The sequence below is a fragment of the Eptesicus fuscus genome, chromosome 17 (genome assembly GCF_027574615.1).
Source record: "Eptesicus fuscus isolate TK198812 chromosome 17, DD_ASM_mEF_20220401, whole genome shotgun sequence".
NCBI classification, from domain to species: Eukaryota; Metazoa; Chordata; class Mammalia; order Chiroptera; family Vespertilionidae; genus Eptesicus; species Eptesicus fuscus.
In genome coordinates, this window is record NC_072489.1 from 29,844,363 (window position 1) to 29,988,541 (window position 144,179).

At 37.7% G+C, this 144,179-nt stretch overlaps 2 long non-coding RNA genes across 2 annotated transcripts; both read right to left on the minus strand.

Annotated features, from left to right (window-relative positions):
- Positions 1-27,253: 27,253 nt before the first annotated feature.
- On the minus strand, positions 27,254-31,326 carry LOC129152050 (uncharacterized). Its single transcript, XR_008558784.1, has 3 exons — positions 30,951-31,326; positions 29,097-29,881; positions 27,254-27,634 (listed from the first exon to the last, which is right to left on the minus strand). It is a non-coding gene; the product is annotated as an uncharacterized LOC129152050 (long non-coding RNA).
- A 2,198-nt stretch (positions 31,327-33,524) lies between these two features.
- LOC114226867 (uncharacterized) lies at positions 33,525-108,545 on the minus strand. The gene is made up of 3 exons (XR_003612977.2): positions 108,395-108,545; positions 98,480-98,586; positions 33,525-33,977 (listed from the first exon to the last, which is right to left on the minus strand). It is a non-coding gene; the product is annotated as an uncharacterized LOC114226867 (long non-coding RNA).
- Positions 108,546-144,179: the final 35,634 nt, after the last annotated feature.

Below are 144,179 nucleotides of genomic sequence, written 5' to 3' on the forward strand. Positions count from 1 at the left end.
CCCATGCCCCAAGGGAACCCCAACCTGATCCGGGACACACTTCAGGGCAAACCAGCTGGCCCCCACCCGTGCACCAGGCCTCTATCCTAGCTAATAAAAGAGTACTATGCAGATTGATCATCAGTGCAACACACAATATAGCTGCCCCCATGTGGTCAAAGATCCTGCCCCCATGTGGACACAGGATGGCCACCACAAGATGGCCAGCAGGAGAGGGCAGTTGGGAGGCACCTGGCCTGCAAGGGAGGGCAGTTGTGAGGGACCAGGCCTGCAAGGGAGGGCAGTTGGAGGTGATCAACCTTGCAGGAGAGGGCAGTTAGGGGTGACCAGGCTGGCAGAGGAGGGAAGTTGGGGGCAAACAGGCTGGCAGGGGAGCATTTAAGCATCAACCAGGCTGGCAGCGGAGTGGTTAGGGGGTGATCAGGCTGGCAGGCAGAAGCGGTTAGGGGCAATCAGGAAGGCAGGCAGGCAAGCAGTTGGGAGCCAGCAGTCCTGGATTGTGAGAGGGATGTCCGACTGCCCATTTAGGCCCGATCCTGGTGGAGGAGTCCCAGATTGGAGAGGGTAAAGGCTGGGCTGAGGGACAACCCCCTGCCATGCACGAATATCGTGCACCAGGCCTCTAATACATACATACATATATATATAATATATGCATATATATGTATGTATATATGTATTAGAGGCCCGGTGCATGCATGAATTCGTGCATGGGTGGGGTCCGGCCAGCCTGGCCAGGGGGAGGGGACATGGTCGAACTCCTGGTCGAGGGGACAATTTGCATATTAGCATTTTATTATATAGGATGTACACTGAGTGGCCAGATTGTTATTCATTCAGAGATCATAATAATCTGGCCACTCACCACATATATATATACTGAGTGGCCAGATTATTATGATATTATGATATACTGGAATATATATACTGGAATAAGGAACCATATATATACTGGAATAAGGAACTATTTTGAAATATATTTTGTGGGTGTAATTTTCTACAATATTTATGAGTATAACATATACCTACCAATAACTCCACACAAGGCCTCCCTGTCCATGAATTAACAGAATGTCAGCACTAACATATAATTATCTTCTTTTTAATTTCTCTGAAGGGTTATTGCCTATTTTTTCTTTGCCTTCAGGAAATGGAACTGATTTTTCTCATAAGAAAGCTCATTTCAATGTCATAAAACATGAATTGTTAGAAAGTTTTTACTTTTTTCAGGCTTATATTGATAATCACTATTTATCAATATTGTTTGCATATTAATGTGAATTTTGGCTGGAAATAATGAAAAATTTTGCCCTTATGAGTAGTTTAGAATTTTGTAGGCTGTTTGAACATTGTTACTTCTTTTGGGATAACTCTGAATTATTAGTTTTTTGCACATATTAAATATATTTATTTCATATTTTTAATTTAAGTATCTTTAGTGGTTAAAGATATTTACTTTCTGTAATAATTTGCAGTTGTTATTTACATAATATAGTTTGAAATACAAACTATTCTTTACACTACAGAAAATTTATTAAAATTAAAATTCAGTATTTATTACTAAACCAAAATCAAGTGCATAAGCTTCCTTCTTAAAGAGATCCCACATTCAACATTTCAGGTCACTAGGGTAAAATTTGAACAGTAAATGTATGCTGTAATTTCTTTGCAATAATAACTTGGGGACTAAAACATAACTTCTTTTGCTTAATTTGCAACCAGTAACAGTTTAAGCACTCAACGAGTTCTTACTGTATTTGGGGTTCTATATAAAGCCTTTGTGAATTCAAACTTTCAGAGTTGCTTAACTAATTTTTTTAAAAAAAGGTGTAAATTACTTTGCAGACCTTCTCTCGAATCATGATGCCCTCACTGTCCCTCAGACATACTTTTTCTTTTTTTAATAGAAAAGCATACTCAGGGTCTATGAAACTATTCATTGACCTTAGTATAACTTTTTGTAATAAAAATTAATTTCTGTAAGTGAAATTTTTAAATTATGAATTCACCGACAAAATACTTAAGGATTCTATGTGATATGTACAATATAGGACCTCCAATGATATTAAAGCGTATAGAAAAAACTCTACTCCAATTTCAAACAATTCTTTAGTTATTATATAACTTTCATGGCCTTAACATGTTTGAGATTATGGTAGTTATTTTTTTAGAATGTTCCTTAACGTGGAATTTTGTAATGTTTCCTCCATTACGACATGTTAGCAGGAACATCACAGATATAATACTGTCTTTTTATAGCATCCTATTAGTTAGTGCAAACTTTAGATTTGTCCCATTAGCAGTGATGATCACTTTGATCACTTGAATAAGGTGATGTCTGCCAGATTTTATTACTCAAAAGTTATACTTTTTCCTTTGTAATTAATAAATATTTTCTTAGGAGATACTTTGAGACTGTGTAAATGCCTGCTTCTTATGAAACTTCTTTTTTTAAAAAAAACAACAACAAAACATTAGGTTATTGTTTTCCTATTTTATTTAATGTTATAATCTATTATTTTTATTATTATTTTGATGTTCAAATTTATGGATATTTGATCAGTAGGTATATTCAGTTTGTATGTTTTGACATGGTTGCATCCTTGAGCAGTTTCCTGCTATCTGTCAAAATAAGTTGTTCCAGAATCATTGTACACTTTTATTTGCTTATAGCCTGTATCAGCCATTCTTCAATGAGAATGTTTTAAAGGAGAGTGGTATTTGTAAGCCAAAACTTGAAGATTCTGTATGTTATTGCTATTGGGGTATTGCTGCTTCCAGCTCTCTGAATGAGTTAGGAAATTTATATTTAGTTACATTTCCATCAATATTTATGCTTCTATCTGTCATTTATCAATCTGTCATCAAAATTTTGAGTGCACATAGGTATATAAGGTCTATTCTAGTTTTTTTTATTTTTTTATTTATAATTACCTTCTCTAATAATGAGAAACTGGCTTTAATTATACTTAATTTATCTATTTATTTGTATAATGAACACTGTATTTAAAAAATACATGTGGATTTTCTCCTCACGCTATTCAGGCTCCAACATATTGTACCCTCCCACCACTTCTCATGTAGATATCCTTTCTAGTCCAATCAGCTTTCGATTGCTACCTGAGTTGTATCCACCTATTTGCTTTAGGACTGAATCTTCATGAGTTGAAGAGAATAGATATAGGACGAGAATGCAGAAGAGAGAAAAAACACCTTATATTTTTAATATTTCCCTTTCTCCACTCTCACTATCACCACCTATTCTAAGTCCAGTTTGTAATATGATAGTTCTAGCTTATACCATTAATAATGTCTTTACCACACATTCATGTTTACTGTCTTCTTGTCTATATTATATTGTGTAGTTTATCTATTCTCCAGGATGCCAACTGTATACATATTTTGTGGAATATCATCTACTTTTATTTCTGGATTGAATTTCTAATGTCAAAGTGTCAAAGTATATATCTTTAATAATAAAAGCGCAATATGCTAATTAGACTAGATGTCCTTCTGGACTACCTTCTGGACGAAGCCGGGGATGCAAGGGAAGCCCGGATCGTAGGTGCCAGAGGGAAGCTGGTGCCGGCAGCAGGGGGAAGGAAGGCCTACTCTTGCATGAATTTCATGCATTGGGCCTCTAGTATGTATATATATATATTTAATGGTGTTGCATTTTGTTGTTTCTCATAACTCCCATTCACAATGGTTATTTCTGCATATATTTTTCATATATTTTTGTGATCTTTGATGTTGAGTCCATGGCACTTGCACTTTGTCTGTGGGCATTTTTTGAAGGTTTAACTGAGTTTGTCCAGAAAGTAGTTATAGTTGTTTCTAACAGATCCCTCATGACCTTAAAAATCTAGGACAATCATTATTTTATTTTTGCCTGTGCATTTTTAGGTGGACACAAATGTTATAAATGTCAGTTCCAATACAGTGTGATACTCAACTAGTAGTTAAATATTGTTAGGGAAGAATCATCTTATTTTGTCTCCCTCTACTAATACTTCTTTTTGTTTTTCTTTTTGAGTTTACTTTGTCCATTGAAGGTACTGTCTTTTAGGAGACCAAGGCTTGTTTGGGAAGTCTTTGCTTCATCCTCTCACAGTAGAGTCCTTCTATTGTCTTTCATGTGAGACCTGTTACAATCTAAATTTGGGGCTAGTGTCTTTGGTAGAAGTTCCTACAGCAAACACTACTTCAGGACTGATGTTTTTTCCCCCCCTCTGGATTCTCAATTTTATTTTATTTATAGCATTCTAAGATTTAACTTATTCTCACTAACACAACTGTCATCATGTTTTTGTTTTGTTTTGGATATTTTATCCAGCAATTTTGTTTATTTCTTCTGTGTAATTAATTAACCAAAGAGTTCCTTCCACTCTCTCTGTCATACAGACAGGAGCAGAAATAAACAATAGTTTAGGAATTTAATTAATCTTGAAATAATTTAGTAAATAGATCATGTATGTCTTATGATGGAAATTAATACCTATGTTTGAGGTTGATTGTCTGAGGATATGATTATTGATTTTAGAGAGAGGGGAAAGGAGAGAGAGTTCCTCCTTTGCATTGATGCAAAGGAGAACATTGATAAGTTGCCCAATTGGGGTTCAAACCCACAATCTTTTGGTATACTGGACAACACTCTAATCACCTGAGCCACACCGGCCAGGGCCCTGTGGTGATCATTTAGGAATTTATTTTTTGTAAGATGTAAAATATCTTCTTTTGCCTAAATTTCCATATGAAATAGCTTCATATCTGAAGTGAACTGTTAATTTTTGTTCATCCAATTTTGAATTTTCAGAAGGTAAGAATATCATCGTTTTTTCTGAGCTTGGATATTTTTCAATCAGTTTTTTTTAAAAAAAACAAAAACCTCTTCTTGACAAGATTTCTGCTTTGATGGATGTGTTGGTGTTTTCTAAAATGTATGATTAATAACTGTTTAAAAATATATACTTGAGCAAAGCACAAGATCCTGTTTTTTTACTAAGTGACTTGGCAATCAGTGTAGATTTAGGCTTCAGAGATAGGATATGGGGAGGGGGCAATGAGGGGTATAAGGACATATATATATATATAATGCCTTAATCAATAAAGAAAAAAAAAAAGAGATAGGTTATGGGGAAGTAAAATTTTTTAAAACTGTGTTTTGCATAAATACCTGTAGTTTTCTATTATATCAGTTTATTGCTAAAGTGCATAATTCTGTTTTTGACAACGTGGGTCTGTGACTGGTTAAACAGTGGATAAGAGAATTGTGCTAATGAAGCCAGAAAATGCGTTTAACTTCTCAATTGGGGTCAATTAGCATTCCTTGACCCAAGGTCACTAATGGCTCCCCTGCAGCCAGTCCATTTGAATTTCTTATTATCGGCATGAACAAAAAAAATTTCAAAATATTTCACATAATTGAAAGCATTTTCACTATAATAATTTACTTTATTGTTACTATAACTAAAAATATAGATGATATACTGTTGCCAGAGGAAATAGGATTCTTCCACAGTATCACAGGGAATGCATTTCAGAGAAACATGCATAGGAGGATTTGAAGTCTAGTGGCAAGAAGTACTGGAGGGAAAACAAAGGACTGCCCCCCTTCCCCCTCCTCCCCCAGTAACACCACGTCTGATGTTGGACTAGGTGGCTCAGCTTCGTCTGCCTGTGGGAAAAGTGCAGCCTCTGGAGCCACAGGCCCGCACTTGTTCTCACCAAGCCAAGGCAGAGGGTCAGGACCCAGAGCTGCTTCCGTTTCCATCCAGCTCATGATTGGTGCTGCGGTTCAGCCAGCTGGACTACCAAAGAGAGAGGGTGCCCACCTTGGGCCTTTGTCAAGCTTTGATTATATTTCCTTGGGCTTGGGCAAGAGTAGGCTTTCTTTTAAACTATCCAGTCCCTTCCAGGGTTTTGTACCCTTATCCTACCCATTCTTTTATCCAGACTTTCCCAGGCTAGATTGCTCCCCTTGATGGTCACTGTTTTGCCTCCTACTGTGCATGCCTCATACTTTCGCTTTGTCATCTGGCTTTTACTGCTTCCGCAGAGGAATTTCCCCCTGACTGCTTATCTCCCCCACCCCACCCGCCCCACCAGCACCCCTGCCCCAATCCAGGTGAACAGTTGGTTGTTCCCTGGGGTGATTGGGTTGGAAAGCCTGTCCTTCCTCCCTATTTGGAGAGATGGAGGGACATTACTCCCCCTGGCAGATGGGCAATGTGGCTCTTCCCTGGAGTATGGGAAGCTGTCATTTCCCTTTCTAATTAAGTTTTGCCAGCCTTTCCACTTCTCTTTTGTTAATACCTAACTAGCTGCCTATGCCAACAATGCCATCTTACAGATGGAACAATGGCATTTAGGCAAGGATTTGACTTTGAGAGTCTGAGGGACAGATGAAGGGTAGTAATACAATTTTTTTAAATGATGAATAGGGATAGAGAGAGTGTATGTTTATTGACAGTTTTCACATAATTTGTGAGTTGGTTGAGTCAGGATTGAAATCTATATATCAATCCTGAAATCAGACCCTATTACTATATTTAAAATCTAGGTCCTTTACTGTTAACTGCAAAAGTGCATATCCCTCTGTGCTGTTGTAAGAGCTGTACACTATTACACTTAGCATATCTGTATAAACACAACTTAACTGTTTTGTTTGCACCAAACTTTATTCTTTTCTGAAACTCAAATTGTATTGATGAATTTAAAATGTTTGAATTATTGTCCTTCAACACTAAGGATTAGGACACAAGTCAGTGGCCTTCATATTTATACCAATTTGTACACTGCATGAGAATTATCAAACACTTACTTTAACTTTTACCTACATGGTATTTTTGCATAATCCATCAGAGTACAATGACTGATAAGTCACATATCTAATCTGTGCGAAAGTGTTAGAGTCCATTAAAGCTTTTATCATTGAATTGTGAGCTTGGGGAATGGTGTCTGAGCTCTAAAGATTAATGGTCATTTGAAAACACACAGAGCTTAAAATTGACAACTCCAACACTTTAAACAACTTCTGCCATCATTTTGTTGTCTTCCTGAATCCAAATTTTGTTTTTATCATATCTTTCTTTCTCTCTACCTTTCTTTGCATGTGTATGTATGTGCTGATCAAATTACCACTTACTGTAACAACAGCATTGCAAAGATTAGCTTTTACTTTTTCAACAGCTGAACCTAAGCTTACATTAAATAGGTACCATCTTTCTCTTAAACCAGGGGTGGGAACGTGTAGCCTGTGGGCCATATAAGGCCCATGAAATCATTGGGTCTGGCCCTGCCGAGGCATTGGGGGTGAGTTAATTAAATGTTTGATCAAATACAGCAGGCTAATTTTTAAGTTGATAATTTTGTATGGCCCGTGAATGATGTTAATGAATATCCAAATGGCCCTTGGCAGATACAAGGTTCCCCACCCCTATCATAAACTATCTGAATATATATGCCAATTAAAATAATATGCATGGAGAAGTACTTTACCTACTCAGCTTGAGAAATGCCTTCCACAGTTATGCTTGCCTACCTTGATAATTTTTTCCTCTAGGATAAAATCTACAACATAATATACGAATTAACTAGTTGAAAGTTTTAGTTTGATTTCATGATAAAGTCTGAAGTATGATATACCAGCAATATGCTTACATTAGAAAAAAAATAAAACCTAGCCAAGTACTTTCTTGGGACACTGATCAGGTGACAGAATGCTGTGTATAATTTTGATCACTTTATCTAGGCATGCTTCAAGAATGAATTACCAGGTTATATATATTTTTAAGATCCTAGATTTGGGCCGAAACCGGTTTGGCTCAGTGGATAGAGCGTCGACCTGCGGACTCAAAGGTCCCGGGTTCGATTCCGGTCAAGGGCCAAGGGCATGTACCTTGGTTGCGGGCACATCCCCAGTAGGGGGTGTGCAAGAGGCAACTGATCGATGTTTCTCTCTCATCGATGTTTCTAACTCTCTATCCCTCTCTCTTCCTCTCTGTAAAAAATCAATAAAATATATTTTTTAAAAAAAGACGCGATTTAAGATCCTAGATTTGGAAAAAAAGATTTTAGCAATTAATAAGTGAATTAATGTACAATTAAAATTATTAATATATATATATATGCAAACAGCTCAACGTATTTGAGAGATTTCATAAAACATAGTATTGGGTTCAGTAATTATTTAGAAGCATGGAATGAATTTAGTAGCACAGCTTCTGAAATTCACATGTTCTAATACATATGACATGCATATGTTTATGTGTACATATATGATTTCCTAAATTTTTCTGTCTGTTCTAAAGTTCATTCGGTCATATGTATTTATCATATAATTTTGTGCACAGTGCTATCTAGATATTGTTGGATATTTCCAGGGCCAATCCGAGGGTGGGACCGGCCAGTGGGCAGGGCCAGGCCGCCAGCCAAGGCAGGTGCCAGTGGGGGCCCCCGGTCATCCTCCCCCTACCAGTCACCCCACAGATGATCCTGATCGCCGGCCAGGCCTAGGGACCCTACCTTATATATTGGAAACAGTCTCTTAGATTTAAAAATTAAAACCCGGCAAGGCTACTCTAACACTGAAAAAAACAGGATGATGCAGCGATGATATGCATGGACTCTGGCTTGCACATTTTGTGGTCAGCCCTGATTCTGACACTTATAACTGTCACAAAGCCAATTACTTACCTTCTCTCTGCTTCAGTTTTCCATCCATAAGATGAGGAAAATGGTACTACTGCCTCAGAAGGATCATGTTATGTACTACTTTTTATAATCAGGGCAAAAAATGTAGCTGCCCATACAACAGCAAGATGCCTTTTACCTGTATGAAAAGTAGGGTCACTGGTGCATGCAGCATCCCAGATTGTGAGAGGGATGTCCGACTGCTGGTGTAGGCCTGACATCCCCCAAGGGGTCCCGGATTGTGAGAGGATGTAGGCAGGGCTGAGGCTCCCCCACCCCTCCCGCCATGCACATATTTCATGCACCAGGCCTCTACTAAGTGTGTAAAAATTACAATCTATAAAGTAAGTCCTAGTTAAATTAAATATCTTGCCCAGCTAGCATATGTCAAATCTGAAAATCTGGTCTTCCTTGTACTACATAACAATGGCTCTAATATAAAATACTATGAATGAGTGTATGTGTATGTCTGTGTGAACATATGAACACAAAGACATGACATATGTGTATAAATGTACATGTGCATATATTCATCCTTCAACTCTTTGTTTCAACATCTAACTTTTATTATAGCATTATGCCTTAACATTTTTATATTTTCATATTTAGCAGTTGCTAAACAACAATTTAGAACTCCTTTCCCATTACTTAGTTATGTCTAATAAGAAATACAGCCTTGATGTGGCATATGTTAAAAGTAATAAAATACATGTGTTTAAATATAAAGAGTGATTAGGATATGGCAAATTTATAAATGTCATAATGAAAACAGATTACTTTGAAAAGCATTTAAATAGCAAACTGAATTAATCAAGTTATACATCCATTTTAATTTCCCAACAACCATTCCTTTAATAGCTAATAGGTCATTAAAATGTGCTTACTTTTGAGGTATAGTTATGTGCACTTGGCAATTATAATATGTAGAAGGGGAATTCAAGGTTCTTTGACATAGTGAGAAGGCTATTATATAATATGATGCAGAACCTACTTAAGAAAATCCAACTATATGTTGTCATTAGAATAAAATATTAACAGGCAAACATTGGTGATATTAAGTTCTAATGAAGTTTAGAATATGTTTTTTATTAATGACTATATATGGAATATAATAGACCAAAGCACATGCATAATATATCTGCTATATGCCAAATTTTTCCTCAGCAGCATAGACTAATTCTAATAGGCTAAATAATTATTCCTCAATAGAAGACTAATCCTTAAGAGTAGTGAGAAGTGGAACTGGAGTAAAAACCTGTTTCTTTGAGACTGATTTATGTCAATTAAGAAATTAATAAGTTAAAATATGAACATTAGTAAATCACAGAATATCAAGGATAGGTGTTAAACATTGAAATTTATTTTTATAAGCATCTTATTAAAGGTATACATTAGAATGACAATGTAAAAATTAAAAATACAGCTGTAAAGTGAACCTAGTAAAGTTGCATCTTCAGGGTTCTGAAATCAGGGCAAATTCATGTATAATGAATGAAGTGGCATCCAAATAGAACTCACATCCAAATCCAAAAGCATTGAAAGTCTTACATGTTTGTGCTGAGATCTTCTGAGGATCCTACAGGGGATTAATTGCAACAAACTTCACACTGTAAAACTTTATGAAATGCTTTTTGACTATTAATTGCTGAAATTGCAGTTTAAATTTTCTCTGATTCTTCTAAGTGCCCTGAGCTTTCCTATTCTTATAACAGTCCCCCAACACAAGATTATCAGTTTCTTCAGGTCTTAACTCCATGATCTTTCTTTTGTAAATTGAGTTTCTTCATTAATTCTGCTGCTCCATCCATAAACCCAGCTCATCACCACTAAAGGCCCTAGAACCTAAGGCCATGGATGACTTTTATTTTGTCATAGGTTACTTTTACTTTATTAAATAAACATGAATAATCTGGTGCTAAATCTTGAAATTATGTTAATGATTTAAAAGTCTTCATTTATATAAAAGTATATAAAAATACTATTTTATTTTTAAAACAAGATGTTTAAAAGAGAATCAAGAATTACAATAAACTTTAATAATCTGTTATTATTTCAAAACAATACCAAAAAATTGCACAATACAGTACTATCTTATCTGTTAATTTAATATAAAAATCACATCCATGCATGGGCATGGAGTTATTCTACAAATGATATTAAAAGTTTATATTTTGTAAAAATAAAATCAACTTTTTTGTTTATAACATGTATGTAAATTCTGAAGTTTTACAAATACAAATGTATAAAAAGAAATAAATCAAAACAGGAGCAACACACAAATATTTAATCAATTTTAAATAGGGCAAGAGCTTTAAAAACATGAATATCAAAGGAAAACTACCAATGATGGTATTTTATAGGATCCTATAATGGAAAAAGGGTATTATATAGAAACTAAGTAAATCTGAAGAAAGTATGCTTTAGCTAATAAGTCATATTGGTTCATTAATTGTAACAGATATTACATACTAACACTGATGGTTAATTTTATTAACTTGACTGTGTCAGATGGTGCTGGTTAAACATCATTGCTGGATATGTCTGTTGAGGGTATTTCTGGCTGAGAGAAGCATTTGAATTGTAGGTGAAATAAAGCAGGTCACCATCTCCAATGTGAGCAGGCTTGGAATGCCTGAATAGAACAAAAAGGTAGTGTAAGGGAGAGCTTGCTGGCTCAGCCTCACCACTTGAGGTACTATTTGGTCTTTTCCTGCCCTCAGACTGGGACTTTTATTTTGTCCGTGATCCTCTTTTTCAGGTCTTAGTAATTGGATTGAAACTATACCACTGACTTTCCTAGGTCTCCATCTTGTAGACAGCAGATTATAGGACTTCTCAATATCCATAATTGTGTGAACAATTCCTATAGTCAGTATCAATCGATAGCCCAGCTGGCATGGCTCAGTGGTTGAGTGTTGACCTATGAATCAGGAGGTCATGGTTTTATTCCTGGTCAGGGCACATGCCTGGGTTGCAGGCTCAATCCCCATGCGGGGTGTGCAGAAGGCAGCCGGTCAGTGATTCTCTCTCATCATTGATGTTTCTATCTCCCTCTCCCTTCCTCTCTGAAATAAAATATATATATATTAAAAATATCAATTGATAAATCATTAGATATATAGCTCTATATATTTCTATCTTCTAATGGTTCTCTTTCTCTGAACAACTGTAGTTATAACATTAATGAATGTTAACAATATAAGAAGCTGAATGTAGAGCATATAGGAACTATCTACACTATCTTATAAATTTTTCTACAAATAGAAAATGATTCTAATACAAGATGATTATTTTTCAAAATTATTTACAAATAAAAAAGTTAAAAAATAAATTAAAGAAAATAAAGCTTTCATCTGGTTCTTTTTAGTTTCTTCATACAGGTATTAAATATATTACCAGTTCTATGCCTAGGAAGTGATTCTTGTGGATAATCAAAAGTATGCTACATACAAAATATAGGTAAAACCCAAGTCATTATTTACATGTTAGATATTGTAGGAGGGATTTGTAGTGGTATGGAAAAAATCAGGGATTATTACTAAGATAAAAATTTGTATTCAAATTCTATTTTCCTGTGGATTTTTGGACCAACTGTTTTTCTTAACGACGTTTTTCTAGCCTTTAAAATGGGGCTAATTTCATCTCCCTCACAGGTGAAATGTGGATGGTGTTGATCACAAAATATATGTTCCGTAAATGTTAGCCTGAGTTCTTATTTTGTGGTAGGCCAACACACTGTATGGAGTAGCAAGGTAATATAGTTACTAGAGATAATGTACAAGATCTCTTTATTCAGGATCCAGGTCATTTTCTATTAGTGCTCAGTACAGGTGTTTAAATACAGAATTTCAGTATTTCTTAAATTAACTTATAAATATGTTGATATCTTTGGGGGATGTTGAAAATATGCAGAAGTTCTTGATATATTCTATTTTTAAAACTCTTCAATACCTGCAGAATTAAGTGGAAGTAATATGTGGACCTATAGTAGTCAATATATATATAAATGCCAATGATGCCTCAGAACTCCACTAGAGACATGAGAAAGAATACCTTCATTAGAACTAGAATGCCACCTTGTCTTTTTGTTTGTTTGTTTTCCCCTAGTGGGTGTCATTAGTTTATTTTGGTATAAAGATGGGAAGGTGGAAAATACACTGTTTTTAAAATCCTCTTGGCTCCCCATCATGTTGTAGAAACACCCTGGCCCTGGAGCTAATCTGTTCAAATTCAAATAAAAGCACGGGAAGAAAAAAAACAGATGAAAAAGGTAGCCTAAGCCAATAGTTTCACTTGGCGTATGTGACTGAGGTGCTAAACACAAGCTTCTATTTCTTTTCCCTACCCTACCCTACCCTACCCTGCCCTGCCGTACCCTACCCTACCCTACCCTACCCTACCTTACCCTACCTTACCCTGCCCTCCTGTCAGAAGTAGCTGGCTTGTCCACCTCCTCAAGGCTGCTTCAATACCTTGGCTGAAGGAGTTTTGGAAACTAGGCACAGGAACGGTCCAAGTTATCACTCTCCCTATCACCGTGGCAGGAGGGACTAAGCTGTTTTCACCTCTCTTTGGAGCAGTTTAGAGGCACACATCTGCTTTCGCTTCTGCTTTTCTAACTCTCAGCATCTGGGCAAAAGAAGGGAGGGGGGATTCTTCTTCCAGACTCCCAATGAAGAATGAAGTACTGCTCTGACGGGCAGTGGGTCACACAGGGGTCAGCAGAAAGTCTGTTTTGGGGAACCTGGACTTCCGCTGAGAGGAGAAATGGAGAAAGCCGCATGGCCCCCAGTGCTGGTGGCACCAAAGCAAGTATAAAAACGAAAGGCAGGGAACTACTGCGGATTCTCCAGGGGGATGTGGACTTGTTCTTTTCCATCTCAGTCCTGGGCTCTCCACGGTGCTCCTCCTGAGCCTCCTGATGGTGCTGATGTTTCCTCTGCCGATGTCATCTGAGATTATCTCCCGGGTTTCCTTGGAGACCACAGGAGGCTGCAGAGCCAGTTCACACGTGCTGAACTTGCAGGTGAGAGGCAATGAGAGAGACATCTATGTCACTGTGGGACATCCTCAGACGCAGAACGCCAGCGAGCTCCACCACCATCGCTGAGAACTTCTCTAGGCTCTGCTCCGGGTGTGATACTCCTGCAGGAGGCTGCACGCCTTCACAGGGTGCAGGGACCTGTGCTGCCCATCCTCCACTTGGTGGAATAGTAACAAGGAGAGCTGCTTGGGTGTGTGAAGCCTGAATTGGTGATGGGTTCCTGCTGGCTGGACTCAGTGCAAATGGTCCCCTCTCCATGACCATCATCTGCTAACTTGGAGTCATCACAGACTATTGACAACCCCTCAGGCTTTGGTTCAGACACTGCTTCCTCTCCCTCTACCAGGCCAACTTGATTTTTAAGGTATTATCTTGATATTGGTTCTCATAATAACACTTTGTATTAGGAAATGTTGAATAACAATTAAAAAATTCCATGTTACCCCATATAAAGTGATGGCTTATAATATATTTGATTATCACTATAAATCCTTTCACCCTGCTGTGTTTAATTTTAGATTCATCAGGCTATTAAAATTGTCCCTTAGTAAATTAATTTCTTCCTCACCATATTACATATTTAATTGGGATTTAACTAGGCTAGCAACTCTATTTCTTCTTATATATCTCCCTCTACCCCCAGCCCCACCCCCGCCTTGCTATTCTCCCACATGGCTGCACTTAAAATCTGCACAATGTGTCCATCTAAACAATAGTTACAAATCGAGATCCACTGATTCTCTTTCCTGAAATGTCAAACCAACTTTCCATTCAAACGGAAAGTAAACTGAAATTTGGTGAAATTAAAAATGAAAGTCTCAAAAACACTTACAGAGCTTTATTTTCTGCAACACTTATTAAAGTTACTTACATGGAAACCAAGCTCAGCTAGTCCCTTTCTTTTCTATATAAACCTCTCCTTGGGGGCCATATAACCATTACTGGGATTCAGAACTAACACCAAGTTAAAGAACACTCGCACTGAAAAAATGTAATGAGCCTAAAACGGGCTAATGAGAATATCAGGAACATCAAAGAGAACAGAGAAAGCAGCCGTAGAGAAAGTAGGACGTACGTAGTTGGAACCCTGCAGTGTTATAGGAGAGATGAGAGGACCATGTCTGCAGTAAAGACAAACACCCTCGGTCGTGGTAGAAGTAGGCACAATGTTTTTCAAATTACACACAATATTTCCCTATGCTGCACAATAGACAAAAATTATAAATTTTCTGCATGACTTGAGATACCGATATTAATAAAAAATTAGGAAGATGATGGCAAGATTAGTTTAGGGCCTTCTAGAGAGTAGAGACCATGTCTTTGCAGCTTGTATTTTAGGCCATTCAAACAGAGAAACTCCTTCCTCTTCCAGAAGACCATAGGACACTGTTTTTTGTATTTTTTATTTTAGATCAACTGCCTTATAATAAAGGGGAAACAATGGTGGGTAACCTGTGCTACACCTACACAGAGACGAAGCATTAGCTTGAGAAAACAACAACTACTCAGAGTCAGATTGAACTTCAAAAGTGTTAATACCTAAAATTATTCTTAGGTAAACATTGATAACATGCACTTTCAAACAAAAAAACAACAACTATGAGATTATTTCTCATCATTCTGAAATGGAGGAACTCATGTTTTGAGATTATTTGGGGTCATAATAGTATTTGTATAGTATTAAATACAACTGGAAGATATATAGATTATATCAGACATTTACTAGGGGAAAAAAACACTCCTAATCTTTTTGTCATAAAATCTACCCTGTAAGGATTGTCTGTGATGAAAATCTTTTGCATACTGTGCTTTTCATTCTTCAGAACATGGTTGATGTAAAAAAAAAATAATGTGTTTAAGGTTTATTGTTACACTTGACATATACATTTACAATGCATTTTGAATTGATATCTATTTGTGTTGGGTGAAGCTCTGTCCTTTGGATATCTAAGTTTAACAGCTTCGGAGGTCAACTTTTTTAGAGAAACTGGGATTTAGCCAGACACGACATTTCAAACATTGTGCCTTCCAATTCAAATTGGTGGGATATATCCAGAATTGTTCTTGTCAAAAATGCTTTTGCAAGCATTATTTTCCAATCTTATGTAAGTGTATTTTTTGCCATCAATTTATAAAATTGATAGGTAGAGATTAAAAAAAAGTAGGAAACATCTCTTTTCAATTCCGTAATTACGTCTAACCAAGCACTTCTCTTCTAAAGATTCCTGCGTTAACAATGAGTATATTGATACAGATTCAATGATTCCACTATCCCTGCAGAGAGAAACAAAAACCAGAAACCCTAAAATACAGAATTCTTAGATGTCAAGTTCAACGTTTTGAAACATAATATTATTAGCTGCTTCCATGGGGCTACTTAATAGCTTGCTTGTCAAAGAATCCAATTAGCTCATTTCATCTAAGAACCAATACAACTCTAATACATCTTTTTTCCAAAATTCTGTAGATTTATGTTAGTCCAAGTAAGAAAGTGGAATGTACTGTCCACGTTTGTCAGGCCCTCTTTAAGCCTTTAAGATGCATCGATTTCTTGTGATTTTCCCAAAAGATTCTTCCAAAAGGAACACAATTGCTCCCATTCTGAGTGTTTCAGGTGGACAGTTTCATTTCAGTTAAGAAATATTTAATTCAAAAGATAACACTTCATGGTTTCCAGGTAGTGTATTCTGCGTCACTCCCCCTCATTCTTATGAGCAGCAGCTATGAGAACTTACCACCGCTGTAAAATTTTCCATGGGTATAGTAATTTTTATTTGAGGGTATCTCAAAATTTGCAGTTCCACAGAACCTAAGGAATAATTCTTTATCACAAAGTTATGATAAATTTTATAAACTTAAAGTATGAAAGTAAGGCTATTAGTATATTTGAATTCTTAGACACCCTATTTTATAGGGAATGAATATTTGCAATAGACAGAGAACCTATTATGTGTTTCTTTCATAATGAAAGCAAATGTTCTTAAAGCTGTTAACTTGTAGCCTGAGAAGAAAGTGCATTACAGAAGTGTTAATGATCTTTTAAAAAATAGTTGAGTAAACAACATATATAATTATTCTATAGGGAAATGTGGCTTAATTAAAACATAGTCATTCTATTAGCATAGACACCTGCTATTCATATGGTTCATTTCTTCCTAAAATAACTTAATTTCTGAACAAGGTTTTCTTCTCACTCCATTTCCTTGAGAAATGTCCACGTTGAATTTCTGATACAGATTTTTCTGTGTTGGCTCTAAATATATATCACAAGGAGGACATAGATTTATATTGACAACTGACCCTAAGGGGTTTCTTCTCCAATATTTCCTCAAATTTTTAGCATCTAGTCATGTTAGAATTCCAGATCACAGGATTATTTTCTGAATAACACACAAGCAAACTCACCATCTCTACCCAAACTTGAGAATTGTTATTCACAGTCTTCTATCTGGTATAATCTTATTTCAGACTTTTATTCAAAAATATTTCATAGGCCACCTTATTTTTGAAATTTTCTTGTGTTGAAATGAGGTCTATTTCTGCAAACATATCTAGTTCTCTGCTCTATCCATCTCTTATTCCAAACACAGTACAAGCATTTTACTCTGTGTTTGGATAGCAACAATGACCTATAGAGCTAATAAAATAGACAGCACTATGTGCCATGATTTACCATATACTCATCATCCATCCCAGCTTCCTTTTGGATTAGATTGTGTGCACAGCTCTATGCGTGCACTTTTCTAACAACCTGAGCACATCTTTTATCATTATTTTACAAAGGGTCAGCATTACTTTCCTACTTTTTTATGAGTTTATTTGAGCCAAACTGACAACAATTGTTGTGAAGCAAAATCTCAAGGGATTGAAAAAACACACCTTAGAGAATAACAAAAGCACCTTATTTTATAGGTTACAATAGAGGAGGCGGGGTAAGGAGGTTACATGAAATCCATTGGTGATAGATTAGGAAGGTGGGATAAAGCAAAACCAGGAAACCTCTGGGACTGGATTCAAGGTAAAATGAATAGACACACGCTTCTTTTACATGGGTGCACGCAGGATAGTTAACAGTCAACAATAAACACAATAGCAATACCAATGAGGGGATTTGTGGCCTCAGCTCTGGTGTGGTCATTGTGAGTTGAGGAGTCCTGAAAACAGGAAATGACTTCGTTATTTCAAAGGCCTGTCATCAGTATGTTTCCTAGATGCAAAAAAGACAACAGACAGTCTCAGTTAAGGTGAAGGTTGACCTTTGTTAGGGAAAACTCCTGCCTTGGACTACCTGCCAAGAACTGCTTTTAATTAGAAAGTTTTCAGTTCCCACCGTCCTATGTGGTTACTTTCTCTCTCTGAGTTTGTCAGGCCATCATGCAGGCCTACCCTGAGCTTGTCAGGTTTAATATGTGGTTGATTTTTAGTCCACAAGGTTTGCTTTAACACTCATTATATCTCACAGTCAAATAGAACTCTCTTGTGGGGGGGTCTACCTGATGTTTTATATTCACTTTTCCTTCTCTTCCAACCAGCACACTTTTCAGAGCCCTTCAGTGACTTTCCTCGTGCCTATATATCTTCAATATTTGTGTTGCTAAAATCTCTACTCTAGCAGTGTTTTCCAGTTTTTTTATCTTCCTTTTCTCTTTCTAACAAGAAACATTTAATTGTTTTTTCTTCAATAAGAGTGTTAAAAAAAAGAAAGTCCTCATTTAATTTATCTGCACATTGGGGATAAAGTAGTAGCTCAATAAGTAGCTGTTGAATGAATACCTTTCAACTTTATATAAAATACTTGTTTAGAGTACATGTACCAAATCTGAAATTTTAGAAAGGAGAATTGGTGATTTGAAAATAACTACCAAGAAAATCTGCCACTTGGTAGTGTTATCAGTGGGGAGAGCTCCTAATCCCCACTGGTTGCTAGGGCGAGTGGGGTTCCTGTGATGTCCCGAGAAAAAGAATTTTCTGAGACTTGCACAGGATGATGAGATATTGTTGAAAGCTTTATTTCTGTGGAATTATACCCCTGAGTTTCCAAGGTCCCCTCTTTCTTTGTCCTGCCAAGGGAAAAGTCCAGCTGTGACTTCAGTAGGACTAGAATTACAGCTGTTGCCCAGAGTTTCCTTTCCATACTTGCACACTCCAGTCCAGCACCAGGCTAGCTAGTTTGTATTCCCCACTGCAGACCATCAGTCCACTGTGTGTGGTGTCCACATGGCTATGGAGGGAACACATGCAGGAGCAAAACAAGAGAGCCAAGAATATCAAGTGAGCCAAGAGCCAAGAGAGAGAATTCCTTTGTCTAGGCCAGTGGTCAGCAAACTCATTAGTCAACAGAGCCAAATACCAACAGTAAAACGATTGAAATTTCTTTTGAGAGCCAAATTTTTTAAACCTAAATTTCTTCTAATGCCACTTCTTCAAAACAGACTCGCCTAGGCCGTGGTATTTTGTGGAAGAGCCACACTCAAGGGGCCAAAGAGCCGCATGTGGCTCGCGAGCCGCAGTTTGCCGACCACGGGTCTAGGGGATTACGTATTCCCAAATTTTCATGGGCTTGTGTTGGCCCTGCCCCCTCTGGCCAGTGATCTCTGTTCCTAGATTTGATGTACAGGCACTTTCCCTATGTCACCCCAACCTCACTGCGCATCTGCCCATCTTCCCCTTTGTCCAATCCCTTCCCTCAGTAATCTGCAGGGATTGGGCCGGCGGTTCCCTGGGGAGTGTGAAATTGCAGTTTCCTGGTAAAACTGTGCAAATGACATGCTTATAATGTCTGGCCTTCCCTTTGCTCCTTTCCTGTTATTAATAACTAGCTAATTACAATGGTATCAGTAGCACCAAAAAAGGCTCCAGTGGAATGTCCTTCAGGTGCCTCAGTGCAGACAGCTTCAAACACCAAACTTTCTTTGAGAAGAAGGAGGAAATAAGGGACAGAAAATTTCTTTATTTCAGCCCTGCTGAGAGTCAATGAATCAATCTCAGAATACTAAGCAAAAAAAAAAAAAAGCAACAAAGAATCCAAAAATCATCAGCTATAAAGTGCCTCCCACAAAATTATCTACTGAACTTGAATACTTGCCAAAAACGGACCCCAGGCACCACAGAACAAAATTATTAGCTTATGTAAATTTTTGTTTATTAAATTGTTGAACAACTTGAAAATTTTTGCAAGTCTATTTGTATAGATTTTGAGCTTTCCCCCTCCTACCCCCCATCAGATACTAATAGAATCACTGTGAAAATCCATCTTCAAAATTAGGGAATTGTGTTATTTCTCTAGGAGAAATCAAGGGAATTATAATGCTTAGCCAGGACTCAGTACAAACAGTACAGTGCATATTTATCCAGGCTGTCCCTAGCTTAAATACAAGAGAAGAAAAAAAAAAGCATTTATAAGAACTTCTTCACTCTCTTACACATTTCACTTAGATTCAGGAAAATGTGAATAATTCATAAGCTCAACTATGCTACCCATTTCAGTTAATAACTCCCCATTAAGGATTCTGCTCTTTTGGAAACTAAAAATTAGTAATAATTACCTTCTAGACCCTCTCTGTCCTTTCACTTTCCAAAAATATGCACATTGTCACCTTTTTGAAGGCCCAGATCTGAAGATCTATGTCATATTTATTTTAATGCACTAAGTTATGAAAATATTCTAAAAATTCTAGAATTTCTCACAGCAGCATTTCTCAAATTGATGTATCATGAGTATGAATGTTATTCCCTGCTCCTTCCTTTTACCTTTGCAAATATTTATTACGAGTTCTCCTGTGCTTGAAACTGCTAGCAGCATAACAATCAGTATTTCATTAATCCTCACAATGCTGTGTGAGGCGTTTCTGCTATTAACTTACAAATGAGGAAACAGTTATGGAGAGTTTCACTAATTATTCCAAGTTTATAGAGCAGAAAAGGTGACAGAAATGAGAATTAGGCCAATCCAGGTGATCTGGCATCAGGGCTCATACTTAAACTCCACACTGCTTTGTCTCTTGCTCTCTTGTCAGGTGATAATGATGTTAAACACATAAACACATGATTGCTTTTGGCTGACTGCCATACTATTAGATTACAATAACCTAACCTGCTCCCTTGTAAAAAATATATTAAAAAAAAGTTACATTGATGATGAAGAGGAGCAGTTTCCACATCTGTTGTCCAACAGTTCTCAAAATGCTGTTCCCAGATCAACAGCATCAGAGTCATATGCAAACTTGTTGGAAATGAAAATCCCCAAGTCCCACCCTGGAACTAATAGTGAACCAGATTCAAGAGAAACTCTTATAGTATAACATATTCCTTAAATGATAGTTCCAATGGGTAAATAGCATTCTCTAAATTCCATGAAGTTTCCTAACTCCATTGTGGGTCCATTCACTACTTATCCTTGTTATCAGACTTGCAAGCCTACATTGTCACCACCCATTTACTTATCTGAGTTCCCTAGTTAGAAACTGTACTTCTTGAAGGCCATGAGTAGTTTTTGAATACTATTTTTTTATCAATTGCCTTGCTTAGTATCTGGGATATAACAAGCCCTCTATAAATACATGTTCAGGAAAATAATTTAATTGCTGTCACTCATTCTATTTTAAAATATAGATAGATAGATAGATAGATAGATAGATAGATAGATAGATAGATAGATAGAAGTTAAAGGTAAATGGCTACAGGTTTTTAAAAAATATTTTATTGATTTTTTACAGAGAATAAGGGAGAGGGATAGAGAGTTAGAAACATTGATGAGAGAGAAACATCGATCAGCTGCCTCCTGCACACCCCCCCAACTGGGGATGTGCCTGCAACCAAGGTACATGCTCTTGACTGGAATCAAACCCGGGACCCTTCAGTCTACAGGCCGATGCTCTATCCACTGATCCAAACCGGTTAGGGCAATGGCTACAGGTTTTATAATAGTCACATTGTTTATTGTTTTTGTTGTTAATTTTTAAAACATTCACTGGCATGCTTGATCTGATTGACTCTGGTGTCTGTATGTCTGATATGAGTATCTGTTACCTATGTTAGCTAGTTATTTGTATGCTTGCTTCCCGTCACCACTTCCCACCTCAGTGAGCTTTAGTAATCTATTTCCTCATCAAAATCAAAAGCAATTTCCCCAAAGCAATTCTATTATGAATTTCTGTAAGATCGTTTTTCCCAAAAGATAACTTCAAATGTCATTGAGCTTATTTAAAGATAGCTTTTTATCACAAACCTTATGTTCAAGTCTTAGTGTACAAGCAAATGGACCATATGAGGCAAAGAGAATCAGGCTTTCAAATATAATCATAATCCTGCATTATCTCCTAAAATAAGGTGTCAGTTCAGATATTCTAGACAGGTAAGTTTTATCTGTCTAGATGTAGTATGCTGTCAGTCATTTTTCTGGTTTAACTTGTTTTGGTTTTCACCTTTGTTCAGGTAGGTGGCTCTGGATGGGACAGAGCAGATGGGTGCCTGGCTAGATGTCCTTCCCTGTGATGGGATGTATCACATCCTTACCGCAGCATTTGCCCTACACTCAGATTGTGCAAGTACTCCTGTTTGTATTTGAATGTGTCATGATCATTTTCTCTCTTCCCTCTAGCACTAAGCCTTGGTGCTTCCTCAACCTAGTTTCATACATTTTGGACATGGCACAGGTTTTTCTGCCAAATGGGAGAGGACAGAAAAGGGTCATAAAGTCCCCCTCCTTTTTTTTTTTTTCCCCTAGCCATGAGCTACTGGTATTTATTTTCTTCTGAATCACAAGGCATGATTGCTGTAGAAGTTCTTCTAAGGCCTACTTTCTTCTTTAAAAAATAACATTAAACTGAAGTATACAGGCAGTTTCAAGCAAATAACAATAAAAATGTGATATATTGGCCTGGACATCTGTGGCTTGGGTGGTCTAGTCTCTAAATTCTCTAGCTTGTAATGTTTTGTGAGGTAGTGCCTGTAAAGAGTTCACACCTAATGTATACCAGTTCCATCATATATCTTAGCCGGGCCCTTGAACAGCAGTAAGAGTGCATTGTCTGTATGTAAATACAGACACAGATAGATTGATAGCTGCAATGCTGCTCTTCTATCACAATATGCTCCTTAGCTGTCCAACTCCTTCAGGAAGAGGTATAGTCATCATAACTGCTATTTGCTACAGTTGCATGGCAAGGATGGATGCCAGAGAAATGCTGTTTTTCCTCAGAAATGGTAGTTCTATACAATTATTTTAATTAGTGAGCATAGATACCAGCTCCTTCAGTCAGTGAGTCTTTTAGAAGAATATTAATATCAAAATTATTATAGTTTTATTTGTCTAAAGCCTAGTTCCTACAAAAATCAATGCTCAAATACTGACATTCTAAGGAAAACTTAGTACCAAATGCATACATTATTCTTCCATTTGCACAAGACATCTGATTAGTAGAAAAATACAATGTGAAATTTTATAAATCAAATGTGTTTTATTATTATTGCTATAAGAGAAAGGTCCTCTGTGACTTCCAGACATAAATATCACAAATCTAAAATAACTAAATAACTGCAGGCCCAGATAAATTTGCATTGTCTTTTTCACAGTAGGGGATAAAATAAGAAGAACTAGAGTAATTGAATGGTAAAATTTTCATTGAAATAATATTTTATAAAATGAAATATTGATTATAAATACAAGAAATTGATGTGTTTTTAGATGTGTATGCGTAAAAGGTGGATACAGTGGATACCTGATGGCTTCATTTATTAAGCCACAGCTGGTGGGCTCGACAATTATAGTATATGTAATTCTAAAACGTGAGTGGTTGGGACTCATTTCTGAGCTCATATTATTGATGGGTTTCATTTCACATTTGGAGGCATCTTGTTTGAGAAACTGGAGCACAGATGTAAGTGTGAAGTGTCTCTTGTTTAAGTCACATTGTGTGAGCTGCCACATGTAAATCATGTAGACAGTCCGCAGATGGCATTCTATCTACTGCTGACTGGCGGTAATGTCTAGGAGGTAGTCAGAGTGGCGTATGCACACCTGCTAAGTAGCCTGGTTCTCCAATAGTCAAGCAAGTATTGCTGAATTTGTTTCACTACTAAGATACCAAGCGTCATTTTAGTTACCTAATTCAATGACAATCAATTCTGCTACTTTGAGTACTTGAAAAATTTTACATAAATTAGGTCCTTTGTTATTCTCACTTTATAAATGAGAAAGTTAAAGCTTGGGTTATTTAAGTAACCAGATTCATAGTCAGCTAAGAAGTCCAAAAATAAAAATTCTGTCTAGCCCCAAGAACTGTGCTTTTCAGATATGTAATGATATTTTTGCAACATTTTAATCTGAGTAGATCGAGTTTAAGTAAATTCTTTGCTGACCTGTGGAGATTCCATGCAAACATTTTTCTATCAGTCTATATTAATACAAATAAAACCAACTGGGCAATATCATAAGAATAAAACAACAACAAAAATTTAAAAATAATGAGCCCTGGCTGGTGTTGTTCAGTGGTTGGAGTCATGAGTTCAATTCAGGATCAAGGGCACATACCTGGGTTATAGGCTTGATCCTGGCCGTGATTGGAACTTGTTCAGGAGGCAACCAATCAATGTTTCTCTCTCCCTTCTTCCATCTCTCCCCCCTCTTTTACTCTCTCTAAAAATCAATGGTAAAAATATCCTTAGGTGAAGGTTAACAACAAAAACAAAACAAAAAATAGCCGAGACCGGTTTGGCTCAGTGGATGGAGCGTCGGCCTGGGGACTCAAGGGTCCCAGGTTCGATTCCGGTCAAGGGCATGTACCTTCGTTGTGGGCACATCCCCAGTAGGGGGTGTGCAGGAGGCAGCTGGTCGATGTTTCTCTCTCATCGATGTTTCTGGCTCTCTGTCCCTCTCTCTTCCTCTCTGTAAAAAATCAATAAAATATATTAAAAAAAATAATGGGTAGATGAATAGATGGAAGGATAGGTAGATAAATACACAGATGCAAAGATAAAAACAAAATCAATCCAATTAACAAAAGTATAATTTGGCTTATAAAAGAAGCCTTTTATCTATTTCTTAAGATAGATTTCTACTTCAGGCTGCTCACATATCTCAAATGGATATACATCTGGAAAAAAATGAGATATATTATTCAAGGTGACATTTTAAACCAGCAATAGGTCCAGTATGGAAGCCTGACTGTCTTTATATTGTTGAACTTAAACAAAAAGCTAGATATTTCTCCAGCAAAATGGAATTATTCGGGAACAACAAAAGAATTGCAATCTGGAACATTCAATCATGAAGGGCCAGGTGTAAGTTCACTAAAACAATGGAAAGGAAACTCTTATAAAGGGTAGAGGAAGTTGGGAGTGATATTACAACCAGTTCTCCCTCTTATACTTCATGCAGGGCACGAGAGCTCCCCCTTCTGGTCTCCCTCTTTTATTTTAAATGAGGTTTCTGTCTAATTTTTTTGCAGTATAAAAAGGGAATACATTCTGATGCACAAGATAGCAGCGTTCAAGGGTATATTCTGTTAATAGAGCAATATCCAACTCAAACATAGTGGTGACACTTTAAATCCTTCTAAGCTCTAAAATAATTTCTTTTGTTTATTTATCCAGGAATCTAAGTTACTTGGGCATTCTCATTCTAAATAGAATTCTCTGCATTTATTTTCAACATTTCCATCAAGGTTATTCAAATGCTAATATAGATGATGACACTATTTTATTTTTTATTTGTAAGATCAGAATATCAATTCCTAATACATAGGCAAACATGACATACACACATAAAAACACAAACTGTCCTATTTATTCAGTTTGTTCATTTGTTCACTTAAATTGACTCATAACTACACACACACACACACACATACAGATATGAGTGGGTTTTGAAAAACATTTATTATTTTTATTTTCTTTATCTTTGCTTGATTTTATGGCTTATTTTCCTAACTTTAATACTTATATTTTAAAAGAAAAAGAAAGTAGGTAATTAGGACCAAAGCTATAAGGTTTGTGTTACTTTGGATAATTTTTCTCATTCAAAATATGCACATGCTGTTTCAGTTTTTATTTTTTATAATTATTGGGTAAATTTGTCTAATTATCCTATTAATCTCCAGGGAAAAGTGGACACTATACATTCTATTTCTCAGATATATTTATAAACATTATTAGGAAATGTAGAAATGTTTCTGAGTGAGATTATATAAGTTACTAGAGGCCCAGTGCACGAAATTTGTGCATGGGGCGAAGGGAGGGTCCCTTCAGCCCAGCCTGCACCCTCTCCAATCCAGGACCCCTCGGGGGATGTTCAGCTGCCAGTCACAATCCTGGACTGGCTGGCTCCTAACCACTCACCTGCCTGCCTGCCTGATCGCCCCTAAATGTCCCCCTGCCGGCCTGGTCACCCCTTCTTGCCCCCCCCCCCTGCTGGCCTGGTAGCCCCACGCAGCCAGCTGCTTGGTCATTTGGTCATCCCTCACTAACCCCCCTGCCAGCCTGGTCGCCTCACGCAGCCTGTTCGGTTGTCCATTCGGTTGCAATGGTCGCTTAGGCTTTTATATAGATAGATAGCTCTTATATGAGTTCAGTTTTAACCTCAGGTTATCACATGAACGTTATAATCACCAAGTAAGACTCACACTGAAATATCCACTGATGGAGTTGGTGAATAACCAGCTCCTCTTGTTACAGGATAGGAGAGGGGCTCATCTTCCCCAGTTGCTTGTGGAAGTGGGGTTCTTGCAGTGCCATTGGAATAAACATTTCTGGAGGCCCCCATGGAAGAATGAGGTATAGTAGAAAGCTTTCTTTCTATGGAATTACAACCATTTAAAAGGTGGGAGGGAAAAATGTTTTACAACTCCCAAAGTCATCTGTCAAAATCCAACTTTCCATTTGATACTTGAATTTTACCAGTATTTCTAACACCACAAAGAACTGATTGCTTATGTTTGAAAAATGTATTGATGGAATTATTATTAATTCCTTTGGCAAACACTTCCACGTTTGTAAAATTTCCATCTTAAAATTTTATCTTATCTATTTTATAGAACTGTTACCCCTACCATTATTGTGTATCTGTTTTAATTCCTCCTTTGATGTAACATTGAAGAAAATGAATAATTTTCTTGCTTTGATGTATTGAAGTATTACATTTCTGTCCCACAAATACCCAAGAATTTTATTTATTCATTTCATATATATTGTTGGATTTTCTTCACCATATTGATAGATCTCTGATATGGTAAAATCTTTTTATGCTCTTAATTTACCACAATGGGTATTAGTTTACATTTTTAGAGGCATGATCCATTTCTCTCCTTACTGTTTGATAAACACATTCTGAGCCACAGTTCCACTCTTCTCTCCTGAATAGAATGAACTTTTTAAAATGATGGTAATTATTTCTTATGTCTATAACTCCACCTGTTGGCACTGAAAATGGCACCAGAATGTTGCCTACAATTGGATTTCGGTTCAGCAACCTTGGTACTTGAGTTCTGGCTAAGAAAGAATTCAGAGCCCAAACACAAATTATAAGAGAAAATTTACCAGGAGTCACAGAGGTAGAAGAAGTGAGAAGTAGAGAAAAGGGCTCCGGAAATAAGTCACAGAGGCAAAAGTAGGGCCCTCGAAGCTTAGGAACAAGAAAGGTAAAGGTAATGTGCCTGTGGGGAAGAGGTGGGGTAGGGGAAGGCATGGGTGTGTTCTTGAAAGGTACTCCATCCTAAGGTCTTTAAGGGGGATCCCAGGGGAGGATAGAATATTCATTAGCTTTTCAGTTGTGTCCTTTTAGGCTCATCATCTTCACTGATTGTTCGGCACCAAGGCAGGGGGGTCATTGGTCATTGCAGCTGGTCCTGAGGTCAGTCATGGTGTCACTTGTCTGGTTTTGTTGCTTTTCTGGGCCTGGAGCTGAAACACAACCGAGGCATAGACGTTGTCGCTAGGGGTTACTGCTTAAGGGAGTGGTCGTGCAAGGGCCGGCATGGGAATCACATGAGGTCACTCTTCAGCCCCATGTTCCTCCTCTAAGGGGGTCTACCACATGACTAGCGGCATGCCAGGAGAGAGTCCAAATTGCACGACCAGCCACCAGTGGTATGCTAGGGGAGAGAAGGTGGTTACCCTGGGAATGAGCTCCTTGTTTGCCCAGTTTTGCCTGTTATTAGGTAACCGGGGCTTTCCACCCTGGTGACCTTCTATACCTGGTCCATCTCCCTTGCTCTGCTCATACCTAACTGTCTACCACACATCCACAATAAACAGTCTGTTTCTAATTATCTGAATTAACTACATGTCCTTTATATCAGCTCACTACACTCCTGCAAGGCCACTGATGCTTCAAATCATTTTTCTGAGGTTACATTCTAGTCGCCTTTCCTGTTGTCCATTCTAAATACGCTTGCCAAAACCTGTAATCTCAGATTTGACCTTGTTGCCTGTTATTTGACTTCCATTTCTATACCCAGGCTATTTGGATACATATTTTCCATTAGACTGTCTGCTTTAGCATCTAACAGATGGATGATGTAAATTGCTGAGGTTGTGAGATGAAATTTTGTGTGATAGATACCATTTTCTCACAGGAAATTCCATTCTAAAGACTGTCAAGCACGGTATAGTTCAAGGCAGTACTAACAGCTTCTGTTCTAGGGGCATAGCTAATTGGTTCATAGTCCATGTTAATGTAAACAAGTTATTGAACATTCTTAAGTTAGCTTTTTAAAAAAAATAAAGTTGTGATAATAAAACCATATGTGTTCAAAATTGCTCTGAAGATTTTTAAGAAATATTGTCCCTAGAATGCTCAGTACCGCGTTTGACATATAATAAAAATTTCCTATATTTTGGTCATTGCTGTCATTAACATTTTCATTATCAGCTTTCTAACTTATCCTTGGAAACTGGCTCAGCCCCTGTGGAAATTAGTATACCACCTCTGTCCCCAAACTAGCACCTAGTATATTCACTCTCTCATGGTTTCTATACCCTAGATCCCACAAATATAGGAGAAGAAAATTTCGCAGTAATGTTTAAAAGACCTGGAATCAAACTGCTATTTGTTTAGGGCTTGAAAAGTTCTGACATTTTATTGCCTTAAAAATATTAATTCTGTATATTCTCAAAATTGTATTATAAAATGTTTATTCAGGTAAAGTCAAAATTCATCCCATGTTCCAATTAAACTACAACCTGTTAACAGAAATGTAATCTTATTAAATGTTACTTCTCTAAAGAAATAAAATCATAGGAAATGGTTTACAAATGAACCAAAACTAGAAATCTCAAGCAATACAAATTTATGGCTGTGGCATTATGCTGAATGATTGGAATGGAGAGAAGAAAACCTTGCTTTACCAGTGATTCTTCTTACCCATTGCAGTTTGCTGCCTCCTGGTTCCCCTTGATTGTTTTGTCCAATAATATAGGTATGAAACCACACGATCTGTGGTCTTCCCTTCCACTTTTAGAGATAAATGAAAATCATCAGTAAAAGCCTGCTGAAAACCATCTTTTCCTTCATTCTTTACATCAGGGCAGCTGTCAGCCACAACTGAGTGCTCAACTGGGCACTGTTTGGGCCTTCTGATGCACTGCATTCCTGGCTTATTTTCACTTTACCAGCTGCTGTTACCGTGTTCCACACAGCAAGTGTTGAATCTAGAGGCAGGCCTACAGTGGCCTCCTCAGTCACACTCTGTGCTTGACAGTCTTTAGACAGAAATTTCCAAAGAGAAAACAGGTATCTGTCATGCAGTATTTTATTTTGCACCCTCCCCAACTTTCTCCTTTCACGGTTGGTAATATCAGACACGCTGAGCTCAAGCTAATGGATTTTTTTTCCGCTTTTTCCAAACGATTCGCCTGTGTTTTCCCTCTGTATTAAGTACTGAGCAGGTGGTATTTTCTAATCATTTATGTTCAGTTTTTCTTCCATTATGAGGGAGAGAGTTCAGAGATGTGCACAGTGACATCTGTAGTTAAATGACGATGAATAAAAGATGGTTGCTTATGCTTTGATTAGAAAAGCATTTCATTTGGGACCATGGCAACAGAAGTATGTGAGGTGAGCTGAGCCCTGCATTCAGTAAATCAGAAGTCGGTGAACATCATTCTAGTAGTGCTTTTTCTTGGTTCTTGTTGCTAGTTTCCCCATTCCTAATAGAAGAAAAAAATTACTCGGTTTTCAAATAAATTCCTTATCAAACAGCCTTCAGGAATGAATTGAAATCGAGAACCGAAGTTCCACAATATGTAAATATATGTATTCTTATGTTTATACCTATATAACTATACTGATATACTTTATACATCAAAATATGCAAAGATGGACATTTTATAAATGAGATAAAATGGGAGATACAGAAGGTACAACCCCCATAATTGATCATCTTGCAGGAAATAGGGGGCTACAAATTTCTTATTGGAGGCCATAGTAAGTAAGATTCCCCACAGGAATCTCCTTCCTCTTTGTTCAATGATTTTAGTTGTACATTATATACTCAGGGGACAGTAGAAGGTGATAGAATTAGAGAAAAATTCATTGTCATTATGGGCAAGAATTTATGAATAAAATTATTAAAATGACTGGTTGCATTAACACATTAACACAATGTCTCACACTTACCTCTAAATAGTCAATGTCACATCAAAAGTATTGAGATAAAGAGACTACACTCCCAAAGCAAGAATCATCTTTTTTTATGTATCATATACTTAAGATTTGTGCATTTTACCGAATGTAAATTTAGTCTCAGTAATGCACCATTAAAATATTTTATTAAAGCTGTAAATTATTTTATGCTTGTATTTATTGAAATATGAGTGATTATTTTAGGTTTGCATATTTTTTCTAAGAGATGACCTTGTTATTTAAGATTAAGCATTCCATTTAATACTCATTATACATTTATAATTGAGTAACTGATTTATAATTAAGTAATAACATTACATATAAGTCCTTTTTAGAATCTATAGTTTAGGTAGTATTGACTTCACTTGAAATTAAAGTAATACAGTTGATTTTCATGGCTTGCCTAAAGCCACACAATTATTACGTGCTGTAATTGGGACTGTGACCCAGGTCTGCTTCTAGGTAATAATGATGCTGGTGGCTGAAACTCCCCTGCCGTTTGGTTTTTGGGGCACCACTGAAAGAAGCATTTTTAGAAGCCACACGGGAGGATGGAATGAGGAAGAAGGCTTTATTTGTATAAAGTTACATTACCTGGGTTCCAAAGTCCCCTGCCCCTTAAGCCAGTCCTGGAAGAGGGGCAGCTGGGAGTTCAGCAGAGTCAGACACAGAGCCAATGTCCAGAGTTTCTGCTCCATGTTGCAGCCGGGTGTGGTTCAGCATTCAGGCCAGATTAAAGTCCATTAGTCCATGTGTGGAGCCCCACATGGCCCTGAGCCACGTGGGGCACAGGGGAACGTGCCCCTGCAGCAGGAGTCCCAAGAGGGCCTGGCACCCTGGAGTCAAGAGAGAGAGAGAGAGCATAGCTCCTTTGTCGAGAAGTTGATATATTTCAATTTTGAGGGCTTGTAGTGGCCAAGCCCATTCTGGCGAGTTACCTATTTCCAGGTGTGATTGACAGGCAATTAGTCTCCCAAGTCACTTAGACCTAACTGGGCATGTGTCTAAATTGCTTTTGTCTAGTCTGTTCCCTCATCAATCTGCAGGGAATAGACTTGGAGAATGTTAAATACGGCTTTTTGGCAAAGCTGTGTACATGGCATGTCTATATATTGTGGTCTTCCCTTTCACTCCTTTCCTGCCATGAGCTGTAATTCAGAGGACCTTCAGCTCATTGTGACTTAAACAATTAAGAAATGTATAATTACACATGGAGAGAGGAACTGGAAACCTCACAATTGATTGGGCTAGAAATTTAATGATATTACATTTAATGTAATATGGTTTGATCCGTCTCGCCGCTGTTTTACTCAGCATTATCTCCATACTAAAGTTGGTGTCACTCCTGGATGTGGCCTGGTTAACACCCGTTGCTTGGGTAACACTTTGTTCACAAACTGTAAGAGAGAAACATGCTATCCTTTTCTAGAAACTCAGGAAAGGACATAGACCAAGAATGCCTTAGACGTGTATATGAACAAATAATGAGCAATGTAGAATAAGGTACTATTGTCAAAGATTCCCTAAATGTAAGGGAAGAATTAGTTTGAGGATGTGCGCTCTCTACCATCCTCTTTGTCATTTAAGCTGAGAGGATTTGGGCTATATAGTGGCATATATTTTATGAAAGTTGTCCAGTGCAAGCAGCAGCCATTACAGAAATGATTTGCTCAACTGGGGTAGAGACCAAGAGAGTAAAAGCCATTATCTTTAAAGGCTGGATAAAATTGAGCAGGAAAGAATTCACTTTGCAAACGGTTTCACTGAATGTTTGACTAATGATCAATTACATTCTCAAGACTGAGATGTTTTACAAGATTGAGTACCAGCCTCAACAGAACTACATCTCTGAGATTCATATAGTTAGCCCTTAGTTCTGTAAGTAATATTTCAAATAGAAGATGATTCATCAATTTAAAACTTTTTCTGCCATGTAATGAAGGATGAAAATTAACCTGGCTTATATAATTAACATTCATGGGTTATTAATTGCTTCTATAAGGGGACTGTACTCACTATAAAAGGCTTGATTAAGACACAAATTTTCTTAATTTGATAGTCTAAATGGAGTAGGTGGTAATATTTAAATGTTTTGTGTGTTTTTTTTTGCATCAGATTCTTATAACTTAAAATGGTTTCCTAGAACTTGATTTTGTACCAGTATCTCCACTTTTATTCAGCTCCGGCTGCTATAACAAAATACCATACACGGGGTGGCTTAAACAACAGGCACTTATTTCTCACAGTTTAGAGGCTGGAAAGTTGAAGATTATGTGCCTGCAGATTCCCATCCTGCTGGTCTCTCTCCCTCTTTTTATAAGAGCACTAACTGCATCAGGGGGCCCCACTTTCATGATTATATCCAGACCTAATTCTCTCAAAGACCCCACCTCCAAATACTAATTACATTGGGGCTTCAACAGATGAATTTTCAGGAGTCACAAATCTTCAATCCATATCAAAGCCTTATAAATTCAGTAAGGCCTGGGGTCAAAGGAGATGCTATTCATTGGTGGCACATCCAAGCAAGATTCGTATGGAATAAAACATAACTGAATAAATATAATATGAAATTTTAGCATTAAAGTGTCTGAAAATAAATTATTTGCTTGTCATAATGAATACTGATAACCTTTGTTTTAAAATGTGAAATAGCAATCTTTGCTGAACCAAATATTGGAGTCATATATTAGTTTTCTAGGGCCAACAGAACAGATTATCACAAAATTGGTGGTTTAAAACAACATTTTTTTTCTGTTGCTGTTGTGGAAGCCAGAAGGTGTTTGTACATCCTTACTGCCTCAGATGTCCTAAGGGTAGAACCCTTCCTTGCCTCTTCTGGTTTCTGGAGTCTCCTGTAACTCCTTGGCTTGTGTCAGTATAACTTGAAACTCTGCCTCTGTTTTCACATGGTTTCTTGGTTTTGTCTCTGTGTGTCCCAAATTTCTCTCCCCTTTCTCTTTCAACGACACCTGTTCTTATATTTAGGAGCCACTCAAAATCCTGGATGATCTCATCCAGAGATCCCTACCTTAATTATATCTACAAAGATCTTGTTTCCAAATAAGGTCACATTAACAGGTACTGCTATGTGTGTGGGAGGAGGGGTGGACACAGGGGTCTAGATCTTGGGCATACCTTTTCGGGGATACTAGTCAACCCCTTACAATGCACAAAATAATGACCATAGGCTAATTGCTTGTTAGAGCTCATTGCAATTTGAAATATATTCATGTTTCTCTCCTAGAGAGGAATTTGTCCCTAGCTCATTTCATCTTGGCAACAATACAAGATTAGGATTCAGAGATATATATGTGTGGAGTGCCAGAACATGACACACTTAAAACAAAGCAGGCATACTAAGGAAACAAGAAATGTGGAATGTAGTCTGAGAGTTCATTGAAAACACTGGTACCAATCAGTTTATGCACTTTATAGTAACCAAGCTTCTAGTAATATTTCCAACCATTGCATGTGAAAAAAAAATCAGTTTAAGAAAAATTACTTATCTTGAGTGGAAAAATTCTGTTCGTATATTTTTTCATTTGCTTCCATAGTATAAACTCTTAATAGTGCTCCCTTCATCAATATCCTAGAGGATTTGGGTAAATTGTGTCAAATCTGCAATTAAATGCAAATGTGAATGCTGTGAAATATTACAGAGAATAGTCTGAATACTATGCTATACTAATTTTGCAAAGGATTACATATGTCATAAATATTTATGTCAATAGAATTAAAGAACTAACAAAATCATATTAAAAAACCTAAATCTCTAAGTAAGTTTACAATCCTATTATTTGCAAAAATTTAAGTATGAATTCAGTTGACTAACAAAAGCTTATTTATCAGCAGCAGAAATATATGCATTACTCAGAACAGAGATTTCCATACTTTCAAGGAACAAAACACTGAATCAAATCGTCTATCTCTAAAGTGGTCATTTACTTTAGTAGTGATATTCAGTGCACATGCTTAAAATTTGTTTGAACTGTTTATTTCAAAGTTTATTTAATCTAACAAATTTAATATGCAACTTTGATTTTTTAAATGTATGTTTATCATTGACAGTATTACAGATGTACTTTTTATTTTTATTACACTCCTTTCCTTTGCCACTTATTTTTTTTTGCCAAACAATATATTTATCCAAGGAGACAATCAAAAATAAATGCTGTTTCTTTTATGAATTACTAAATTTACCTATTTAAATTATAATTAAGGGCTGCTGTTCAAGATGTTGGACCCGCAGTTGAATAACTGCAGAGTAGATGCTACCATATACATAAATGCAGCTTAAGACAGATGACCTCGGTTTCCTGCCAAATGGCCTTCTTCACATTGGTACTTTGGGCTCTTGTGCTGATATTGGATTTAGGGTTTTGTCAAAGCATTTATATCTGACCCTTCACCTTCCTTTCCATACTCTAAAATCAAATTATCGTATAAAAGTGAAAGGGTTAGCTAGCTAGCTTAAATAGGCAGGTTTCGGGGGTCCTGGAGTTAGGAGGGTTCATGAGAGAGGAATGCATAGATGGAGACTGGAGAACAACAGCGTGCTTATCTTATACGGAGAATAGAGAAATGCCACAGAGAGAGGGGGTTCAGGCAAATGGAAACATTTCTGGCCTGAGCGATTAAAACAGCCACAAGCCAAGGACAGACAGGGGTATTTCTGGCCTGAGCAATTAAAATGACCATAAGTTACCAGTGGTCGGCAAACTCATTAGTCCACAGAGCCAAATGTCAACTGTACAACGATTGAAATTTCTTTTGAGAGCCAAATTTTTTTAACTTCTTCTAACTTCACTTCTTCAAAATAGACTCGCCCAGGCCGTGGTATTTTGTGGAAGAGCCACACTCAAGGGGCCAAAGAGCCACATGTGGCTCGCGAGCCGCAGTTTGTCGACCACGGTTAGACCAAAAGTCTAACTGTTAGATCAAAAATAACCCTGACCTGAGCAGCTGGGAGAGCTATAAGATCAGGCTTTCTCTGCCAGCACAACTGGGAGAAAACCATAAGATAAATCAGAAGTGACTCCAACCAGCAAGATAAGGGGGAGAGGAAATGGGGGGGGCGGGGTGGGCACCATGTGGGCTTTGAGCTTTGAAACTAATTCTATGGAGCAGAATGACCAATGAGGAAAGCCAAGGGGTGGGTCCCCAAATTAAGGAAAGGGACCAATTAAAAAAAAAAAAAAGGTCAGGTTCAGACAAAGAACTGCAGCATATATAAGCTGGAGAGAAAGGGACACGAGGAGGGATTTTCCCTATAGAGAGAGAGAGAGAGCAGGCTTTTCCCATTGGGGGGACCCTCCGCATGGGGTTCCCTTTGGGGACCCCCTTGCCCAGGTGGAGTTTGTATTTGCTTCCAATAAACTTCTACATTTTTTATTAAAGAAGCCTTTTTGTCCACAAGTTTATTCCTCAAACTTCGTGAGGACAAGAACCCATGGGAAGAAAAGTCTGCACTGAACCCCACGTTTCAAAAGGACATTTGCAAGTGCTCTGGAGGTGGGGGTGGGATGAGAGGGCAGATCGATATGATTACCTTGCTAAGGCAATTTTATGTGATTTATAAATAGTGTTTAGTAAAGTATTTTGCTATCTAAAAAGTGTCTTAATTTGATTAGCATAAAACAAACATTTTTTTTTTTTTTTTTGTCTCACTAAACGACAAGCACTAAATATGTGACTGTTCAAGGTAGGTTGAAAACTCATGTGGTATTTGTTAGGTCGCCGAAGGAGGAACACAAATGTTAGGCCACCGGAGAAATGCACGAGGCCAGAGTGGTGAGGGATTACGAATTTATTCAATCATCCGCACACCAGGAGGCTGAGCCTGGATGGCTCCAGGACCCAGGGACAGGAGTCAGCGGCTTTTAAAGGACTTTTGTCGGGCTTTTTTCCTGGTGGAGACTTCTTTATGCATACCCGGAGGGGAGGTAACGGAATGTGGTCACCACAAGCGAAATGTGGTCCCGGCCAAGGGCATGTCCATAGTGTAATGACCTAAGAAGCCAGTTCCCAGGGGAGGGGTATAATTCAATTGCTTGATCAAACCTAACAGTACTAATATCTTATTATGAAGGCCAAGGAAACCTACCTAATCTCTATGCTAATATGAATTTGATTCCTCTATAGAAATTTTAGTTCAAAAGCAGATACAACTCACTTTCTAGGCTACAGTAGCTCTTTTATAAATTCCTCCCACTGGCCACAATGAGGCACAAAGAATTAAGTGTGCACCATGAGTCTATTTTGCAGAAATCTCTGTTTAGCAAACCTTTGGAGACCTTGGTGTTTGAATCTGCTGGAGAATTCGTTCCTTAATGGCCAGGACAAATACATAACTTAAAGTTTTCATTCATTTTTATATTCTTATATGTTGCAACTCAGGGAATTCTAAGTAATATATCAATGTACAGATGTCATCCTTAAAAATGAAATAGCCAGTTGTTTACCAGCAAAATGGAGTTTATTCGGAATAGCAGAGAATTGCAATTGTGGACAAACAAGCAAGCTATGGCAAACCACATGCAAATCTAGAGAACAAAGGAAAGGGACTTTCTTTTATTTATTTATTTAATAAATCTTTATTGTTAAAATTATGGGACTTTCTTTTATTAAGGAAAGGAGGGAGTTGGAAGGGGCTGTTTTGAGTGAAAGTCCACTGCAGGAGAAGAGTTCAGGTTGCCTTGACTATATTGTTGCTGGGCAAGAAGAAAATCTTTCTCCTGTCGAGGTAGTAAAACTAGCTTCTTCCTGTTGAAGTCTGTGACCAGCAATGAGTCTTAGTGCATAAAAGCTTCCCTTCAGGGCTTTCTTACTGCATTTTAAATGAGATTTCTTTATTTTCCACAGATAATACATTTTAAGAGCCTGTGCTCTGAGAATAAAGAATTTGTGTTCACATTCTTGTTAACTATTGTACAATATAAACAACTATTTCATTTTTATTTTAGAAACTTTGACAAGTGTTTCAGTTTTTTCATAATTTTTAAAATTAGTGTATTTCAAAAAACCTTGCCAAAAAGAGGTAATAGATGCAAATATATAATAGCTATCAATAGAAGAAAAGGTAAACATTTTTGTAACTTTTTAAAGGAAAATGAAATAAATGAATGGTACATTGTGATTTTCACTAAATTAAAATTACTTGTATTATTTCCTATGAAAACATCTCATGGCAAGTACTTTTCTTAAGCTTTAGTTTGAATGTTACTTTGCAGTTGTACCTATCATTCTTAGTGAAATTATAACAATAAGAATTCTTCTATATTTTTGTGATATTGTGGTTTATACTGGGAAATATGTATTTAGTTTCTGTCCATTTTTCTGGCACAGAGCTTCTAAAACCCTTGGAATTTTCTGAGTGACTAGAGGCCCGATGCACAAAATTTATGCATGGGGGGCGGGGGGAGAGGTCCCTCAGCGCAATCTGCACCCTCTCCAATCTGGGAGCCCTTGGGGGATATCCAACTGCCAGTTTAGGACATCCCTCTCACAATCCAGGACCTCTGGCTCCTAACCGCTCACCTGCCTGTCTGCCCTAACCACTCTGCCTGCCTGCCTGATCCCCTAACTGCCCTCCCCTGCCAGCCTGCTCACCCCTAACTGCCCTCCCCTGCTGGCCTGGTCACCCCTATTAACTTTTTTTTTTTAAATCTTATCCCCTTCACACACAATTGCATTTGACTTCCTTATTGCTTTTGCCTCTCACACAATTTTTCTCTCTCCTTTATGTAACACTTTTTCCTACTGACTCATCGTTTATAAACGTTTCTTTCCTCCTTATTTCCTACTTCTGTTCCATCATCCTTCTTCCCATCTTTCTCCTACCCTCTCTCCCCCCACCGTATTTCTTCTTTCCTTTATCTTTACCCTTACCTCCCTCCCCTTTTCTTTCCTTCCCACCTTAATATTTTTCTTCACTTCCTCCCTCAGACCTGCTTTGCTCCCTCCCCCATTTCTTCCTTCTTCCCATTCTCCTTTTAAGCTCTACCAGCTCCCCTTTAAAACTTTTCTTTCCTCCCTCTCTTTCTCTCATCCTACCTTTCCCATACATTCTTCTCTACTTACTTCCACTGTTTTAATATCTATCTATCTACCTGACTAATTATTCACTATCATTTATCTTTTTTTCTTTTCTGACTCCTACTTTTAAAATCTGTCCCCAGTATACAACTATACTTGATTTTCATTATAGCTCCTACAGTTCACTCATACATCCTCTTTCCTTCTTTAAATTTGCTCTCTACTGACTCCTTTATAAAATTTTCCCCTCCCTCCCTTCTTAAAGCTTCCGTTCGGGGGGGGGGGGGGCATTAACCCCCAGCCCAGGGCTCAGCCCCTGCCAGGTGTTCGCTGCCCCCACTTCCCCAGCCTCCCCGCTGCCGTCCTGCTCCCATTCCCTGCCTGGGACACCTGGCCCAGTGAAGGTGGCTGAGGCTCGCGAGGCCTGGGTGCTGTTGCTGCCGATGTGAAGCAGGAGCGCCTCCGCCCAGAAGGCCTCGGACCATCCACCACTCCAGTTCTGGACCCGCGGGCGCCTCCCCACCAATGGCTTTTGCCGGGAGCCACCACCCTCCTCCCACGTCTGGGTGGGGCTCCCACCCCACCTCTCACTGGGTGCACCTACTCCTCCCCCCGCCCCCCTCGTAGTCGCCACCCCCTCCCGTGTGCAGCCCCGAGTTTCCTTCCCTTTTCCATTCCTACATCTTTTTCTTGTTCCCTTTCTGTATTTCTGTTTCTCCTCTCGGCCTGTCTGCATGCAGGCCTGCCTTCCTCTCCCTCTCCTTTCTTATACCCTCCTATCATATCCTATCCTACCCTGGGCCTTGCAGCTGCCTGAGCAGAGGGTGGGGATGTGATGCTGTAATGGATAATTTGCATATTTCTCTATTGTTAATGTAGATGAAAGTGACAAAGGTTTCTTTTGTTTTGCTAATAAAGTGACTTTTAGAAAGCTCTAAGGATGGGGGCTGGTTGTCAAGGAAACTGACTCTGTAATTAGAGGGTTAGAACTTTCAGTTCTACTGATCACCTTCAGGGAGGGGAGGGGCTGGAGGTGAAAAAATTGCCAGTGGCCAGTGATTTGAACAATCATGCCAACTGTAATGAAGCCTCCATGAAAATCCAAAAGGGCTGAGTTCAAAGAGCTTCCTGGTTGGTGAACACCTGGAAGCTCCATGCCCTTTCCCCATAGGCTGGCCTGTCCTGAGTTATATTCTTTTATAATAAATTGGTAATCTAGTAAGTAAAATGTTTTTCTGAGTTCTTGGGACCACTCTAGTAATTTATCAAACCCAAGGAGGATGTCCTGGGAACCCCTGATTTATAGCCAGTTTGTCAGAAGTACAGATAACCACCTGGACTTACGAAGGGCATCCTGAGTTGTAGGAGGTCACTGGAGCCTCCAATTTATAGGTGGTAGGTCAGAAGCACAGGTAACAGCCTGGAGTTGGAGTGGGGCTGCAGTCTGGTAGACCTGAACCCTTAACATTGGAACTTGATGTGATCTCAGGGCAGATAATATCAGAATTGAGTTAAATTGTAGGACACCCACTGGTGTCAGAATATTGTTTGTTGGTGTGGGGGAAAACTACACATATTGAAATTGGTGACTAAAACCTAAAATAATTATATACCTATATATATGGAGAGAGAGAGAGAGAGAGAGAGAGAGAGAGAGAGAGAGAGAGAGAGAGAAACAATTATGTTTTAGTTGCATCTTTTTGTCTTCTTGATTATTTAGAAATTAGAGTCATTAGTTCCCAACCTGGGTTGTAAACATTCTCTGTTCTTAGCTTCTGCTATTATCAAAGTGATGATAGAGCCTGAACAACCAAGTGTTTTGTATTGTTTCAATTTAATTGAAGTTGATTCCCCGTTTTAAGAGAGACTCACATTTTGGATTTTATATTTTCCTTGATTAGAAAAGGGGCTTAGATATTTGTTCTTCCACATTTCCCTTAGGATAAGAAAGGCATATGTTTTCTCTTAATCTTATAGCCCTTTCTGGCTGCCTGACCTTGGGCAAAATCCTTAATCTATTTGTATCTCATTATCAATAACTATGAATTTAAGGATGATAATTGTGGTATATTCCCCACAGGGATTTATGTGGATTAAATAAAATAATTGCTTAGCACATTTTTCTGGAATGCAAAAAGCAGTAAATTAGTAACTATTATTATATTCATTTGCTATATCATATAATGGAATTTTTCTTATGATCAGTAGAATTTCTACTAATCTTAGAATCATGTATAGATATCTATATCCAGAGAGCAATGTGTCTTTTGTCTTATAACCTCTGGATCACATCAATTGGCTATTAGAAATCTTAGGATGAGGTCTTCTCATGAATATTTGTATTATTCAAGATAGACTAGCTTATATAGCAGTAACAAACAACCCCAAAATTTAGTGGTTTAACTCAAAAAAAACCAAAAAACACGTTATTGTCACTCTTATCAAGTCTACTGTAGGTTCGAAAAACCTGCTAGGGAATACGTAACTCATGTGTGGAGCCCAGTATTCTAGGTGGCAGCACAGAACTGGCACTTGGTAAATAATAATATCCATCACAATGCTGAAATTTTCATATTTCTTCCTCTATTTTATATTTCTAACCTATTTCTTTTTCTTAACTATCAAACTTAATTTGTAATATCTTTTTTTTATACACTAGAGGCCCAGTGCATGGATTTGTGTACTAGTGGGGTCCCTCAGCCAGGCCTGCACCCTCTCACAATCTGGGACCCCTCAGGGGATGTCAGACTGCTGGTTTCAGCCCAATCCCCACAGGCCAGGCCAAGGGACCCCAGCGGTGCATGAATCCATGCACCAGGCCTGTAGTATGCATATAAGATCTTTGGTTAATCTCTTCCTGCCCTTCTCCATCCCCCTTTCCCTCTGCGATTCATCAGTCTGTTCCATGTTTCCATGCCTGTGCATTGAGCATCTTCCCCCTGGTGGTCAGTGTGGATCATAGCTACCGGTTGAACGGTCCAACGGTGGAATGGTCAGATGGCCACTTAGGCTTTTATATATATAGATGATTTCTAATTCATCCTAAATCATCTTAGAATAAGGTGGAGTACAATTAAAATGTCTTTAAAATAGATATATTCATCTTTTTCACCATTATATCCACAGCACTTGCCCAATGACTCTCAATAAATATGTTAAATTAAATCAATATTAAATCAACTATAGATCCATGCATATAATTCTTACAGATGTAATAACGGAGTAAGATTTGTAATGGTGTTACTATTTATTTCATATTTTATTACTTTCTTTATATTGTCTTCTTGTGGCCAGCATTATATTTTATGAAATTGCCAATGTTTAAAAGTTTTGTTCATTGTTATGGATTTTTTAAGTCATTTATTTGATCTACACAAGGATGAACTAAAACCTTGGTCAGCTTAAGGTACTGAATAAATTATTATCAAATTTCAAAAGGGAGGAAATAAATCATAGCATTAAAAAATGAAAAATAATGATTACATTTATAATACATAAGATATTCTACCTCCTTATTGATTATATTACTTTGAACTAGAGAGAACCTATAGCATGAATACAAATCACTAACAGCAATTCAGAGTGGTTTGGTTTGTGAGTATGATTAACTTATGGACTAATTGAACAGAGAGTTAAAACAGAAATTAATATATTGTGGCTAATGTCAGTTTAAACCTCTCTAAACTCTGATGAAAACTGATATCTACTGTATGTTTGTGCTATGACTAGGAAGATATACATTTTCTATTGGTAAATAATAATATCCTCTCTAAACTCTGGTGAACTAAACATTTCTGGTGTCTAAAGAAATAAAAGCAGAAATTACTTAGATTTTGTTGTAAATGTGTATATTTGAATAAAGAAAGGTTTATTGGAAATGCATAGAGAGTGCAAATATATCTTAGGATATAATATTTTATTTCATTAAGTTTCCCATGTTATGTTCTAAGAACACTTGCAGATGAAATTCTTGTCAGAGAGTAGATCTAAGCTGATTGCAAGAAAATATTAAATGAAATCACACTCACCATGTCAAGCCCCATAGCACAACTTATATATCATAAATCATAGTCTGTCAGCAGCTACAGGAGGGGCAGTGAGTAGTAAGACAAATGATGGATTTGATCTTTCCTGCCTTTGATTTATTAATAACTAGTTAGAATATGGAATGGCTTGAAAGACTCACTTCAAGGTTGGGAACTCATTTGCAGAAACCTTTGTTTTCTTTTTCACATTAGTGTCAGTAAAATTTGACATTCTCATCAGAAAAAGGGTTCAACTACATTTTGATTTCTTATGCCAACTGTTAATTATCACCCTTTTATCTAGAAAAAAAATCACTTTTTATCTTACTACAAATATTCATTGTTACTTTATTTCTGTTAATTTCTAAGATTACCTTTTATTTCCAACAAAACATTCACAGGTTGCTGTAATAATCTTTCTTTATTCAAATTTATAAACCTCAATTGAAAGGAATAGGTGTAAGTCATTCTGTTAGATTTCTTCAAAAACAATAGCATCAGATTTATATTTCTCTGGGTCCCCAAATGGCAGCGGAGTATGTGGAAGCTACACTGGCACTCTCCCAAGACCAAACTGGAATTGCAACTACAATACAGAGAAACCAACTGGAGACTAGCTGAAGAGAATCCGGATGACTAAAAACAGTTGCATCAGAGCACATACTACATTGGTTTTTGTTTACAGGGTGTTTTTGTTTTTTTTTTTACTACATTTTAACTATATTAAAATGGCATTTAACAGTCTTAGACAATTTTCAAAACATTTTATTACTTGATTTATTAATTTATATAACAAATAAATATTGAGAATCTACTATGTGTCAGATACTGGGCTAGAAAATGGCCACATATAATGGGGAGCAAAGTCATGTTCTCCCTTTTTTCTTGGAGTTTATAGTCTGGCCAAGGACTGAAGGAGAGGCCATGGAGTATTGGAGTAGTAGAGGGATATACTGTATAAGCCTACTTGATTTGATGTAGGCTGTTCTCAGGGAAGACATCTTCTGGAGGTGACACTGAGGCTTCAGTTAGACATGTAGGAAGAGTTGACTGGGTGACTGAGGGAGGCAGGACACGCCATGCAAGGTCTTTGGAGCTGGGGAAGCACATAGTGCATTCCCAAACCACAGGAAGGCGGGCATGGCTGGACTGCAGAGAACCAGAGAGGCTGGCAGGAGAGATTACATTTCCATCCAGGGATTTGGAGTTTTCAGAAAAATGAAACAGAAAAAAACACACAAAGAAACCTTAAGTAAACATTGAGGGGACTTATGAAGGAAACTGATCTTATAAGATTTATGTTTTGCAATGGTCTTGATTTCTGCAGGGTTTCATCTTATTGGAGGGGAGCAGAAGGAAGATGTAAAGAAAGTAGATGAGAGGTTAACAGTTTTTCAGATGAGATAATAGTAGTTTATATCAGATTAATACTGATCCTGTTTCAAGTAAAATGTTAATATTTTATTCAAATGGACTTTTGCATTACTTTTAATTTTGAAAATAACATTACAATTTTACCTGATTACTTATTTTTGGCATCCTCTTAATTTTGTGTCCAAGTGAATACCTTACTTACCTGCATCATAAAAGTCCCAGCCCTGTGTGGTTTTTAGAGTGGTCTTCAGACCAAGAACATGCTCAATAGGTTGTACTTCTCACAGTTTTGTTCCATCCAGCAAACTTCTGAAATGTATGTGATTTTTCAGGCCCTGGTTTGCATCTTAGTTTGCAATCCATGTTTCAGACATAACAACTGTGTATTTCTACTTCATTGTATATGTATATACAATGAAGTAGATCATATGAGAGGAAACATTTTTTCCCCCAACAGAGACTTAATGGCAAGATTCTCATAGCTATATTTCTTACTATAAAATGGCCCAAAATAGTGCTGCAACTTGTAACATTATTTTTGACTCTGTAATACCATATTTTTAATATAGCTTTTATCCTGCATACATTATTATTAATGAAGTAGCCAATTAGTACTAATCAATTCAGTTATGAATCCACTACAGTAGAGCTTGTACTTTAAGCTTATTTCCCTGTAATAATAATTTATATAATAATATGCAAAGATAAATTTATTTTGAGCTAACCAATACTCTTTAAAAATTTTAACTTTATTCGAGCAGCAGCAAATGCTCGTATGTCCAACAGATAAAATATAATAAAAATGTATATTTCTAAAGGAAATTCATTTTTTGCACATGCCAAAAAAGTTCTGATGATTACATCTCACTTCAAAATATTCAAGAACATAATTTAAACAGAGATTTATAATCTTGGAGGAGAGACAAAATGGCGGCAGTATAATCTTGCCTTTCTATCCTCCTATGTTTTTCATTTGTGATCTATCTTGTTTTCAAGCTCTTCACAATATCTGTTATTTGAAACTAGCCATCATACCTTACTCTCTCTGTCTCTCTCTGTTCTTTCTCTCTCTCAGCAATAGCAACCCTTTTCCTGTGGGATATTATCTTCACAGGAATACTTGCAGTTCTGGTGGGACCACAAACCATAGCATCTTTCTGAAACACAAGGGTGGATGCATAATTCAAAACATGTCAGCCACTTGATCCTGCATGGAAGAAGATGGAAGTTATCACTCCCACCCTCACAACAAGGCAAAAGCTGTTCTGACTGTCAATGACTTTCCTTAGATCCATCAGATTTGAGGTCACAAAGCAAACTGCTGCTCCCCAAAATAGAGAGATGAGAAAATGCAAAGAATTAGAGCTTAGTTGAGCAGAAGGAAGCCCAGAAACAGAAACCAACATGTCAGTCTCTCCCAGGGCAGGGAACTTTAAACAGTAATGGATGAATTGCTGGAGGCTTGGTGTGGACGAGCTTGAGATTTAGCTTAGAGAAAGATTATATCATGGTGATACTAGTTAAAATAAAGCTGGAGTAAGTATATTACTTCAAGCAAAACCAACTTCAGAGCAAGGAAAATTATCAGGGATAAAAAGAAGCATAATAATACAGGGTTCATTCTCCATGAAGACATAACATTTCTAATGTGTATGCACCTAATAACAGATTGTCAAAATACATGAGGTAAAAATTGATAGACCCTCAAGAAGAAATAGATAAATGTACTAATATAGTTGAAGACTTCATTCCACCTCTATCAGTAATGGACAGATCCAGAAAGTAGAAAATCAGAAAGGATACATGCAGTGGGACTAAACGGTGCCAAAAGAAGTCAGTCCCATTATGTCTTCCTAGAAATTAATTTTTGAGCACAGACATCAGGAGTAGTGTCCAAGGCATATCCAAGAAAACATACACCAGAATTAGAATGAGATCCAGGTATTCATACTTTTAAAGATACCTCTAGTTGATTCTATTGTGAAACTAATGTTGAGGAGTAATATGCCCATGTGATTTTTAGTTCATTCAGCCTCAGATCTCTAGGGTTATACTAATTCTTGGCCTTGTTTTTGGGGAGCATTTTTTTAGTATTTCCTCCAATGTTGTGAGTTACCTTTCAGTATATGCCCTTTACTCTTTTTAAGTTAGATTATTTTGTTTATTATAATTTTTGAAGTCTTGATAAAGGTTGCTATCTTAAAGTGTTTAAAGGATTTCAGGAATTATTAAAAGCACTGTGTACCATGCATGGTGCTAAGTCTCTTAAACTACATCATCACATTTACTTTTCATTTTGTTAATGGTTTGTTTTGCTGTGCAGAAGTTTTATAATTTTATATAGTCCCATTTGTTTATTTTTTCCTTTGCTTCTCTTGCCCTAGGAGATATATTGGTGAAAATATTGCTATGCAAAATTACTGCCTGTATTTTCTTCTTACATTTGAGTCTTTTATCCATTTTGTGTTTATTCTTGTGAATGGTGTAATTTGGTGATCTAGTTTCTTTCTTTTTCTTTTCTTTCTTTCCTCTTTCTTTTCTTTTTTGCATGTACCTGTTCAATTTTCCCCACACCATTTATCAGAGACTGTCTTTACTCCATTCTATGCTTCACCTCTTTTGTCAGATATTAATTGACCATAACACTAACCATTAGCTATAATTCAATTTTACATGTAACAAATTGGATGGGTCAAATAAGTAGCCATCCTCTCAAGATCAGACCAGAAATCTCTAATGTGCTTAATTAAGCTACATATCAGATTAGATAGGAGAGAAAGACAGCTAAATTACACACACACACACACACACACACACACACACACACACACACTAATAAGGTCCTCATGTGACGCCCTCACATCATCACAAGTAGGCCGCCATAAGATGGCCGCCACAAGGTGGCCGGCAGGGGAGGGCAATTGTGGGCAATCAGGCCAGCAGGGGAGGGCAGTAGGGGGTGACCAGGACTGCAGGGGAGGGCAGTTGGGGGCCATCGGACTGGCAGGGGAGGACAGTTGGGGGTGATCAGGCTGGTAGGGGAGCAGTTAGGTGTCAATCAGGCCGGCATGGGAGCAGTTAGGGGGAGATAAGGCTGGCAGGCAGAAGCAGTTAGGGTAATCAGGCAGGCAGGCAGGCAGGCGAGTGGTTAGAAGCCAGCAGTCCCGGATTGTGAGAGGGATGTGTGACTGCTGGTTTAGGCCCGATCCCATCCTAGTGTGGAGAGGGTGCAGCCGGACTGAGGGACACCCCCCTCCTTGTATGAATTTCATGCACTGGGCCTCTAGTATATACTATATATATATTTGTAAAGACAAAATAAAGCAGAAAAAGAATAGAATTTGTAAAAATATGACTAATGAATTTTATTGGATTGATTTTTCTACTTTAAAGACAAAATCCTTCCTAATGCTAGGTAAGATGAAAGAACTTCAGGTCCAATGGTCATGCACAGCATAGCAAAAAGAATGTAAATAACTTTTTACAGTGAGATGAAAAGTTTAAGAGCAAAAATTGGGCATATCTGTGGCTCTTAGACTAAAACTTCAATTCATGCATGTTGAGGTATTATTACTCCAAAAGTTCTTGATAAGATAGGTCAATAGCAGAAGAAATAGTTTCAAAAGCAATCAATCATTGAATCTCATGCATAATACATGTCTAAATCTTCTTAACTACTATGATAATAAGTGAAATATATCAAATTGCAGTTTCTTTGTTTTTACTTTGAAAATCACTTCTTTCTCAATGCCTTAGAAAGGCAGATATTTCTGCACTGAATATGTAATATAGTTTGATAATGTTATCAATATCTTGAGAAATGTCAGTAAATCAGGAACTTAAATTTTCCTGTTCTCTGTAATATGAAAATAGTAGTATTAAAAATGGTCATGGATGCATCCTGAATTCAGTAATATTCCCCTATCTCCACATACTCTCTTTGTAGCAATTTTATGATACTTGTTTAAATACATCTGAAAATGTTTACATTTTCTCAACTTTTATCTTTAGGAAACCATCACTTTCCTGTAAGTTGAATGGCAGAGTAGGATTCTTAAATTTTATTCTTACACACTATTATTCATTTTGGTAGTTCTGGTAGATCAGGACCATCTGGAGTTACTCCCTCCAATTCTCATTGGTGCTTTGAACACCATCAACTGTGTAGTAATAGAGTCTTCACTGAAAGTTATTTGCAGGTTGTATACCAACTGAAGAGCAAACTTTCTTGGAAAGCTGCCCTAGCCAGTTTGGCTCAGTGGTTACAGTGTCAGCCCACTGATTGAAGGGTCTCATGTTCAATTTCAGTCAAGGGCACAAACTTTGATTTCAGGCTTGATCCCCAGTCCCAGTCTAGGTGCATGCAGGAGGCAACCAATCGATGTTTCTCTCTCACATTGATGTTTCTCTATTTCTCCCCTTCCCTTCCATTCTTTCTAATATCAATGGAGCCCAGCCTGTATGGCTCAGTGGTTGAGCGTCAGCGTATGAACCAGGAGGTCACAGTTTTATTCCTGATCAGGGAACATGCCCAAGTTGTGGGCTTGATCCCCAGTGTGGGGCATATGGGAGCCCCTGATCAATGATTCTCTCTCATCATTGATGTTTTTATCTCTCCCTCTCCCTTCCTCTCTGAAACCAATAAAAACATTTTTAAAAATCAATGGAAAAAATAACATTGGGTGAGGATTAACAACAACAACAAAAAACTTTCTTGGAAAGCTAACTATAGCACATCTGTAAAAGGATTTGTACAGCATCTGCTTGAAAAGGAAAAGGGACATTATCCAATTTGTAAATTTGCCACCTATGTTCCAAATACTGGTGATTTCTATTTGTACATATTGTAGGAGTTAATTTTTTTTGGCTAGGGGCATGCCTTAGACTCTTTTAAGAAGTTTATCTAGTAGTCTTAGAAAATGATTGCAGAAAAATACCTTAATTTTTAAAAAATATGCTTTTATTGATTTTTAGAGAGAGAGGAAGGGAGAGGGGGATAGAGATGGAAACATCAACGAGAATCATTGATTGGCTGCTTCCTGCATGCCTGTAGTGGGGATTGAGCCTGCTACCTAGGCATGTGCCCTGTCTGGGAATCAAACCTTGACCTCTTTGTTCCTGGGCCGATGCTCAACCACTGAGTCACACTGGCTGTGCAAAATATACCTTAATTTGTTTTGGTTTGTTTTCTAATAGTTTTCTAGCCATCACTAATCTTAAGACAACCTATGTAGCATTGTTAACAAATAGGGGATTTATTTTACAAACTGTTTCCATGTTCCACAAGAGACATTAGAGGGTTTTTGGTTCTTTGTAAAGAACTGGTTTGGCTCAGTGGATAGAGTGTTGGCCTGTGAACTGAAGGGCCCCAGGTTTGGTTCCAGTCAAGGGCACATGCCCAGGTTGTGGGCTTAATCCCAGTAGGGGGCATGCAGGAGGCAGCCAATCAGTGATTCTCTCTCATCATTGATATTTCTATCTCCCTCTCTCTTCCTCTCTGAAATCAATAAAAAATATATTTTAAAACAAAAAGTAGTAACTCACCCCTTCATTCTCCAGTAGCATATGTGTGGAGCTGATCCTTGATTCAAAATTCCCAGGGAGAGCACAGCTAACTTAGAACAGACCCGGTCCTGCACAACTTTCTACCAGGAGAGGAATTAGCTGACCTTCTTGGTAGTAAAGTTTTTGCTGTCCTGTAGAAGGAAAGCCACAACTAATGTGGACAAATTATAAAGAAAAACTCAGGATAATATGTAGCACATATCAAAGAAAGCTAACATGATTTGGAGGAAGTAGAATCAGAAAAGATATCCCAAGGAAGTAATATACCAGGTATGTTATATACATACACACACACACACACACACACACACACACACACACACATATATATATATATATACATATATATATATATATATATATATATATATATATATATGATTTTTTAAAAAATAAAAAACAACAGCAGAGGGACAAAATATTTAAAGGTACCTAAGACAAAGGAACACAGCTGGGAACAGAGCTAAAAATGTGCACTTCTTACCCTTTGTGACAGCATGGAGTGACCTGGAGAGTAATATGCTAAGTGAAATAAGCCAGTCAGAGAAAGACAAGAATCACATGATCTCACTCATATGTGGATTCTAATGAACAAAATAAACTGATGAACAAAATAGATTAGAGACATAGAAACATGGAACAGACTAATGAATCTCAGAAGGAAGGCATGGGTGGGGAGAGAGGTTAATATGGAATTTATATGCATGTATGCATATCCCATTGACACAGATGACAATAGTATGGTGTAGGCATGGGAGGGGTGGGTACGGGGTGGAGGAGGTCAATGTGAAGAAGAAACAAAATGGGGGAGACATCTGTAATACTTTCAACAATAAAGATAAAAAATGAAGTAAAACAAATGGTGAGAAGAAGCTACAGAGGAAGAAGTCAAGGTTTATAGACATCTGTTAAAATTGGGATTAGCATTAATAAAATGTAATTGAGATGCTTTTAGAAAAAGGGTCGTGACACCACCATAACTGTATTTTCAAATCATGGCTCTGACTTCAGTGTGAAATATGAATTACATTGGTGCAAAGATGAGCATGACGTTACCAGATAGAAGATTATTTCAGTAGCATGAACAATGAGGGTAGCTCGTGCAATGGTGGTAAATGAAGACACATTGCAAACAAAAGTACAAGGAAGCAGAAACAACACCATTTTGTTGGCTTTGCTTCACTTATCAGAGTATTTATCTAGTACCTACTAGATACTAGGTAGTCAAATGGGATACAGTTGTGAAGAAAACTAAGTCCCTGTCTCATGAAGCCTGTACTTTAGTGAAGGGAGATAGTCAGCAATGGAATGAACAAACACACATAGCTATAATGACAGGTTATGTGGGCGATGCGTGTCCTAGGCAGAGAGCAAAACAAATTCATAAGCTCTAAGAAGGAAGGATGCTTGGTGTGGTCAAGAGCAACCAAGAGGCCAGCGTGGCTAATATATAGTGAATGACTTGGAAAGTGGTAAGAATTGAGGATGGAGGCAGTTGAAAGCCGGTCATGTAGGACCCTTAAGAAGTCTGAGTTTTACTCTGAGATGGAAAGCCATTAAAGAGATTTACGAAGGAGAGTGAAATGATCACCCACAGAATCACCCAGATGTTTTATTGTAATGTAATGTCTGACTTTATTATTGAACAGTTGGGTGAACAGTAGTGTCATTTACTTAAAGCATGCAGTGGAAGAGGAGCGGTTTTGTTTTGGGAGGTGAAAGGTGGGGATTGGATGCTATGATTAAAGAGAGTTCACAAGTTCAGCATCCTGTAATTGTTCAAGCAGTATCTGGAGAGTATGTAAAAAAAGGAAAGATATATGTTGATATACTTTATCATATCCTTTGGGCTATTGATGAGAATTAAAAAATTAGGAAAATGTTGCAAAATTGTACAGGCAGTACAATGTGTATGTTCTGTATTTAAGGTGATTTCCTACAATAACCTTCACAGAAAAGGAAAAGATTGAAACCAGTAAGAATAGAACCTCAGTGGCTCTGAGATCATTCAATCAGGAAAACTGATTATTTTAGAAACATCCCTAGAAAAATGTGAAGAATAATTTATTCTGCTAAAGAATTCATTGGTGCTTTAAGTTTTATTTTTATTCTGAATGCTTTTCTTGCACATTCTCGAGGAATGTCTTACTGCAATTTCCTTTATATATAATTTTCAAGATATCCTCAAACATCCAGTCTGTTTATCTGAGTTTTGTTATTTCTGAGATAATCACTAAACCTGGTGTATAGCTAAATATTCTGTTCAATCTAATAATAGGCACCATATTAACTACTTCTTATTATGATAGGTAGGTAGAAAGGTAGGTAGGTAGATAGATAGATAGATAGATAGATAGATAATAGATAGATAGATAATTTTCTGGGATTCTTGGATTTTTCAAAATAGTAGTTTCCAAAGGTGATTTATTTATTTTAATTTTTAATGTTTTTACATTTTAATAATCTTATTTCATTCTGTTTTTAACTGTTATTTTTGATATCCAATTATTTATTAAGAAACTATTAACCTGTTAAGTATTAATTTGCAGTTCTTATAATAAAAATAACACTGTTGAACAAAATATCTGATTTATGACTATAAATGTTTTTATCATTAAGTTATTTTTATTGCCATGTTATTTATTTTCATGGACATAACAAGGATTATACAGTAATTTTATTTTACTTTTATTTATATATCTAGAAAATCATAATTAATTCTAAGTTGTATAATACCACTGTCACTAAATTCATTATAGACTCCAGCATGATAATGAAGTAGAATGAATTTTCATTCCACTTTGTCTTTGCATACTTTTTCCCAATGAAATGACCCTCAGGAATTAGAACAAGTTGAACTCCTGTGTCAAATGTATAAATTGTCTTGAAGGAAGCTTTAAGATGCTATAACTTGTATGTTGAAGAATATTGAGCATGAACATGAAAAAGAGAGGCAAGCTTGGATAATTTTACAATAAAATTCTAAGCACATTTCCCCCTCAAAAAGAAAATTTCAAAACAAACTTTCAAATTGAGTACTAGTCACACAGCAATCATTTAACTATGCAACATGTAATATTTTGGTGATGGTGGATTCTGATGGAATAGACTGTTAAAAATTCTCAATCAGTTTAGAATCTGACTGCTTACTTTTTAAAGCTGCAGAGTTACTAGTGAAAGATTTTAATCTCAAACTAGAGGCCCGGTGCACAAATTTGTGCACAGGTGGGGTCCCTCCGGGTGGCCTGCGGGGATTGGGCTGAAACTGGCGCTCCAATGCCACCTGCTACTCCTGCCTGCCACTCCCACTCATCCCGGCCCCACTGCGCCTGCCGTGGGCGTGCGCCCAGTCAGTCCCGATTGGGAGAGGCTTGCGCCACCGCAGTGGTGCTCACCAGCCATGTGCCCTGTGTCTGGCGCCTGTCCCAAGGGGGGAGTGGGGGACCGAGATGCGATCAGCCCTCTGGGCAGGTGGTGGGGTACCCTTGCCAGCCCGGGATCTGGATCTGTCCCGCTGATGTTTGCACCGGTTGTTGGGAGTCATCTGGCGGCCACTTTTATATAGTTTCTTTTTTGCGGAGCATCTAGGGTGGGGGAAGTGGCCGTGGTGTCTGAGGCTGACTTCCAGGAGGCTGGTGGTGCTGTCGGGAGCCTGCTAGCAGCGCTGGACTGTTGGTGCCTGGCCTGTTCTCCACAGATTGAACCTGCAGGCCTACTGAGGGAGTGAATGGCTGCTGCCAGGCTGGTGGGCCACCGGGAAGGGTGGGTCAGCTGAGTGGCGCTCCCACTGTGGGAGTGCACTGACCACCAGGGGGCAGCTTCTGTGTTGAGCATCTGCCCCTGGTGGTCAGTGCATGTCAAAACATTCGATCACTTAGGCATATATATATATATATATATATATATATGTATATATATATATATATATATATATATATATATATATATAAAATCAATAAGCTTTTTTCACTTGAGAATCCTAACTGGGATAGAGAATATTGTTGTGGTGCATTCTGAATTAGTGAAGCCATGCAATTTCAGGGATTATAACATTATTGATTTGCATTTCCCTGATGATTATCATACATATATATGATGATGATACATACATATATATGATGTATCTCAGAACCTCTGAAAAGCTTTTAATGGTTTTTACTTTATTCCTCTCAACATATTTCATAAATGACATACCATTAGCACTTTCACTTTTGTTCAAGTCAAAGCCCTTTGGTTAATAAACTTTACTAAAGTTAATTATGTAAATGCATTGTGTGTTGTTTGAAAATTGATAGTGCAGAATCCAAAGACAGGAAAAGAAATCTGAAGAGAGAACTGAGAAGTAGTCCAGGATCAAGGCAGTGGTTTTATCATTTTCTCTCACTCCAGGGCAGCATATTTTTCTTTCTCCTTTGATTTTTTGTATCTACAGTTTTTTCATTGGTACTCATTGCACACCTGTGACCTAATAATGTAATAATCCCTGAAATTGTATGGCTTCACTAATTCGGAATGCACCACAACAATATTCTCTATCCCAGTTAGGATTCTCAAGTGAAAGGCATATTGATTTATGATAAGTAGGTGGATAGCTTCCACTTGAATCAGATGTTCATTTGTAGTACAATCCATGAGAAAATGTGGGATTGAAGTACACATATAAACAAACCTCCAAATATGGTGCATGGATTAGACCTCAGAGAACAGGTTTTTGAGTGGCCAGGTTACCTTAAAAAAGCACCTGTAAATGTGATTATACAGTATTTGTAAGTGGCTTATTTCTCTTAGCATAGAACCCTTAAGTTTCATCCTGTTGTCACCTATGACAAGATTTCCTATTTATCAGGCTGAGTAATGTTCCATGATATACATATATACCATGTCTTCATTATCCATTAATCTGTCTGTAGATTACTGACTTAGATTACTTTCATATTTTAGGTACTGTGAATGACAATTCAATCAACATAGAAATGCAGAAATCTGTGCAAGATAGTGATTTCATTTTCTTTAGATATGTATGCAGAAGGGGAATTGCTAAATCATATGGTAGTTCTATTTTTAATTTTTTGAAGACCTTCCATACTTTTTTTCATAGTGGCTTTACCAATTTATATTCCTACCAAAAGTTCACAAGGGTTCCCTTTTCTCCACCTTCTTGCCAACACTTATTAGCGCTTGTCTTTTTATGATAACTATTCTAACAGGTGTGAGGTGATGTCTCTTGGTATTGATTTGCATTTCCCTGATGATTATCAATGCTGAGCATCTTTTCATATACCAGTTAGACATTTGTATTTCTTTTTTTAAAAAATGTCTATTCAGCTCCTTTGTCCATTTTTAAAATCTGATTTTTTTTGCAATGGATTTGTATAAAACCATATGTATTTTTTGATATTAGTAACTCCTTCTCAGATATATTGTTTTGAAAAAAAAATTTTTTTTCACATTCCTTAGGTTGACTTTTCATCTGCAGAGATAAGTTGAATGATGGTTGCCAGGGATGGGGATGGGCATATGGGGAGTTATGGTCAAGGGCTATAACTTCCCATATAATAAAAGCCCAGTGACAGAACGGTGGAACAACCAGAATGACTGGTCAACCAGTCGCTATGATGTGCACTAACCACCAGGGGGCAGACACTCAATGCAGGAGCTGCCCCCTGGTGGTCACTGCATTCCCACAGTGGGAGTGCCGCTTGGCTGACTGGGATGAGTGGTGCTCCCACAGCAGGAGCAGCCGCTCATAGGGCGGGTCCACAGTTTCTAGGCTGACTAGGATGAGCGGCACTCCCATAGTGGGCTGATCTCCGCAGGCCATGCCCCCCACCAGTGCATGAATCTTGTGCACCGGGCCTCTAGTATAGTTATAAGATGAATAAGTTCTGGGGATTTAATGTACAAAATAGTGACTAATTGATGATGTTAGAAGTCATGGCAGCTACTATCCAGAGGCAATGCCTGGGAGGAGAAAATCTGAGGTGCTGGTGGTGCTCTATTCGTTAATCTGTGTACTGAGTATATGAGGATGTTCTGTCTAGGAAATTCATGGAGCTACACTCTTTTGATTCATGCCCTTTTTGGGTCTATATGTTGCTCCAATAAAAAAAGTATGTTACAAAAAAGAGGAAGGAATAAAAAGAAGGGTAAAAGGAAGTAAACACAGAGGAAGAATCAAGAGAGAATATGGAATACAGTTCCAAATGGAAAAAAAAAAAAGCATTCTGAGAAGGGTTTGGCTAATAGTGTCAACCTATGAGATCCATGAATACTGGTGTAAGTTTAGGTATACCTTGAGTGCCAGAAAAAAGCTATTCACAGGGGAAAGGTCTTTAGGGGAAGGCTTGGAGAAAGATTCTGTGAGCAGTTGTGCCAATGGTGTGTAGCATCCTCCTTGCCCTGCCTTAAATCAAGGAGCTCCAAGTCTATGAATTAACATGGAGCTGGGACCTGAGTGGAAAGCTGTATCTCTTCACTGTGGTAACTTGAATCAGGTTTTTGGCTCCCAGACCTGGAGGTATTCTTATTATATAAGTTAAACAATATTCTAACAGGGTCTTCATCTAGTTTGTTCTTAAAGATGGTATGTTCAACTAGCCACTACCAAAGTTCTTTGTGGGCCATGACATTTTTAAAATTGAGATATAATTGCCATATAACCAAGGCACCCTGATTGCCTGTACAAACCTGCTACCCTGACAGTAGATATGCCAACCTTTGCTTTGGTGGTTAAGAACTACAACTTGGCATCTCTGAGATTAGCAACCACTGAGCTTTTCATCAAAGCAGAATCTGCCCTCACTAATATATTTATAAGCAAAAAGAAGGTCTCTGGATCTTACAGGGAACAGAGTTGGGGAGTGAGTGTGCAGGTAGCACATGAAAATCCACTCTGTTATTAGATTGTAGAACCTGTGGGGATGCTTCCATTTAATTTTCTCAGAAACAGAGGCACTGCTGAATAATTTAATTGGGAAAGCTCCTACAAAATAATAGATGGAAAAGTTATGTGTATTGTCATTTCACAGGACTATGCAATATTGAAGAATTGTTTAAGTACAAATATTTCACTGAACACCAAGAAAGTATAACAATGCTTTATCATTATATAATACCATTGTTGTAAGGCAATACTCTTTGCTCCCCTTCTTCCAAAGGCTAAGGCATTTTTCCCTCTGTAGACAATATAAAAAATATATAATCTATGTGACTCCTTGTGTCTTTCTTTCAGAAACGTATGTTCTATTCCCCCACGCATGCGTTATGTATGGATTTATCAGATCTCTCACCCTGCCTTCAGTCTTTCTCATGAGCACCCAGTGGTGTCTGCATTCTACATGGGAGCTGGAAATCTAATTAACTTAGTGTATTTTGGAGTTTCACTTACAAAATATTTAACCTACAACCTCATTATTGTCTAATTTTATTCATGGAAGATGTGAGACTTAAACAATTTATAGTGTGGCCAAAATCACACAGATAGGCAGTGAAAGAGCTTCCTTATTTTTCACTTAATTTGTTTATTCACTAAATAGGAAAAATAGCAAGATTAAATTTAAAAAATAGATGTATCTAAAACTGTTGGAATATCTTCTAAGACCAATGGAAGTTCATTTATATGTAGTTTTTTTTTCTTCTACATGTTTTTTACTTGTGTAAAAGGCTTGATTATTAACAAAAATGTTTTTTTAAGTGTCCTATTGCTAGGAAAATGACAGTTAAACGGTAGTGCTTAGATTCTACTTCATTTTCTTGCATAATAGAATTTAACTGTATTATATTCAAAAGGCTTGTATATTGTTATGTAATTGCAATGTTTGAAAAGCATATTTTATAAACTGGATTATAATACCATTAACATTATCCAAATGTCCACAGGCAAAATGCTTTCAATTGCCTCTGTTGAGGAAATTGGAAGCATTTAACAAGGCTAAACACAGTGGTGAGAAGTCTTAGGAACAGTGTGAGTTGAAGCTGGAAATGGAAGCAGAGACTCAATTACATGAGAAAAATACACAGTATAGAATTCTAGGTCATGATGATAAGTTTGGATTTAGCCCCTGAAAGCAACTGAAGGATTTTAAGAGTGGGAAGGAATATTATTCGTTTTCATTGATTATACAATTTCAAGTTATTTGTGACAAATTTTAAGTAAAATATATGGTAAAGTCCACTGTCACCCAGAAATTATTTAAAATCAAAGCTTTTAATTGACTTCTCAAACCATCAAAGGCATGAATAATACGAACCACTTAAAGCCAATGCTTTCAAAATATACGGACAATTTTCATAGAGAATAAAATGGAGGAGAAGTTAAAGAAAGGAAGATAACAAAGCCTCTGTAATGAGTGCTTCAAAATATAACTTCATTATTAGAAGCTGCTATAATTAAATACATATTATATAGTTTTAGTCACCATTTAATAAACTGAGTGTGATTGTAAGTCATTGAATAATACTGTAGGTTATATTGTGTATCAGGATGTGCTGGTAAAAATGCTAATATTACTGTAGATTTATAGGTCTAAATTCTACTTTTTATATTGCAAATAATGTAACCAGGACTTTTTATAATGGGTGGTATAAAAATAGGAAACAAAATCAACTTAATTATTGAGTTATTTTGATTATTCAAAATGACAATTCTAGGAATATATAGATCTCCAGTATTTTCCAGAGTATAATGAAGTAGAGTATGGAAGGTTTGTGTCTGTATTGTACCTTGGTAAAATATAAAATTTAGAATTGGTAAAAGTTTGGAACTTACTCCTTTTTGTGAGTAGTATCAGTAGTAGAATTCTAATAAGGTTTGATACTATATTTAGCTACTCCTTAATTCATAGACCCTCAGAATAGTAAAGAACTCTAGAAATCACTGAGTTTAAAATTTTCAAAGAAATGTCAAAAATAGAAAGAATTATTTAACAAAAGAGACAATATGAGGCTAGTCCTGTGCTTTTCCAGCTATAACTAAGGCAGATCCCCAATCCCTCTAGCTGAAGAAGAAGGTGTGTCTGTCATTGTGCTTGTCTTTATTTTTGATTGAAATATAGCAAATGAACTGTAAACACATACGTTTTTGTTGTCTTAAGTGTACGGCTAATATACATTTTATATATGAATACACCCCTGTACTCATGATCTATATTAATATGTAGAAAATTTCTAGGTCCCTGGAATGTGCCTCATGCCCCTTTCCAGCCAATACCTGACTCACAAGAAACCATCCATTTCAGCACTCATCACCATTTTATCAAGAGTTCAGCCTATTTTTAACTTATTATAAATCATTAATATTTGCCCTTTACTATCTGTCTTCATTCACCTAGAATAATGATTTTTATTGTTTATGTAAGCAGTTTATTATTTTTAATTGTAAGTTATTGTTCCATTATATGATTAGATTGTAATGTGTATTTTTGTTTGCTTCTTGATGTTCATTTGGTTTGTGATTATTTGGCACTATTATTGGTAAAATTGTAAAAAAGCATCTTTCTACTTATCTTTGAGTAAATGTATCATCTCTAGATGGATTGTGATATATAGATACTGATGAAGATCTATACTAATTTTTTTTCTTGGCCTTAAAACTAGAAGTAGTATTGTGGGTTATAGAATAAGCAGATGTTTAGCCCAAGTTTATACGTTAAAATGATCCAATGTAGTTTAATGCAATGTAGTTTGATTTACACTCTCATCAACAAGGTAAGACTATTTCAATTATTCAATGTACTTTCTAGGCTTGGCATTATCAGGGTTTTTTTTATTTGTTTTTTGTTATTGTTAATGTAAACCTTTCTTGTGGGTATATATAGTATTTCATTGTTTTTTTCATTGTGTTTTTTAATTCGTATTCATCTGATAGTTCTAATGGTGTCATACAATTTTAAATATTTCTCTTGACAATTTATATATATACTAGGAGCCCAGCACACAATTCGAAATTGCGCGGTGCCGCCCACCCTCAAGTCTCTGGTCCAGCCCTGCCTTGCTCCCCGGGCTCCTCAGCAGCCACGGCCGCTGCCAGTTTAGTCCTGCCTCCCTCTACAACCCTTAAGCAGCTGCGGCCACTGCTGATCAGGCCCTCCCCCAGCACAGGTGTGCAGAGGCCCCTGCTGCCCTGCCCCTGACACTGCACACGCAACCTCCTCCTGTCCAGTTGACCCATTATGATGTCCTGGTTAATTAGCATATTTCTCTATTTTTTATATCTATATATATATCTATATAGATATATATAGATATTATATATTCTTTCAGTCTGTCTTTGATTAACATGATATATGAATTTAATAATGTCTAATTTATTGTCCTTTTTGATGTCTTGATTAAGAAGTTTTGACTACCATAGTTTCATGAAGACATTCTTTTATGTTTTCTTCTAAAAATTTTCTCTTTTTTTTGTATGGTGTGTGGCAAGGGTAATGGTTACATCTTTTGTGTGTTTTTTGTAATTGCTTTTTCTCATGATGATATGCATCCAGACACGTATGCACACACACTCATTCATATAAAATTTAAAATCAAGTATAACTATTTGTGATCTTAGAAGTTAGGTAATGGTTGCCCTTAAACACAGGAACAATAGTTGGCAATATGCAAATTGACCAAACTGTGCAATTTTAGTTTTTGTACCTTTCTGTAATTTATATTATATTTCAGTGAAAGTTTATTCAAAGTAAAAAAAAAAGAGTATACTTAAGAGAATATCAACCAAATGCAATATATAGAATGTGTTTGTGTTCCAATTCACACTAACTAACTTATAAAATAGCAGTCATGACATCATTGGGGGAAAATGAACACTGACTTGTTATTAATTAATACCAAGAAATTATTATTTATATCATGATGATGCTATTATGGTTATTACTAAGGCTCATATAGATCTCTTTGATGTTTATCTGCATAAAAGGTATTTATGGATTACATTATTTAGTATTTTGAATTTTCTTTAAAATAATCCAGTGGGAGAAATTCTGTGTAAGGATAGATAGAGATGAAATAAAATGGATCATATCAACATTTAACTGTTGATAATTTTTAAAAATAGGTGATGAGTGCATATTACTTTATTACTCTATTTTATCTACTTTTCTGGGTGTTTTCAAATTTTATTAATAAAATGTAAATATATTATTGACAATTCAAGTGTCCAGATGAGGACACCAATGGGCTGAAAACTTGATTGCATTCTCATGAGACCCTTAGCCGGGCACTCTATAAGCCAGACCTGAACTCCTGATCCACAATAATTCTGAGAAAAATGTGTGCTGTTTTAGGATACTATATGCAGTAATTTGTTAAGTAGCAATGCAGAACTAATACAGTTACCATTAAATTACTGAGCATAAACCAGTTGCTCTCGGCTGCTAATTAGCACAACAATCAATGTCAGATAATATTCTCATTCTATAGATTGAGGCTCAGAATAGTTATATTGTTTTCCAAAGTTCAAACCTATTAACAGATGATCAAGCCAAATTCATATATGATTCAGTCAAATTGCAAAGTCCTTGGTATTTCTTCTGTACTACACACCCCTCCCTGTAGAGACAGACCAAGGCAACTTCTCAGTAACATCAAAGGACAGGGATATGAAAATTGTTATGTCCAAATGTTGGTTATGTGGTTGACTGTGATTGGATGTGAGATCTCTGAAAGATGTGATGTAACCTGTGACTAACAAATATATACTCAGTGTAATTTACCTGTCATAAATGTTTTGTCCATTCCTATTGGTGAAACTTCTTGTGGAAAGTGAGTGCTATATAGGTGGATACCCTAAAAAAATATTGGGAAAGAGAAACTGTCTTGAAAAACACTAATTACTATTTTAACATCTTCCTTTTGAGCAATATTTCAACATTTCAGTTCAAAATATTTATGAATTCTCTTTGAAGGCCACTAATTCCTACTACCCAATAACTAAAAGAAGGCTTAGGTTTTTAAATGGTTCTAAACTCATTAACTAGCATAGATACAAAAGCTTATGGTCAGATGGAATATGTTCCTGATGCTTTATGAAGGTTAATAAACCTTATTATTTTGACCTCATTTTTAAGCCATTAAAAGTGTCTTATAATGGCTCTGGTGATTACAAAAGTCCAAAGAGGAAGACAATCTTTTAATCAACAAAATGTGCCTAGGTGCTCCTATCAGCTGTCAAATTAAATTATGAGTCTAATTATTGCTCTAAGAATTATTAATATACAGCTATGTGTTGCTTTTAGTAAGAAAACATTTCCCTTAGTGATGACAGAAAGTTTCCATTTTTGACCTAGGTAAAAGAGCTGCAGTGGTAAAGTTCTAGGAAATCATTTAATTTTGAATGGGTATCAGGGGACACTGAAGATGGACTAATTTAGTAGGAAGATGTGCTAACCTGAGGAAAAAGTCCTTGGGATAAAAGGAAGTCAGAGCTTTTGGTAATGTATGAATCTCTTTGAATGTGTAGGGCAAATGAAGAAGGAGCTCCTGGCTTGGTTATTTCTCCAGTAGATGGATTCCTGGGGGTGTGGCACGTTCTTTCTAAATATTTTAAAGAAAAGATTTGTGTCTAACAATGTTACAAAGAACTGTGATAGTGCAGCCTTCTCTCAATAGTGATTTTTTTGGGGTAAGTCCCACACAGATTGACTTGCTCTGGCCCTGCCCCTGCCCCTTCTGGATTCAGGCCCTGGGTGTGAGCATGTGGATAGCAAGCATAACAGAAGTGTCTAAGCTACAATACATCAACTTAACTCAGGGTGTTAGAGAAAACCTCAGAGCTATGCCTGGAGTGAAATGTAAGAAGTAGAAACCAGAAGAACCAATAACCCACCACATCTAGCCACAATGCCAACCAAATTTTCCCAGAGCTAAATCTGAGTAGCTTTAGGTAAGTCTACCCCTGGTGCCCTTGGGAGCCAAGAAATATGAGTCAGGCATACCAGCGATTTTATATTTAAAAAAACACTGGTGACATATATTTTTAAGTTTGTATTTGTTCATCTTCTGTAACTTCTCTATGTTATTTTGGTTCACTCTGATGTCTGTCCACAAAAAATGTATTTCAGAAATATATTTTAAGAACATATTCTTATTTCTTTGAAATAAGAGAAGTGAAATTGAGAAACTTGATCTTCTCTGACAGTGACCCTAGGAGCAGATGCTGCTGGTGTCTCACCTCTTACCCCATTAAAGGCAAGGTTTCAGCGGGTTGTGCTTCTTTCTGTAGACTCTACAGAAGAATCCATTTATTTGCTCATTTATATTATTGTCATGGTTCAGTTCCTTGTGGTTGTAGGAGTGTGACACCCATTTTCTTATTAGCTGTAAGCTAGGAGCCCTTCCCAGCTATAGAGGTAACCACATTTCTTGGCTAAGGGAGCAAGTCACATCTGTTTAAACCACCCTTCTGCCTTTAATTTCTCTCCTTTTAAGGACTCCTGTGATTAGATTTTGTCCAACAATATAACTTAAGATAATCCCTTTATCTTAAAAGGAGCCTAACAAACTTGATTCCATCTCCTTTTGTTATATAATATGACACATTCACAGGTTCCAGGGATTAATGTGTGAACATTTTTGAGGATGGAGAAGGGGAGCATTATTCTCTCAACAACAGTCCAGAATCTAAAAAGGGGTGCAATGGGTGGGGCAGAGACTGAAAATGAAAGCCCAGTGTGAGGATGTTGGAGAGGTAGTTATGGCTACAATACATAAACTTCATAGTGCTTTAAGAAATTTTGAGTTTATCCTAAATGCAAATGAAAAGTTATCAAAGGAAAATGATTAAGAGGGGAAAATGGGAGAGAGGAGCTGGTGATATGACTCAATATGTATTTAAAAATGTTGACGGCATCTGTATTCTGAGGAATAGATTTGAAGGAAGAATGGATGAGGTAGGAAGCTACATGAATTAGGAAGCTACTCCAGTAGTTTATTAAAGATATGAATGTAATTAGACAAAAGTGGTGATAGTCAAAATAGGAATAATTGGGGTTGGCAAGAGGTAAAATAGATAGGGATTTGTACACTCAAAATTCTTTAAAGTACACCATGAATAGGGATAGATAGCATTGGGTGAAAGTATAGGCAGGAAGATTTTCACAGAGAAGGCTCATATTATGGTGTAAGTATTTATAAAGGTGCATATATATTTTTGGTAGAGTAGGGAGAACAGAATACAAGGGGCTGATATAAAACATTTCTAACCTACAAATATTTGAAGGTGGAGAATATCCTTTACTCATTTTTGTGATACTTCAATATAGTTCTCAGACTAAGTAAGTCAGTCTTAATGAGGGGAGTTAAGAAATATGTATTTGAACCTAGCCAGTGTGGCTCAGTGGTTGAGCATCAACCTGTGGACCAGGAAGTCATGGTTTGATTCCTGGTCAGTGAACATGCCCAGGTTGGGGCCTGGATCCCCAATGTGGGGTGGGGTTTACAGGAGGTAGCTGATCAGTGATTCTCTCTCATCATTGATGTTTCTGATCTCTCTTTCCCTCTCCCTTGCTCTCTAAAATTATATATATACTAGAAGCCCAGTGCACAAAATTCATGCACTCCTGGGGGGTGGTCCCTCAGCTAGGCCTGTGCCCTCTCGCAGTCCAGGAGCCGTCAATCAGACATCTTTAGCTCTCCCACCACTGCCGCTGCAGTCACCAGCCATGAGCCCAGCTTCTGACTGAGCAGTGCTCCCCCTGTGGGAGTGCACTGACCACCAGGGGCAGCTCCTGCATTGAGTGTCTGCCCCCTGGTGGTCAGTGCACATCATAGCGACTGGCCATTTGGTCGATTTGCATATTAGCCTTTTATTATATAGGATTATATAGGATACTATATATTGACCGTTTGACTGGTAGCTATGACATGCACTGACAACCAGGGTGCAGATGCTCAACACACAGGCATGGAAACATGGAACAGATTGATGAATCTCAGAGGGAAGGGGGGAGGAGGAGAGGGTGGGAAGAGATTACCAAAGATCTTATATGCATACTAGAGGCCCCGTGCATAGATTTGTCATGGTTCGATCAGGCTGAAACTGGCAGTCCAACATCCCCCAAAGGGTGCCAGATTGCAAGAGAGCACAGGCCAGACTGAGGGACTCCACTGGTGCATTAACCTGTGCAATGGGCCTCTAGTATATATATAAAGAAATATGTATTTCTGCCCTGGCTTGCTGGGTCAGTTGGTTGGAGTGTTGTCCCGTACAGCAAAAGGTGGTGGGTTTCATTCCATGTCAGAGCACATACCTTGGTTGTAGTTCAGGGCACATAGGTAGGTTGCAGTTCTGGAATCAGGGCAGGTACTGGAGGGACTTGAATGATGTTTCTCTCTCTCTCTCCTCTCTCTCTCTCTCTCTTTCTTTTTTCTCTTTTTAAAATCAATAAAACATATCCATGGGTGAGGATAAAAAATAATTTTAAAAAAGAAATACGTATTTGCATAAGTTCTAGGGAAGCCTCTTAGAGAGCCTGACTGCCCCTTGATCTACAGACAAGACTTTGGGACACAGCCCTACATGGCCTATGAAGATAAGAAACATTAAGTAAATACATTGAAACACAGGTTCTAAAGGGAATATAAAGAGGTAAAATATAAATGAACAACAGTAGCAAGATCAGCCCATAATATATATACTTAATATTTGGGCCTTTAACAATTAATGTTTAAGCAGATTAAACCATGTCTTCTGTATTCTGATCATGCTTATATTAAAAGTAATTAAAAATAGCTCAACATCATGTGAGCTGGTTCTGGTGAAGCTTCAACTCTGAAGACAGTGGAGAACCTATTTCAGTTACTGCTATTTTCCTAGTGCTGGATAAACGTGTGACACACAGTAGGGACTCGGTAAGCATCTGTAGAATGAATAAACTGTACACAAATTGGGAACATTAGGTGTCTGAGAATAAAACTATTACATTGCACTCACTTAGAAGGGAGGTGCAAGACCTAGAGTTCCTGTCTGACAGTTTTTACATGTGGTGGGAGAAATTGCCATATACAAGACTTTCCACAGTACAAGGCAGCCAGTACTCAATAAAATGTAGCTAAAATTATTAGACACAAGCCCCAGTACTGTTTGAATAGAACGGTTTCCTTTGGCAATTTATTTAACCTCTTGAACCCGGTTTCAGTATCTGTAAAATGTAGCCAGCACCATTTTATATTGCATGAGTAATAAATGGGGTAATGAAGTTAAAATCTCTATTGTAATGCTTGGCTCAGAGTAGACATTAATGCATCATGTCTGGCTTTCAGCGACAACAACAAAAATACTCAAAGCCCAATAAAAAGAGGAAACAAAAAGCAGTTTAAAGAGAAAAAGCAAGCATCAAACCCAGACTCAGCAATGGTTCTAATGGAAAAAGTACACAACATGCAAAAACAGCTGAGTAATATAAATGGAGAGGTGCAAACTCTGATAGAATTTAAAGGAAATGCTAGAAATCAAAAACAATGTAATACAGTGGTTCTCAACCTTTCTAATGCCGCAACCCTTTAATACAGTTCCTCATGTTGTGATGACCCCCAACCATAAAATTATTTTTGTTGCTACTTCATAACTAATTTTGCTACTGTTAATGAATCGTAATGTAAATATCTGTGTTTTCTGATGGTCTTAGGCTCTACAGCAGTGGTTCTCAACCTGTGGGTTGCGACCCACAGGTTGAGAACCGCTAGCAGGGTAGCCTATGAAGTAGCAACGAAAATAATTTTATGGTTGGGGGTCACCACAACATGAGGAACTGTATTAAAGGGTTGCGGCATTAGAAAGGTTGAGAACCACTGATGTAATAGAAATGGAGTATGCCTGTTATCTCTAGATTGGAAATAACTTGGACAACCCCCAAGGGGTCGCAGATTGGAGAGGGTGCAGGCTGAGCTGAGGGGCCCCCTCCCGTGCACAAATTTCATGCACCGGGCCTCTAGTAAAAATAATAATAATAGAGATAGAGGAATCTTAAATGAATATGTATAGTGAGAAATGTCCATTGGAAAAGGCTAGATATTATGTGATTCCAATTTTATGACAATCTGAAAAAAGGCAAACCTACAGACATGTTAAAAATATCAGTGGTAACAGGGTTTTGAGAAGGAAGGAAAGAATTGAGTAGATGAAGCACAGGGAAATTTTAGGAAAGTGAAATTATTCTGTAGGATACTGTAATGTTAGATACATGACATTATGCATTTGTCAAAATCCATAGCATTCATGCACTCAAAATAAAACTTTATGTACATAAATGTTTAAAAAATTATTTAATAGTTTGAGGGATCCCAAAAAGGAATACAGAATATGACCAGAGTATGTAAGGACATTATAAATACTATATAAAACAATGTTATTAAAGGGAAAGTGGAGAAAGCTGCTACACTATGTACTTTGGAAATTAGTGAAATTAGGAAGATTCAAGGCATAAGGAACATCACCTAATCAATACTGTTGTTTTCCAAGAGGTACACCTTCATAATTATATATCTATACATGTATACTAGAACTGAACAATTAATTAAATGGATGGCTGATGGTGGTTTCAAGGTTTCTCAGTGTTAGTGTTTGAATTTACAGATAGCAAGGAGAGGAAATTAGAATGTTCCATTTGGTATGAATTAGGGTTGGAGAAATCAGTATTAAGTAATATTATTTTAATATAAATATAGGTGTTTATTTATAGCTATGTGTGTACAGATGGGAGTATACATCCACACATTCTCTTTCTCTGTCAGCTGAGAAGACCTAAAGGCAACCAGAGTCTATTAGCACTGAGCACTGGTAGTGCCAGGTCTTGGTTTCAGTTTCATTATATAATAAAGCAACTAGGGATCCCCAGAAAAGTGTCTCATTCGAAGACCGACACAGATAGATATTAGATGAGCCTGGAGCATCTTGCAGTATTAGAAAGTAAGAAAGGGCAAAAGAGCCCATTTTGCTTTCAGGATTAGTGCTATTTCAATCAGTTTTATAGCCATGTTGGTTCAGCATTTTGGTTGTAAGAGGCTATGACACAAATAATTAATAACTTAGAAAATAAGGGGAAAACCAAGAATGATTCAGACCAATCAAGGATTGCAGGTCCTCTTGCCTGCAAACATAAAGCTCACTGTCAGGGTTTGATTCTTGACCTGAGAAATTCAAACTGGCTACACTCATGTGCTGAAAGGCAACAACATGTAAAGAAAATGAGATGTGGGGCCTGAGGAGCCGAGAGGCTTAAGTTCTGATCCAGTATCTGCCACATTCCGAGAGTAGGTAATTTAGTGAGCAGTTTTAATCTTTTGGGCCTATTATTTTCCCTTCATAATTAGAGAGGGTCCTTTTATATGTACCCTATGTTTTTCTCCCATTTCAAGTATTCTGTGAATATTACCAATCAATCAGTAATCGTAATGGTTTTTAAAAAGTAAAGGACAAAAGAAAGGAGAGATCGACAAAATAGAGATTCAAGGAACCTGTTTTTTATTGGTTATATTCTTTAAACACAACTATTCTTCTCACAGAAAAACAAAATTTAAAAAATCCTATGTTTAAAACTGTTTAACAATCTAACACCAAATTTTTAATAGAAGATCAAGTTATTATTTTTAAAAGTCCTGCATGATCTGGCTCCAGCATCATTTTCCTCTATGAAGGCCATCTCTTGCCAGTCTTCCATGAATTCCTGCCACACTGGGCTTCCTCCAATGTGTGTGGCTCCTTCCTGTTTCAGATTTTACTGGAAAACCCTTTCCAACTCGTTGCTTTCCTAATTCCTGTTCATAATTCAGAACTGTTTTATATCAACTTTTTGGGAAAGAATTTCTTGACCCTGAATCTTAACTAGGTCTCACTGTTTTATTAACTCACTAGCTTTCCCGTTGCAGGAAAAATCCTGCAATAGGATTTCCTGCTGCACTCTATCCCGCCTCCATTCCTCCCTTGTTTGCCCGCCTCACCTTCTCCTCCAGCACGCCCGCGTTTCCCTTCGCCCCTGGCCCCGCCTTCGCTCCACCTTTATCACCCGCCTCACCTTTTCCTCCAGCCCGCCTGCGTTTTCCTTCGCCCCCGCCCCACCTCCGCCCCGCCCTTGTCACCCTCCCCGCCTTCTCCTCCAGCCCGCCCGCGTTTCCCTTCACCCCCGGCCCCGCCTCCGCCCCGCCCTTCTCCCCCCGCCCCGCCCCCCGGCTTGCTTGCTTCTTCAAAGCTTTACTCCCTTCTGCAGCTGTTGGCTTCTTTGGATGCTGTCTTGATATGCAAATTAGCCGCCATCTTTGTTGGGGCAATTTGCATACTCATCCTGATTGGTTGGTGGGCGTGGCTTGGTTGGTGGGCGTGGCTTAGGTGTAGCGAAGGTGCGGTCAATTAGCATATTTGTCTATTATTAGATTAGATTGCACCTTTTACATTTCCTCCAAAGCAGTCATCACGTTTTATATTAATATGTAGGAGGTGATTTTAAAATGTGTTTCCAAAATCTTTGACACTCTTCCCATTGAGAAATGGGTTCTCTATTCCCTTCCTTGGAATCCAGGTCGACACTTATAACCAATCAAATGTATCTGAAGGGATACAAGATAAATTTGAGGTCAGAAAAGCCCATAAAAGGTAATTCAGATTCCATCTGACTCACCTCAGATACTAGCTCTGCAGAATCCCAAGTACCACATAAAAAGTCCGACTATCCTGAGAAAATCATGCTACAGAGGTGACCTATTGACTCCAGTCAATAGCTGAGTTGAGTTCCAAGCTCTCAGCCATGTGGATAAGTTATCTTGAAGGTTATACATAATTGTAACCCAGCCAACATCTGACTGTAACTGCAAAAAAGAAAGATCTCAAGAGGAAACCGTTCATTTAAACTATTCCTACAGCATGACCCACAGAATAAAATGGTTATGCCAATTTTGGGAGTAATGTGTTACGTAGCAAAATAACATGTATGAAACTATGAATTTATATTTTACTATCCTCTATGCTTCAGTGTATGTATATGGAGAGGGAATGTGCCTATTTGTCCTCTGCTATATACCCAGTTAATAGGACAGTGCACATAAAATATTGATATCAAAAGAATGATGTGGATGTTTCACAAAACATTTAAAATGTTTATTATATAATTTTCACATAATACATTCAATATTAGTCATTTTATGAATAGGCAACACAATTTTCAGAGGGTTTTAATATAGAATACCATTTAATATTGAACACCACTTAGCAACATGCACGCTTGGTTCTGGAATGTATTTAAACTACATCCCTGTGGATTTTATTGTTTCAAACAACTTCAACTACATTCAAATTTCACACACTGCTGGTTGGATTGTACAATGGTGCAGATATTTTGGAAAACAGTTTACTAGTTTCATAAAATTTTAAACATAATTTAATTTTTAAATTTACCCAAAGACAAAGCAGTTTTATGCCAAGATATATAGAGAAATTAAAATATATGTCCACTTAAAGACTTGTTTCTAAATGTTCATAGCAGCAACATTCATAATAGCAAAAAGCAGAAACAACCCAAATGCTCATCAACTGGTGAATAGATGAAATGTTGTATACTCATACAATGGAATACTATTTGGAAGGAAAAAAATAAAAGTGAAGTACTGATGTATACTCCAACATGGATGGATTTCAAAATATCATGGTAGGTGAAAGGACCCAGAAACAAAAGACCACATATTGTTTGCTTCCTTTTATATGAAATGTTCATAAAAAGGAAACCTATATAGAAAGAAAGTAGATTGATGGTTATTTGCAATTTGGGAGAGGAAAATGCAGTGACTACAAATGGACAAGAATATTATTTATGGAGTCATAGAAATATTTTACAATTTGATAGTTATGATGCTTCTACAATTCTGTGTTATTACCAAAAATATTAAGTTACAAACATAAATTAGCAAATGTTATGGTGCAAGAATTATCCCAGAGAGCCAAGAAAATGTACCACACTATGACATTGCCAGTAGTTTTGAAAGAAAGAGCAATTGTTAGAATCATCTGGGAATTCTCAGAAACATATTCCTGAATGTGATTTACCTCATGAATAAATGTATAAAACTTTTTTTGGTGAAAATAGAAAATGATGTAAAACAGCAAGCTAAACACAAAAGTAGAAACTAAAGCAAAGGGAGAAAGACAAAATGTAATGAGTTAACAGAAAAATGGAAGCAATTTGTAGCAAATGGAGAGGAAAGGAAACTTAGAAAAATTCACAATATATCAAATGGTGCACAAACTACAGCAGTAGCCCATGTGTATTGTCTTATAACTATCTTACAACACACTTCAAAAGTCCTGCAGTGAAAACATATTATGAAAGTGCGACCCACCAGAGTAGAAATGTAGATACCAGGGTACATCTAGAAACAAATGAGAATAAGGAAATTGATCAAGAGAATGAGGCCTTGTCTATGTGATAAATCAGAGATACTGATAGTACTCTCCAATAACAAGTAAAAATAAACGCATTAACTAATGCAACTGACAAAGTTAATCGCCTATTCTAAAACATGGCTTCTCTCTTCGAAACATCTACACTAATAAAAGAGGAACATGCTAATTGATCGTACCTTCACGACACCCACCAGCCAATTAGGAGTGAGTATGCAAATTAGCCCAACAAATATGGCAGGTTAATTTGCATACACAGGCGCCCACCTGCTGGGAGCGGGGCGGGACACTTGTGTCATCGTCATGGTGACGATGCAGGTGTTCTGCACCACCCTAGCCACTCTGGGCCTCTGGGCAGCGTGGAAAGGCAGAAAGGCGGCTCAGCCAGAGAGAAGGCTATGCTGGCAGCCAGGGGAAGGAAGGCCCATTCTTGCACGAATCTTCGTGCATTGGGCCTCTAGTATTATAATATTGGACAAGACAAATTTAAAAGGCAATAATGATATATCCATGATTATAGACATTTTACATATTGTAAGAAATTTAATTCTAAATATAATCAAACTCATGAGTAATTTTATAAGCCTTCTTTCAAGACTACTAAATATTATACTAGCAAATTATGACTTAAACTGAAAAAAAATTACTTGAGCTGCTTATGATCTATAATGCTACAAGAATGGTCCCATTAAAAATTTTTTTTGTGATTGAAATAATGAAACAACTCTTTGGAAGTTAACATCAATTATCTATTATGAATAGTTATCTTTCCATATGCGGTGAGATCTTTAAAACTTGAAATTCATTTGGTGGAAATATGGTCCTTTTAATTAAAATGTATATTAGTCTGAAGTTAACTGGATCACTATATAGTCATATATAATTTTTTCAGTCCGGGGATACTTTCATTGATAATTTAGAGTTTTTGACTTATACTAAATGGAATCATATTTAATTTCCCAGAAATTGCTGAATAATTCTTCCTTCAATATTGGTTTTTATTTCTTGTTACTGTCATGTGGCTTATTTGAAGATAACAACTCACTTCCTGCTTCTGACTAGCCCTCTAATATGATTTATAGCTAAACAGAATACCAAAGTAATAGGAGAAACAAAGCTTGTTTAATAATTAAATGTAACAACATATGGCATGAAGTTAAGAGGTTCTATGGAAGACCAGAGTAGCCACTTGCTTTCAAACGATTTAAGTCAATATTCAGAAATTTTGCATTTACTTGCTTTTATAAATAAGCTATATTCTTATTAAATTTGTTAGGGTGACATTGCTTAATAAAATTATTTAGGTTTCAAGTGTACAATTCTATGATACATCATCTGTATATTGCATAGTGTGTTTACTACCCAAAGTCAAATCTTCTTCCATTACCATATATGTCACCCCTTTACTCTTTATTGCACCAACCCCCTTCCCTCTGGTAACCACTATACTGTTGTCTATGTCTATGAGTTGTTGTTCATTTGTTTATCTTGTTTGTTCGTTTGTTGCTTTCAGTTTTATTTATCATATATGAATGAAATCATATGGTTTTTGATTTTTCTATTTTTATAGGCTGAGCTTGTTAAACTCTGAATAATTGATATATAAAATGTTACTTCATCAATTCCCTAAAGCTTTCAAGGGTGTAACTAACTTTTCATTCAAACTTTCTGAAATATTTTTCTCAAATAAGATTCAATATGTGAAAATGTATTGTAATGCTAATTATTTTCATAAATTTAACCAATTTCTATATGTTCACAATCCTTCAATTTGCATTTTACTCTGTAATTTTCTCATTTCCTGTTGCTTTTTTTCTTCTTAAGCACAACTCTTTGAAGTTAAGAGCAGTAATCAAATAAGGACATAAAAATCAAATTATTGGAAGAATTATTTTCTTTCTCCTACTTGTGTAGCTCATGTCAATGGTCATTTGGTGTTACCTGGCTTATCTCCATAGATTTCATTGTTTGTGTGTTTAAAACCTGAGTTGTCTGCCTAGAATTTGGGACTTTTTTTCCATCCTCTAAAAGAATGGAAAAAATAATTCTTCACAAATCTTGATGGTGTTAGAACATAGGGAAACCCTGAACCAGGGCCCCTGGCTGAGAATTTCCCACTGTGAAACACTCATAATGTCAACAACGGAGGAATAGTGCTGCTCTCTGATAAGTCAGATAAAACAACTCCAGTAAAATATCTGCATCTATGGATCCATTATTTTTATCCAATTTTTCTACCCAACAACCAACTTCCTCAAGTGTCTTCTTAAAAACCAAGGATTAGGCTATTTTAAACCATCTAATCTAAAGAAAAGGAACAATTTGAAAACACAGCAAGATTAAAATATGAGTGCACAAGTGAGATCATACAGAAAGGTTATCAAATAAACGTCAAATTTAGGACTCTCTTGTATTGAGAGGAAATAGTATAGAAAACTGCTTCCTGAAACATTAATTTTATATGCCAATTGAGAAAACAAGCCCAGATATTCAGGACAGCAAGAGCTACCATCAGTAACATTTTTGCCTCCTCTTATCACTAACTAATCTAAAGTTATCATCAAAATGAGAAGAACTTGCAGAGTTTGTGCTCAAATTTTTGCCATCCTGATTGTCACAGAGCACTTACAATGGAAACCACGGGATCTACTTAACTCCAGGAATTGGAAAGTAGGTGAATTTAAGTCGTGTGCTCCACAGTGCATAGAAGGAATAATTGTACACGCTAGAAACACTGGAAAATTAGCTCCTTTTTTCTCTCAAAATCTGTGCAAAGTGTTAATGCCTATGAGTAGATGCTCTGAACTAGCTGGTTGATAATAAGAGAAGATTTTAAATGAGAACTTACATGCAAATTGAAGCACAACAGTTGTTCTCTCTAATTTTTATGAGTCACATAACAAATGACAGTTCTTTAATTGAAGTTAGAAGCAAACGACTGCTCAGAAATGTCTTAGAATTTAATTCCCCTAGGTCTATTTCTATTCATTCGCTACAGTGGTTTTGGAAAGCTGTAAGAGACAACAATACCAGTATAAAAAAATTAAATGCTTGAAGTTCCTTGTGACAGAGACTGTAATGTATTCACCAAAACCAATTTCATTTTCCTATCACATACACTGTTAGAACATATGTGCCTTTAAATGAAGTAATTTTCTGAATCCTGGCCAAAAAAAAATGTAAGAGTTATCTGTGTCTATTTCAGGCCAAATGGTCAATGTTGGAAGTGTTCTTTCTCTACAGTCTCCCTCCCTATCTTCTGGGAGAGCAGAGAGGACTCTGAGGCCATGGAGAATGGTGGCATCATGAGAGAGAGTCTGAGTTCCTGAGTAGCCAGATGTAAGCCTTGTACTTTGAGATGATTGAATAAGCAGCTCTAATCTTTCTAAATCACTGATAAATCAAAATGTATTTATAGCAGCAAGTGATAACTAAACTCATAGCGAAATCAGTTCTTTAGAGTGGGGTGCTGCAATAAAAGAAAAAACATAAAATGTTGACATTGAATTAGCAATTGGGCTCATAGCAATAAGGTAACAGGTTGGGAAGCTAGAGATCCAAATTATTAAATGCAAAATATGTAGTAATATTTCATTTACAGTTTCCTAGAAGGCAGAACACGTGACAAAGAAGCAGGTGGCCCGGGAAAGTGGCAAGAAAGAGTAAGCTTGTGTTTTTCTGACATTATTGACTGCCTTTCACAAGGTACTATAACAAAGAAATCAGTTCATGAAGAAATTGATTGGATTTCCAAACAAGGTTAAAAAGAACACAGACTGGCTAGAGAGCAAGAACTCTTAACAAATAGAGAATTGTTTTTACACTCACCTACTCATACTTACACGCTCCCTCTACTCCAGTTACTTAAATGCTTCTGTTTGCACAATACCTCTTTCCCCGGCAATATCTGGCACATAGTGTTGCTCCTTAACTAAAGAGCAAGAATACTGTTTATATTATTTTCTCAAGTGTTGCCAAGCACCCAGAAGAGTGTTCAGCATGTAATAGGCACTGAGAAAGATATCTATTGAATGTATTTACATGTTTAAATATTAATTTAAACAAACTAAGGAGAAAATAAAGTTTCAGCTTCTATTCTGATAGTCTCGGGTACACAGAAATCCTAAAGACAAAAGAGGTCATCCATACAAATAAATCATGGGAATGCAAAGAGAAGTTATACATGTTTACAGCGTGCCATATATGGACAGTTTCATATTTTCAAAAATCACTACTGTGCAAGGTCATGCTACCTCCCTTTTAGTCAGAGATTATTAGGAACATGTGTACACAAATGAAGTTAAGGTTATTGGCTCATTGCCTCAAGGAAGACAGCTTACCATGGTGTAATAAGGAGCATCTCAGCAAGAGGGTTTCAGAGAAAGCTATTTTACAATGTGAGCTTCCATTAGGTGATTTTGGAGAGGGTTTGGAAAGGAGGTGTATTCACTCTGTTGCGTGTTATTGGAAAGAAAAGGTAGTTCTATAATTGGGTATCTTACAGTGTTTTATGTGGATGGTGAGAGAATGGAGCAGGTAGAAAGCTGCAATTGATAAAGAAGCATCAGTAACTCGTGTAATAATGAAAAGGGCAATGCCTGGTCATTGCTGTGTTTTGGATAGAGTTCTTAGTTTTGTCTATGTTCCAAACATGATTAAGGAATTGTAACATTTTGGTTTGCTTCCATCTTAATTTAGAGTGTATCTGATTTTGGCAATCTCTGAAATGCTTTATGTTCAACAGGAAGGAAAAAAAACAACACAACAACTATGGTTTAACTGTCTTGGATTGCTGTTTTCTTTCTTAGTCACATGTTTACAAATGAGTACTGATGATTGGTTAGGTAAACTGAAATATAAAACTCATAAAAACATTGCCATTTTCAAATAAGGAGAAGTGATGGGGATTCTAATACCATAAATGTAAAATCTCATTATATTCCAGATCATCCTTTCCTCAAGTTATCCTCTTCTCAAAAGTAAATAAGAAAATAGTAAAGTTATAAAATCAACATTGGCTACGGTCAGTCTTTTTTTCTTCCTAAACAACTCAGTATGTTCAGAATTATATTTTAAACTAGAGGCCCGATGCACAAAGATTCGTGCAAGAACGGGCCTTCCTTCCCCTGGCTGCTGGCACTGCCTTCGCTCCGGCTGGAGCCGCCTTTTCACTCCTGCCCGGAGCCACCTTTCTGCCTTCCCACGCTGCCCAGAGGCCCAGAGCAGCTAACCCTAACCCTACCCCTAACCCCAGCCGCTCGGCACCTGTGTATGCAAATTAACACGCCATATTTGTTGGGTTAATTTGTATACTCACTCCTGATTGGCTGGTGGGCGTTGTGAAAATATGGTCAATTTGCATCTTATACTTTTATTAGTGTAGATTAAGTTAACAAAACCAATTGAAATTCCCAGAAGAAAAATTTCTCTATCCCTTCAGTATGAAATTTCATTCAAATCAATGTAATTTTATTAACAAGGTTACCACAGTATAACATATCCTATCTAATAAAGAGGGAATATGCAAATTGACCATAACTCTGCAACAAAGATGGTGGCGCCAACAGCCAATAAGGAGGGAATATGCAAATGACTGTCACTCCATGACAAATATGGCGGCTGGGCTGGGACGCTTGTGTTGTCGCCATGGCCTCTGGGCCTGCTTCGTCGCTGCTGCCGCAGGGGCCGGAAGAGCAAAGACACAAGCCCGCAGGGCAGCCCAGCACCCAACAGCTCCAAGCCCTGTGGCTGTGATGGTGCTGGGGCCGCTGGGGCCGCAGCAGAGACACAAATCCACAGGAAACCTGTGGAAAGGGAGATAAACTATCATAACTTTATCTCCCTTCCCACAAGATGAGAAAACTGACGCTGATTTATTTAGTGATATGGCCCACACCTTTCTACAAGCACAGGGTATGTTATGACCACTCCCAGGAAGGTCTGGTCAGAATACTGTCTCCAGGGAATAATGCTACCGTGGCAAATCATCTAAGAATGGAAGCAAGCTTTTGTTGGGATTATTCTGAAGGTCAGAGAACATGCCACCCCAACATATGCCGTGTTGTTATATTGATGATCTTGAGCTACAGATGCTTGAAAAACAGCAAATGCAAGGAGAGGCTTTCACTGAAGTCTCCTGATCTGCCTAAAATCGAACCCCCCAAAACGAGCTTAAATGTCATAGGTCCCCTCGATGGGAAAAGTGTCATCAGCCAGCGAAGACTGACTCCTGTCACAGGACAGGAGACTAGAAGTTGACATCACACCCAAACTTAGTTACAAACTATCTCCCCCCACCCCCATTCATCTTTCCTAAAAATCATTTACTCTCCTCTAAGATGCCTACATCTCCCGTCCCATTTCCCTAGGAAGAAGGTATTTAAATATGGATTCAAAGCCACTTTGGGGAGTTATTCATTTTTCCTTGGGATGTCCCACATATACACAAGGTACAGAGGTTAATGAACTTTTGTTTTTCTCTTGGTAATCTGTCTTTCATTACAAGGGCCTCCACTAAGAACTCAGAAGGGTAGAGGAAAACTATTTTTCCTCCTCCATAATTCTATCTCAAGAAATCAAGTCCTGGGCTGAACAGTGAGGTTGGCTCAAGTGTCAAGCAGTCCCGGCTGAGGGGAGGGAAGCTTCCAGGGGGAAATCACTGATATTGGCATCAAAGTGGGACAGAGGGCACACACATGGTTGCTGGTGGGAGTTTAAAGTGGTTCAACATTTTTGGAGGATGATTTGGCAAAATCAATAGAAATGTTCAAGGTACATCCAAGAGTCTTCTTCTAAGAATCTCATCTGCTGAGATAAAGCACGAGTGCATAAGCCCTGGTCAGAACCCAGGATGCTACTGCGGGCTTCCCTTCCATGATAGGAAAACCTGGAAACAACCTGCATTTTTAGGACAAGGTGGCATCTATACTAATAAAAGGGTAATATGCTAATTAGACTGAACATCTTCCAGACAACCTTCCGGATGTCCTTCCAGACAAAGCCATGGTGGCAGGGCTGAGGCAGAAGCGTTTAGAGGCGATCAGGCAGGCATGGGAGAGCAGTTAGGAGGATCAGTCCATTAGGGGATATCAGTTAGGGGGATCAGACCATCAGGGGAGAGCAGTTAGGGGGATCAGGCCAGCAGGCAGGTGAGCGATTAGGAGCCAGCAGTTCCAGGGGTCCTGGATTGGAGAGGGTGCAGGCTGGGCTGAGGGACCCCCCACTCCCGTGTATGAATTTCGTGCACCAGGCCTCTAGTATAAACATACTTGGCTTCCCTTTCCTTACAATTTAATATAGTGCTTCAAACTTAAAAAAAAATGTGGATGCCTGTGTGTGAAGATAGATATATTTAAAATAAGCAACCAAAATTTCATTAAAAACCTAATGCATATAAAGCAGAGTTTTCAAATCAATGGTGCGTTGCATCTAGAGTTAGTGTCAAAAATGAGGGATAATATCTTAGAGACTTTCTGAAGAATTAGACAATTTCTCTTGTGAGTTATATACTCTAATGCACTAAGGGAAGACTGTTAAAACATAATACACATTTGTCCCATGGAGGCCAAGAATAAGATTCAAAATTAGATCAAGATACATAATCTAAAATTTCTCTGTGTCTCCTAAAACCACAAAAGTAATTTGGCCTCTCTGAAACCATGTGTAGATAAGTCTTTCTTCCCTTTATACTTTGATAGCAGATACCACACATTATTGGATCTAGGTTTTGTAATTCCTTCTCACAGTGGAGTCCTAATGCCTTAGTAACAATTTTAATAGAAAGGCAGGATCAGTTTAGGTGATAATCATTATGAAAGAGTGAATTATGTTTCCTGAGTAGTAAAACATGTGGTTACAGGGTGATATCTATGATCTTTGACCTTCTTTTCTCTAAATAATAAGCAAAAATAAAAATACAGAAGTATCCCCCATGTTCTTTTGTATAAAAAAGAGATTATTTATCTTTTTGTTAAGAAAATATTAATCTTGTAAAAATATTTACTTCTTTCACATTTTTTTACTATAACTGATAGAGACCATATGATCATGTATATAGAGTGACTTTTTTAATATATTTTATATAGTAATTTCCCTTTTCTGATTTACTGAGAGGAAAATACAGTAGTAGAACTTCTAGCTTTGAGAACATTCTTGTACTTTAAATTTTGTTTTATTTTCCTAATAGTTGAATTTTTTATATTCTTGTAGATGGTGTTATTAGGTAATAATTACAATTCAAGACAAACAATATATTTTAAAAATATTTTGTTAATGTATGAGGTGCCATAAGTCACATTTATTTTTAATGTGTTGGGAGTCAACTAAAGTAAGTGAATGAGTAGAAATGGAAGTTTTAAATATATAACTTTATACTTCTTTCTGGGAAAAAATTTTTTATTAGTAAGATCTGTTTGTATTAGAAATCCTGCTTAATTTTCTTTCTGGTGAAAGTAAGATCATCTATAATAATAAAAGTGTAATATGCTAATTAGACCGGACAGCCAAATAGTGGAACGACCATCTAGACGACCTTCTGGATGAAGCCGGGGCTGCAAGGGCCGAGCCCCTTGCACGAATTTTGTGCATCGGGCCTCTAGTATTAAATAAGCCTGAAGCAAATTGTAGCTCTTATGAGGTTTTTTTAAGAAAATCTGCATGGGAGAACATATTTGCCAATTATATATCTGATAAGAGGTTAATAACCACAATTTATAAAAAATGTATAAATCTCAACACCAATAAAACAAATAATCCAATTAAAAATGGGTTAAGGACCTGAATAGACACTTATCCAAAGAGGACATACAGATGGCCAATAGACATATGAAAAGATGCTCAACAGAGAGATGCATATTAAAACCATAATGATATATCACCTCACATGTATCAAACTAGCTATCATCAATAAATCAACAAACGAGTGTTGGAGGATGTGAAGAAAAGGGAACACTCATGCACTGTTGGTGTGAATGCAGCTTGGTTCAGCCACAGTGGGGAAAGCAGTATGGAGTTTCCTCAAAAAATTAAAAATGGGACTGCCTTATGACCCACCAATTCCACTTCTGAGAATATATTTGAAGAAAACAGAAATAATAATTATAAAGAATATATGGCACTGACCAGTTTGGCTCAGTGGGTAGAGCGTCGGCCTGCGGACTGAAGGGTCCCAGGTTTGATTCCAGTCAGGGGCATATACCTTGGTTGCGGGCACATCCCCAGTGGGAGGTGTGCAGGAGGCAGCTGATCGGTGTTTCTCTCTCATCGATGTTTCTAACTCTCTATTCCTCTCCCTTCCTTTCTGTAAAAAATCAATAAAATATATTTTAAAAAAAAGAATATTTGCACTCCTATGTTCATTGCAGCATGATTTACAATAGTCAAGATCTGGAAACAGCTCAAGTACCCATCAGTAGAGGAGTGGATAAAAAAGCTGTGGTACATTTACACAGTGAAATACTACTCGGCCATAAAAAGGAAGGGAATCCTATTATTTGTGACAGCCTGGATGGACCTGGAGAGCATTATGCTAAGTGGAATAAGCCAAACCAGGAATGACAAGTACTATATGATTTCAATCATATGTGGAATCCTATCTAATAAAAGAGTAATATGCAAATTGACCATCACTCCAACACACAAGATGGTTGTCCCCATGTGGTCAAAGATGGCTGCCCCCATGTGGACACAAGATGGCTGCCACAAGATGGCCAGCAGGGGAGAGCAGTTGGGAGGGACCAGGCCTGCAAGGGAGGGCAGTTGGGGGTGATCAAGCCTGCAGGGGAGGGCAGTTAGGGGTGACCAGGCCAGCAGAGGAGGGAGGTTGGGGGTGACTGGGCCTGCAGGAAAGGGCAGTTGGGGGGGACCCATGCTTGCAGGGGAGGGCAGTTAGGAGTGACCAGGCCTGCAGGGGAGGGCAGTTAGGGGTGACCAGGCCTGCAGGGGAGGGCAGTTAGGGGCAAACAGGCTGGCAGGGGAGTGATTAGGGGGTGATCAGGCTGGCAGGCAGAAGCAGTTAGGGGCAATCAGAAAGGCAGGCAGGCGAGCAGTTGGGAGCCAGCAGTCCTGAATTGTGAAAGGGATGTCCGACGGCCCTTGAGGGGTCCCAGATTGGAGAGGGTGCAGGCTGGGCTGAGGGACACCCTCCCCCCATGCATGAATTTCATGCATCGAGCCTCTAGTCTAATTAATAAACTAACAAACAAAATAGAAACAGACTCATAGATATAGAGAACAGAATGACAGCTATCAGAGGGGAGGGAGGTTGGGGTAGGGTAAAAAGGTGAGAGAATTAAGCAAAGAAAGAAAGTAGAAAAAAAACACCTAATAGACACAGACAACAGTATGGTGGTTACCAAAGGGTAAGGGAGTTAGGGAGAGGAAAGTAGGGTAAAGGGGGAATAATTGGTGATGCACAGAGACTTGACTTGGGGTGGTGAACACACAATACATGATACATATGATGTATTCTAGAATTGTATACCTGAGAACTATATGATTTTATTAACCAAGGTCACCCCAATAAATTAAAATAAGAAAAAAATTACAGCCCTCTTACCAGGTTAAGAAAAAATCAAATAAGTCTGCAGCAAGTTGAACCTTCTATGAGTTTTTTAAGTCACTGTGAAATTTGATCAAAGACTAAATTTTCTTTAGGAAACTATCCTCCATTCTTTCTGAATTACAAATAGTCAGATACCGTATGTGGAGTAGCAAGAGAAGTAAGCATTTAAAAAATGACACCAAATTTCTTAAGGACCTGACAAGCTAAAGCCAAAGACGGGGTTATACTGGGAAGGATTTTTTATTCCACGAACGTTCCCATTTAGGATTGAGTGAAAGAAGATACCTAATTTTTGTAGCTAGTGTGTGTGTGTGTGTGTGTGTGTGTGTGTGTGTGTGTGTATCCTCAAAATTAGATTTTCTTTTAAAATGTCATATTAGCATAAATTAATTTATGCCCAGTTTAAGAATACATGAATATAAAAGTACACTAAACTGAGCATTATGGCAGTATAGTCACAGCCCAGCATCATAGCACGATATGTTATCACAATAAATCATCTCATGACAGCTAAGTCACCATGTACACTTGAACATATAAAGAAATAAATACATCACATATAAATGTCACTTTTGATTTTTTGAAACCAGTGATTTTTAACACAATAAGAAAATAAAACTTTCAACTAGAAACACTGATTTTAATGGAATTATGATTAAAGTTAGCATATTTGCTGCCTGTTTAGAATATGGATTTGTAAATATTTAGGGTGAATAGCAATAGAAGTCTTCAGCCTAGGTAAGTACATTTATCATATAACCTTCTACATGTTTTGTTGTTTTTTTTTTTTTTTTTTTTTTGCATCACTCACTGCACAAACTCAATGATGCAACCAATAATAATTTTTTAGAATTGTTTTGATTACCTTTATAATCTATAGCAATTTAAGATTTTATAAATAACCTGAAACTTGGAATTTGTATACTTTTCATACATCTTCAAGTAATTATGGTACCTTACCTTGACAACTTTGTAAAACTCCTAATTTTTAAAATGTTAACATATTTCCCTGAAGATTATTTTTCTATTCATTACTTACAAAACATTTCTTTTGATAAAAGGAGAGCTACATGAGTTGAATTTATGGTCTACAAAGTGCCGATTAAGTGAATAGTTACTTATGGTAAAACTTAATCTATAGGCAATAAATGTTAACTTCTGATCTGCATCCATAAAATGGCAATATTTTCCCTTGGAATTATAACAATAAAAGATCACTGTTCACTACAGATATGGATCATTAATACTTGAGGACTTGATTTTTTTTGTAGGTAATAAAAATTTGTAAGAATTGTCACCTACCTAGAATAGATCAAAAAAGATTTTTTGTCTGCCTTCAGTTTTCATTAGCATACTAGTCTAAAAATATGTAACTAATGATCTCATATAGGGATTAAAAGTTAAAGTGAAGTTTATAGTCCCACTAAAAGTTACTTTATATATAATTGCATATCTTAAATTAGAATTTAGGCGACTACTAGTATAGTCACTTATTTTGATGGATGTTCATGGTGGACAAAATTTAATAAGTTCTAATAAATACATTTTTATAAGAAAAGAGCCTGCATTTCTAAAGTTCAAAGCTGAGTTGTTAAACAACTTGAAAATTTGCCTTTGTTATGATAAATGAATTAACAATTAAGATGAAAACATTGCAATTAATATTCAGCTGTGCTGAAGGTGGTATTTTCTTTAACTTGAATCAAAGAAGAGGAACAAAATTATAACTATCCCCTAAATAACTAAAGTTTCTTCTATGACTGATTACCTGCAAAGATAATTTTAACAATTTAAATGAAATTATAGTGCTGTTGCTAATTTAGAGGAGGCCCTCAGAATCTCTATGCTAAGCTTATAGACATAGAGAGTAAAATTAGAGAATCTCAAGAGACATGACACAAAACTAAACTTCACCCAAATTTCACCATTCAGGGGAATCCTTCTTAAGAAGTAAACTTCCTTCCCCTTAAAAGGTTTTTTAATGAGCATGCATGTGCGTGTATTTTTGTGTGTGTGAATTGGCTTAATATTGAAATAAATACTCTATTTTTAGAATTTAATATTACATCATGATAATTTACCCATTCCATTAAATATTCATTGAAATGATGGTTTTATTTAACTCAAGATAACTTTGCTATTTTAAGAGCATCTTTGGGAGTAAATTTTTCATATAAGAAATCTTCAGTTATATTAAAACTAGAGGCCCAGTGCACAAATCATGCATGGGTGGGGTCCCTCAGCCTGGCCAGCGATCAAGGCCTATTGGGGGGCCAGCCAGCTTCGGGGAAGGACCTATCATGGTGGGGGGGGACTTGGGTGGGGCTGGCCCAGGGGAAATGCTGCAGGTGGTTGGCTAGCCATCCCTTCCCCCGACTGGGGTCGGAGGCTAATCAGGGCTGGGCCAGCTGGGGGGATGGGCCGCATGAAGTTGGGGGGGCGGGCAATCAGGGCCCCAATTGGGCCAGTTGGCCACCGCAGTGCACGTCATAGCAACCAGTTATTCTGGTCGTTCCATTGTTCCAGTTGCTTGGCTTTTATATATATATTGATAAAGACCTCAATATGAGTTTTAAGTAGTAAAACAAAATAAAAAATAGCAATTATGTTTGTATATCATTTTATATCGAGACTAATAAAAATAAAGGTAATGAATTAAAAACAGATTATTATTAGTGGCCCTTGCCAGCTCTAAGGATGTCAGACTGTGGGGTCCCTTGGCCTGGCCTGTGGGGATCAGGCCAAAACTGGCTCTCTGACCTCCCTGAGGGGTTCCAGATTCGAGAGGGCGGTTCTTGTGTGATGCACTGTGGAATTGGGCTCCCTCTTCTCTGGTTCTGGGTATGTCACCTGAGAACTGCAACTGCTAAGTCACCACAGCTTAGCAGCTCATGTGTTGAGGATCTGCCCCCTGGTGGTCAGTGTGCGTCATAGCTACCGGTCGGACTGTCACTTAGGCTTTAACATATATAGATTATTTCTGATGTGACAGAGGTGACAGTATTCACTTAGCTTATCACTTTCACTTCCTGGGTTCCCAGGAAGATAACATTTCTCAGTCTCACAGTTACAGTGAGGCCATATGGCTAGACTTGTTTCTAAAACAGGGGATGTGGAATGAAAGTGATATAAAACACTTCCTGGACTGGCCCCTTAAAAATATCAGATACAAACCTCCAGTAATAATCATGGAGGCCCTGTATCCCAGTTGGAGAAGTTATAAGATGGTTAAGGGCTATGTAACCCACTTCAAAATTTGGGTATGTGAGAAATAACTATTTATTATACTAGGACCCTGATTAATATAACTTAGAAGTAGGATCATGAGAACATTCACTTCCTAGATCATATGTTACTAACCTGCATGCTGTAACAAACTCACAACTTCCAGTGCATTTAAGTATCCAGTGCATTTCTTTCTAGCTTTTCCCTAGACATTTGTAGATGAAAATCTAAAATGTAGTTCATCTATTATTGACTGAATAGTGCCCCCCAAGTTCATATATTGAAGCCCTAAGCCCCACTGTTGACTGTATTCGGAGGTAGGGATAATTCAGGTTTAATGTCTTCATAAGGGAACCCTCATCCACTATGACTGGTGTCTTTATAAGTAAAGGGAGAAACACTAGGGATGTTTATGCGCAGAGCAAACAAAGCCCATGTGAGGGCACAGCAAGAAGGCAGCAAACTGTGACACAAGAAGAGAGGCCTCAGGAGAAACAAAACCTGCTGAAAATTTGATCTTGAACTTCTAACCCCCAGAACGATGAGAAAATAAATTTCTGTTGTTGAAGCCACCCAGTCTCTGGTATGTATGATGGCACCCCTAGAAAAATAATATAACATCCAAAACTGATTTTTCCATGTATGTATTTTCAATTCTAGGTGTTTTTGATATCTTTGTCTTTGAAGCACACAGATTTTATTTAGCACTAAATTCTCTAGATGCCGCCTCTACCATTACTTATTGTTTTGAATATTTCTCCCCTCTGCATTTCAGCCTCCACCACTTTTGCTTAGCACCCGTTCTTCTATAGTCTGCACAGCCTGATGCATGCTGTCCATGCTCCCAGTTTCTCCTGAGTAAATCTATTATTTGTGCCTGAGAACAGAGCAATTATTATGAAATGCAAATCTGTTTATATCACCATCTGGTTTTAAAAATTTGACCCCCCAATATTTTATAGTGCGACACAAAGACCTTAATAATCTGTCTTCAATCTATTTTCGTGTCTTCATCACAAGACTGAATATAAGTATAAATACTTGTTTCTTTGAAGTGTTTTCTCATTAACAAAAATAAATAATAATAATTCTCTTCCCTTCCAACTGCATATAGATTGCAGCCTTACCAGAGTTTTATCTTATTGTTGTAATTATTTTCCTGCCTGCCCTTTCACTAAATGGAAGCAACAATCTCTTATTTATCATTTTACTGGCTGCAGTATGGGCATTTGCTCAAGCATGTTATGTACTTAAAAACTGTATGCTGACTTAACTAATGGATTCTTTATTCATTCTCAGAGGTTCTTTATTCGTTTGTAATAAATGGACGGACATGCTAGGCATTTACCAACAAATCCATTATTAATATACTTTGTATTACAATAAGTATTATAATATCTATCTGTTTGATTAAATTAATATGCTATAAGAATCTTATTAATTGAATTAAATTTACTGTGGCACACAAGACTATTCAGCATCCATGACAATCTCTTATTAAGACTTACATATTTGAAAACAATCATATACATTCTACTTGACTGATAAAAATCTTTCTAAAATACATTTATATGTATAATCTAGACACATGGTAAAGGCTTTTTTGAGTAATTGGGGCCTTTTTCAACTTGAGGTTTGGTTCATCTGGATCTAATGAAGAGTGGATTTGGAAAACCAGAGAAAGTATGCAGTATTGAAACTATATTTTTTTCAAGGTCACAATGAATTGTGCATGTCACTCACTTGCAGATTTCCAGATGAATTGATGACTTTAAAAACAAACTTAATGCCCTTAGCTGGTTTAGCTCAATGGATAGAGCGTTGGCCTGTGGACTGAAGGGTCCTAGGTTTGATTCTGGACAAGGACACATGCCTGGGTTGCAGTCTAGATCCCCAGTGATGGGGTGGGGGTGGGGGACATGTAGGAGGCAGCCAATCAATGATTCTCTCTCATCATTGATGTTTCTCTCTTCCTCTCCCTTCCTCTCTGAAATCAATGAATATATATATTCATTTAAATAAAAAATAAAATATATATATATATAAATATATATATATAAAATAAATATATATATATATATTCATTTAAATAAAAAATAAAAACAAATTTAACAGATTTATTATGTACTATTATAGGTGTGTGTTTAGCTGAATAATTAGCATAGACATTTGAGAGGGGACCCCTTTCCTATAAATTAAATAAATATAAATTAAATAAATTAAATTTTATTTAGTTGTTCTAATACATTCCTTTGTAAACATTTTACTACCTCATTGTTATGCAATTATACTAACATTTAAAATAGACATATTATAATTTCTTTTGAGTTCTAGGGACTATAGCCACAGAAAATATCTAGTTATTTCACTTTCTTTAAAAGATGTGTTGGAAACAAAAAGGAAAATGGAATGAAAGCGGCTATAGAAGACAAACACACGTGTCATATGTGCTCCATTTCAAACACCAAGCTTGAAAAAAAAATCAAGGTTACTTTAAAAAAAATGAATTTAGTCAATAAATAACTATTTTGCCTAACCTATTTCTTCTTATTGAGTAAGGACAATATTTATCACTGTACTTAGCAATCTTAGCTTCAGGCCAAAAAGAATTGCTGTGCATTACATTTATGACAGATTTAAATTTGAATGCATTTTGAGTTCAGGAAGCTAAATATAGGACTCTCCTTCACTAAGGTATAAAGAAAAAAATTGTAATTTTGATCATTGAAAATGATCAAATATAAGCTGAACGTCTTATGTTTTATCAGTCTGAATTTTAGTATATGATTTTTCACTTTTTTATCCAAGATGATTGTAATAAAATTGTCTATTATGTACAACTGCGCTAAGAGAAAACTGACACCAGATTTTCCTTCCCAGTTATCTCTGGAAACTCCCTGAGAATATCTTCATGTTCCACCAGTCCTTTCTGGGGGCCCACAACCTCATTACAAGGCAATTTAATTCCTCATTTCTGTAGTTCATCTGTTGTGTGCTTAGGGCATTTTCCATCATGTTTCTGCTTGTTTGAGAGTCATGATTCTGTTTCTAGTGTCAGCAGCTGATAGTTCTATGATGGCTTTGGCAGTGGGACATAGGCCTTCTTTTGTTATTATTCTCATAATGCAAGACAGTTATTAAAAATAGTTATTGTTGAAAACTATATACCAAACATATCATGTTCTTTGACAGCTTGAACAAACCTCCACATGGCAGGCAGGAACTCACTGACTCCACCCAAACCTCCCCAGGGATTGCCAGGGAATCCCATGATTCATATCCCAGGCCGAGTGGTCATTCAATTCTTAACATAGAGTTTTCTTGTTATTTCCCAAGGTTAGGAGGCATAATAAACAGATGTGATCATGTTGTTATAAGGAGTCTGTGACCAGCAACCTGGAGATGAGCTGTGAAATAATAAGAAATATATCTATCTGTGCCCTCGGTTACTGCTAATATTTGGTCTTTGACTTCAGTTTCTGACCCCAAGTACCTAAATCTCTTGGGATTTCATGGGTGAGAGGAACATCTTTTGTTCTAATGAGGTGACTTTTGGTGGGCTCCTGGATGGGGGTTGGTCACTAAAAGACCAAGCCATGATTAGAAGCTTGGAATTTTCAGCCCTATGCCCCCATCCTCCCGAACTGAATAATTCATGTCTATGTAAAAATCCCTAAAGTGTGGGATTCAGAAAGCTTCCAGGTTGGTGAACACATGCATTTGCAGGAGGCTGGCACACCCCAGCTCCTAGGGGATAGAAGCTTCTGTGCTCAGCACCCCTCAGGACCTCGCCCTGTATATTTCTCCATTGGTATGTTCATTTGTGTCCTTTAAAATATATTTTGTTATAAATCATCAAGAATAAGTAAACTTTTGTTCTTGATTCTGTGAGCTACTTTTACAAATTATGGAATCTGAGGAGGAGGTCATGGGAACCCTGATTTATAGCTGGTCAGTCAGAAGTGACAGCCTGGGCTTTCTAGAAACCTGAACTTTGGCCAGGTGTCTGAAGTGAGCTGCGTTCTTGTGGGACTACGCCCATAACCTGTGGGGTCTGCATTAACTGTAGGTAAATAGTGTTAGAACTGAAATGAGTTGTAGGACAGCGAGCTAGTATTGGATAATTGATTGTATGAAACACACACACACACACACACACACACACACACACACACACACACATTTGGTGTCCGAGTATTTTGAGCATGAGAGTAAATGAAAACACAGTAAGGTTTTCTATACAGTAAGGGAAGTTTGAAAACTAGCAAGGAAATTTTCATTAGAACTCTGAAGAGAAACTTGTGCTAAGTATTAATGGAACTACTAGTGAGATTACTTCCACAGGTGACTTTAAAAATATAACATGAGCCAAATAAACTTGTGGTTCTGGTAAAAAAAATTTTCATACACAATGTGAGAAATGTCAATTAGCTTATTTTTGCTACATTTGATATATTGTTTCCAGAAAGAGATGAGTTACTATAAAACTGTTAAGTAAAGTTGCAGGATACAAAAATCAGCGTACAAAATCCATGATATTTCTACACACTACCAATAAACTATTTGAAAAAGAAATTTTAAAAATCTCATCCACAATAGCAACAGAAAAAAATAAAATATTTAGGAATAAACTTAAACATAGAGATGAATGACTTATACACTGTAAACTATAAAACATTAATGAAGGGAATTAAAGAAGACACAGATAAAGTTAAAAATTAAAGCTATATGAAATGATTTCCTAAAAAATATAAACCAATCAAAAGGTAAATCTAAATATATTCAAGTAACCTATGGAAGGCAAGGAAAATTTTAAAAAGATATAAAAAAGCAATAAAGATATGAACAAACAGAAAACAAAAAATAAAATGACAGACTTATCCCTAACATATAAATGTGTTAGATATAAATGGTCTAAGTATACAAATTAAAGATGGAGATTGGCAGAGTAGATAAGAAAAAAAAATCCAACTTTATGCTTTTTACAATAAATTCACTCCAAACATAATAAAAAAGAAAGTTGACATTAAAAGGATGGAAAAGTTATATTTATTATACTTACCTTAATGAAAAGAAAGCAGAAGTGGTTAACATCAGATAAAGTTGATTTAAATTTAATAAGAGTTACCCAAAGACAGAGAGGGACAATATATACTAATAATGCAAAGGGTTCATATAAGAAGATATAGCAATCCTAAATGTGTATGCTTCTCCGTAAGATCTGGAATAAGGCAAAAATAACCATATTCAGCACAGTACTGGAAATTGTAGATAGTGCGGAAAGAAATAAAACTGTTCCTATTAGGAGATGACATGATTGTCTCCATAGAAAAATCTCAAGGAATCTACAAAACCTTCTAAAACTAATGAGTTCAGCAAGATCAAGAATATGAGGACGGGAGAAGATTTGACTTTGGATGGTGGGTACACACTGCAATACACAGATCTTGTAACATAGACACCTACACTGACTGGGAATCCTGACCTCCTGGTTCATGGGTTGATGCTCAACCAGAGACACACCAGCTGGGCAAAATAAATTATATTTGAAAATTTTATTTTTCATAAATATTACTGCATACGACTTCTAATGATAGAGTTAATATCAGAGTTGTACTATACTTGAATATTTAACATTTAGAATTAGTTTCTATTGCTGTTATATCAAATTATAATTTTTATAGTTTGATTTTAAGATATTTGATTTATTATAATTTTAATAGGTATTTATTTTTGTCTTGGCACATAATTAAAATCTGACGTGTTTTGTTAAAATTGTATTTACAGACTTATTGATTATTAAATATTTTGTCTACATTTAAATTTTACATAAAATATAAAATGTTTTCTTCAGAAAATAGGGTACTGTACAGCTTAAACCTTAAATATATCAAAAGTGCTCTTACAAGGAAAGTTCTAATAATTCAGACTAAAGTACTCCTGAGAGATCCAAGGTTTGAAATGGCTTTTTAGGAATGGTAAATGAGGCTTCAAGTCTTAAATATATGACTTTATTTATGATAATAACAGTAATTGCTGTCTAATATATTTGTTTTAAGATTTGTTTTTGACATAGAAAAATAAATCGCCAGTTACCTCAGTTTTACCATCGACTAATCTAATTACTGCATAATATTTACAATCTCTGCGCTTCATGAATAACATGCAAATCCTATATTTCAACTCTTGAAAGTTTAAATTGCACTTAAATCACAACACTTCAATATATCTTGTTTTGAGTTGCAGGACTTTAAATATTGAATGTTATAATAATATTGCAGAATAGTTCACTACACTAAGAAAATTACATTCTTTGTCTTGTCCTCTTCAAATTCTTTGTGCTTGCACAAGGTAAGAAGTAGCCTTCCTTTGTTGACACAGACTGGGAGAGGAATGAGGGTAGGATACAAATATATTAAAAATATTTTAAAAGAGTATATATGACTGAAAAATACATCAGTATTATTTGACAGAATTGTAGCCATCAAATATGTTGAACATTGACACTCAGAATTATAAAAACTAGAACCACCATATCCAAGACTACCTGCCTTTAGGTGAGAGAGCATTTTTATTAGTCTACCACCAATCAGGGACTGACCTTCCACTTGGAAGACACAGATGCTGCCTCTTGTCAAATTCTGCACGGCTGATACATGCTTTAAAGTATACGTAGAACGGAGTGAAATCAGCAAGGTGGCCGAATAAGATGTCCCTTCTTCATATCCCCCTCAACCATTCATCCATAATCAAAAGTGTCTGCGTGGGAGCTTTGGGAACCAGGGGACTGACACCTCAGTGCAGTCCAAGACCAAGAAGAGCCATTTGGAGAAGTCAGGTGTGCATACAGGAGGCTGACTTGCACACTGTGGTCCCAAGTTCACACCTGGAAGCAGCTCCATACCCTGAGAATTTGGCTACAGTCCCACTGGGTTTGGTTCCATCACCAGCACAATATGCCAAGGGACCCAGAAGGGCTCACGTCCACCTGCGCATTGGGTAACAGGCATACAGACCTTGAACCAGGCTGTTGATTGGGAAGTGGCCAATGAACCAGCTCCAGCCAGTCTCAGCACAATCTGGGAGCTGCTGAAGGTAAGCCCACCAGACTTGGTCAGGCTGTAGATTCTGAAAAGACCCCGTCCCTGGGCTCCAGCCCGTTCCAGCTGCAGTCCACTTGCAATCTTGCTCGCACTTCTGGAGATCCTGAGAGACCCTGTACACAGCTCCAGCTTCCTCACAGCCACCGTCTGCCAGCAATTTTGAGCGTCCAGAGTCTCAGCAGGAGACACTCCCACCTGTGCACCAGGAGATTTTGAAATGGCCTGATACTTGACTCCAGGTCCCTCCTAGCCACCATCTCTGAACAGTCCTGCTGGCACATGGGACCTAGCAGGAGACACTGCAGCTGTGCCCCACAAGATCCTGAAGAACCGTATACTCAGCTCCAGCCCCATCATAGCCACACCCCACAAGCTGTCCTGACTGCATAGGGACACATCTGTGCTTCAGGAGATCCTGAAATGGCTCTATGACCAGCTCCAGCCCTCCAGTCACAGGGCAGGACTAGTCCGGTTCACCCAGCGACCTGGTGGGAGACATGCTCCTCCCAGCCTCCAGAGCCAGGTCTGCAGACCTCAGTCTCTGCTGAGGAACCTGGGGGCTCAATTATATCCCCTCTCAGCCACACTCCAGGGCCAGACCTGCCTACCCAGGGACCTATCCGGTGACCAAACAGCAGCCCTCCCAGGGACCTCACATGAGATGCACTTATTCAGGAACCCAATATGCCCACTGTCTGAGGAAGACTTTGGACACTGAAGGTGATCCTAGTCCCAGAGCCAATCTAAACTAAACTAAAGAAGGTTCTGGAAGCAGTTCTATCCACCCAAGGACCAGACAGAACCAATGGCCAACTGAGTCCCTGTAACAAGCCTGCCACACTCAGACCCCACTGCAAACCCAGCAACAGCCTCATAACCAGCTCCAGCCAAGCATGACTATAGTTCTAGGCATAAGCTGATTATTTTAAGGAGCATGGAATCTTTTCAGGACAGTAAAAATATTATCTATGATACCATATGATGAATAATATGTCAATGTACATTTGTCCAAACCCTTAGAATGAATAACACTGTGTAATTATAATGTGTGAATGCAAGTTCACCAATTGTACCAAATGTACCACTCTGGTGGGGGATGCTGATAAATAGGGAAGGCTATGAATATGTGAACATAGTGGCTATAAGGGTTATCTCTGTCCCTGCTCCTAAATTTTGCTGTGAAACTCATATTGCTCTAAAAATAATAAATCCTTAATAATTTAAAAATCTTACTTTAAATTCCATTTATTCCTGCCTGTTTTTCTTATCTTCTATTTCAAATCTCCATATTTACAAGTTCACAATGCATTTTTGTTAATTTTTCATTAAGTATGGCATGTATTTTAAGGAAATGGAAATCAAGTTATAATAAAATGATCTCTTGTATTCACTTACATATTTACCCTTTCTAGTAGCTTCATTTTCCCCTGCATTGGTGGCTAACCATTGATATCATTTACCATCAATACTTTGGCATTTCTTCTAATGCAAGAGTGCTTGGTACAACTTCCTACAACTTGTCTCTATCTAACATATTTTGCTTCATATTTAAATTTAAAAATATAAAATTTTGTTGGACTTATTTTTTAGCAATTTAAATATGTAATTCTGTTGTCTTCTATCTTATTTTTTTCAGATGAGAAGTCAGCTGTAATTTTTATTGTAATTTGCATGTGTGCAATGCATCTTTTTCAATTTTCCCTAGGTTCTTTTAAGTTGATATTTATTAGTCTTAATTTTGTTATTGTTTTCTCTACTTTGTCTCCCAGCAATTTGACTTTCTATCTCAGAGTGGTTCTCTTTGTATTTATGTTACTTGAAAATTGCTGAGCTCCATCAATGTCTAGGAAATTCTCACTCATTATCTCATAACATGTCTCTGTCTATCCATTATCTCTACTCCTGAAATATAATTAAAATTATATTTTTCATTTTGATATTGTTCCATATGTCTCATACATAATTTTCATTTTTTCTCTCTATGCTTCTGATTTATTAGTTTTATGGTCCATTATTCAATGTAACTGATAATGTCTGCAGCGAAGTTCAGTTTATAGCAGTGACGTATCTATGTTTTTATCTTTTAGTTTCTGGATGTCCAGGTAATGTTTTTTTTCAAAGTTTCTAACATTCTAAGAAATTTCCCATATGTTCAACACACATTTTCCCCCTCTCAACTAATCCCTTCTGCATATTTATAACAATTATTGTTAAGCTTTTGTATAGTAAGTCCAATATCTGGGTACATGGTGATCTGCTTCTATTGACTATTTTTTCTCTTGATTATGCTATATTTTCTTGTTTTTTATAATATGTCATATTTTATTATATCCTTGATACGTATAAAAAAGACAGTAGAAAGTGAATCAAATAATATTTACAGACTGACTAGGATTTGTTTTTACTGCTTGGACCACTAGTATTAGGGATGAGTCTATCTAATGCATTGTTTAGCTGGATCTAGGCTTTGTTGCAGCTTTTATTCACCCCCACTTTCTGATATTTCAAGGGTAGTTATACCTCTCTTTTAGGTACAGTTTGTGATCTAAAGATCAATAAGAGGTCAGAATTCTATCTCTAATTTTCAGTCTAGATTTTGGTAGCTGAGAGGGGTTCTCTTTTTTTTCTTCTTTTTGTACCTAGGGAAAAAATACTCTCCAATTTGATGACTTGATCCCAGGCTTTTGTGTGCTGCAAGGCTGCTCTGAATTCTATTCTAACAGACTCACTCATATGTCACATTGTAAATGCGCTAAAATTTAAGGCATTGCTTCTTCTCCCCCTCTGTGGTATACATGGTGGGGCAAAAGTAGGTTTACAGTTCTGAGTGCATGAAACAATTTATTCTTGTATTATTTATTATTATATTATTTTCCAAACAAATAACTGTAATTTTGCCCCACCCTGCATTTATCTTTTCTAGCCTTGTGCCACCAGGTGTGGAAAAAAATTGTCATTCATTTCTCTCAAGAAGTGCTCATCATCTTTTGAAATTTAGGTGTGTGTGTTTCAGATTTATTTCCACTATCTGATGGGCTACCCAAAACAATAAATTTTCTCCCTATCCAGCTTTTTTCCCTTTGGTAAGGTGTGGTACAATGGTCTCTTGATACTTTCTACACTTTATCCAGAAACATAACTCATTTTTTTAACCTTTTAATTCCCTTATATATTAAGTATGATTTTATAAGAAACAACAGAGGATCCACCCTCTTTTTAATGTGTGATATTTTTTCTCCTTAATGATTTATGCACTTTATATACTAATTTCACTCCAGACTCTTAATCGAATTTTCCCTTGACTTATTTCTTAATTTGAAAGTTTGTTTTGCTTGCAGGGTTTTGTGCTTAAATATATTTTTTAGTACAACACAGACTGATAACTAACTCGATATATAAATAAGTAAATAACCCATTTGATTTTATGTTAAGTGATTTGTTATTTTGTTAAAGAGACCACAAAGTGCATATGCAAGAAGTATGTGCATTTGTTAGTGTAGGACAGTGGTCGGCAAACCGCGGCTCGCGAGCCACATGTGGCTCTTTGGCCCCTTTAGCGTGGCTCTTCCACAAAATACCATGGCCTAGGTGAGTCTATTTTGACGAAGTGGCATTAGAAGAAGTTTAAGTTTAAAAAATTTGGCTCTCAAAATAAATTTCCATGGTTGTACTGTCGATATTTGGCTCTGTTGACTAATGAGTTTGCTGACCACTGGTGTAGGAGAAAGAGAAGCAATGTCAGACCTCCCTTGGATTATCTTCTTTTGTCTCCAAAGAGCTTCTTATTTGGTTACCCACTTTTCACCCAAAGGACGGTCATTGACTGAAAAGTACATATGTTCAGAGTGTGGCTTCTGATTAAAAAGCACCTGGATCCATGAATTACTTTCCAAATGTGGCTGTGATGAGTTACCACAAACTTAGCGGCTTAACACAATACACTCTTTTAAATATTACATTATGTAAATGAGAAGCCTGACATGGATCTTATTGAGATAAAATTAAGTTTGGCGGGTACATTTATTTCTGGAGGATCTTAGGGCGAATCTGTTTCCTGTCCTTTTTCAGCTTATAGAAACCACCCCATTCCTGGGCCCATTCCTCCTTCCTCCATTTTCAAGCCAACAAGAATAGGTTGAATCCATCTCACATAGCATCACTCTGACCTCCTCTGCTGTCTCCTCTTCTCCTTCACATACCATATTCATAGGTCCCAAGGATTAGGGTCTAGACATATTTAAAGGATGCTTATTCTACCTACCACAATCACGTCGTGCCTCCAGACTTCTATAAGCATCTTCTATAAGTATAATATCTTTAAAAGCTTCAATTTCCTCATTTGTAAATGGGAATAATCATCCAACTTTGCTTATTTGTTGTTAGAAAATAATGTTTAATATATGCAGGGTTTTGTGTAGAATTCAACAAGCAAGGAATAGTCAATAAATGCTAGTTATACTGTTATCTATATATAAAAGCCTAAGCGACCATTACAACGAACAACTGGACAACTGGATGGTAGCTATGATGTGCACTGACCACCAGAGGGCAGACACTCAACGCAGGAGCTGCCCCCTGGTGGTCAGCGCATGCCCACAGGCAACCTCTCGCAGTCCTTCCCCATGGGCCTGCCCGCCTGATCAGCCCAGATAGCCAGCCAGGCTGAGGGACCCACCCATGCACTGGGCCTATAGATAATAAATACAGAATTCGTGCACTGGGCCTATAGATAATAAATACAGAAAGAGGGTGGAGACACAAGAAAAATGCCCTTAAGGTTATACCTATTTTTATTGATTCCTCCTGCATTTTGATAATTTGCTGATTTGCTGTAGTGAGTGCAAAGCTACTTGGAAATGCTTAAATATAATTTTGAGAAGTATATCATTAACATAATTTTAACACGTTAAACGCCCAGCCTGTTTTGTCTTCCGGACAGGAAGTATAGTGTCAGTCACCGGTGATTCACATAGCACTTAATGTGTTAATAGTTTAATACTGTAGACAAAATTGATAATTATAGAAACATTAGATTGTTGAACAATCTTTCTATGACTACAGACCTAAACAGCATGGCTGGGTCCAAGCTGTTAAGAATGCTAATCACTGTCCAGACAGACTCTGTGTACGTTTCAAGGATGCCAACACCCTCCTGGCACCTGCCATGGATGCAGATGCTATTTACATCTGTTTTCTATGGCAGTCATTGAAGGTGGCAGAAAAAAATACATTTTAACACAAGCTGCTCAAGTATTCAAGAACATATTTGGCTTGTCAAGGCCCTTTTAAAAAAAATATTGTAAGAGATGAGATTTATAGAAAATACAAAATTTAACCAAAAAATAAATATATTTTTCTGAGTGTACCTATGAATAAACATATTATGTATGATACTTAATCAGTTGCTCTCATGAATGTTGACAGACATGTTTAAGCAAAAGGAAGAGAGAAACAAAATATTCTTTCATTTTAAAATTTAGGCTAGAATTATTAACCAAATTTACCATATATTGTATATTTGATACTTAGATTTCTATAATATATATTTACAAAGATTAATATAGTTTCTTCTCATTTTAAAGGTGTTTTTTTTCCCCCCAACAACCTTGATAACTTAACTCTAATCCCAAAGGAACTTTTAAGTAAACTCAAAGGCATTACTGTTTCTCAACACTAAGAAATTCCTAACTAAGTCTGGTTTTCCAAGGGCTCCTTCCTGAAGTGATTTTATCAGTCCTGGATAGCAGAAGCTAGACTGCAAAAGTAATTTTTTTAATATTCACCCAGGCTGGATAGTCTGTATGTAATGATAACTGGAGGGGACCTTTAACTTTGGGACATTAGCACAATACCAAATAGGAGAATGACTGTACTTGTAGAGGAATACTTCTTTAATTGATGTAAACATAATTTTAGACAATAGCTATACATAGGATATAGTAAATTTTGTTATGAGGCATTATTGATAAATAAGAAAGTATTTCCCCTTTAATTTGATGGAGCTCATTCCTTCTGAAACAGATCTCTTAAGCTCCTAAGGTGTGCTAGGATTTAACTTTCTTGTGATATTCTATCTGCACATTATACTTACAGACAACAATCTCTGCATCTAGTGTTTTATTCAATACCATTTTAATCATTTCTGTCTAACGTGGCTATTGCTGTCAAAATTATTTGCAATAATGATTCCTCATGTTTATATTTAGCTCTATAATGGTATCACTATCAGTTAGCATAGAGTTCATTTTAGTCTCTTTCAGCAGAATATTCTAGGCTTTGGTGAAGATAGTAAGTCCATGACCACTGTTCTAACAGAAAATAGTTATATCTCTAGGTCGAGAAATAGAAAGATAACATGCAAATTCCTACAGAAAACTTTTAAAAGTGCCACTGATAACAACTTGCGTTTACTCATGTATCTTCCTGTTTAAATTCTCACCAGAAGAGTAAGACTACACTATTCACTCTAAGGATGTTCTTGCAAAAGTTGATGTTAATAGGAGAATAAACATGTAGGTTAACACATAGGCAAAGCTCTCGATATTTTATAAAATATATTTTAATTGATTTCAGAGAGGAAAGGAGAGGGAGAGAGAGTTAGAAACATAAATGATGAAAATCATTGATTGGCTGTCTTCTGCACACCCCACACTGGGGATCTAGCCTGCAACACAGGCATGTGCCCCAACCAGGAATTGAACTGTGACCTCCTGGTTCATAGGTCGATGCTCCATCACTGAGCTGCACCAGACAGGCCTCTGTATTTTTTTTATGCAGTATACAAAGTCTTCTTAAACAAAATATAATCCCAACTTGATTATTTTAAAACATATAATACTTCAATCAAAACTTACCTGGATTGGTCCTGGCTGGGTAGGTCAGTTGTTCAGAGCATCCTCCTGATACATCAAGGTTGCAGGTTTGATCTTTGGTCAGGTCACATACAAGAAGCAACAGATGACTACATAAATGGGTGGAAATAAATAAAATAAAATAATAAAAAATTTAATAACCTACCTGGATCTCTTAAGTAGAAAACACTAAACTAAATAGTCACATATTTAATTTAAATTTATATGTTTTATAAATGTGTTTTTTTACTCTTCCCTCCTCCTAGAATTGTATACACACATTTAACACAGCTGAACTTTATTATAAGAGATACATAAGTTTATGAAAATGTGCTTATTATTTAGGGTCCTAAATCATTATCTAATCACTTATATAATCAAATTATTTCCTACTTTTGAAGAAAATGACATCAGTGATTAAAAGAATTAGTTGAGAGAGAGTACACCAGGTATGTCAAACTCAAAGGCTAACATGGGCCAAATAAACAAGGTTTAAGTTTATGTGCGCCACAAAAAAACAAAAGCTTCAATTTTCCTAGAAATGTATGTTATTTCGATAGAGACATGCTGAATACAAAGGGCTGAAATAAATGAGTAATTGTTAAAATAATAGAACATTTTAATAAAAATTAATATTTTTGAACATTAACTTACCAGACACTGAATAACTGCACAAATTAATAAGCGTAATGCAAATAAACCTATTTTTCTTGTTCTCAAAATGAAATATTTCTTGTTGCACACACCAAATCAGTCAGTCCAAGACTAATGACGTGGCAATCGGCTGCTAAAATATTCGCTGCTAGTATTAGTGGAGAGAAACAAGGTGCATAAGGGAAATGAATGCAGTAAAATTATAATAATCAGTCATTAGCGAACATTGTAGTTCGTTATTAATTATGTATAACGGGATATTGTAAAAAATTAAGTTACAAAATTTTTATTAAACCATTTCTTATATACCGTTATATTGGCTGGGCTGCAAAAATATTCATTGTGGGCCGCATGTGGCCTGTGAGCTGTGAGTTTGACATGCTTGGAATACACGGTTGTCTAGTCAAGAACATCTTAACTCTACTTGAAAGTGCTAAGATATGAACCTCCTCTATGAATGCAGCACAAATAAGAATGGCCCTTTGGAACTATAATTAGGGCTATAATTCAACACATGTAAGTTTTAATGGTTTTCCTTCATCAAACAAATAATTCATTTCTTTTAAAAGTTGGATTGGTTGAAGTTTTCCTTACATTTAATTAAATATAAATATTTCAGTTTACCTGTAAAATATAGTTACTTTTAAAAAAGCATCAGATGTCCCATTATACAAAGAATATTACTTTCCCCTAATATGTGAAATATATTAAACATTCAAAATTAAAAATGCATGAGATCAGTACCATCAACAGTTCGGTAATAAGTAAAATAAGCCTCAACCAAATGATGTTTTGACATATACAGCTAGTTTATCAGGAAGCAGAAAAAAACTCATTTATCAGGAAAATTCATATATTAAAGAGAATCTCAATAGTTATACATGAATTTTCAAAATATGAATTATATCATTGAGACAAGATAATATAGTTCAGTATAAAGATTCACGTACACACACACACACATACACACACACACCCCAACCTTAAAACTACTGTGCATCAAAGTATAATCAACAGAGTGGAAAGGAAATATATGGAATGGGAGAAAATAATTGCAATCATATAACTGATAAGAAGTTAGTCCAGAATATGTAGAGAAATCCTACAACTTGAAAGCAAAAACCAAAAACCAGACTAAAAAGTGGGCAAAGCAAACAAAAACTCAGAGACACAGATAACACCATGGCCGTTACCAGAGGGAACGGGGAGTGTCAGGGGAAGTAGGGAAGTATAAACAGGGTTAAATATATGGTGACAGGAGATTTGACTTTGAGTGGTGAACACAAAATGTAATATACAGATGATGTGTTATAGAATTGTTCACTTGAAGTCTATATAACATATATATTTTTTAATTTTTATTGATTTCAGAGAGGAAGGAAGAGAGAGAGAGAGATAGAAACATCCATGATGAGAGAATCATGGATCGGCTGCCTCCTGCAAGTCCCCCACTGGGGATTGAGCCCACAACCCGGGCATGTGCCTTTGATCGGAATCAAACCTGGGACCTTTCAGTTCACAGGCCAATGCTCTATCCACTGAGTCAAACCAGCTAGGGCAGCCTATATAATATTGTTAACTGATGTCACCCCAGTAAAGTTAAAAAAAATAAAAATAAAAAATGGGCAGAAAACTTGAACAAGCCTTTCTCTAAAGATCGCAGAGAAAACCATCTTTGCAAAGATACTTAATATCATGACTCATTAGAGAAATGCAAATCAAAACTACAATTAGGAATCATTTCACACATATAAAACAGAAAATAACAAGTGTGAGGAAGGATGTGGAGAAATGGAACCCTTGTGCAATGTTGATGGGGATGTAAAATGGTGCAGCCACAACAAAAAATAGTATAGTGGTTCCTAAAAAAATTAAATATGGAATTAGCATATGTATTAGTATTAATCTGCTTAGGCTGTTATAACAAAATACCACAGACTAGGCAGCTTAGACAACAGAAATCTATTTCTCACAGTTCTGGAGATTGAATAGTACAAGATCAAGGTGTCAGCTACTTTGGTTCATGGTGAAAGCTCTCTTCCTGGCTTGAAGATGGTTACCTTCTTGTTGCATGTTTGCGCGTGGACAAAGAGACAGAAAGAGGGGAAGTTGTTTAATGGGTATAGAGTTTCAGTTTTGCAAGATGAAAAAGTTCTGGAGATCTGTTGCACAAAAATGTACATAAGCTTAGAATTACTCAACTGTATACTTAAAAATGGCTAACATAGTAAATTTTATGTATTTTTACCATAATAAAAATAAAATAATTAATTATATTAACTATCAACTCTTTAAAAATACTCATAATCAAAGCAAATATTCAATTATAGAATATTTCCCTAAGTTTTCCCTCCAAATTCCCTGCCATTTCTTTACTAGTTCTTTTTGAGATTTAGTATTAGCATTTTTTATATAGATCACTAAGTTATAATTTATAAGAATATTAAAACACATAAATGTATTTTTAAATGAATGATATTTTAAAGGTGGTATTTTAACATTAGAGGTGAACTCTAGATCTAAGGAAATGATTTGCCTTATGATTTTTTTCATAACAAAAGCAGGTTATAATAAATGGAAATTTAATACTGCTTACTATCATATCAATTTAAACTTATTAAATAATATTTAATATAACTCTTCCATTAATGCACATTTGGCCCTGTCCAAAATGTCCAGGGACACATTTAGACCATAATTCATATACTAATAAATCCCACACTTCTCCAAGATTGAACCCCAAACCTCCTACCTAGCCCCTGTGCCATTATCAGGTGGGCTACCAAGGCAAGAAGGGTTAATATGGCAGGCAGTAGAGCCACAATACAGTTACTGGAGCAAGAAAACATGATAGTATATTTTTATGTATTTATCTCATAAACTCAGAGTAGAAATAAACTTTATGGTCTATTTGAACCCAGGGGCATCTTCTTTAGTGTGGACATTTTTGGACAGGACCAAATACCAGGATCTTTTGGCATGGACCCCATGTCTCCAGGGATGTTTTAGACATGTCCTGCAAGGAACTCTTCTATATGTCTCCTGTCAGGATATTTTCACTATTTTAGCACAGAAAGTAAATAAAATGTATGAATGGGCTTGTAGAAGCCAAAATAATGGTTGGTCTATCCAATACAAAAAGTTCTGTTTCTCTGACTTGGCCTTCCCTGTTTTTATTGTGAGGAGTGAAGCGGGGTAAAAGGCAGGGAGGAGGGCATTCTTGCATTAATGATGGCAGCTCTGATTGATCACGAGCACAAACGGAGAAAGTTGATCCTTTGGAGCATACCGTTCAAGAGTGAAAGATGAAACAGAGGGCCGGAGACCATGGGATACCAGGACACAGGCTTTATTGGCGATCACCCTGCCGGCCGCCTTCCAGAGGAGGAAAGGGAGAGAGAGAGAGAGCCGGGGTGAGAGTGCCTTTTAAGGGGAGGAAAAGAGGGGACGGGGCTTAGGGCACTCAGCACATGCTGATTGGTGGTTTCATGTAAGGTACATGGTTAGGGGCCTAGGGAATTAGGAATTGGGGGCTTAGGGTATATGGCAGGTGCTGATTGGTGGTTCAATGTACAGTCCATATAAGGTGTTCAGGAATGTCCGGCTGCAGGTGTTTACATCATACTCTGTCCATCAGTTGGGGGAAGGGAGGATCTATCATTCCAGGCCTTTGCTAATATTAAAAAAAATTGAGAGTCCGGGCAGGGTCAGGGGATGAAGGTCCGTCTTCCATAGCTACTTCCTGCTGAGAGGGGGCGTCGTTAGGGGCGTCTACCCAGGGTCTCAAGGATTCTGGTGTTAGGTTCTGAATTCAGTGCCAGATAGATCTCTCCCACCTTCTGGTTGGCGAACGCCTGCATTCTGTTCTGCAAGAGACTAGTGAAACAACGCATGAGACAGGGGCCAAAGAGCAAAATTAAAGGAATAGACACCAGTTGGCCTAATGATGGGTGGCTGGACGAGGAGTGCAGCAACATAATTTCCCCAAGGGACTGGTTGGTGAAGTCTTGAGGGTGATCCTGTTGAGTCACTTGGGAGGTAAAAGCTGGTCCTGAGGCTGCCACAGCGTCACTTGTCTGGTTTTGCTGCTTTTTTGGACCTGGAGCTGAAATACAACTGAGACCTAGATGTTATTTTTAGGGGGGAAAAGAGTAGGGGTCTCAGTTGCCTCACTAGTGATATGAAAGGGGAGAATAGGTTACCCTGGGGGTGAGGTTCTTGTTTTCCCAGTTTTGCCCCTTGCTGGGCATCCACGTGTTTCTTGTAGGTCCTGAGACAGGGTTTCAAAGTAGGTAGAGCAGTGTTTAAGCTCCCTGTGGCAGTTCCAACCCCTGCTGTGATGCTGAGGGTTAGGAGGAGAGGGATGATCTGGACTGCCCTTTTGTGTCAGATATGATGGGTTACAGGGACAGGTAAAGACTGATTATTGGGGGCTGCATCTACATTGGGTGAGAGATAGATGAGAGTACAGGCTCCTGTCCAGCTGATGGGGAGACAGATGTATGTGTTTTCCCCACAGGGGAAGAAAAATCCCTGATCATGGAGACAAGCTGAAAGGTGTAGGGAGAAGAGGTGGACTAAAGGGTATGAGATTCCTTTTTCTAGTTCCACACTCCAAGCTGAGAGAGTAGTCACCATGGCGCTACCAATAAGGGGTGACAAATGAGTGATTGAGATTGTGTTGCAGTGAAAGTGGGAGGGAAAGGGAAGGAAAGGAGTAGTGAGAGCCAGGGACCTGGATGGTTGGATAAGAGGTTAGACACTGAATATTCTGGTTTAGCTTAAGAAGTATTCAGCAACCTTGTCCTGCCAGGCTTGGAGACTGAAGCCTCACTTTCTTGCTCAGAGTTCCTTCTTCCTTTCTTTTTTCTTTCTTTATTTCTAAAAGGCAGGGGGCGGGGGAGGGAGCAGGCTCCGCAGCCGGTTCCCAGGCTAGCCAGGCCTCTAGCCGCTTCAGTCCCAAATGGCCACATTCTTCCTGCCACCACAGTCGTTACCCGAGGCTCTGTCCTGGTGATGTAAGTCTGTGGGGCCCTGTCGGGGCCTGGGCAGCTTCTTAGGTGGCCAGTCCCAGGAGGTCTGGGAGCTCCAAACCGGATCCAGAGGGTGGCCATGCTGGACTGGCTGAGTTCCAGTGGCCTTCCTTCCGCACCTTGGGCAGGGCCCAGGCGGGGGTCTCGGGTTTGAGCCTCAGTTCCTTCCTCGCTGCATTTGAAGCATGGGCCCAGAGGAGGCTTAGCCCCTGACTTACCCACATTTGGAGGACGGCACTTGGTTTGGGGTTCGTGAGAGCGGTGGCTAGGAGCTGGAAGGCCTCCTAATGGGCCTCCACCTTGGCTGATCTCGTCTTTGATTTTGGATTTGGGTCTCCTTGTCTCTATTATTAAAGACCTTAAAGGTAGGTTAACGAGGTCTTTTTGAGGGGTTTGTGGACCTGCAGTTGCGGCATATGTCGGGGAGTAAAGGTGGTCAGGTCAGTGGAAAAAGAAACCTGAGATGCCTCTCAATCTGTGAGGCTGGACATAGAGAATGGGACGTGGACTCAAAGAGTGTGCCCTCAGCTCCTGCTGCCTTCCTCAGGGGTAGAGTGGATGCGAGAGTAGAAGAAGCTGTTGAGGAAGGAGGTCTTTGGGCCTGAGAATGAGTGTTAGATGGAAAGGCTGTTTTAGAGATCAGGTTCTCAGGATTTGGGCTGAGGGACTGGGGAGAAGGCGGCTGCTGGTTAAGAGGGTCTGAAGAGAAAGAGTCTAGACATTTTTCAATTTGAGAAAGATCAGAGAGTGAGAAGGGAAATGGCCGGCCACCTGTGAATTTGTTTGCTGGAGGCCACAGGAGCGTAGATTAGGCGGAGAGCACAAGGGAAGGCGAGGGTGGGGGCGTGTTAAAATTCTCAGAGGTAGAAATGCCCCATCCTGCCTCCCATAATGAGGGCGGGACCAGGAGGGACGTTTCAGGGAGACTGAAGCTCTGGAAGTGAACACCCTGAGGGAGAGGAAGAGCCTGTAAATGCTGCCGCCACCGCTGCTGCCGCTGGTCAGAGGGCGGGACCAGTGTGTGTAAAGGAAAAAAAAAGTTAAACGTACTCCGGAGTCCTCCAAGGACTCCAGCACTCCACTCCAGCAGCGTTGACCTGGGAAAAAGAGTGCTTAGTCAGAGAGGGACAGGTTTAGGATTGTAAGGAGGTGGCAAGATTGAGACACGTGGAGAGAAACGATCCGCTGGGTTGAAAGAGTCAGAAGACAGAGAAAGGGGTTTGAGAGGACAAAGAGGGCTTCCAGAGGAGGGTCTGATTAGTGGAACATGAGGAATAAAGCAAGGGGGGAGAGCGGGAGGGTGGGTGGGAAGGAGAAAGCCTGTTCGTTGGAATCTCGAATGCTTCCCAATCCGGTGGCAAAAATTATCTAGATCTCAGAGGATATTGGAATTTTCAGGCCACAGAGAGACATTGTCGAGTTTATATTGTGGCCAGGTAGAGCTTCTTTGAAGTTACGAGAGGGTTTGGATTGAGAGGTTCCCTTGACCAGAGGGAAAGGCCACCGAGAAGTTGGGGAAGGAATAAGAAGCGTCCTTCTTTTCCCTCTGCCAACCTGTAGAAAAAAGGACGGGAGAAGGTTGCAAGGTCGTCACCCTGAACCTTTCCCGTGGAGTAGAACAGAGTTTTCCCGGCCAGGTACCTGGGCTTTCGTAGAACGTAGAACGTAGAACGTAGAACGTAGAACGTAGAACGTAGAACGTAGAACGTAGAACGTAGAGCCGCGCACGGGAAACTCTGAGGCCTTTCCAGGTCAAGGGAACCGGGAGTAGGGGGTGTTGGGAAAATCCCTGAAGCCTACCGGTTAGAAGGAAGCGATGAGATTCCCACGTGTCCTGGTACGGCAGGGTTTGAGGAGTGTTCTGAGCAGGCCAATCGACTCAGAACCATGCCGCCGAGCAGAGCCAGAGCAGGAGTCAGAAGCTCGGGGCTAGGTTCGAGGATAGTCCATGCTCACCCAGGTTCAGCACCATGATGAAAGATGAAACAGAGGGCCGGAGACCATGGGATACCAGGACACAGGCTTTATTGGCGATCACCCTGCCGGCCGCCTTCCAGAGGAGGAAAGGGAGAGAGAGAGAGAGCCGGGGTGAGAGTGCCTTTTAAGGGGAGGAAAAGAGGGGATGGGGCTTAGGGCACTCAGCACATGCTGATTGGTGGTTTCATGTAAGGTACATGGTTAGGGGCCTAGGGAATTAGGAATTGGGGGCTTAGGGTATATGGCAGGTGCTGATTGGTGGTTCAATGTACAGTCCATATAAGGTGTTCAGGAATGTCCGGCTGCAGGTGGAGTTTACATCATACTCCGTCCATCAGTTGGGGGAAGGGAGGATCTATAAAAGAGTAAGTTTATTTTCTGCCTGTTTTGGATACCTGGTCCTGTGAGCCCTGGATTGACAGAGCCAGTTCTCCAGTCACTGGTTGATGCAGGCCCTGATGGGCCACCCTTTCTAAGTCCACTGTGACCCAGGGCAGGGGTACAGGTAATGCAGGTCAGATTCAAAGGAGAAAACAGGAGCCCGTGACGCCTCGGGATGTAGAGTCCTTCTTTTGGTGTGCTGGCTTCTCCCTTCACCACCAGGCTCTCCAACCCAGCGCCAGCAGCTTTGGCCTGGAGAACAGCACGTGGGCAGATGAAGGCACCGGGGCTGCAGTTCTCGGCGATCCCGGCAGCGCGGGGGTCGCCCTTGTCTTGCTCTTGGCCACCCCTCCCGCCCCCCTCACGGGGGCTCGCTTTCTCGCTCTCTTGGGGAAGACCAGGGTCACCGATCACCCGCTCGCTCAACTCAGTCCTCGGGAGAATCGGTGAGCATTTGCTTCCGGACGCCAAGACCACAGCCCGGGTCCCTGCCGGCCGCTGGCTCCTGCCGTGCGTGTCTCCGTCGGGAAGGGAGACGGTGACTGAGCCCGCTGCAGGCACCAGGCGCGCAGAGGCTGGGGGCACTGGAACTCCCCTCCCGACGGCTGCGGGTCAAGCCCTTTCTGCCTCCTCTGGAGTCTGAGCCTCCGCCGGGGCGTGGGGGTAGAGAGCTACACTGCGGGCTGGGAAATCTCCCATCAGCGGTGCGGCCTTGGCGAGCTTCCTTCCTCCTTCGGAACCGGCTCATCCGCTCACCCGGGACCTGAATTCCCCACCCAGAAGTCCGACCTGCAGTGGACGCCTGGTGACACTGCGGGGCAGGGGGGCGTCCAGTCCGCCAAGGGTTAGGGTTATGCGTTGGGTCCTCCCAAGGGATTGAGGGGGCGTGGGGAGGGAGAGGAGGGCAGCCTTCCTCCCGATGCCCAAATATTCCCTAAGAACCAACCACTGCCCGCCTCCTCAGACCCCCTGGCACCTGAGGCTCCAGCCAGGAAGCAGGTCCCCCCCCCCCATCCCCAGGTGCCTTCCAGGGTCGCTCTTGTCCTCCGGAGGCGCGTGGGTCCTGGCCCCCACCTCCGTCCCTTCCTCCTCTTGCTCAGTACCCTGAGTCCCAGACAGAAATCGAACCGGGAGATTCCCTGGATACGCTCGCCTGCGCTGGCCGCAAGTGATCACCCCTTAAGTGAATGGCTGCCCAGAAAGCCAGCAAAACTGCAGAGGGGAAGGGTGGGTGGGGAGGGTCGGGCTCCAGGGAGCTGGGCTGGCAGGCGTCGCTGTCACCCCGTTCTTAGCGATAGGAACCCCCACCCCAAGGCATTTGGAGGGAGCGCAAAGTTTAGAAGACACGGAGCCAAGGAGTGCAGGGTGTAGGCGTCAACCTAACAAGTTAACTGCCCTGACTTCTTAGGAAGCGGCACTGGAAACCTGCTTATTTGGAGGAAAATTAGTCGGTCTATGTTAACTATGCTTTTCTAAAGCCCATGAACATTCCGCTCCCTCCCTTCTCCCAACTTTTCTCGGATCTTTCTGAATATTGTCTTGGCAAAGAGCAACAATGTCGTTAACTGTTGCCAGTTTTCAAAGTTTAAAACCCTTACAGCAATGCCTGTCGGTAGTTTGGTCAGACCCCCCGAGCTCAGGGCCAACGTGGGAGGAAGAACGCGGAGCTCTGGCAATAGCACTGAGGACGCAGAGGCCGGGTGAATGGGGGGGAGTGGATTACTGAGAAGGCACAGGTTTGGGGGCTCTCAGTGACCCAGCCTCCCACACACAAACGGGAGCGCCCCTGTATCTCCTCCCCTCCCCCAACACACACACACACACACACACACACACACACACACACACACACACACACACGCACACTACGCACACGAGTGTTTCCTCTGACCGGCCGCTAGAGGGAGGGCCTCTGGGCGCTCCTACAAGATGGAACAATTATGGAGCCTGCTCTCCGGCGGAGTTTGTGCCCCTCAGTTCTAAAGGCTTGGAATGACTGTGATCCGGAGGAATCCACCTTGGTTCGAACCGCACAAAGGCGGGGTGTGTGTGTGACGTCATGTGCTTTGGACTTGGGGCTCTCCGTTCTATTCCTTTTCAACTGGTCTGGACAATGCCGGTGTTGCGGTGTCCAGAACAGAGCCAGGGCACATAGTAAGTGCGCTCAGATGGTGGTTTCCTATTCCTGTAGGACGGAGAAGCAGAAATGGGGATCTTGTTTCCTGGGTCATTATCCACGTCTGTTTAATCTTATTTTATGTCTTTTAAAAGTCTAGCTGACGTATCATTGTTCTGGCAAAACTGTAAAGGCAGTTGGAGACAGAAGTGGTCATTTCACACAGCATAAAGAATTAAAATCGCCTTTTCATTATATTTCTGACTTTGAAGTTAATTCGGTACCGCCAACCTGGAAATAGTTGCAAAAACAACAACAACAACACAACAACAACAACAAAAAACCCCACAACTTAGAAATTGCCACACATTGACGTATTACTTTAAGACACTGCTTCCTTCTGAAAAGGCTTTTAAGTTCCCAATAGGTGTTCAAGCATGCAAATCACCCGAGAGAAAGAGGAAGCGTCATTTGAATAATTCGAGTAATTTCATTATTATGACCGAATTAGGAAGTAGGCATGTGGGGGGGTTAAGGGAAGATTTAAGTATTATCTTGAATGTGATTTCAAGATTGAAAACTCTGATCCTGTCCAGGTAAGATGCGTCAGGTGGATTTCAACTAACTTTGCGAAATGAATCAGAAAGATGCTGGAACCAGAACGAAAGAGGAAAGTAATTTCGCTGAAAACCAGGTGTTGAGCGCCCTGGGGAGCCAATGCCGGGTGCCCCCGTGCGGAGTGGCCAGCCCTCGGTCCACGCAGGTCTGGCTCCTTTCAATTCGTTAAGCTCACCCGCGGCAGAAATGCCACCGGTGTATCGTGTGCGATGACGGGCTGGAGGGGAGGGGAGGGGTGTGGGGCGGGGGGAGGGAGAGGGGGAGGGTTGACACTCCGCAGCGCCGCCAGCGCAGTTTTCTCTCCGTTCTCAGCAGCGCGAGAAGCAGATCGCTCTCCGCGCGCTACAACTCGCGGGGCGGGGGGGGCGCCTGGCGCTCGCACCCCGCGAGCTCAGCTGGTGCTGACGTCCATGCAGGTCCTTACATGTGTCTGTCCCTGCGCAGGAGGGAACAGACATTGTAGCAGTCACTTTGCCCGAGGTAGTGGAGTCTGCTCTTGCAGGCGGCAGCTCCGGCTCCCCTCGCTCTTCCCGGATCTGCGTTCCTCTCTGCCCTCCTGGCACTGAGTCCCCCGCCAGCCTCTCCAGCGAGAGGTACATTTGGTATTTGCACCCCAGGCGTGAACCCAAGGGGGGCTTCCCATGCCCAGTGCTTTTCCTGTGGACTGGAAGACTAGAGATCACGAGGTGCGCAAGGCGGCTCGCTCACGGAGCGGGGAGCGTCCTTTCCAGTTTTGGTAGGAGTGCTGATTTTTCTCACCCGAGCTGCTGAAACCGCCCTCCCCGCCGCCGCACCCGCAACTTGTTTTGTTGCTTCTCAGTCCTGTGTGTACCGTTCCAACATCAAAGTTTTTTTTTTTCTCCCTTACCTGAAAAAAAAAAATTATCCGTTTCATCCATCCTCCTCCCCCCCGCGCTGTCTCCGCCAGGCCTTCTCGCTGTGCGGTGAGTGGAGAGCAGAGGCGCGCAGTGTAGCAGCGTGGAGATCGAAGTGATCAGGCGGAGCAGAGGCAGGGCGCTGCTACAGGGGCTCCCTGGGTAACCCTTCGCCGAGCGAAAGAGCTGGGCGAGGGCGCAGAAGAAGATCGGGGGACCTTCCGGGACGCTGGTGTCCGAAAACTGGATTTTAATGACCATCCTGGTTTTGCGTGTCAGTCCCCTTTTTCCCGTTTGGTAACTAGTGGAGAGAAGCGCTTGGCAAGAGCGCTCTGCAGGACCCAAGCTCCAGGCTGCTCGCGGAACGTGTATCCGCTGCTGCGGAAGGAGCGGAGGGGAGGACGCCAGCGGTTGCTGACTGGAGCCTGGAGGTAGGCAAGGGGGTGGGATCCTGATTCCAGTGCTCAGCGCAGATTCCAAAGGGTGTCTTGTTTCGCCGTGCCCAGGCATTCCTCTTCCCCTCATTTCCCATCGCACCCTCCCTCTTTTACATTCGGGCTCGGGAATAACCAGAACCACAGCACTCTCAAGGTGGAATTCCTTCCTAAGCTTTATCGCCCAATGCCTCGTCCTTACCTGTGATCTTGTAAGGGATACTAATAGATGAGCCTCGCTAGGAAGTTGATAGCTTGCAGATACTGAGAAAGTCCAACTTGATGTTATTCAGCTTCTTGAAGGATGTGTTTCCTGTGGGTAAGAATCATGGGAAATAAATGTCAGTGTCATATGCAACTGCAATAGCAGGTCAGAAATCACCTTCATCTCCCCCCAAAAGTTTTCCCCATGCTAGTTTTCACAATGTCCAGATGTAGGGCATGGAGATTTGGTTTCTTTTATAGAAACTGGGGAGGGTGCTCTCCTTCTATTTTTAAAGTGCAAAAAATATCAAGGGCATGGTAGTTTTCTTTCTTTTTTTCTATGCTGACCATGTAACAAAGCACTGTGAGTATAGAGAGAATGGAACACTTTTACAATCTGCAGGAATGATGAAAGATTTTGCTGTTTCCAGCCTTGCCTGAAGTTTTTATTTCAATGTCTGATCAATTTTAGTTAAGAGAGGTAATATGGGGTAAGACTGAACTAATACTCTTGGGTGCAATTCAGCATGGTGAGAATTCGTATATAATGTATGTAATTGAACTCTACAGTTGCACGTTCGCTAACGACAGAAATGGCATGAGATTATAGAAACAGCCTTGATTTTTTTTTTTTTTACAAATGATATTTTGAACTGTGGGGAAATTTTAAAAATCAATATAAAAATGTATGTGTCAAGAATATGGATGCATAGGTGAAAACAGAAAGGCAAGTTAACTTGAAGAGGGTGGTTTATGAAAATTAGCGCCTGGGATTTCCTGTCTACATATGGTAATCAGTTAGAATTCCGAGCTTGCTATACTTGGCTCTGTAGAAACTGCCTTTACATTTCACTTTGATCACATTTGTAGGAATAGAATGATGTTGATGGGCTTATTCACTTCCTCACACTTGTATGCTGTAGATTCCAGAATGTCCTGTTGAGCAGAGAGACAAGATTCAAGATCTTGTTGCCTCATTACACATTGCCATCTCTGCCCTACAAGGTATCCTTCACATAAACTGCAACTAGTGGAGTCTGGATCTCCTCCTCCTCCTCCTCCTCTTCTTCCTCCTCCTCCTCCTCCTCTTCCTCTTCCTCCTCCTCCTCTTCTTCCTCCTCCTCCTCCTCCTCCTCTTCCTCCTCCTCACTGGTAGCTTCCGTCCAATCTGGTCTTAAATCTCCCTCTGCACAGAAGGGCCTGTCACATGTGTTCTTCCTCCCAGGATGGCTGTGAGTTGGGATTGCCCTGGGTTTAAATAAGTTAATACCCCTATAGTTAATCTGTGCAGATGTTGGGTAGATACTGACTGTACTCCCATTCCTCCTGCAAAACCAGGGAGGAGGACGAAGGGTGAGGCTAGAGTACAAATCAAGAGTTGAGACAGTAAACTAGGAATGTGGGTTGTACTTAAGGAGAATTGGGGCAAGGTAGAAGAGAAAAAAATAAAGCTAAAATCTGATTTGTGTTTCCAAATGTGTGTGTAGAAGATGGATTATCTTTGGTAAGAACCAGCCTTATGATGAGCAGGTTTATCTCAAAGGTCAAGTCCATGCTTGATTAATGCTTTACAAAGAACTGAGCATCCCAAGAAAATAAACAACTCTCATTTGTAGTTATTGACTTTCAAATAAACTCTTAATTCTTAGAATCTTAAACAGTTTTTCTCAACTGTTAGTGCCTAAGAATGCGTAACAATTGAGATTTGTGACCCCTAACACCTGATAAATTGGTTCAAGAGGATCTAGTTAACTACATGTTTAACACCATGGGTAATTTCAATTCTTCTAAATACAAGAATTATCCTGTGAAAAATGCAGGCTTAGTGTTAATGAACTTGTTTTTGTTAGGGAAGGTTATGTATAAGCATGTTAATCTGAAAACTTTTTCTAATATTTAGCTTCTTGAACTTCCTTTGTTTTTCATTATCAATGTCATTATTATTGTCATGTCTGTCCTGTTAGGAGATGGCTATTCTCAAATACCACACTTCTATCCTTGGTATATGTGACATGCTGGATGGTGGCTGAGGTTTTAACCAGGAAAAACTGATACTGAGGCGATGGAAATGCTTATTGAGATCTTAAGTAAAAAAAAAATAATAATAATGGCTGATGGGTTTGATTAGAGGATAGCTTTACATAAACCTTATGATTATCTCTTTTTCACTGGAGGGAAGACAATTTTTAAAGTGCTAATATTCTTATTTCATATATATATATATACTTATTTTTTTCTAATAATGCAAAGTAATTCAAGTAGTTTACATGAACTTATAAAAAGAGAAAGTAAATGTAATTCCTACAACCAATTTTTTTTTTTACTATCCTTCTTCATTTTCATTAATAAAACTTCACAAAGTGACATAAAAGTGGAGGAAATGATTGATGAAATTTTTATTCCAATGGTAAGTTTGGTCATTTCTTTTGGGGTTTTTTTGCAAGTGACATTTCCATGAAATTCTTAATTTCCCCATTCTTTACTGCCAAAAGGAGTTGGTCTTCCCTATGTTTGGAGTTCATCAACATGCTGGTAGTATAGATTCTAACTTCTTTGTTGTTTTAGTATTTTCTTAAACAATGCTACTTGCATAAAACTACTTTATTCACATTTTTTGCATTAGTAGGCATTTAGAACTTTTTTCAAGTTAAAAAGTTGGTACATTAATAGCTCAGCATCACATATGGATAGAGGAAGAGGATATTGCATTTACTTTTTTTCTTAATAAACCACTTTATAGTCCCTCCTCTCATGGGGGGAGAGAGAGTGGCCCACATGGTGGTGCTATTCTGATGAGCAATATTTTGCTTAATTCTATCCTTAAACCATCTTTAGCTGCATCTATACCAATGGAAATATTGGACTTTTCTCTAATGATAAATTTCCTGACAGTTCTTTTTCAAACTAATATACTATCTATTAGAATTTCTGAGTGTCCATTATTGCCAAGGATGGCCTTTTCAAAAATAATTTCCCTATATCTGTCCAAGTAAACCTGGACACCTTGACTCTAATCTTTTCTCCACTTTTCTCCTCCTCTGTGTTTTGATATAAATTAGATCACATCTACAGAAAATATTACCTCTTAAAGTGATTCCACATATAACAGATATATGCTTTAAAAAAATCAAATACAGTATTATCAACTCTGTTCTGTTCTTAAAACCAGAATGGCTCCTCTTCCACAAACACCATATGGTTTACATTAAATTCATCCAGGCTACCTGAAAAAAAAAATGCATTCACACTAAGTCAGTGATTTAACGGATTCCTAACAGGTTGCTTTGCATTTTAATAGAGGACCACTAGAATAAGACCAACCCTAACAAATGTTTCCATGGAAGGTTTTTAGGTCATTAGACAAAAACCCTTACAAGTTAAAGTCTTACAAACCACAGTCATATGTATGTAAGGCCAGCTCTATAACCTGGTTGAGGTCTGCCAGTTTTTGTTATTTGATATCTCACATCTGATATTTGATATAGCATGTCTTGAGTTCCAGAGCCTATGCAAAGACTTCGGGTACAAACAAGAAACAAGAGCTTGACTACTTAACTGTGATTTGGACAAGGAGAATAGGACATTATCTTAATAAATCTAGGGAAGAGAAGATGGAATCCAGGGACTGGAGGCACATCTGAAAGGTGACCACATGTTAGATCCTCTGTCTTTCTTGGTTTGCCATTGGCAAAGACTATGAGTGAGATCAGACTAGAAGACAGAACTCTGGTACAGAGAACAAATCCAAGAGGCAGGAGAAATCATGGTGCCTAGGTCAAGTCCATATTGTCTTTGGGAGTAGAGGGAATACATTTGCCTTCCTATTCCTTGCAGTTCCTTTGCTGGACAGTTTGAGAAATTGTTTTGAGATGCCAACTAAAAGTTTGATACCAGGTGAAAAAAATTCTGTATTTATTTTTAATTCTTAAAACTATAACATAATTGTATTCTAATATTTACACCTTTAATTACTTATAGAGCAAAATGACAACCACATAATTTAAATAAAATTAAAAGTTTTTGTAAAAATACTCTTATGCTGAGATGTTTCTGACTGCATCCTACAGCTATGCAAATAGGGTGAAACAGAAATGCCGGTTTCTGTTTTAAAGATGAATACAAACATTAGAAATGATTTATGTGACTTAAGGTGTTTTCTGACTTTCCTGCAGTTTTTATTTGTGAATTACTGACTGAAATCCCCACATCTTTTTCAGTGTTGAATGCCTTTCAGAGTGAAATAAAAAATAGAAAGGAAGTACAACTGTCAGTTTTGAATTAAGATATTTGTTTAGCTGTGAATGACATAAGGACACTCAAAGTTATTTTCTCAATTGTTTTTTCTTACATATTTTAGACAATACATATTAATTTTCTCTTAGACTTATTGAACTTTTTTTTTACTATATCTATTCTTTTTCCACTCTGAAGTTCTTTCTCATTGTTACCAAAATAGTATTTTCTGAATAATGAAATAATAAATTAGTTATTAATTAATCTAATGGTTTGATTCAAACTTCCTTTTTTAAAAAAATATATTTTATTGATTTTTTACAGAGAGGAAGAGAGAGGGATAGAAAGTTAGAAACATCGATGAGAGAGAAACATCGATCAGCTGCCTCTTGCACACCCCCTACTGGGGATGTGCCCGCAACCAAGGTACATGCCCTTGACCGGAATTGAACCTGGGACCCTTGAGTCCGCAGGCTGACGCTCTATCCACTGAGCCAAACCGGTTTCGGCTGATTCAAACTTCTTTTATAAAAATATATTTTAAAAGATAACTAATAATCAAATAGGCATACATTTAAAATCCATAATACCCCAGATCTTATTTTTTTCTTGCTTGCAATTAAAATGCTAGTAAAATTATTATTTATAATGTATATTCTTATAGATTTCAATAAATTTATAATAGTAAAAATTATTTGTGTTCACCAATGTTGTCATTTAATCATTTGATAAATCAATGGAACATAATAAGTGTTTTATTTTGTAACATTAACACATATATTGTATTCAGTATTTTTTAGGTAATGTATTATGTATTAAATTTGCATTTTAACATTTTATGTTCTTTTAAATGGGTGCGCACATATTAAATATTAAACAAAATTTAAAATTATTAAAAAGGTCTTTATCTGCAAAGATGTAAGTGTAAAGATGAGTTGATATCATTATTTGCATCATATTTTATACAGTCTTAAAGGTACTGAGTCCTAAACAATTAAAATAATTGAAAAAATATTAATTGTTATATCACTGCTAAATTACATATTAGCTGTGACTTTGCATTAAATCTGAAAACCTAATACTTAATGTTTTCAGTTATATTTTTTCTCTAAGAAATATTATACTGACTTATTGAAAATGATAGAGTAAATTTTTAGAGTGTAAGTATCCAAATATGACACCTGGAATTATTGATTTTTCCCCTTCTAAAATTTTGAAAATTATAATAAATCAATGTAATAATTGACATAATAACTAAAGTTAACATCAGAATTTCTGGATATTATGACCTTCCCTGTCTACAGTTTGAAAATATATAATAACTAAAAATGAAAGAGTAAGCAGTTTAAAAAATATAGATATGTATTCTTGTTGAACTCCTTGTGAGGATGTAATGGAATATTATTTGTTCTATAGTTTTGTAAGCAGAGCTATAAAAATTATAACCCTATGCAGATTTCTCAAAACTTATACACACATGAAAAAATAGTATTTTTAAAAGAATACCCACAGGTTCCAAACTCCTCACATTTTTAATCTATAACTCTGTAATATATGATGTGTACTTAGCTCCAGAAGTGAAATTCTATTGGTGTTTAGAATCATCTGTGCCAAGGACATTGGCATCTATTAAGGAATTATTAGCCAACTTATAAACATTTATTTCCAAAATTAACAGGTTAAATTTGGTGAAGTTCATATAGTGAGTCCATATTATTAATTGTGGATATATTCTTTTGTAGGGGCAGTCTTGGATATAAAGTCTTAGGGATGGAGACGAATTGTTCTAAGCAAAAATCTAACTCATAAATAAAAATTTGACCAATAAAGACTTAATGTAATGAGCTTCAAACTTATTAAAAATATGGCATTCCAGTATTTGTAAAATAAATATTATATATGACTTCTACATTAAATACTATTCTTCTGGAAAGCTATATTTTTCTACATTATAAGTATTCAGAAACATTTTAGAAATTAAAAAATATGTAATAGTTTTATCTTCATAAAATAACTATATTCTTACTAGTAGACTGGAAAATTTAAGTAATACAGATTAGCAAAATGATAATAAATATCATGTGGCAATTATTTTCTTCCAGTTATTATTTTAGGTACTTTACATGTATTAACTCAATTAATCTTTATAACTTTATAAAGTACCCTAAATCTTATTGTTTTCCTAGTGTATAGATAAGAGAATGTATGCTCAAGGAAGTTAAGACTTTTGTTCAAAGTTACCCAGTAAGCAAGAGATGGAATCTAGATTCTAATCAAGTCTCTCGATACTATGTTCTTGACTCCTGCACTTTAAGGGCTCTTGGTGGCATTTCAAATAAATTCTGTGAGCTACAATTGTAAGGCTATTGATTGACCTTACTAATTTCACACCTAGCAGTATGTGATTGCTTATCACCAGTATCAGTTTTACTTTGAGGATTTTCTATTCTGATGTAATTTTCACATATATTATGTTAAAAAAAAATGATTACCCTAACTTGCAGTCTATATTTTATGTTCTTAGAAGTTAACTGTATGACTACCTGATGCTTTTTTTTTTTTTCTTTCACTGGAGGAATAAATTACTGTGTTTAGCATTTAAGTCACAGGGTATGTTGAATTGAGACATCAACATATGTGGGTGCCTGTTTTGTAAGGTATGCTTTTACTTACACAACGTTGACAGAATTCGTTACAATTATGCTTTTATGTTTTGCACGTATTTAATTTTAACTTAATTCCAAACTATTGAGTTCATTTTCATTTTATAAAGTGTATTGTAAGTTCTTCTTTCTGATTTTTTGTCATCATACGTAGGCACATGCTGTTTATACCCAGAATGGGATGTTGGAAGGCAGTGCAATTTATGTCATGGCTCCTAGTGGATTGGTCTCCCCTTGTGCCATTTCCGTTCAGTACAAAATAGTGGTTAATGGTAGAAGGTTTGTAGCTGGACTTCCAGGCTCCAAGGTTTAGTTGCTATGAACCTGGACATTTTCCCTTAAGGTTTTCTTGCTTCAGTGTCCTCACTACTAGTACCTCAGGAGTATTTTAAGACATTACTGAGATAATTCAAGTAACATGTTTATGGCAGTACTTGGCACACAATTCAAGCTTTTTATAGGAAAACATTTTGAACAAGTGTTTGAGGGGTAAAGCAAGAGATAAGTATAAAATCAAATATGACTGCTGGCTAGTGTTATGTATATATGAATTATCTTCTTATAAGATCAAAATGTCATGATTCTGAAAGGGAAAATGTGCATTTTTATTTATTTAAGTAATGATACAGTTGAAATTGTTTATTTATATTTGCTATTTGTACACTGTTAGGAATATTAAGTTTTGCAACATTAAAAAAAAACATATTCACAGACAAAAATCTAACACAAGTAATACCTGCTGTAAACCCTATAGAGAATACCTGAAAAAGTTTTACCTCAGTGACTATTCCTAGTGAACGACTAGTTCAATTAAAAATGAAACAACAAAAGAAAACAACAGAGAGAGGACAGGTTTACTGGTGTTCAGCATGTGGCTTTGAGTAGCTACAATTTAAAAATAAATAAAAAGCAATGCAATTTAAAAAACAACAACCTGGCTTTCTTCTTAAATTGTATGTATTCTACATCACTATACTTGTACAGTTATTAGCTATAATTGTATTTTTTAAATAAGGACTGCATTCTATCCTGATTTCATTAGAATTGCATTTACAGGAGTTACATGTGTTTCTTCATTTGTTTTCCAGAACAAAACAGTGGCCTTCAGGCCCCTTTACTACTCAGCAGCATTGATTAAAAGAGTAAAATTAACTTAGAAGCTTAGGTGAAAAATAGAGTCTTAGAATTGTATGCAGTTCTAAAAGCTGATTACTATGAAAGAGATGTGTCTCTCAGGTTGTCTTCAGCCTCAGTTCAGTAGTCAAAGCGTCTTAGCCACTGTCTCTCTGAATTGAAGGATGTAATGTAATCAGAGCTTTCCCAATTTAAATGATCCTTATCAGGCAGATAATTAGGAGGATAAGAATTGAAAGAAAGAGCACCAGAGAAGTTATTGGGTGATTTCACTCTAAAATAGTGTGGAATCAATACTATTTCTCAGAATATATGTGCGCTAATTGTTACAAAGATAATGTAAATTCAGGGGATTGCCCAGTCAGTGGAATGTTTGATAATGTAATTCTTCTGACATACACTGATCTACCGAACTAGTCATTTGCCTTTTGTTGTAGTTTCTCAACAGCAAAAATGTGGGCTCATTATTGGCCTTTAATGAACAAACTGCATATTACTTCAGAATCTTTTATTGCCTCTAGTAATTGTAGTGATTATTCCTTTTTATAAGAGAAGTATTGCTGAGTTCTCTATAGTGTTAATTATCTATATGGCATTCTAGAACTTACAAATAGCATCTGTGGTAGGCACTCTGTATCCATAGGTTGTGCATCTGCAGATTCAGTTAACCTAAGATCAAACATACTAAAAAAAAAAAAAAAAAAAGAACTCATATGCATATATGCATAACCCATAGACACAGACAATAAGCTTGTGGGGGCAGGGGAGGTGGGAGAGGGCAATGGGGGACAAAAAGGGACATATGTAATACTTTGAACCATAAAGATTTATTTTAAAAATGTTGAGTTGTTGCTGATGTGCACTATGTAGTTAGGCCTACAATGGTTGTGTCTGTACTGAACAGGTACAAACTGTTCTCTTGGTGTTACTCCCAAACAATACATTATGACTATTTCCATGGTATTCAGTATTATAAGTAATCTAGAAATGATTTAAAGTATACGGGAGGATGTGTATAGATGATGTGCAAATACTATGCCATTTTATATGAGGGACTGTAGCATCCTCATATTGGGTGTCCACCTGAGTCCTGGAACTAGTCTCCTAGTACATACCCATGGTCTACTGTGTCTTCTTTCCCTTATGCTCAATGTATAATATAAAATGGCGACAAGATATGTATAACACACTTCCCTATTTGGAAAGAAAAAGAACAAGTGGTACATCTTAGAAAAGCATATTTATGGAATATACTCCACTTTATTCCTGCTTGCAAAATGGCAATTTATTTCCAAGGTTATCTTTTCTTTTGTGTTATTTCCTAATGTCGAAATTAACTATCACATAATACCACTACTCTGTACTCACACCTGTTTTCTAAGAACTTCATTAGGTTCAGCTCTATCTTCCAAGTTATCTCATTCCACAGTGTTATCAAATGTGTCACTGCCATGTTTCACAGGTTATTTTCCCAGACTCTGATGACAGTTTTCTTGCTACTCAAGAGTTGACTACTAGGTAGGATTTTGCTGCAACACACCTTGCTTATCAGTACAGATTTATATACCACTCACTTTTTTTTTTCTAACTTCAGAATAATACATTCCAATAATGAAAACTTGAAAAATACAGAAAGAAAAAAATATGTCCATAATATTATCATTGAAAGATGTGCCTGTTAACTTCAACTTGCCTCTAATTCTTTGTAATCTCAATTTTATTTTAAATAAAATAGACTACTTTCATCATTTAGAAATTTGTTATGAACATTTCACGCCAATATTATTGCGGTTCATTATATCTAATGTCATAACCTGGTATCAGGCTGAATTAGGTCCAATGATGCATTTTGTTATTACTGTTCATAGTGTGTTAAGGTTAATTTTGCTGTCAATACTTGTAATTTTGACATTTTTAGAATTTTCTGCTTCTTTTGAAAGTATAGAAGATTCAGAAATAGTAGGGCAACTTTGCTGCATGGTAGTGATGGTCTGCAACAGAGAAGCTGTTCTTTTAGTTAGACATGTTGACTCCAGATTACAATTGTCACCACCCCACCTTAATCTTGGTACCACTCCTACAATGGGGCATTGATTTTGTAGTACTATATATACTTCTTCCAGAAATATCTTTATATATCTTTATGTGATAGAATTCCCCTAGAATGACTCTTAGGAGTAAATTTGTTTTTGTTTTTTTTTAAACACTGATGGTTTGACTTGATTATAGGGGAACAATGACCAAACCACTTTAACAAAATATGTAACAGCAAACTTTTACCATTAGCAGAAAATATTATCCCATCAAAGGTCACTCAAATTTAGACCACAGTACTGTACTATTTAGAATTATGATCTAACTTTATGTGAAATCACCTTCAGAGGAAAGGATATTTTGAATTATTTTACTATCGATCATTTCTGTTCTTGAAGGTACTATCAGAATGAAACTATCTTACAAAAATATTTCTAAGTCTTGCTTTGTCACTCATGCATTTAAAAGAGTAGAATAAATTTATTCTCATCCTCTATATAGGTAGCTACTTGGTGTTCTTTCCAATAAGATAGACCTTTTATGCTTCACTGTGAAACTGAAAGAGCTGCTATAAAATTAATAAGCTTGAATTCATTACAATTTCTAAAAAGAATGGCTCCCTTTTTCTGCTGGTCTCCATTTTGAAGATGGGTTTAGAAAATCAAACATTCCTATTTTAGATAATAACTGCTGAGAGAATGAGTAAATACCATGCATTTGATATTTCAAAATTATTAGTAAAATGTTTTTAAAACAAATTTTTGTTTCCTTTTTCTATTGGAATAGAAATATATGGCATGCCTTGATTACATGTCATTTACATCAATAAAGGGCTTGACATTCATTCAGTTATTGAAATTGGCATTAACAATTGTTCTTTGAATAATGCATGTTGCTTCTATTCTGTGTTGACTTACTTGGGTAGGGCTTTCTAGAGGATAACAAAAGGATGATGCTAGGGACTTAGAAGAGGAACTTTTATGGACTCATTCAAGATTCTTAGTTTGCAGAGTCTCTGCAAGTTCAGAAAAGCAGATGGAGACATAAGAACAATTGTCATCATTATTACAAATAATTATCCTTATATGTTTATCGTGCTTTATACTTTGCTTTACCCAAATCCTTTAGATAGAAGGGAAGAGGGTTATTGTTGTTGATTAATATACAGCACATTAGTTTGAAAGTTGAATGTCTGGAAGTGAATAATTGATTCACATTCTGTAAGATGGGGATAAATTTCAAAGTATAAACGTATATATTCCAATTATGCTTTTTGTTGGTGCTGCCTCTAGGATGCCCTAGTAGTCTGGTGAGAAAATTCACAGATGCCTAGGAATCCAGGGTTGCAAAGAGATAAGCAAAGAAAGATTAGAGTATCATCAACTCCCTTCAGAGGATTTAGATAACTAAGCCATGAATAATCTTGAAGCTCAAGATAGGTAAGGGGAAAGAGGTTATGACATCTGAGGTAAAACTAGTCATGGATTACCTTCTGAATCCACTAGGGGATTCCAAGAGAACTTTGGGAGTAAATAAGTGTTGGAGTGTCTCAGTTATCCCAACAGGGAAAAACTACCATGATATGGAGCTTGACAGCATCATTCTATAGCTTATTTAATAATGAAATTTAGGTGGTTGTTTTAATGCATAAAGTGAGAATACTTGAATTCAATGTTATCATGTGGGAACCATGCAGATGTATTAAAAATCAATGTTCAAAGAATGTAAGTGAATTATGTTAGGTCACAAAGACATGAATTGGTACAGCTGGGATAAGACACTAAGATTGCTGGCTGCTTTTTAAGTATTTTTTTTTTTATTAGCACGATTCTGCCATTTTGTATACTAGAGTCTAAAACACATACTTACGTTCTGCCAGTTTGACAGATTTTGGTTTCAGAAATTCAGTAAAGACCTTTGTTTATATTTTATTCACATTAAATCAAACTTCAAGTTTTGAAGGTTTTAGATTAGTCATAGAAATTCAGTATTAAGAGAGTGATAAGAACCTTCTTAGAATATCTAGTTTTCTTCATCCAATAAGATCTCATGTTTTATTAAACAATATAAAATTATATGTAGTAATACCTTAAATTCCTGTTTTTATGATGCACCCTTTTGGATATATTTCCAGGAAGCACTTTGGCATGATAGGAAGAATTTTTAAAAATCTGAATTAAGAGTTTTGAATTCTTGGCTCAATTTCATTTTATTAGCTGTTTAATCTTGGATAAGAATTTTAAACTTTCTAAATCTCAGTTACAAATTAAAAAAAAAAAGCAAAGCCTGATTTATTTTTTTTACTATATATATATATGTTTGTGTGTGTGTGTGTGTGTGTGTGTGTGTGTTTAATTATTGATTTCAGAGTGTTGGGAGCGAGAGACAGAAACATCAATGATAAGAGAGAATCATTGATCAGCTGCCACCTCCTCTCCCCACATCGGGGATCAAACCTGTAACCTGGGCATGTGCCCTGACCTGGAATCTAACTGTGACCTCCCAGTTCATAGGTCTGAGCTATGCGCCTGGGCTGCAGAACTTGATTTAAATGACTTCAGATGTTCTTTCTAACAGTGACAATCTTTGATTCTACATTTATTATTCCAGAATATTCTTTGGTAACTTCCATGAACTGCTTAAGTATAATTTCATTCCTTTTAGCTAAAAGTGCATATTGAGATTAGGTGCATTAAACAAACACCCAAATTCCATTTAGATGCTGCAGTGACAGAATTTTGGCAAATTATTGAGTGTGTGGATTGTTGTTACCCCATAAACACTCATTAGCCATTTTGATGTTGTGCAAGTTTGACTCTGGGGGCTTCATTGAGTCATCAGTGAACACTGTCAAAATAAACGTCTAATCACATCAGTGGGTTGACTGCTGGATTCTGAACAGTATCTAATAAGCTCTTATGTAAATACAACATAAAAGTCTTAGCCCTTCATTTAAATACTTTAGGATTTGAAATAGCTTGTCTTATTTAATGAAAGCTTCAGCAACTGGAAATGGCTTGTACTTTTCCTTTACCATCTACCAAAATGTTATTTTCCCCAACTTTAACACCATTTGTAACTGGGATTGGAAGTTCAAGTGAAATGAAAACCAGTGAGTCAAAGCCAAGCTAAGTCATTGGAACAGCTTTTACCCCCTTATATCAGCTGAACATATGAATAATCACATGGAACCCACGAGTATAAAACCCGTATCACAGCGAATAATGAATGGTTTAGTTCCATTAAGAAGTTTCCTATTAAAAAGAACAAGTTTAAACACCCTCATGAATAAATTAGCTTAACAACGTGGGATTTTTTGTTTTAAAGCAGATTTAAACTACTTTTCTCTGCTTTTGGGGAATCCCTGATATTGACAATTTGGCCTACCAGCTTTTCTTTTACAGCTTGCTACATCGCCTTAATGTGGAGTCAGTCATAAATCTCCAAATGATAAGTTCGAGCTAAGATTTTGTCTGTGTTTGTTTCTGGAGATATCTGTAGAAGTTTTCAGAATAAAGGCATAATGTTTGAAGAGCATATTCTGTTTTGCCTATTGTTTAAAGATAGTTTGAAGTTTTTGCTCCTGATTATAATAGCTTCAAGGTTGTTTCAGTGCCATTCTCACTTGCTTCTGTATGCCAGTTAACAGAGCAGTGCTTTCTCAGAGCAGTTCTACACATGAAACTGCTGTGTAGAATAGCAAGATATTTACAGTGTTTGTCTATTTCATGAATTATTTATTTACTAGAGGCCCGGTGCACAAGATTTGTGCACTCAGGTGGGGGGAGGTCCCTCAGCAGAGCCTGCACCCTCTCACAGTCCAGGAGCCCTTGAGGGATGTCCGACTGACAGCCGGGGGGGAGTGGGCCTAAGCCAGCAGTGGAACATAGCGCTGCCACAGAGGCGGGAGAGGCTCCTGCCACCACCGCTTCACTCACCAGCCGTAAGCCTGGCTTCTAGGCTTCTGGCTGAGCAATGCGCTCCCTGGGGGAGTGCACTGACCACCAGGGGGCAGCTCCTGCGTTGAACGTCTGCCCCCTGGTGGTCAGTGCTCATCATAGCAACCAGTCGTTCTGCCGTTTGGTAGATTTGCATATTAGCCTTTTATTATATAGGATTTTATACCTGCTTGTGCATAAACACACTGTGAGAGACACCAGAATTAATTTTTTGAGATTTCTTTTAATAAGCATTAATCTTGAATATGCCTTATTATGGATGGTGTACATTTGACTTAAACATAATATACATCTTTATACATAAAAGTTGATAATTTTAATTTTGACATATGATTTCAAAGATTAGGTATACAGGGAGACAGAAAGATGTGAACAGTGAGTGAAACTTTTAATAATACTTAACAGTACCTTACAAATTACAAAGCACTTTTTCATATATTGCCTCACTTGTTTATTATAACAGCTGTGAGGATGTTAGGGCAGGGTTGGTTATACCTGTTGATAAAAATAAAGACCTAGGTTTGAAAGCATAGTACAAACCCATATTTATGCAGAATTCTCAAGCTGTCATTTAATTCCACATCTCTTGACAACTTGTGCAGTATCCTTTTTATGTAATGCAATACCTTTAGGAGGTGTTAAATTAATCTGAAAAAGTACAAAGTTACCCTCACATTTTTTTGCATACCTGAAAATTGGAACCACATAACCATGTAAGATTTCATTTTTACCTTCTGGAATATCCAATTGTGAAGCATTTAGTAATAGACATAAGTCCAGGAAAGAAAGTTATCCAAATATTTTTGTCTATAGGTACATAGTATTAACATAAATAATATTTGAAAATGAGTTGGCAGAAATGGAACTATTTCTTGACTCCTAGGAGTTAGAATCTCAAAGAAATATCTGCTTGCTTATTTGAAGTTTGGCAATGTTTCTCCCTCTTCAGGTTTTTTGGGAAGCATTTGAGACTAACAAGAATTAGTCCACTAATTCTTGTTCATATATTTGGTTGAGTTCACCAGAGAAGCCATCTAGTCCTGAGATTATTTTTAGGGTGGGGGTAGGGGGGGATGCGGCTTGATTACTGATTCAATCTTCTTACCAGTTATAAGTATATTCAGATTTTTTTCCTTTAGGATTCAGTCTTGGTAGGTTGCATATTTCTAGGAATTTATTCATTTCTTGTAGGTTAGTCAATTTTTATGGTGTATAATTGTTCATAGTAGTATCTTAAAATTCTTGGTATTTCTATAGTATCAGTTTTAATATCTTCTTATTTATTTCTGACTTTATCTTAATCTTCTCTCTCTTTTGTTATTCTAGCTAAAAGTTTGTCAATTTTATTTAACTTTTCAAAATACTTTAGTGTCATAATTATTTTTATTTTTCTAGTCTCAATTTTATATATTTATTTATTTTTTGTCTGAACTTTGTTATTACCTTCCTTCTGCTAACTTTGGGCTTTGTTATTTTTTCTAGTGCCATAAAGTTAGGCTGTTTATTGAGATCTTTCTTTTTTCTTAAAGTAAGAATTGTGGCTATAAACTTCCTTCTCCAAACTGCTTTTACTGCAGCCCATACGTTTTGGTATGCTGTGCTTTTGTTTTCGTTTATCTCAAAATATTTTTTTAGTTCCCCCTTGATTGTTCAGGAGTATGTTTTTAGTTTCTACATATTTGTTAATGTTCTAGCTTCTTTCCTATTATTAAATTCTCATTTCATACCTTTGAGGTTGGAAAAGATACTTGATATGATTTTAGTATTTTTATTTTATTTTATTACTAGAGGCCCTGTGCATGGTTTCATGCACCAGTGGGGTCCCTCGGCCTGAGGGGATAGGGCTAAAACTGTCTATCTGACATCCCCTGAGGGGTCCTGGATTGCAAGAGGACAGTTCTTGGGTAACACACCCCAGAATCGGGCTCCCTCCTCTCTGGTTTTGGGTGCATCACCCAAGAACAGCAGCTGCCAAGTCACTGCAGCTCAGCAGCTCCTGCGTTGAGCGTCTGCCCCCTGGTGGTCAGTGCGCATCATAGCTATTGGTTGGAGTGTCTGCCCCCTGATGGTCATTGTGCATCATAGCTACTGGTTGGACAGTTGGATGGTCGGATGGTTACTTAGGCTTTTATATATAGAAAACTAGAGGCCTAGTGCACGAAATTCATGCGGGGGGGGGGGGGAGTGTCCCTCAGCCCAGCCTGCACCCTCTCCAATCTGGGACACCCCTCTCACAATCCAGGACTGCTGGCTCCCAACCACTCACCTGCCTCTGCCTGATTGCCCCGAACTGATTCTGCCTGCTAGCCTGATCACCCCCTAACCACTCCCCTGCCAGCCTGACTGATGCCTAACTGCTCCCCAGCTGGCCCAATTGCCCCTAACTGCCCTCTCCTGCTGGCCTGGTCACCCCTAACTGCCCTCCCCTGCCAGTCTGGTCGTCCCTAACTGTCCTCCCCTGCAGGCCTGGTCCTCCCCAACTGCCCTCCCCTGCAGACCTGGTCCCCCCAACTGCCCTCCCCTGCAGGCCTGGTTCCCCCCAACTGCCCTCCCCTGCAGGCCTGGTCCCCCCCCAACTGCCCTCCTCTGCTGGTCTGGTCACCCCTAACTGCCCACAACTGCCCTCAACTGCAGGCCATCTTGTAGAGGCCATCTTGTGTCCACATGGGGGCAGCCATCTTTGACCACATGGGGGTGGCCATTTTGTGTCTTGGAGTGATGGTCAATTTGCATATTACTCTTATTAGATAGGATTATTTTTTAATTCTTTATTGTTTAAAGTTTTATATAAGTCTTCTTTTCCCCCCATTGACCTCTCCCTGGCTGCCCCCACTCCCCAGCACATGTTCTCATCCCCCTACTGTCTGTGTCCATTGGTTATGCTCATATGTATGAATACAAGTCCTTCGGTTGATCTCTTACCCCTTCCCTCATAGGTTGGACAGTCTGTTCCACGCTTCTATGACTCTGGTTCTATTTTTGTTCATTATATTTCATTATATTATATTTCATTATATGTTGTTCATTATATTTCAAAAATGAATGAATTTGTGGCTTATTTTGGTTAGCATAATGCTCTCCAGTTCCATCCATGCTGTTGCAAATGGTAAGAATTCCTTCTTTTTTACAGCAGCGAAGTATTCCATTGTGTAAATGTACCACAGTTTTCTAATCCACTCATCTGCTGATGGGCACTTAGCTGTTTCCAATTCTTAGCTATTATAAACTAAAGGCCTGGCACATGATATTCATACACGGGTATGGTCCCTAGGCCTGGCCTGTGATCAGGGCCATTTCCCTGGCTGCCGGCAGCCTGCCCGCCCCCCGCCACCACCCATCCCCGGTTCTCTGTTTGCCATCTTGAACCCGAGGTGGGCCCGGCCCAGGATATACTTGGAGCCTGTATAGGAGGCTGTGATTCCCCCAGTGGAGATAGGTTCATGGGAGGTACTTTTGTGTGGAATTTCTTTCAGGTAAGGGATGGGGTGTGGTCCCAATGCCCAAGAGAGTTCCAGGGGGCCGGTGGCGCTATCAGGGTCATTCTGGTCATGCCTGAAAGTTCACTGTGTTTATTCACTGGAGGATTCTACTTGCAGGGTCCTGGGGCACGACAACCCATTCCACAAAAAGGTCCCATTAGATTTCAGGTCGCATCACCACTGAGGAGGATAAGATCAGGTGCTTTAAGCAGAGAACACGGAGTTCTGAACAGGGGTAGGATTCAGCAGCATCAGGATACAGGTTACATCAGGATACAACAACCCACCTAACCAATGCCTGCTACCTTGCTGATGGCTTCTGCCTCCCCCTCAGGGAGCAGGTGGGGAGGAGTGAGGAGCAATTGTCTGCAGCTGTGGGGAGGCCTGTGTCTCAGCTGCAGGGAAAGAATGCCAGCACCTGACCGCTGCCGCCCACCACTCCCCACCCCTGGTTCCCCATTTGCCATTGGGCGATTAGAGCCTGATGGCCGTGGGGGAGGGACCAAGAGGTTGGCCTTCCCCGCCCACTTGCTGGCCCCAGCCCCCGCCGCCCGTCGCCCTCTGTGTGTAGGGACACCAGCGGGGCAGGGGCCTTGGCCTGGCACTGCCCATGTCTGCGGCCACCCACCCCCAGTTCCCTGTTCCCCATCAGGTGTTTGGAGCCTGCCCGCCTGGGGAAGGGACCGAGAGATTGGCTGGCAGGCTCTGATTGGGTGATCGGGGTCTGTGGGCTGGGGGCAACTCCTGCGTTGAGCATCTGCCCCCTGGTGGTCAGTGAGCATCATAGCGACTGGTTGTTCTGCCATTCAGTCGATTTGCATATTACCCTTTTATTATATGGGATTGTACTGCTATGAACATAGGGGTGCATATATCCTTTCTGATGGGTGTTTCTGTTTTCTTGGGATATATTCCTAGAAGTGGGGTTACTGGGTCAAATGGGAGTTCCATTTTTAATTTTTTGAGGAAATGCCATACTGTTTTCCACAGTGGCTGCACCAGTCTGCATTCCCATCAGCAGTGCAAGAGGGTTCCTTTTTCTCCACATCCTCGCCAGCACTTGTAGTTTGTTGATTTGTTGATGATAGCCATTCTGACAGGTGTGAGATGGTACCTCATTGTTGTTTTGATTTGCATCTCTCAGATGATTAGTGACGTTGAGCATGTTTTCATATGTCTCTTGGCCTTCTGTATGCCCTCTTTCAGAAAGTGTCTATTTAGGTCTGTGTGTGGATGTATGCGTGTGTGTGTGTGGGTGGGTGTATGCATGTGTGTGTGTGTGTGTTGTGTGTGTGTGTGAGGCCTAACATGCTCTATAGTAGAGAATGCTCCATATGCATCTGAGAAGAATGTATGTTCTGCTGCTGTTGGATGGAATGTTCTATCTATGTCTGTTTGGTCCTTTTAATCTAAAATGTAGTTTAAATTCAATATTTCCTTATTAATTTTCTGTCTGGATGTTCTATCTACTGGTGAAAGTAGAGAACTAAAATACACTACTATTATTGCATTGCTGTTGCTTTCTAACTTTAATTCTGTCAATATTGATTATTTTTTACCTACTTGCTCCCCCTAATAAATAGAGTGCTCTCTTGGAGGAGGAACAATGTATAATTCTTCTGTGAAGGCCTTGCACATGGTACATTACAAGGCATTGTAAATGCTCCTCATAGTTTACTGTAGCAATGTGAGGTCATAGAGAAGGCAAAAGCAGCTAACTCTTCACTTTTATTAATCACAGACCTTAGATAAGGTGGGAAACTACCATAAAAATGGATGAAAATATCCTGGCCTCCATTTTATCACAACTCCCAGGCTGAGTCTATAGTTAGGGGCTAAGAGTTATGGAGAAGGGCAGTGTGGCTTAGTGGAAAGCATAATAGCCAGGAATTCATGAGACCTAGGCTCTGGTCCTGCAATATCAGTTATTAGCAAAGTGATTTGGCCATTTTCTGTATTCTTTAACTACAAATGAAAGAAATATATGGAAAATATTTCCATGATGGCATTTAAGGGTAGTAAGAAGAGTTGAATTCAAATTTTTCATGTATTTAGGAAAAAATGAAATATTAATAAAGCAAGTTTGTGTCATCTTGTGTGGAAATTTTCCTCAAATTGATATCCTAGGTGTTTTAAAGGTGATTTTTCAACTTTTTAAATTTAATGGAGTCTTTTCTCCTTGTATGAATCAGTGAATGAACATAAACGGCTTTGGCTTATAGTTATAAAGCATATTAGTTGATAAATAAACTACTATTAATATCAAATACAACCATATCTTAATTTTTTTGGTAACACTTTAACCTTTATAGAGTGACTTTCAATCTCTCTTATATTTTAGTATAATCTTTGGTTTAGGTGCAGTAGATATTATTTTCCCTGTCTTACATGGGCTAAAAATGAGGAAGATATATTGAATGAGTTTCCCTGCATTACCATCACAATGGTGTAGAACTGAAACTGAGTATTTGTAATACATCACCATTTTTCTAAAATGTAGTGAGTCCTGGGATTGAATGTAATACGAAACTTTCCTGGTTCATTACTCAAGATATTGGTTCATTTTTTGTTGTTGTTCAAACAAATGGACAAACCAACAACAATACTATGATCAAATTAGGCTGGCTGAATGTTTTGGTAGTTTTAGGATCTCAAAAATATTCTTTAAAGCCAATAAAGTGTTACTTTATCTTCCATGATTTTAAGACACATTAGTTTTGGTATCTCTTATTAGTTTTGTGTAATCATCAAAACCTCAGATAGATAGTTGTAATCACACATGTTCTAATCATAGTCACTCAACATCATTTTATTTTTAGGCATTTAAACATATTACCTAATTTATTTTATTTAAAGAAAGCAAAGCAAATCTTAAGGTGATTAAAAAGTACTGGTACTATTTGAATGAATTGGACATTTGTTATCTCCCTGCAGTAGTCTTTCTGTGCATTTTACTCAAAGGAACAACGTGAAGTTCTAAATCTGGTAATAAAAGAACTTGAAAGTCCACTTGAAAAAGGAAAAAAAAAAACTACAGCAAAAATCTTTATCAAGTGATAAAAAACAAACTATACAATTTAGCTCAGCCAGCTTCCTCCTGTCTGAGCTCTGTCCGTCTGTTCCATGCATCCATGCCTCTGGTTCTATTTTGTTCATTAGATTTCACATGTAAGGGAGATCATATGGTACTTTCTCTGATTGGTTTATTTCTCTCAGCATAATAATCTCCAAGTCCATTCTATGCTGTTGCAAAGGGTCAGAGTTCCTTCTTTTTTACAGCCACATAGTATTCCACTGTGTAAATGTACCATGACTTTTTATACACAATTATCTACTAAAGGGCACTTGGGCTGTTTCCAGATCTTGGCTATTGTAAACAATGCTGCAATTAACATAGGTCAACATGCTTTTAAAGCAAGGTTTGACCAGGAGTTAAATATAGTAGTTCTTAAAACTTCTCAACATTTGTCTCTGTTCTTATGACTCCATATATAGTGGCTGTTAATTATGCAATTAGTATTAATAATCATTTATTTTTCAACCTAGTATTAAGCAGTGTAAGCATTATTATTAGAATTTCTTACTGAGCATTATAATATAATCCTGATTGAGAATACTTATTTTAAAATAGAAAACTCTTCATGGATAAGAACTAACAAAAAACAGAGTTGTGTGTTTAAAATATTTTAGAATTTTTTAAAATGAGATACAGAAATTTATTTGTTGTCCAAAGAATCAAAATAAGGTTGAATATCAATATGCTTTGATATTTACAGAAAAATGTAGATAAAAATACCTAAATTTCCAAGTTGTTTATAAATTTCAATTCTAGGATGAATTCTCAACTTCTGAATGAATTGTCATAACTTGCTACTAAAATGTAAAAATATCAGTAGCAACTCAATGATGTTTTTGAAATCTCATTTACATAGAAGTTGAATTTTTATGTTGGGCTATGGTTCTATACCTGCAGAATTTTAAAAAAATACTGATGCCTGGGTCTTAGGGCCAGAAATTCAGTGTGAATTAGTCTGGATATATGGTCTGTTCATCAGGAGCTTAACCAATTAATCTAATGTGACACAAATTTGAGAACTATGTTTTAGTGTTTTGTAATGAGGCCAGTTATAAATATAATGTTTTATATAAGGTCTTAATGTGCAACACCTTACATTTGGGATATGTTTTGGTCACATAAAGCTGATTAATACAGATATACAGTAGCTTTCAAGGAAATGGGCTATCATTTATCAGGTATATTAACACTTTATAGGAAGCAATATTTCTTTTTTGTTGTTGTTGTTAATCCTTGCCCAAGGATATTTTTCCATTGATATTTTAGGGAGAGTGGAAGAGTGAGGGAAAGACAGAGAGAAACATCAATGTGAGAGAAGCACATTGATTGGTTGCCTCCTACAGGAGCCTCCACTAGGGCCTGGGCCAGGGAAGAGCCTGAAACCAAGGTACTTGCTCTTGACTGGAATTGAACCCAGGACCTTTGGTCTGCAGGCCGATGCTCTATCCACACAGCCAAACTGGCTAGTGAGGAAGCCATATTTCTTTAATATATTTAAGGGTTATTAATTTTTGCAACATTGAAAATATCATATACATTGTTCAATCACAAATTTTTGCAGGCAAACCTATATAATATTTATGTCTTAAAATTACTACTTATGGTAGTTAGCATCTTTCCTATTGCAATCAGCCAACTCCTCCCTCCAACAAATATATTATACCAGAGGCTCGGTGCACGAAATTCATGCACAAGTGGCAGGGGGTGTCCCTCAGCCCAGCCTGCACCCTCTCCAATATGGGACCCCTCAAGGGATGTCCAACTTCCCGTTTAGGCTCAATCCCTCTCACAATCCAGGACTGCTGGCTTCCTACTGATCACCTGCCAGCCTTCCTGATTGCCCCTAACCGTTTCTGCCTGCCAGCATGATCACCCCCTAACCATTCCCCTGCCAGCCTGATTGATGCCAAACTGCTCCCTTGCCAGCCAGTTTGCTCCTAACTGCCCTCCCCTGCAGGCATGGTCCCCCCCAACTGCCCTTCCCTGCAGGCCCAGTTGCCCCAACTTCCCTCCTCTACTGGCCTGGTCACCCCTAACTGCCCTACCCTGGAGGTTTGATCACCCCCAACTGCCCTCCCTTGCAGGCCTGGTCACTCCCAACTGCCCTCCCCTGCTATCCATGTTGTTGTGGCCATCTTGTGTCCACATGGGGGCAGCCATCTTGTGTGTTGGAGTGATGGTCAACTTGCATATTATTCTTTTATTAGATTGGACTAGAGGCCCAGTGCACAGATTCCTGTGCTGGTGGGGTCCCTCGGCGTGAGCCTGTGGGGATCAGGCTGAAACCGGCAGTCCAACATCCCCCAAGGGTTGTAGTAGTACACAAAGTGGCAGGCGGCCAGGGAGGAGCTCAAGCAGGGCCAGGGGCCACGCCGCTCCCACTTATCCCAGCCCTGCTGTACCTGCTGCTGCCTCCGCCCAGTAGGCTCGCTCCCACTCTGCTGCAGTCTCCGTGCACCCATCCTGGGGCGATATTAGCACACCCATGACTGAGAAGCGACCGCAGGCTCCCACCCAGTAAGTCCCGATGCCAGTCCCAATCCCGGTCCCTGTCTAGTTGGGGGAGGGTTGCACAGGGAGAGTGTCTTTGGGCAAGGTTCACGCTGCTGCATCTGAGCTCGCCAGCTGTGAGCCCAATGCTTCTGGCGCCCGTAGGTCAGCTGAGCGGCTCTCCCGCTGTGGGATCACGCCGACCACCAGGGGGCAACTCCTGCATTGAACATCTTCCCCCCAATGGTCAGTGTGCATCATAGCAACCGGTCAAATGGTCGAACAGTCACTTAGGCTTTTATATATATAGATAGGTATGTTCAAACTCCTGAGTGTACAAAGCACATTTGAGAGAAATAGTGATTGGAATTGGTGGGAGAAATACAAAATATCCAGTGCAATAGAAAATCTCAGGAGATATTTTTCTTCTAGACTGACAAGAGCATTCATTTTCCTACTTGAAACACTTTATGTACTTTTGACATGATAACCTATATATGTATATATATGTGTATATCTATGTAATATATTTGTATTTTATATCCAATACATTATGTAATCTAAGTATTTTAATACTGAATAATAATAAACAACTCAAATAAATATATAAACTGAGGATATAAACATATTACTATTGCTATTTATTTTTATTATGTATTTTCTTATCTTACTAATGTTTTCTTCTTCTTAAAGAAAAGTTTTTAATATTTCTTGTAATATATCACCAGGTGTTGAACTCCTTTAGCTTTTTCTTATCTGAGAAGCTCTTTATGTATTCCTTGATTCTAAATGATAGCTTTGTTGGTTAGAATAATCTTGGTTGTAGGTCCTTTAGTATAATGTCATATTCAAATTCATAAATTTAGTTACTACTGCATAAATTTAATGATCTAAAAATATTTATAGATATTCATATATTTGTATATAAGAAAATCAAATTTGAAGAATTAATTTGGCTAATTTTAAACATACCATCTAAAATATTTTCAGAATAACTCTTGAATTTCTGTCATGAAATATATTATACTTAGACCTTAACACAAAGATACATGTGTGCTTGTATAAGAATAGTTTCACCTCATGAAGACTTGAAAAATTCAGTAATTTGTATTGAAGATGAAATGAGAATGAGATAGTTTAAGACAGTTTTAATAAAATAAAACAACATCATTTTGGTATAACTTTATTTTTAAGGGTTCTTTTTTGGGCTTCTGTTTTTGATACAGACATGATAGTTTATAACAAAATTGATACTATCATTGTCCTTGTTTAGACTGTTACAATAAGATGCTAAAGACTAGGTGTCTTAAACAACAGAAATTTACCAAGATCAGCATGGTCAAATTCTGGTGAAAACTTCTTTCTGGTTTGCAGGCGATGTTCTTCTTGTATCCTCACATGATGGAGAGCAGAGAGAGTGAACTAATTCTCAAGTTTCTTTTTATAAGGCCACTAATTCCATTCATAAGGCTGCACTTTAAAGATTTCAGCATATAAATTTTCAGAGAATCCAAACATTCAATTGATAACCATAATAAAACAATATATTTTTCTAAAAGTCCATATTGATTTGAAAATGCAAATATTGCCTGTGCAGTGTGGTTCAGTGGTTGAGCATTGACCTATGCACCAGGAGGTCACAGTTCCATTTCTAGTCAGGGCACATGCCAGGATTGCGGGCTCAATCTCTTATCAGGGACATGCAGGAGGCCAATAAATTGTTCTCTGTCATCACTGTTGTTTCTATCTCTTTCTCCTTCTTCTCTTAAATCAATGAAAATATATTTAACAATGTAAATATATTCTTGTAGATTATTATAATTATAAAATTTACAAATAATTTTACTATTACTAGATTTAAATGTTAAACACAACTTAAAGTATTAATTTTCTTGTGCCATTGCATGAAACATGCAAACATACAAAGTGTAGTATATTTAATTCAAGTAAACGAAGAGTATTCAGTGAGGTGGTGAGTAGAGTAAATGTAGACATTTCACTATGAACCAGACAACCTGTGAGTGCCCCACTCTCAAGTAAGCTAAATGTTGAAGATGTAACAAACTTGCAAAGAAAGTCTCCTTTCAGAGAATATCTAATTTTATTTGGTGTTGTTTCTGAATGAATGATCTTTTCTAATTATCTTGAAGAAGGCTAATATTCAAATATTGCATTCGATTGCTGGTCCAAAGGGAATCGGTCACATGCAACTTTCAAGTATCTCACAAGTTTTAAATGCGATATGATTTTGATACTTTCAGGAAAGGACAGTGACATCTTGAATAGAAATACACTATGTTATACACAATTGACACTAATGGCAGTTCAGGCTTTGAAAATGTTAGCACTTATTGATAATTTCAGCTCTTAGATTAGGGAAATAGCCCTCTGAAAGAATACTCTTACAGGTGCTTTACTTCAGACTTTAGGCACCATTTTTCTCCGGATGTTGCTTATCTTGTGTTGTTTTTACTATTAAATTAAATCAGTGGCACCATTTGGCCACCACTGCTTATAGCACCACCCCAAATAATGGAAATAAGCTTTCTTAAAGTTCCCACTTTTATTTGGCAAAGTATTCTTTACTGGGCAGATTTTGACAATAACTGAACCTGAATAATTTTCTATGAAAATATTATCAATCTTATTTCACCTCTGGTAAGAAAGGATAGGTTATATGTGATTATAAGGTTATAAGTTCAGTATATTAATCAAGAATTATATGAAAGTGTTTGCTTTAGATAGAGCAAATTTGAAGCAATAGGAGGTCAAGATGTCAACTGATTCATATACCAATAAACTATGCTGTTACACGGATCTATCAAATTACTAGACTAATTCAAATCATTACAAATGGTAGCTAATTGCTCCCATTGTAATCCTTACTACCAGAGGTGAAAGAAGAGAGCAGAAGAAGAGTTCTAATTTCTTGAGTAAGCTCTCTTAGTGTAATTTGGAGGAATCATACCCTTTACCATTAAGTAGCTTCCTATTAAAACTGTTGGCCCAGAAAGAAACTCACTACAGACCGATTCATTTGCCTGTCACCATAACCATTATTGCTTGTCTCATTTTCGGTTCTTATAAGTGTATTTCTAATAGCACATGATCTCACTCATCTAGGGGAAATAATGAACAACATAGACTGATGAACAAGAACAGACCCAGAAACAAGGAGGCATGGATCAGACTGTCGGGCCTCAGAGGGAGGGTAGGGAAGGGTGGGAGTAAAGGCGAGAGATCAACCAAAGGACTTGTGTGCAAGCATATGAGCCTAACCAGCGGTTAAGGACAACAGAGGGGTGGGGGCATGTGTGGGGAGGGGTGTGGGCTGGGAATGGGGGGATGAGGACAAATATGTGATACCTTAATCAATAAAAAAATTAAAAAAAATAAAAGTGTATATAGAAAACAATTACTTTTTAAACAATCATACATTTTCTAGGTTCACTTGTTCATTCAACAGCTGTTAGTAAAAACCTACTATTAGAGATATAATATAAAGGGAGCTGAGACTATAACAATTAGATGACAAATATGACCCTGCCCTCACTGAGTACCTACTTCATAGAGCTTTCAGCTTACTTCTTACAGTAGCTGTATTTGACCTAGGGACATCAAATCCTTTTTTACCATTATACTTCTGGTACCACTAAAATGAATGTTACCATATTTTTGTTTGTTTTTTCCTCATTACAACCATGAAGTTCTACAACTAGTAATATATTAATAGTGCCATGAAATTAAGCTGTGACTTGACTCCAAGTTTGGGAATCCTATATATATATATATTTTTATCATTGCACATGATAATAGAATTCAGATTGTAAAGGGAAAAATTGATTCTTCCTTGATTTTTATATAGAAAATTCTTCATGTTGCCAAGAGGAGGCGGTTTAAAAAGATACTAACAATAGTTTATTATATCTATTAATTTGTTTCAAATTTGTTGATTTGTATACTATGTGAAAGACTGACTCTAAAAGGGAGGATGTTAGGATAGTACGATCTATGTCCTAATCTTAAGAAATTTATGGTGCAATAGGACATCTCTTCCTATACTCTGCTGCTTGGAATAAAGTTTCAGGGAGCTAAGAACAGGTGCATTCATAGAACCTATTCTGTGGCCATTTACCACTTTCTACATTACCCACTTGGACATAGTGTACATAAGACTCAAGGAAATTCTGCAACAGAAAACTTTAATCCATAGCTTGCAAACCTCATGACCAAAGAATCATTTAGTATTTCCCATGTTAGCATTTGAGGGCCCAATGCTCTTTGTTGAATCTTAGAGTTAAAAATGTTGTATTAAATGTACTAGCTCTAATGAAGTTGTCACATTCTTCTTTGAGCTGTAATTAAAAGCAAAAGCCTCAAAAAGAGAAATATTTTTTATTATGGGTGTACAGAAAACAGTCCCCAAATTCTGTATACATATGAAAAGCAAACATTTCAGACTCTAGAACATATCCATTGCATTTTGTTTTGGAAATGCCTATTAAAGTTAGAAAGTAAAGAGAAATCACATAACTTAATTTGTTTTATCACTAGGACTAGCTAGTATTATTGAGTTTGCCTTTTCACAGATGTCTGGGATTAGAGATTTTCCCCTCATTTTAAAGCTAAAGCAGTATTCTTTTATTGGTAAAGCAAAGATATAAAACAAGATCTGTTTCTGACTCTTTTTCTTTGCAGTGATAAAAACTTACATTTTTTGTAAGTAACAATGGTATCAAGTGTAAATTTCAAATCTCACAATAATGATATGTCACATTAATAAGGATACCATGATATGACTAACATGTTTTTCATTTAATTATTTTAATATGAAACATTCACATGTTTATTAATATATTTTTAAAAGAATTTGTTTACTTCCATGTTATACAATATTAAAAAGATATTTTAAATTATTGATTTCATCTAACAAGTAGAAACCTCATAGAACCTACATTGTTTTGCACAAATCAGTGTCAAACTGTGTTTTGGCAAGATGCATCATCCAATCAAAGTATCAAAATTGTAAGCATGCCTTTTCAGCATTAGTGAACATATGCAACTTAAGTGAAGATATAATTTTATATTTCATATGAAAAGTATTGCTCATTTTATTTTATTTTGTATAAACAGTTAAAACTTCATCAACATTGAAATAAGATATTACATTTCATTTATTTTAGTTATTCCAGCTTTTATTTATTTTTTTAAAATATATTTCATTGATTTTTTACAGAGAGAAAGGGAGAGAGATAGAGAGTTAGAAACATCGATGAGAGAGAAACATGAATCAGCTGCCTCCTGCACACCTCCTACTGGGGATGTGCCTGCAACCAAGGTACATGCCCTTGACTGGAATCGAACCTGGGACCCTTCAGTCCACAGGCTGACGCTCTATCCACTGTGCCAAACAGGTTAGGGCTATTCCAGCTTTTAAATGCAGTTATAAAATTCAGTGGTATCATGAGGACTCAAGTAATTTCTGTCAGAGCAAATAGTGTTGAAAGCAGAGGGTTTGAGGATGTTCATCTTAAAAACCAGATCCAGGTGTTTCACTTTATTCTCAACTGAGTATGTGACAGGCAGTTGCTGCTGGAAAATAAGGGACTAGAACTGATAGGTGATCTACCAATTCATTTCAAGTTGAGCGATACTGCGGGTTGGCAGCTGAATCCTCCTGGCATTTAACTACTTTTGCCTTTGTTTTGTTTTTCTCTTTGAATTTTTATCAACTACTATGTACTCAGCGTTTTTAGTTAAGAAGGAACAATAAAAGAGAAACTCATTACCTCCATAGCTGCAGACTAATGCTTTCAAAATGTATTCCCTTGGTGCTATAGCATGGTGCCACCTACATTGAAACCAGTGTTTTTCTCTTATGCCTCTATTAATGATTCATTCTTCTCATCATGTTCTATTATAAGGCAATTATTACTAGAATTAGTAATTACTAGAATGAAGAAAATGAATTTACTGCACACAAAAGATCAATGTATCCAGCCTTAGTTACCTCTCTGATGTCATGTTCTACTTATCTCTTCTTTGCATCAGCCGTACTAATCCTCTTGCTGTTCTTCAAAGACTGCAAGCACTCACCATTTGGGAACTTTAGAATTTTATATTGCCCTTTGTGGGAACACTTTTTCCTAATTGCATGCTTTCTCCTTCACTTACTTTAGCTTTCTGCTAAAATGGTACCTTCACATAGAAACCTGCTTGCTCCTGTATCTGAAATATTACTGCTGACACCTATATCACTGTTTCTTCTCTTAGCTGCTTTATATTTCATCACAGCAAAAATTCCTACTTGATCTATTTTATATTTGCCTGTTTCTTTGTTTATTTCTATTTCTCCCCATACATTCCACATAGACTACAAATACCAGATTAATATAACTTTATTTTGTTCATTGCTTCTCCCACCCCCCCACCCCCATTAGCTACTACAGTGCCAGGCATATTATAGGCCCTAAATAATTATTTTTTAATTAATTAATGTTTAAAATTTAATACTGTCTCAATATACTAGGTTTTGTGTTGTTTATATTGCATGAAGAAAGTTCTACTTTCTGAATTCTTGTATTAATAGTATAAGAGCTAGAAACAGGTATAAGGGCAATAGAATGTATTGGATCCTTTTAGGATCCACTCTGCATTTTATACTGTAACATAAATGATTATTATTTCACTAGAGGCCCGATGCATGAAGATTCACGCAAGAATGGGCCTTCCTTCCCCTGGCTGCCACACCGCCTTCGCTCCAGCCAGAGCCACCTTTCCACCTTTCCATGCTGCCCAAAGGCCCAGAGCAGCTGGGGCAGTGCAGAACACCTGCGTTGTCGCCATGGCAACGATGCAAGCGTACCTCCCTGCCCCCGGCCACTTGGCACCTGTGTATGCAAATCAATTCATCTTTGTTGGGTTAATTTGCATACTTACTCCTGATTGGCTGGTGGATGTTGCGAAGGTTCGGTCAATTTGCATCTTTCTCTTTTATTAGTGTAGAAGATAATAAATATTACAAAGCAATCTTTGTATCAATGTAATTTTAAATCATTCCAGAATATTTGTGTCTCTTAGAAATCAGGAAAGTTCCCTGACATTACTCTTTGAGTCTAAAAATACTGATCACAAAATGAGTTTCCTATGGTGGAACAATGATCTAAAGAAGGCATGCAACAATTATTTATCCCATAATCATTCCTTGAATATATTTTAACTTCATATAATATTAAAAAATAAATTTATATTTCTAATTAAAATCAGAATTTTTTTGGCTGGAAGAGGTTTATAGCAACAAACATCCTAGTAAACATATGTCATTCTTGGTTCCCTACATTCACTTTTATTGTTTTGTAAAGATATAATGCACACAAGGATAGAATATAAGTTTTCTGAATCTAGGGAATTTTGATACAATTAAACCCAGCTTTGTGTAAATCATTTAATTCCTGACTATTTTCCTCACTATCTTTGTGTTTATCTATTTGTAACTTATCTTTCCTAGATTTATTTTCAGGTTATGTCTTATATATGCAATGCTTACAATTTCAAATACAATGTACTACTCAGAAAAAAAAAATTACCTTATAAATAATTTTGAAAGATTAGTAACTAATTTGAAGATATTTGTTCTAGCTAATATTTTATAAGTGGCTCCTATGGCACACATTGATGTGTTATGCAAAAGGTCGCATTTTGATATTGAGTCCTTAAAGTATTACCTGATAATTACATGATATTTACATATTACCTTTTTATATCTAAGACTAGAGGCCTGATGCACAAAATTCATGCAAGGGGCTCCGCCCTCTCAGCCACGGCAGCTTGCCTCAGCCCTCGCAGTCCCGGCTTTGTCTGGAAGGTCATCGGGCTGTCCGGTCTAATTGGCATATTACACTTTTATTATTATAGATTATTATTATAGATTTCTGTTTAGTATGTATATGAGAACTAATGTGTTTATTAAACCACTCATATTTCTTTTTATGAGAAACATTTAGAAGATTTGTTTTTTGTATTGCTTTTGTAATAGTGCTCTTTGCAAAAAAAAAAAAAAAAATTAACATATTAGAAACAGCCAAAAGTAATGATTATCACATTTGCTAATGCCAAGAAACACAGTGACATTTTGAAAGAAAAAGTAACTTAGATAATAAATATTGACAAAAATTAATTGTGTTTTTAGAAAGTCAGGTTTTGTATTAAGTCCAAATTGAAAACAATAGCATTTGAAGACTTTTTCTGCTTTGCCCATTTATTTATTAGGATATATATGTTAGAAAATTACATACTAGAATATAAGTCACTATAGTATAATATAAATATATTGCCAGCATAAATAAATGTATATTATTTACTCTATAAGAAATAAGTTTTTCAAAAATCATATACCAATCAGACTTTAAATATAAACTATTTTCCCATTGACTGACAATGTAGAGATGTGTTCCCAAAGGAAAAAACCGGCTTCTGAGCTTATAAAATGTTTTTATAATTCAGCAAATGTCTTACAATTTTAAAATTTAAAATAAATTAACATTTTTAAATAAAATATTTACAGTAAGACTTGAGTCAATTACCATGCCTCCATTCTAGTCCAGCTTTGGCAATCTATCGAGAAGACAAGTTAAACTATGGAGAAAGCAGCATTAGCTTACATAAAATACTTTTCTTCCTAAAAATTATTGAAGAACCTCTTTATAGTGCTTGTCTCTGTTTATTTCATAGTGGCTCCATTTGTTCACTTACCAGCTCTTTTTTAGACATAGTGGTTACAAATAATAAAGATGTGGAAGAAATGCAGTATGGAATTCTAGTTTTTTAAGAAACAAATGAAACTGCATAAATGCAACATTGGCATGAATAATTTAACAATCTGTGAGAACTTAAGATGAGAAATTTCTTCTTACTGTTTCATGTTCAAGAACAAAGAACTCTGTTTATTCCATTTTTTAAAATTTATCTTTATTGTTGAAATATATACCCCTTTTTTCCCTCCAGTTGACCCCTCTCAACCCTGCTCTAGGCATGTCCCCAATCTTTCCTGCACCAACTTAACACATTATATGCCTTTTTTGGCCTATTCTGAGCTTTCATGTTCTGTAGAAAAGATATAAAAAGGAGGACTTTTAATGATAACAATGTGCCCTAGCCGGTTTGGTTCAGTGGGTTTGATTCTGGTCAAGGGCACATTCATGGGTTGTAGGCTTGATCCCCAGTAGGAGGCATGCAGGAGACAATCAATCAATGATTCTGAACATTGATATTTCTCTCTCTCTCGACCTTTCTCTTCCTCTCTGATAAATAAAAAAATATTTTAAAAAATGATAAATAATGACAGTTTTAACTTCTAAGTTGTTTTTATCTTCTTTTTTTTTTCTGAATAAGTATTGTCATATTCCCTCCTGCCTCAGAAGGGTAAATCTTTGGTTTAAAACCTTTACTACTATTGGAGTGATGATTCATAGACATTGACAGAAATAGGTTCATGCTCGCCAGATTGTTCTTAATGAGTTTACATTTAATACATCTTTTAATACTGTGTGTGTCTGAAATTTTTATTTTTAATTTCCACAAGTATATTATTTTGAAGGAAGAAATTTAGAGCACAACAGTTTGCCCATATTTCCTCAGAAACAATTCGATGATCTGGAGATATTTCATTGAAAGCTGTTTCTATTATATCTTCTTGACAAAATTATAAGAAATTATAAGAAACATCAAATATAAACTACTTTGAGTCTTTAATACAATTTTGAAATATTTATTTACTTGGTTGTTTTTTTTTAAATTCATTTTTCCTTAAGATTTTAAATTTCCACAGGTGAATAAATGTATACCTTTCTGCCTTTGTTTGCCTGGAATCGAGAGAGTGTAAGTAAGCATAACCTAAAAGGTACGTAATTTATAAGTGTTGCTCATATCTGACCTAGGTTTTTATTGCAACATTTTTATATGGAACAAAAAATCTCTCACGTCTTGTTTGGTAAGTTTGAAGGCATTAAAACATCTTATTGCATTGGTAATTTTACTATCTTTATAACCCATAAATCATATATAATCTTTTTCTTTTTATGAACAACATAAAAATAATTTAGTGCAAGGCTACAGGATAGCCTGTGAAGTTACAAGATCTTCATGTTTTGTCTATTTTTTTTAAATTTATGTATTGTCTAAAGTTTTACATATGTCTCCTTTTTCCCTGCTTGACCCTCCTCCCACCCCTCGCCCCCAGCTATTCCCACCCTGGGCAAGCCCCCACCTGTTTTTTTCTTACTAATTTTTCTCAGCAGGTTTCCCATGTCAGTTTACTGATATGCACATAATCATGTCATTCTTTC